General features: G+C 35.1%; 11 protein-coding genes and 7 pseudogenes across 13 annotated transcripts; 6 read left to right on the top strand and 12 right to left on the bottom strand.

Annotated features, from left to right (window-relative positions):
- Nucleotides 1-557: 557 nt before the first annotated feature.
- LOC110693371 lies at nucleotides 558-5,204 on the bottom strand (annotated as a pseudogene).
- Nucleotides 5,205-7,876: 2,672 nt separating this feature from the next.
- Nucleotides 7,877-15,071, bottom strand: LOC110693489 (annotated as a pseudogene).
- Nucleotides 15,072-15,853: 782 nt separating this feature from the next.
- On the bottom strand, nucleotides 15,854-29,108 carry LOC110693372 (annotated as a pseudogene).
- A 2,013-nt stretch (nucleotides 29,109-31,121) lies between these two features.
- Nucleotides 31,122-34,488, top strand: LOC110693373 (annotated as a pseudogene).
- Nucleotides 34,489-34,525: 37 nt separating this feature from the next.
- Nucleotides 34,526-37,057, bottom strand: LOC110693493 (G-type lectin S-receptor-like serine/threonine-protein kinase At1g11330). The gene is made up of 4 exons (XM_021870605.1): nucleotides 35,681-37,057; nucleotides 35,359-35,596; nucleotides 35,136-35,283; nucleotides 34,526-35,022 (listed from the first exon to the last, which is right to left on the bottom strand). The coding sequence occupies exons 1-4, from the start codon at nucleotides 36,975-36,977 to the stop codon at nucleotides 34,699-34,701; spliced, it is 2,007 nt and encodes a 668-aa protein (XP_021726297.1). The 5' UTR covers nucleotides 36,978-37,057; the 3' UTR covers nucleotides 34,526-34,698.
- A 2,734-nt stretch (nucleotides 37,058-39,791) lies between these two features.
- On the top strand, nucleotides 39,792-41,618 carry LOC110693496 (uncharacterized protein At4g22758-like). Of its 3 annotated transcripts, none has more exons than XM_021870609.1 (2): nucleotides 39,792-40,954; nucleotides 41,197-41,359. In XM_021870609.1, exons 1-2 carry the CDS (start codon nucleotides 40,654-40,656, stop codon nucleotides 41,241-41,243), a joined length of 348 nt encoding a protein of 115 aa, XP_021726301.1. In that variant the 5' UTR covers nucleotides 39,792-40,653; the 3' UTR covers nucleotides 41,244-41,359. The 3 variants fall into 3 exon arrangements, with proteins under 3 accessions (XP_021726301.1, XP_021726302.1, XP_021726300.1); XM_021870610.1 differs by having other exon boundaries at nucleotides 41,193-41,334; XM_021870608.1 differs by having other exon boundaries at nucleotides 39,801-40,954; nucleotides 41,238-41,618.
- A 1,305-nt stretch (nucleotides 41,619-42,923) lies between these two features.
- LOC110693374 (protein FAR1-RELATED SEQUENCE 5-like) lies at nucleotides 42,924-47,176 on the top strand. Its single transcript, XM_021870503.1, has 3 exons — nucleotides 42,924-43,065; nucleotides 44,225-45,288; nucleotides 46,376-47,176. The coding sequence occupies exons 1-3, from the start codon at nucleotides 42,924-42,926 to the stop codon at nucleotides 47,174-47,176; spliced, it is 2,007 nt and encodes a 668-aa protein (XP_021726195.1).
- On the bottom strand, nucleotides 47,102-50,415 carry LOC110693495. Its single transcript, XM_021870607.1, has 2 exons — nucleotides 49,669-50,415; nucleotides 47,102-49,547 (listed from the first exon to the last, which is right to left on the bottom strand). The coding sequence occupies exons 1-2, from the start codon at nucleotides 49,846-49,848 to the stop codon at nucleotides 48,999-49,001; spliced, it is 729 nt and encodes a 242-aa protein (XP_021726299.1). The 5' UTR covers nucleotides 49,849-50,415; the 3' UTR covers nucleotides 47,102-48,998.
- A 1,331-nt stretch (nucleotides 50,416-51,746) lies between these two features.
- LOC110693498 lies at nucleotides 51,747-55,425 on the bottom strand. Its single transcript, XM_021870613.1, has 2 exons — nucleotides 54,628-55,425; nucleotides 51,747-53,642 (listed from the first exon to the last, which is right to left on the bottom strand). Exons 1-2 carry the CDS (start codon nucleotides 55,278-55,280, stop codon nucleotides 53,471-53,473), a joined length of 825 nt encoding a protein of 274 aa, XP_021726305.1. The 5' UTR covers nucleotides 55,281-55,425; the 3' UTR covers nucleotides 51,747-53,470.
- Nucleotides 55,426-66,211: 10,786 nt separating this feature from the next.
- Nucleotides 66,212-87,659, bottom strand: LOC110693376 (annotated as a pseudogene).
- Nucleotides 87,660-88,059: 400 nt separating this feature from the next.
- Nucleotides 88,060-89,376, bottom strand: LOC110693377 (G-type lectin S-receptor-like serine/threonine-protein kinase At1g11330). Its single transcript, XM_021870504.1, has one exon. It carries the CDS (start codon nucleotides 89,374-89,376, stop codon nucleotides 88,060-88,062), a length of 1,317 nt encoding a protein of 438 aa, XP_021726196.1.
- A 1,059-nt stretch (nucleotides 89,377-90,435) lies between these two features.
- LOC110693491 lies at nucleotides 90,436-94,787 on the bottom strand (annotated as a pseudogene).
- Nucleotides 94,788-95,324: 537 nt separating this feature from the next.
- LOC110693490 (G-type lectin S-receptor-like serine/threonine-protein kinase At1g11330) lies at nucleotides 95,325-101,140 on the bottom strand. The gene is made up of 11 exons (XM_021870603.1): nucleotides 99,195-101,140; nucleotides 98,908-99,015; nucleotides 98,642-98,817; nucleotides 98,362-98,572; nucleotides 98,018-98,255; nucleotides 97,758-97,905; nucleotides 97,050-97,381; nucleotides 96,901-96,963; nucleotides 96,627-96,804; nucleotides 96,280-96,499; nucleotides 95,325-95,768 (listed from the first exon to the last, which is right to left on the bottom strand). Exons 1-7 carry the CDS (start codon nucleotides 100,480-100,482, stop codon nucleotides 97,073-97,075), a joined length of 2,478 nt encoding a protein of 825 aa, XP_021726295.1. The 5' UTR covers nucleotides 100,483-101,140; the 3' UTR covers nucleotides 95,325-95,768; nucleotides 96,280-96,499; nucleotides 96,627-96,804; nucleotides 96,901-96,963; nucleotides 97,050-97,072.
- A 133-nt stretch (nucleotides 101,141-101,273) lies between these two features.
- Nucleotides 101,274-109,339, bottom strand: LOC110693378 (annotated as a pseudogene).
- Nucleotides 109,340-116,200: 6,861 nt separating this feature from the next.
- Nucleotides 116,201-116,563, bottom strand: LOC110693380 (calcium-binding protein PBP1-like). Its single transcript, XM_021870505.1, has one exon. The coding sequence runs from the start codon at nucleotides 116,561-116,563 to the stop codon at nucleotides 116,201-116,203; it is 363 nt and encodes a 120-aa protein (XP_021726197.1).
- Nucleotides 116,564-121,237: 4,674 nt separating this feature from the next.
- LOC110693747 (PH domain-containing protein YHR131C-like) lies at nucleotides 121,238-122,144 on the top strand. The gene is made up of 2 exons (XM_021870918.1): nucleotides 121,238-121,516; nucleotides 121,632-122,144. Coding segments are annotated over exons 1-2 (351 nt in total). The 5' UTR covers nucleotides 121,238-121,514; the 3' UTR covers nucleotides 121,981-122,144.
- A 6,128-nt stretch (nucleotides 122,145-128,272) lies between these two features.
- Nucleotides 128,273-133,272, top strand: LOC110693499 (nitric oxide synthase-interacting protein-like). Its single transcript, XM_021870614.1, has 2 exons — nucleotides 128,273-128,674; nucleotides 132,315-133,272. Exons 1-2 carry the CDS (start codon nucleotides 128,436-128,438, stop codon nucleotides 132,988-132,990), a joined length of 915 nt encoding a protein of 304 aa, XP_021726306.1. The 5' UTR covers nucleotides 128,273-128,435; the 3' UTR covers nucleotides 132,991-133,272.
- Nucleotides 133,273-135,733: 2,461 nt separating this feature from the next.
- On the top strand, nucleotides 135,734-141,002 carry LOC110693500 (cell number regulator 13-like). The gene is made up of 5 exons (XM_021870615.1): nucleotides 135,734-136,863; nucleotides 137,066-137,129; nucleotides 138,726-138,890; nucleotides 139,843-139,908; nucleotides 140,249-141,002. Exons 1-5 carry the CDS (start codon nucleotides 136,604-136,606, stop codon nucleotides 140,441-140,443), a joined length of 750 nt encoding a protein of 249 aa, XP_021726307.1. The 5' UTR covers nucleotides 135,734-136,603; the 3' UTR covers nucleotides 140,444-141,002.
- The last annotated feature ends 3,177 nt before the right edge of the window (nucleotides 141,003-144,179 follow it).

A 144,179-nucleotide genomic window follows, 5' to 3' on the forward strand; every position in this document is an offset into this window, starting at 1 on the left:
TTGTAGGGGCTTCCACCGGTGGTAAGCCAATTTTTTTTTAAAAAATCCTTTCAATAAATGGATCTTATCTTTAAGATGGAGGTTATTCGATTAGGCTTCATATTTTTTATTGGCTCATCTCAACTTCGTAGCATGAGCTTATAAAACCCTAAATCTTGTCGATTCCTTCACTTATTAAATTGATAAAGACTACTATAGAATTGTAATGTGTTTAAAGTGAACATGCAATAATTATAGGGCTTCAAGAGTAAAGCGTTTTCCATATTTTTCTTTTTAATCATTACTCCCTCCATTTTTAAATACTTGCTCCACTTTTCTTTTCCGGCCGTTTTTAAATACTTGCTCCATTTCCTTTTTTGGAAAGCTTTTACAATATTGAATTCAATTTTTACATTTAGTGGACCTAATATCATACTCTCTCTCCTCCTATTCTTTCACTACTTTTGAGTTTTATAATTTTTTATTCTCTCAACTACCCCACTATCTCCATATTTTATTACTTTTTTCAATTTCTCCTAAAACTCCGCGCATGGAGAATTGAAGCAAGTATTTAAAAATGGAAGGAGTATTCATTAACATATATTATGATCAGATTACTCTCACATTATTATTTACTTCATATATGCCTTTCAAAAAAACTAACAATAAAATAGTGAAATCAGTATTTTATTGAAGGTAAAACTATAAGAGATGTGAAAAGAAAGGAAATAATTATAGGTCTCACTTTTACTTTTAGGAAGGGTAATTTAATCAATTCAGATGGTGATTTTAGGAAAGAAAGGTTCTGTCAAAAAAAAAAAAAAAAAAAAGAAGAAGAAGAAGGAAAGAAAGGTAAAAAATGGGACCCACATACTGAAGATTCTAGCCAGATGTTAGAGTTGTAGTGTTAGTTAAACTTTTTACAATTTTGTGATGTAGTTTTCAGAAAAAAAATAAATTAATTGAAAATTATTTTCAAAACACGTGTTTTAATTGGTAGTTCTTAACAAAATTCCTTAATTATTATAATAATAATAATAAAAAGTACTTCTGTTTACATAAATTGCGCATAATATATAATGAATGTAATATTTGAGTTTGAGTGAAGATCATTAGAAGGGACTGAGATATAATTTTAAAATGTAATAATAGTTTGCCCAAAATGAAAGTGTAATAAATTGTAAAAAAAAAAAAAATTGCATTTAAAAAGTGTAACACATACAAAAAATGAAGAATCATAGGATGAATTTTCATAACACCAATTACTAGATAAGGTTATAGTTTTGAGAGGAGACGGACGTATTCCGTGTATCTTTCTTTCAAGTAATGACTTTGACACCGCCACAAACATTTGAGGAATTGTATGTAATCAGAGTCCACTACAGGGTTGTTGGTATAGCAGGATTTATCGACCTTGTACAGAAGAAATTGACACGAGATTATCAGAACAATGTTGTTGTTTCGCATCTTCAGTTGCTAGACAAGTTCTCCATTGTGTAAATCCAGGTTGTAATGGGCGTGGAAGATCTATTACCTCACAATCCAACATCGAAATCACACTTGAAATGCTCGGTCTGTTTTCAGGATATTCTTGCGCACACAATAGCCCTACGTGTATCGACTTCACAATCTCAACTTCGTAGCATGGACCGGAAATTGTAGGATCAATTAGGGAATGTATCTCATCCTCATTCCAAAGCTTCCATGCCTAATAAAAAGCATTACAGGAAGAGGATAAATTATGCACTGGAAGAGACTTAAAATTGTTAGGAAAAAGTATTTTTATGTGTGATTTAGCCATTTTTGGCGACTTACATAGCTTATGAGGCTCATGGAATCATCACGAATGCTTCCATTCCTTCGTCCACTTACAATCTCCAATAATAGCACACCAAGACTAAACACATCCGATTTTTCTGAAAATCGTCCATCCATTGCATATTCAGGAGACATATAACCACTGTACATTATGTGCGGAAATTAATTAGCAAAAGGGCTAACAAAGTCTTGGCCTGAATTATAAATATCTGTTCCCATTCATCCTATTATCAAAATAATTTGAGGAGATGAATGCTTACTAAGTACCGACAACCCTTAGAGTGTCAGCCTGATCTTGTTTGCCTCCAAATATCCTTGCCATCCCAAAGTCAGAAATCTTTGGATTGAGCTCTTCGTCCAAGAAAATGTTACTTGCTTTAAGATCGCGATGAATAATCTTCAATCGGGAATCTCTATGAAGGTAGAGCACACCTCTACATATTCCTTTGATAATACCATACCGTGTTTTCCAGTCTAGAAGCTCCCTTTGAACTGGATCTAAACAATGGACAGACACCGATTTAAACATAAGGTTAAAAGACCAAGCAAACCACTACATAAACTATATTAGTGATACATAAATATTAACCGCTTTGAATATCATTAACACCTTGAAACATACCAAATAGAAATGCATCCAAGCTTTTGTTTGGCATGAATTCATAGACTAACAACTTTTCATCTCCTTCTACACAGCAACCTAGTAGCCTAACAAGATTTTTGTGTTGAAGCTTCGATATTACAATAACTTCATTCATAAATTCTCGTTGGCCTTGTCCGGATGCTCTTGCAAGTCTTTTCACAGCTATTTCTTTTCCATTTTCTATTGTCCCCTAAACAAATTAGAAGGCCAGGCATCGTGCATTAAACTTGATTAATGGTCGTAAGTATGCTAACACAAAAATAAGTTGCATATCTTAAGCAAAATTAAACCTTGTAAACTGGACCAAAACCGCCTTGACCAAGCTTGTTCGTTATTTTGAAGTTATTTGTTGCAAGTACCAACATTTCAAATTTAAGCAACGGTAAATCTTGATATTCAGATTCACCAGTACTCCCACTATCTTCAATGATAATCTCCTTGCTCGTAACCTTATTGGCTGCTTGACAAACAACGAAGACGTTTTATATACATCTTAGTTGTCATTGCAACTTATGCAAGAAGTAGATCAAAATTCAGCATATGTAGGTACTATATACAGTTTAATTAAGAGGGAAATAAAGTTCAAAAGCGTCACCATATCTTGGACGATAGATGCACCTCCATAGAAAATACATGATGCCTATGAGTGCAGCTGTGCCGATAATCCCCACAACAACTATAACTCTCTTCCGGTGTTGAGTTTTATCTGCTTAAGAAAAAACAAAAAATTATGCATGCACTCCACCTTACCTTACTATTTCATACCTTACTTCATCTTATAGAAAAGAAATTGTCAAACTTATGTTAAAAGTCCTAACTTTTGCTAATTTTTATGTATATATATAGTGTCACACGCCATTGACGAGAACTTTCCTATATATAGTAGTAGTTATATTCCTATATACTCCCCCTTTCTCCCTCCATCCTTATTATAGTAGGGTCGGACTGTCAAAGTTGATACAAGAACAAAGAAAGTAATCAATATACAGTGCAAGACTGCAAGTATTTTCAAAATCTAAAGGAAAGTGTTATGACCACGACAATCTACCTGAGAGAAGGCTAGAATATTTTAGTACATACATTAACTACAAGGTTATACTTCAATACAGAAAATGTTGGTTTACACTTCAGTTATAGTGTAATCCTAATTCCTAATAAAAATGATGTCACTTTTGTAGTTCTGTCTATGGTATTGTATGAACCAAGTTGACTGATCAACTTGCACAATGCATGTTGTAGGAACATTTAAAAAGAAAAATATGTAATTGTAGAAATTCAATTCCAATCATGTACACAAATACAACGATCTAGTTGAATTAATTTAATGATTATTAATGATAAAGATTTGACACTTGCATGCCAAAACAAACGGGGCCTAAATAAAGTTATTGTTTTTCTAGTACAAAAAGAGAAGATACATACTCCGTATTTAATTAGAAAATATTCCATATCACCATATCAAATTCTAGTACGTACAATCAACTAAACTGCATATTTGATCACTTTCTGGCCAGTGTTTACTGCAATATTCATCTTCAATCTTAGTGACATGTTAACATCCAAGCAATCGCTAGACAGGGCAATGATAATGATTTTACATGTAAATTTGTACAAAATATTTTATAGCCAATATGGTATTGCTAGTAATACCCCAAAATATCTTGTTTTCTTCATATTATGAAGAAAAAACTAATGTTTGGGGGATTCATTACCACAATATAAACAAAAGCTTTTCATATATAAAGTATACAAAAACCCTCAATTTATGACCAATTACAATGCATACTGATAACATAATACCAGTTCATCACAACGCGCTTAACCCCCGATTCACCCCAAAAAATTAAAATTAGATAACCACAAAGTATGCATGAATGAACATACACTTACTATGGACCACTGACCACAAACTAATCTGACAAAATGGATTGCCACCCAATTTCCCACCTTCGGCTACCATCATCCCAGATATCCAGGGCAATAATTCCATTTAAACCTAACAAATAGTGTTCCAGCAATGGTTCACTAGCGACGGTGTATAATGTGTTAAGAGTATGTTCCTGATCGTTATAAACGATATGGAATGTCTCCCGGTACCCATTAGGCATTCCAAGAAACTGGCTACCATTCTATGGGCCAGACCGCCAAAATATTCTGTCACCATCACGAGTGATAAGTTCAGTATTTGGGTGTCGAGTCAATCCAATCCTAAATTGTCCAACTGATGGATCTGTAGAACTCTTCCATGATTGCAATATTGGTGTCTCATCCGTACCACTGCCAATTGAGAGATCAGTTATGATGCTTGTCTGTGGTAGCAACACATTTGTGAGATGCTCAAAACTCTGCCACAAGATCTTCCCACTAGCAGTTGAAAGCAAAACAAGGTTTCCGGTATCTAGAAGCTGAGCAACTGAAGAAGTGTTTGCCGGAAGAGATACATTTGACGACCAAAAGATCGTGTTTTGTCCATCTAAGAGTTGAAGATTTCCATCTCCAGATATTTTCAGCACCCCAGAAGTGTCAGTTATAGGGTTGTTCCTATTGGCCACCCATACAACTACTGTCTCATTCACGATATTATACCAAATTCCAACATAGCGATTTGTTGAATCATCGGTGCTGAAAAATCCAAGCCTGAAAGTGGCATTACTGGACAACAAGGTTTCTGAGTCTCTAAGAAATTCAGTGGTGGTAATATTGGCAGATGCTGAGATAAATTTCAAACAAAGACAACAAATGAATAGCAGAGTTAACATTGAAACATTTGCCATTACAATTTTATGTTTTTTATACCTGGTTATGGCCAGTTTGACAACGGCACGATTACTTAAGTACTCAAATATGTCGATGATATTTAATAAGCATAAATTACTTGTACTCAAATATGCATAAAATTCTCTTTGTCAACCATATGACAGTTGTACATATATGCTATACTTAATCTGAGGCATGTTGCAACTTGGACAAATAAACAATGGTATAAGTGTATAACATAAGTACGGAATTTTGAACATTCCTCATCATTACTTTTGATCTCCTTGTCATCCTAAACGAATTGTATTAGGAATATCTACTGTGTCTATTTCTGTTGAACAAGTAGACACAATTAGAAAATAGTAGCATGACTGTCAGCTATATCAGGATATTAAATTTGCAGAATTGCAGTTTTCTCATGTAGTTCCCCCAGTTATTTATAGCACTATTTAAGTAACAAAAGCTGCCATGTAACTAAAAAGCAATTTACAAAACATCCAATCAATACAAGACCTACTGTTATCTTAGAGTCATCATTAGAAATCCACTACATGGCTACTGCCATCTTGCCATGTCATGTAATTAACAATCCTTGTTTAAGAAATTTCTTATAGTTACCTCTAAGTACAATGCCATATGATCACACCTACCCCTTAGTGAAAGGAAATCACAAAAACACCCAAAAAAGTCATTTAAATGCTCATAATACTAATAATAGTGTATATATATCCCTAACGGTTTCTGTTAACTGAACTCCATAAGCCAATTAAGTCATAAGAGATTCATATATTAATAAGTATTTTGATGTAATTAGAGATGAAAAACCCTTAACCCAATGTGTTAGAGTGTTTATAGGCGAGTGAGGTAGGAGTTGGAAATCGTCAATTAAATTTTTTTTTGGAAAGTTAAGTAACTCATAGTTCTACATCAGCTATTGGAGAGGACTCATCAGAGAATTAACTTGCCTTACTTTGAGTGAAGCCAGGTTGCATTGGATGTGGAAGATCAGTAATGTTATTGACATGAAGCATGGACATCTTCGTCAAAATGGATGCTCTGATCAATCTTTCTGGGAATTCTTGCACACACAATAAACCCAACTGTATGCACATCAAAATTTCACCTTGAAAGGATGAATCAAAAATTGCTGGATCGATCGAGGAAAGCATATTGTTCTCAATCAATGATTTTTATGCCTAAAAACATTACACCAAATGTGTTACTCACAAAGACGCTCATTCAATGGAAATTTGTTTCAATTTCTATAACATACATGAATAGATGTTTAATTATCACAAATTCACAAGCACTTCGTTCATACAAACATTAGTGACCAAGTTCATGTTAATTTAACTATATTGACAAATTCGTGTCAATAGTTATAGTTGAATTATAGTTCATGTCAATGAATACAATTCTGTTTTTCGTAATTGAACTACATAAAGTACTCTATCTCGTCTATCTCTATTCTTTCACATCCAAAATCAAAATTTAATTACACTTAACTGTAATACATCAAAATTGACAGTTTTTCGAATCCCTTGCAATAGCAAACATGCAATTATCAATTAAACTCAAATAAGTGAATAAACTTACCAACTTTTTTTTTTTTTTTTTAGTAGTATGTATGGAGTCTTAAGTTGAGTTACTTTAAGACTTAATACAATTATCTAAATACCAACAGCTGCAATCAATTCACTTCATGTTCTACTTATAGAGCTAACAAAACTACTACTAGTTAATTCTTAATTTAACTTGTATTTGTTTACATAAGCAGAACTAAGGTAAATGGAACAATGACATATGAACTCCTTGTTTAGACGCATCCATTGCAATCTGAAATTATTATACTATTTGAAGGGTAAAAAGCAAGAAGATACAAGATTCGGTCTTATTGTGAAGGAACATTCTCCACTTGGCCAATTTGTGCACTTCTATTGAGAGTACTCTCACAAACTCATGTGGGTAGAAGGAGTAATGGCATGGCTCATAATTTAGCTAAGACTAGTAAGGATTTGGATGGAGGAGGTGCCTGATGGTGCTCGCGATGTTGTTGTTCTTGACATTTCAAGCTTAACTTAATAAATTATCTTTGCTCTTTGTCCCCAAAAAAACGAGTGACTTGAATTGCAACTCTTATTGAAATAGTAGAAAGAGGAGCCAGCTTCTCCGTAAGCGTTCATAGTTTCATATCCAGCAATTTCAGACAGGAGCCAACTAGTTCCATTGGTGAGTCTGCAGATTTAATCACTATGATGATACATACATATACTACCCCTTTGTTAGAGTTTTACAGTAATTTCTACTGAAATATCTATCATAAGGCTAGTCTATCCTCAAATACTTTTTTTTGAACGGCCTCAAATGCTTAATTCTGCATTAATATCCATTACCACTTTCGATGTGGTGTTGAGTAATAAAGATAATTTATGAAGAAAATATACTTTCTCTGTTCTTTTTACTTGACCCACTTTAACTTTTAAACTATTCACTAACCCACCTTGACCGTGTTTTGTGAATTATAGGTAAAGAAAAACATATTCATGTAGGATCTTGTTAGAATCGTCTAAATAAGTACTATCACAATATATAACTTTTATAATTTTTACTCATAGAGTATTAAAATTATTGATGGTTAAAATTGTGCATTGGCAAGCGTGATAAAAGAAACCGGTTAAGTAAAAAAGAACAAATGGAGTATATGATAAGAAACGTTTAACTATCATGGAACATGAGTCTTATCAATCGTATGCAAATGCATTACCAGACTACCAGTTCGTCAATCACAACATACTTTCACATCTGTAACCAAAAAAAACACACAAACACACACACAGAGATGAGCACCAGAAAGTATGCAAGCATATCCACTTAAGAGCGCACATACTACCGACCACTGAATGCAGTAAGAGAGACACAGTTTACAGATCCCTGTTCTTGGCTACTTTGAAGGATTTCATCAGTAGAATAAACTTTCCTGTGAATAAAGCCAGGTTGCGTTGGATGCGGTAGATCCATAATATCATAAAAATCAAGCATAGATATCAGCACTGAAATGGTAGGCCTATCTTCTGGAAATTCTTGCACACACAATAGCCCCAACTGTATACACTTCAAAATCTCACCATTAAAAGAAGGATCGAAAATGGTTGGATCAATCAATGAAAGCATATCATTCTCAGTCCACAATCTCCATGCCTAAAGTCATCAAAGCAAATGTATTAGCAATTAAGATATTAACCTGGTCTTTGCAAACAGAAATTAGAAAAGGGTTAAAAGTTTCAATGAGAAAAATGTTATCCCTAGTAATGTAACATACATAAGTTAAAAGGCTTAAAGACTCATTATTCAGAAAGCTACTATTTTTTCTGCCACTGACAATCTCAAGTAGTAGCACCCCCAAGCTAAAAAGATCAGATTTCTCTGAAAAGCGGCCTTCCATAGCATATTCTGGAGACATATAACCGCTGAAAACAAGTCAAAACTCAGTCAATTTCATCAATCTATGACAGAAAATTTCTTTAATGCATCTTTATGTGAAAGGGATTTGTTAAAAAAAAAAGCCATAATCTGTGTTAGGAAAGGAAAAACAATGCAATACATCATACTTTCAGTCATTAGACATAGGAGTTGAGTCAAATTTTCATTTACTATATACAATTAACATAAATAACAGACTGATAATAAGGATAAGTTGTAGATATGCTTACTAGGTGCCAACAACCCTTAAGGTATTGGCTTGATCTTGTTTGTTCTCAAATATCCTTGCCATTCCAAAGTCAGATATCTTTGGATTGAAATCTTCATCAAGCAAAATGTTGCTAGCTTTAAGATCTCTATGAATAATTTTCAATCTAGAATCTCTATGGAGATAGACGAGGCCTCGACAAATCCCACTTATAATATTGAAACGCTTCTTCCAGTCTAAATGTATTTTATGATGCGTATCTGATCAACAGATGTGTTAGATGTCAAAAACATCAAAAAATGCTCAAAAGTAACTGATGCTGCAAGGGAATTCAAATTTTATAAAATACATATTATTCAAGAAGCATACCAAAGAGAAGTGCGTCTAAGCTGTTATTTGGCATGTATTCATAAACCAGTAATTTCTCTTCTTGTTCTACACAGCAACCCAGTAGTTTGACAAGATTTTTATGTTGAAGTTTTGATATAACAAGAACCTCATTCATAAATTCTAGTAGACCTTGTCCTGAGGCCCTTGAAAGTCTTTTAACAGCTATATCTTGCCCATTTTCCAATTTTCCCTAAGGAAAAATAATCACACAACATTCAGCCTTAGCTTATATCCTATTCTATATACTGAATATTAATTTGCTCCAATCATTGTATACATAGTATAATCAATTTACTTACCTTGTACACCGGACCAAACCCACCTTGCCCAAGCTTGTTGATTTCTGAAAAGCATTTAGTTGCAACTTCCAAATCCTTAAAGGTAAACAGTGACAAATCTTTGAATTCAGCTTGATCCACTTCGGAATCAACAATTTGCGTTTCCACATTTGTAGCCTTTTTACCTGCTATGCACGGCAAAAAGAATAGCTACTTGTCAAAGGCCTCAAAGTTACAAGACAAAATTTGCAGACAAGGCATATGAAAAAAGAAGGGGGAAAAAAGGTCACCATATCGTCGATGCATCCATCTCCACAGACAGTACCCAAAGACAGCAAAGGTAGTTGTCCCAACGACTGCTGTGATTACAATAATTTTTTTTATATTGCTAGTATCACCTACAACAACAAAAAAAATCACATCAGCATCCACTATCAATCTCAATTAACTAATGCATTTGGTAGTACTTCATCATTTTACATTTACATTTGAAAAATGCCAGCTATATTATTCCTTTGCAATACTATACTACCCTTAACATATGATAATCAAGTGGGAGCTCACGATATATACTCCTACATCCCAAGTGTCCCAACAAACAATAGTTAACTCTCACCTCTTAACCATATGGTGCAACTTTTTACCAGCAATTTGGCTACGTATTTCTGTGAGTTAGAATCCCTCACCCTCAGAGTTAGGCCCTCCCGATGAACAATTCATCAAAAAATAATTACCTTCAACAATTAATATATAGATATCAAATATGAAAATTGAATTGCTGAAAATCTTCAATTATGAACAACACAAATAATGTTATTAGAGAGAAGTCATTTACTCATATAGAGGGATCACCTTGAGTTTTGCGAGGAGCATTAAAAGGATCCAGTTCTGAACTAGCCAAGCGAATGTACAGATCAACACCATCAGCGGAGTATACTTGTACGTCTACAATGTTTCCATATTTCCATACCATGCAACCAAATCCGTCTTCATACGCATAAGCTAAACATGAACAACTTTCCAAGCACTTACTTCTACATTTTTTTTTATCTTGTGGCAATTCAAAGCTGGGATTATGTGGCACCTTCATATGCTTAAGCCTTGAAAATCCATCCTCAATGCCTCCTGTAATGCCACATTGCAATGGTGTCATTCGGACACACCCGCTAGTCCAATTGCCTTTGCTCCATTCATCTGTATTCTTTGGCTTAAAGCCATTCAAGCAATTACAAATTGGTGAATCATTTGGGTTACAGCGCCCAAAAGGACCACACTTGCCGAATAAATCACACTCTGTCATGATGGACACCCAATTACTTTCCCACTTCTGCGTAACATCATCCCAATGCTTTTCAATAACATTTCCATCATGATTCAATTTATAATAAAACAGAAATGATACGTCTGCAACAGAGAATAATACGTTCAGTGTGTCTACATGGTCATTATAAAAGATATGGAATACACCTGTAGATGAATAAGGCACACCAAGAAAATGGCTACCATTCCATGGACCAGAACGCCAATGGATATTGTCACCATTGAGAGTGAAAAATTCAACATTTTTTGAGGGATCAAATAAATACTAAAGGGTCCATTTGACGGATCTGAAGCACTCTTCCAAGATTGTAGTACTGGGTTCCCATCCATACCTCTACCCAATGATGGGTCAATTGTGATGTTTGTCTGTTGCAATAACGAATCTGTGAGATGCTCAAAACTCTGCCAGATGATATTCCCACTAGCACTTGAAAATAAAACAAGGTTCCCGGTGTCTAGAAGCCGAGCAATAGAAGTACTGTTTGCATGATGAGATACACTTGACGACCAAAAGGTCATGTTTTGTCTATTTGACAGTTGAAGATTACCATCTTCAGATATTTTCAGCACCCCAGAAGAGTCGTTGATTGGGTTATTCCTGTTGGCTATCCATACTACATTATTCACATCAAATACCCCAAGATTATACCAGATACCCACATATCGGTTTGTTGAGTTAACAGGACTGAAAAACCCAATCTTGAAAACAGAATCATTAGATACTAAGGTTTCTGAGTCTCTAAGGAATTTGGTGGAGGTAATATTGGTAGCTGTTGAAAAAAATCTCAGATATAGAAAACAAATAAAAAATAGAGTAATTATTGAGGAACTTGCCATTAGAGTTTTTTTTTTGTTATCGGCAATTTGCCAAATGCCCACTCACATGGCAACATAACATAGTCAGTGAATTTCAATTTACATATAAAAGGACAGCTGACAAAATACTTATTTGCATAAAATACACATTGTCAAACTATATAAATTATGAAGCAACTTGCAACTTTGAACTAGTAAACAATGTTAGAAGTATTTAAAAACAATGGTAGAACCGTAGAAGTACATAAATCAAACATTCCTCATGATATATTTCATCTTTTTGTTGTAGTATTGTAGGTCTTCCATAATACCATGTCCATATTTGTTAAACAACTGAACAAAATATATAAAAGTAGCAGGAAAAGGAGCAGCAGCTATGTCTAGAAGAACACTCTGCAATTTTCCGTTTAATTTTTCTCTAATTTCCCTAGAAATTTCTAACGCTATTTAAGTGACAAATGTCACCGTGCAAGGGTGGTAAGCATGTTACAACATGAGAGATGCACAAATTATAAGGGGGTAAGAAAGATTGAAAGGGAAAAAAATCCGTATAATGAGAACAGAAATAGATACAACTATTAGCCAAATAATTTAATGTTGTATCATATTGCAGCCTTCCAAAAATAAAAACATACCAATTACAATAAAACAGGAGAAGTAAATGTTGATATAATGTACCTATAATGGGATAAGATAAAGCATAATACACTAATATTGCAACCTTTTTCTTTTTCTTTTTTTTTAAGGGAATTAATATTGCAACTTTTTATCGCTAAAACTTCAGATTTTAAATTGTGGTCTAAGTGGTTATTGAAGGATCATCAAATTTTGGCTGATATGTCGATATGATCAAATGAGTGTCTTAACCAGTTTTCTTTTTATAATTATCATATAAAATGTCAGAAAAAATTCTTTTGACACCTCATTTTTACCTCTTTAGTAAGAGTTATTAGTCTGGACAGTTGGATAGGTGTACAAACATTATCAAGTACATACCATGCTCTAAAATGATAGCTCACAAACCATTTTCAAACAATATAAACAAGTCAACATCACTTACCTATTACCAAGCCATATTTTTCAGACCACCATTTCAATACACAAAAATAAATAGTTTAATATTACACCTAAACTATTCTCATTGGGATTTTACATGCCTAACACAAACCTTTTATCTATTCCACTTATCTCTTTGTTCCTTTAATTAATTACATCTAGGATTCTTTTTTTAAACTTCCACTACTATACTGTTCTTAATATTATTAGCATCCAACTCAGTCCAAGTATTATTCTTTTCAGCAGAGTCAAACCCGCAAAAGAAAGAAACTCATGTTGAATCAACTATCGGTGTTGCTTTCACTAGAAAGTCACAACTTAGATTCAAAGATTCTCTAGACCACAACTTACAGATTAAATATTGCTTAAGTTGTCTTCTGCAGGCATACAAAAGTTTACACGAATTGGTACAATGAAAATATACTAGTACTAAAAAACTATGCACAATCCTTCTTCCTTTTAGTAAGATTTTAACCCTTATCAGTTTTCAGACACAGAGCCAACCCAAATAGGGGAATTAAGGTGCCCTACATGCTTCACAAAATACGACTTTTTCATACACACAAACTATATAAAAAATCTCTTCAGGATGCACATAATATCAACAACAGTAAGGAAAAAAAAAAAATGTGTTCACCATGGTTCTCGGCCTATTTGTGGGGAAGGGGGGGGCCCTCATCAGTAAAACTAACAATCCCTTGATTGAAGATAGGTTGCTTTGGGTATGGAAGATTAGTAATGGAATGAACTTAAATATAAAACTTAATGCCAAAATGGATGGTCTATCTTAGGGAAATTCTTACACACACAAGTACACAACAACCCCAACTGCCTATATTTAGAATCTCACCTTGAAAGGAGGGATGTTTGATGACTTGGCTCGATCATGAAAAGCATATTATTCTTGTTCCATAATTTACATGCCTAAAACCATTAAAGCAGATGTATTAGTCATGAAGGCACTCATTACTTCCTACAAGGACATTTCACTTTGAATAACATACATAGAGTTAAGAGGCGCGTATATTAATTTTCTAGAAAGCTACTGGAATTTCTTCCACTGATAATCTCAAAAAGTAGCACTCCAAAACTACTTCCATCAGATTTCCCAGGGGAGGAAAAAAAAAAGGTCTTCCAAACATACTCAGTAGACAGGTAGCCACTAGCCACTGCAAATAATTCAAATATCAAAAAATTTCACTGTGTTTAAGATCAATGATTGATACATATGAAGGTTATTATTACGCCAATAAGTCAAATGCTTACAAGATGCCAACTACCGTGAATTGATCTGTTTGGTCCTGAATACCCTTGCAATTCCAAAAGCTGAAATCTTTGGATTGAGCTGTTCACAAGCAATATGTTGCCTGCTTGTAGATCTCTATGAATAATCCTCAACCTAGGTCCTTATGAAGATAAAGGAGGCCTCAAGAGTCGAAATATCCCATCGATAATCTTGAAGCACTACATCCAGGCGTACGATTTTTGATGATCTAGACCTGGATCAACAAGCACAAGAACATGACAATATTAACTCAGATGTTGAATGTAGTAATTAGGTGAGACACTAAGACTCAGTCAGCTACGACACCAACCCGGCCCTCCCTGATGTCATCCATACTCTCCCTCTTCTCCATCCTATCTTCATTTCTATCTAACATCTGAGTTCATTTTGACAGCAATAAGTACACTATCACAATCACTACCATTCAGAACCAAAATTCAATTGCAGAATTAATTTCTAGTTCATCACCAATTCACCACCACCAACACCTTTAGTATATCAAAATTGACATTAATTCAGTAGCTTCATAAAAATAAAGCATACAAATCCAACTTTGCATTTGTTCCGAAAAATCATCACAAACAACCCAAATTCAACTCCAAATTAAACCAAAAAACATAAATTAAACAGCTTCAAATCAGCGAATAAACATAGTAAATTCAACAATTGGATTATTAAAAAAGAGATATTGGAATTAGAATTTCAAGTAATGGAAAAACCTGAAATCTCCTGTTAAGCCGATCAGAAAAGGGCAAATGCATCAATTGGCAAAATATTAAGCAAAATTGGGAATTAGTGGTATGAGAATTTGAACTCAATTTGGTCGGAAATTCTATATTGGGTAGCATGCACCGTTGATCAGGAAGAGGCGAAGATCCGCTGCCACTGGTTTCGCCGGCCATTAGAAATGAACAAACTCTGTTTCAGAACTTTCACTAAGAGTACTAATGCCCTTGTTACACAGGAGTATTCTTAAAATAATTTGTGAGAATTGGGTTGGGTATACATTCCATAAGGTTACGGGTTTCAAACCTCTTTCTATGTTTTGGTCTTGTTTGATTGACATAGTAGAAAATAAATTCTCCTGAGAAATTTTAATATATGGAAAACATGAAAAGGAATTAGATAAATATATTCGGTTGTCACGTGAGAATTCATAAATCATGAGAATTATGAACGACTAAGGGCTAGGGGTGGGTAATCAATTCTTACATTTGTAGGGAATGAAAATTCCCATAAATGGTGATTTCCTCTATTTTTACTTTATAATGTCAACCAAGTTACCAAACAACATAGTTAAAACAAAATTCATGGGGAATTTAATTATCTATGAAAATCAGGTGAACCAAACAACAAAGTTAAAAAATATACAAGGTGGAGATCTAAGGGGAAATTTTATATAATATGGTGGAAATCCATCCCAGAGTAGCTCTTTATGATTGTTACCAAATAAATTGCACAAGTGCATAACCATAAGTCCATTACCTTCCTATCCTCATACTAAGAACAATTGGGTGGACTCACATCATCACATGGTTTTACTCTGCAATTTGAAGAGGTTTTTCTCATAAAAATCTTCCTGAGTTGTGTGGTAGCTTATCTTGCTAAAAGTCTATAACTGTGAGTCTGTGATCATTACTTGTGTTTTGGGTCTGAATTTGAGCAAATCAAAAGCAAGGAACACAAAATCATCATGCACACATATATAGTATGTACTCTTAAAGATCATTACGCACATTGACACATATATAGCACTCTTTATGAGTCCAAACTACAATTTTGGCATAGCTTAGAAAGATTATGTAATATACATATCCCCTAGATTATCGGCCACTTAATATAGTAATAGAGGTGTTGTTTATCGATCCAAGTAGCTGGCAACTTTGAGGGACTTCATCAGTTGAAACAACTTTCCTTAGGGTAAACCCAGGTTGCTTGGGATACGGAAGGTCCATAGTAGCATCATTAGCATCAATCATCATTAGCAATACTGGAATGCTTGGCCTGTCTTCAGGAAGTTCTTGTACACACAATAGCCCCAATTGTATGCACCTTGAGATCTCCACTTCAAATTGTGGCTCAAATATTGCTTGATCAATTAACGAAATCATATCATTCTGATTCCACAATTTCCATGCCTGGCAACATTTTAGCATTATAATAGGTGGTTTTATTTTTAAAAAGCATAAGTAGAAGTTACTGAAGGTAAGTATGAAGCTATAGTAGTATTCTTACATATGCTAAGAGGCTCAAAGACTCATATTCCATAAAGCTTTTGTTTCTTCTTCCACTAACAATCTCAAGTAAGAGCACTCCGAAGCTAAACACATCTGATTTTTCTGAAAAACAGCCTTCCATTGCATATTCTGGTGACATGTACCCACTGCATGAATGGGAAAACATACAAGAGAGTATTAATTTACTACCTCTATTCAACAGTAACACTTTTATCAATGAACTTTCATATTTGTTAGAATGTTAACACACTCTTTTGGCCAGTAATATACTTGTATTTTTAATATACATTGAGGTTAAACCAACTACAATTAAATTGGTGATATTCATATTTCATATTTGTAATAAAAACGTAGTCAAACATAATATATGAACAGTGCAAATCAAAACATCAATATTAGAATGAATTGAGAAATAGAGAAGTATACAAGAACAAATATTTCAGTACTCACTAGGTGCCAAAAACTCTTGAAGTGTTTGCTTCATCTTGTTTTATCCCAAATATCCTTGCCATCCCAAAGTCTGAAATCTTTGGATGTAGTTCTTCATCAAGCAAAATGTTGCTAGGTTTAAGATCTCTATGAATAATCTTCAATCTAGAATCTCTGTGAAGATAAAGAAGCCCACGACATATCCCCTGGATGATGTTGAAGCGCTTTTTCCAATCCAAAAGTTTACGTTGGATTGGGTCTGCATAACAATTTAGAAGGAAAAAAAAAAACATTTCCATGTTCCTGTATCATACTGTAGAACAATATTCTGATTGAAGATTGTAGTTTGTTACTGTTTATCCATACCAAAAAGAAGTGCATCCAAGCTCTTATTTGGCATGTATTCATATACCAACAGCTTTTCGTCTTCCCCTTCCACACAGCATCCCAACAGCCTCACCAGATTTTTGTGCTGTAGTTTTGAAATTACAACCACCTCATTCATAAATTCACGTATGCCTTGTCCTGAATCTTTTGAAAGTCTTTTAACTGCTATATGTTGTCCATCTTCCAATTTTCCCTAGAAAGGACATCACAACTTTAAGCTTTCATCAGGCAAATTCCATACTTGTTATCTTATGATCACCTCTGTGTATAAGTGAAATAAGCCTATAATGATCAACAAAAGCCAAACCTTGTATACTGAACCAAAACCACCTCGCCCAAGCTTGTTATCTATTGCAAAATTGTTTGTGGCAACTTCCAAATTTTTAAATTTGAACAATGGCAAATCTTGGAATTGAACTAGATCCATTCCATCATCTAAGCTGCACTTATTCAGCCGCTTTTTCTTGCCTGTAATTATTTTCCCTACAACAGCATTAACTATCTCTCGATGCTACAATAGAAATGTTTGCAGGCTATATCAAAGATGAATTGAAACATAAACAAAAAATCCCTAGAATGGTTTTACCATATCGTCGACTTTTCCACCTCCATCCAATAGAACATAAGGCGACAAAAGTAGCTGCACCTGCGATCACCATTACTGCAGTAATTAATTTCCATCTGCTCGTTTCACCTAGTATAAGAATGTAAATTCAGTATTTTGAAGCCCAAAGTTCCCATATATTCATTTACAGATATACAAGTCAATCACAGAAAATATATTGACTAAAAAAATGAGATTTTGATAAATAGCTCACCTAGTTCTGAATCAGCCAAGCGAACAAACAGATCAATGTCAAAAGAAGAGGATTGTTGCATGTCAACCAAGCTTTTACTCCATTGCATACACCCTTTACCGGAATAATATGCATAAGCTAAACATGAACAGTTTACTAAGCATTTCCTCTTACAATCATCTGCATTTCGCTCTAATAGCCAGCGAGGATCATCAGGCGATTTCATATGCTTTAGCTTAAGAAACCCATCTGCTTTGCCTCCTGTAGTACCACAATGCAGGGGTTTTTTCCGAACACATCCACTATCCCAGTTTTCTTTACTCCATTCATCAGGGTTACTTGGCTTAAACCCTTTCAAACAACTACATATTGGAGCTTTTTTCGGGTTACAACTTCCAAACGGACCACATTTGCCATAAACATCACACTCAGACTCTAAGGACTGCCATGAAATTTCCCATGTCCTCCCACTACTATTCCAGAATTTTTGGAGCAAATTTCCTTCATGTGTCAATACTAAATGTTCCAATAATGATGTATTTGCTATAGTGTATGAAATCGAAATTATACTTTCATGGTCATTGATGATACTAAATCCAGTGACAACATCTGAGTACAAATAGGGAACTCCAAAGAAGAGATTACCGTTCCATGGGCCAGATCTCCAATGAGGCTTATCACCATCCCAAGTATATATTTCAGGAACACCGTAAGGAACAATATCAAGGCTGAAGCGTCCCCTTGATGGATTCGATACACTCTTCCATGATCTTAGAATCGGCTTCTTGTAGGTAAAATTAACATTTAAACTTAATGATGGTGCCAAGGAATCCACAGGAAAATCAAAACTCTGCCAGATGATTCCCCCTCTACTAGCATTCGAAACCAAAACAAGGTTGCCTGTATCATCTAGCTGAGCTACCGTATCAATTACCTGAAGATTAGATACAATTGTTGACCAAATAATGATGTTTTGTCCATCTAAGAGTTGAAGATTTCCATCATCAGATATTCCGAACACACCCGAATGGTCAGTAAGAGGGTTGTCTCTGTTAGCTATCCATATAACCTCTGATGCATCAGAATCAAACTTCCTATTAGTATACCAGATACCAATGTAACGATTTTTTGAAGTGGGTGGGTTGAAAAAACCCATCTCGAAATCACCATTACTCAAGACTAATGCTTCTGAGTCTCTTAGAAATTTAGTATGAGTAATATAATTGGTTGTGGCTGAACCAAAATGAAAGCTACAGCAAGAGATGAACACAAGAGATACCACAATATACATTGGAATATGTTTCTAACATGAACCATTTGCTCAGGTCCATGATCTTGAGATAGTAATCATTTTATATTAAGAAAGTAATATTCTTGTTGAGGTAAGCATCTAATTGGACTGAATTTTCCAAAGCTCTCTTATACTTTCATTTGTGAAAAGGACTTGTATATTAATTAAAGATTCAGTTACCTTAAAAATTATCATAATCTATCTTCATTGAACATGTCCATTTATTTTTGTTGACTAAACTCTTAGAATTTCTCAGAAAATAAAATAAATAAAGATTCAGTTCTTATCAAATATTCAACATGTCACTATTATCTATTAATCTTTAGACAAATTGTAACATATAAGTTATAACTATTCCCAGTTAATATTATGCCTTTCATGTAAATCTTTCTTTTTTTCTTGGTTAATTTAATTTAAAATGCCAATAGTCTTAGTTCCAGTAATTCATCATACAGATTACAGATATACAATATGCTTCTTAACATAAGTGTCCTATAAGGCTATAAATGGTTTAAGTATGAATTTTTCTTGACTCCAACCTTTTTCATCTAAAGTATACCAACAGTAAAGCTGTGAATGTGAGTTATATTTAATCAACTGTGAATGTAAGTTATATTAATTCTCTTGGCTGCAACTAACAATCATTGTGAATGGTGGTGCAGGCATAGCTTGTTTACATCTTCCAAGTGAAAGGACTACTACTATTCTTCTAGTTTTTAAACCGATCCTCACAAAATAGTCCAAACCAAACTCTCTCTTTTCTCTCTCCTCTCCTGCCTCCCTGGTAACCACCAAGAGTGCCCCCTCCCCTCTTCCCAATTTGCCAAAAAGTTCCATTTTATAGAGTAGAAGACTATAACCCAGCTCAGATCAACTCGTTCAAGAAACATTCTTACTTCTCTTTGTAAAAAAAATGTATACTCAATCATTGGAAACCAGACTTGACTTTCATTATTAATTCCAATAAAGTCAGGTAACTTAACAAGAAAGATCACTGCAAACATAAGCTTAATTGACTTTAATCAAATGTAATTCATCACCTTGACCTGTCTATCATCAAACATCACATGAAATTAACATCACAAAATTGAATTGAATATAAAGATGGGAAGGATTGCCTGAAGAAAGATTTCGGTACATTCAATGGGTGCTCCATCCTTTGCAAAGAAGAGCACATCCACAAGGCCACAGACCACATTACTTTGAGATGGCTGGCCTATGTTCTGGATATTCTTCCACGTATAGTAACCCCAACTGTATGTATTTCAAAAACTCTCCTTGATAGCATGTATCAATAACAGTTGGATCAAACAATGAAAGCATATCATTCTCATTCCACATTTTCCATTCCTGAAAGCATTAAAGCAAATTTGTTAGCTACTCACATATTCATCTGCGTGGTCTTTGATGTATATATAGAGCTAAAGCTAAACAGAGTATAAGTTAATTAAACTAACATACATATGTCCAAAGATCCATAACCAAGAAAGAAATTGTTTTTTCTTCCATTGACAACCTCTTATAGACTTATAGTAGAACTCCAAGACTACTACACCAGACTTTTCTGAAAAGCGGCCTTCAATGGCATACTTTGGAAACATATAGCCACTGCAAGCAAGTCAAAATTCAGCATATTATCAGGCTTAATTGTTAGATGGTTAATTTCTTACTAGGTGCTAACAAGGCAACAACTCTCACAGTGTTGCCTTGATCTTGTTTGGTCTCACATATCCTTGCCATTTGGATTGAACTCATCATCCAGCAAAAAAGTCGCTTGCTATAAGCTCTCTAATGAATAATCTACAATCTAGAATCTCTATGAAGATAAGGACACCTCGACAAATCCCATTGATAATATCGAAGTGCTTCTTCCAGTCTAACTGTATCTGACTACTTGGATCTGAATGAATTACCAGTACATATGCATAAGAACATGATACTATCCGTCCTTCAAAATTAAAAGTCAAAAATCTTACTATGCCCTACTAATCCAATGGATAATGTGCAGTAAGGCGTGACAGGGAATACAGGTACAAAAAAGATTTATTAGTTTCTCCCTTAAACCTAAAACACCCTCCCCACACACCGATTGCCAAACAGCAGAGCGGCCGGTGTCTGCAGCCCACAAGGTCAGACACTGAGACTCGGTTAGCAACGATGCCAGTCCGGCCCCAATCTTCTCCACACTCTCTCTCTTCTCCTTCCTTTCTAAACTTGTGTCTAACACCTACCCTCATTTTGACAAGAAAAGATATCTAATTTTCTAATTTATCAGCAATAAGCACAGTATCTCAATTCTCAAATTCACAATCACTACCATTCAGAATCAAAATTCAATTGCAGAATAGATTTCAAATTCATCACCAACACCAACATCTTTGGGATATCAAAATTGACATTGATTAATTATATTGCATAAAAATAAAGCATACAAATTTCCGAATTAATTCAATTTCAACTTTGCATTTGTTCTGAAATTTATGACAAACAACCCAAATTAAACTAAAACATAAATTAGAAAGCTTTAAAGCATTGACTAAAAACACCAATTACAAACTACACTAAAGTAGAAAAATACGGTACAAACCTGAAATTTCCTAGTATCAGGGAAATTGATGTGGAGAAGACAAAGCCAAATGCATCAAAAATCCGTCGGATATTCGATTTAGTGTGGATAATGGCCGACCACCGGTAACGCGTCAGCTACCGGATTAGTCGGCCATGAAAGACTGCAAGTGCTCGGTGGTGTGACAATGGTTGCGCGGAGGAAAGAGGAGACAAAAACTAACACGGCCCAACAAGCAACAACTCAACCTTTTTTTTTTTATTTTTCTCCACCTCTTTGGCAAGTGGGCTAATCTACTGCGGGAGTTAAAATTTTAAATATGTATCTGGAAATGCGACAATTCCAGTTAACTCAATACAAAACCGATTTTGAACAAGGCCATGTTCTTTTGAGATTCTGGGCAGAACAGAGAAGATTTAAGTCGAGCCGAGCAGAGCTGAACCGAGCAGATTTTATTATTATTATTAGTAGTATTATTTTTAATCAGAGCAAAGCAGAATAGATTGAAGCAGCTCTAAAGAACGGGCCCAAGTGCCCTATAAGTTGGGTTAAAATTGAACATTTAACTCAAAACCTATTTTATTATGGAGTATGATTCGTTTCAATGATGGCTTTTTTTACTTTTATATTTTGGTTGTCAATGAACTTCCAAACCTAATACAAATGCCAATGATAAGAAAACAAACTAACTGTTCCCCTTATATCAAACAAAATTAGTTGCTCGTATAAAGATTATTAACTATATATTGACAGTTGATTTTAACTAACAAATCAAATTTGCATAAAAAAGAATTTACTTTGTATTGTATCAAAAATATTACAACATTTTTTTAAAATAAGCTTATCTAAAGAGAAGTCTATGAGTGACAGACATTGGGACTTGTTTTTTTTTTTTTTTTTTTATATATATATATATATACAGAAATTGGTGTAAATATGAATGTCAATATATGGAAGTTCCTCTTTTACATTATTTTTTTTCTTCAAATTTTAACTTTAGAGGCTGTAGAATTATAAGCATGGAATTTTGAAGAGTTGTAGTGAAAAGTTAGGAATAGAAGTAGATCCTTTACATAATTCAGAGAATTTACAAGGTTAAACACTTGTTATTGTGATTGAGTTAAATCCCTTGCTAAGAAAAACCAACACACTATCGACCACTTAATACAGTCAGGGAGACGTGGTTTATAGAGCCATTCTCCTGGCCACTTTGGCTGCCTTCGTCAGTAGTATAAACTCTCCTTTGAGTGAAGCCGGGCTGCTTTGGCTGCGGGAGATCCATGAGATCATTAACATCAAGCATGGAAACCAATTCTGAAATGGTAGGCCTATCTTCTGGAAATTCTTGCACACATATTAACCCCAACTGCATGCATTTCAAAATCTCTCCTTGATAGCGTGGATTCAATACAGTTGGATCTATCAATGAAAGCATACCATTCTCATTCCACATCTTCCATGCCTGAAAGAATTATAGTAGCAACTTTATTAGCTACTCATATATGCAGTTGCAGAAATTAAAGCAAGAGCAAACAAACATATAAATCAATTAATTTTGAATCACTTAACCCAACATACATATGATAAGAGGCTTAAAGATCCATAATCCAGAATAATACTGTTTTTTCTTCCAATGACAATCTCTATTAGTATCACACCAAGACTAAATACATCAGACTTTTCAGAAAAGCGGCCTTCCATAGCATACTCTGGAGACATGTAGCCACTGCAAGCAAGAAAAAAATCCATTAATTTGATTAAGATAAATAATGCAACTAAATTAAGCATATTGTTTGATCAGTTGCTTACTAGGTGCCAACAACTCTCATTGTGTTGCCTTGATCCTGTTTGGTCTCAAATATCCTTGCCATTCCAAAGTCTGATATCTTTGGATTGAGTTCCTCATCAAGCAAAATGTTGCTAGGTTTGAGATCTCTATGAATGATCTTCAATCTAGAATCTCTATGAAGATAAAGGACACCTCGACATATCCCATTGATAATACTGAAGCGCTTCTCCCAGTCTAACTGTTTCTGACTATCTGGATCTGAATATCAGAATGTAGAAGAGAACATATCACCATCAGTTTCTTAAAAGTTACATGGGGTGACAATACCCAACGAAAACATTGGATACCATACAATAGGAGATTATAATACAATAAAAATAAATACTATACATGAATTTTAGAACATACCAAAGAGAAGTGCATCTAAACTCCTGTTTGGCATGTATTCATAAACTAATAATTTCTCTTCTCCTTGTACACAGCAACTCAGCAGTCTAACAAGATTGTTGTGCTGAAGTTTTGAAATTACAAGCACTTCGTTCATAAATTCTTGTAGGCCTTGTCCGGATGCTCTTGAAAGTCTTTTCACTGCTATCTCTTGCCCATCTTCCAGCTTTCCCTTTAAAAGAAATCACATTCAACTACATATCCCTGTGAACTAAAAAAACATATAAACCCTCTGCTTCCCCTAACCCCCCCCCCCCCTCCCCCTCTTTTTTTCCAACGTGATTACAGTACTTGAAATGTCCCAAATTTGTCTTTAACTTACCAATCTTGATAATAACAAAAGAAAAATCCCAATATAATACTTGCCCCATTGAAATTTGGCTACTTTAAAATTTGCTTGGGTGAGCTTGATAAGTGACAAAATTGGAGGCAAATGTACTGAAAGGAGACAGATGGAGTATAATCAAATACCCACTAATCGTATTTTTGGATCCTTATTAATTTTCTTTATCCAATTAAATAAATTATTCACATTTAATCACTTTTTAGCCCACCTTCTACTAGGTTAATTAGTATGCGCTACAAAGGCACAAAGCCTAGCTATTAGACAACTATGGACTATGAGAAAGGACAATTCTAGCAACAAAAAAAAAAAAAAAAAAAAAAAAAACCAAAAAAACCATGCATTACCTTGTACACTGGACCAAAACCACCCTGTCCAAGCTTGTTGATAACTGAAAAGTTACTGGTTGCAACATCCAATTGTTTAAATTCAAACAAAGATAGATCTTTGAATTCAGCTTGATCAACTCCAGAACCAGCAAAATGTGTTTCCTTGTTTGATAATTTCTTACCTGTAACAGCAATGAATATGTATCAAGGTTGCAAGATAAATATTTATTAGACAAAACATATGACATAAGGTCTGCAAGAGCAATGAAATGGAAGGTCACCATATCGTCGAAACATCCACCTCCGTAGATAGTACACAAACGCAGCAAATGTGACTACAGCCATAACTGCTATGACTGCAATCACTAATTTCAAATTACTCATTTGACCTGTAAAGACAAAATCATTACATCCATCCACTGTCAAATACCAATTACAGTCAATGTATACACTCTTTTAGAAAAAATAATAATAATAAAAATAAAAATTGAATGTCTTCCCTAGCAGTTCATATTTTTTATTTTTTTTCACTTAAGTTCTATCTTGACTCTTGAGATCTGAGGTGATATTCTACCAGTAATCACATAATAATACAAAATTTGCTCAATCACTTATGGAGTACCATACAATACATTGTAGCCAATATAGACTCTAGTTATGATGGTTGAAAAAAGTTATACCTGACACAGTTAATTACAGAATTGATTGAGGAAAAGACTCATAATAAATAATTCTTTGAAATTATTTTATAAAAAAGTGACAGAATTGAAGGTGAGAGGAGTCAATTCACAAAAAGTCGGCTGGATATAACTTTGTTAGTAAAATGTAATGAATTGCTGGAATGCCCAAGTAAATGAATAAAGTGAAAAGCATTTAAATGGCATTGTTAACTGAAGAGGAGGAAAGCCCATTAAAAATTTACCTAGTTCTGAATGAGCCAAACGGATGAAAAGATCAGCACCATCAGTAGAAAATTTTTGCAAGTCCATTAGGCTTCCATTCCACAACATGCACCCAATACCCTTAGCATATGCATAAGCTAAACACGAACAATTTCCCAAGCAATTCCTCCTGCATTCATCTTGATCAAATGCTAACAAAAAATCAGCATAATCTGGCACTTTCATATGCTCTAGCTTAAGAAACCCATCTGCTTTGCCTCCTTTAATTAAGCAGTGCAACGATGTTTTTCGTACACATCCACTGGTCCAGTTTTTTTTTGCTCCATTCATCAACATTCTTTGGTACGAAACCCTTTGAGCAACTGCAGATTGGTGAGTCCTTTGGGTTACAAATTCCAAAAGGACCACATTTTCCATAAGAAGCACAGTCAGAATCAGAGGACTGCCACATAATTCTCCATTTCCGGCTACCATCATCCCATTTTTTTCCAATCAAATTTCCATCATAATTAAAAAAAAGTATCTAAGCAATGATTCATTCTCTACATAGTACAATATTTCAATTGTTCCCTCAAGGTTATTATTTGTAATACGAAATCCCATAGAAGCCCTTGAAGACAACTCAGGGACTCCAAGAAAGAGGTTACCATTCCATGGGCCGGATCGCCAATAAGGTTTATTACCATCCCAAATGACAAATTCAGGAAGGGTTCGAGGTAATATTCCAATCCTAAACCGTCCATTTGATGGATCTGATGCGTTTTTCCAAGATTGCAGTAGCGACTTTTCATACATAGTTTCCTTGTCAATTGATATCACAGTCTGTGGCACAAACGAATTTGTAAGATGCTCAAAACTCTGCCAGATGGCCTTCTCGGTTAAACTTGAGAGCAAAACAAGATTCCCGGTGTCTTGGAGCTGGGCAACTGAGCTGTTTGCCTGAAGAGATACATTTGATGACCAAAAGATCATGCTTTGTCCATCTGAGAGTTGAAGATTTCCATCATCAGATATTTTCAGCACCCCGGAAGAGTCATTAATAGGATTGTTCCTGTTGGCTACCCATATGACTTCCAACGTATCAGAAACCTCGGTATTGTACCAGATTCCAACATAGCGATTTGTTGAGTTAGTGGGGCTGAAAAAGCCAATCTTGAAAATGGCATTACTAGACACTAAGGTTTCTGGGTCTCTTAGAAATTCAGTGGTGGTAATATTAGTATTTGCTGTGACAAAATTCAAACAAAAAAACCAAATCAACAATTGCATTAACAATAGAGAAGAAGCAATATCTAATGACATTACAGTATTTTGCATTGCTTATGGCAGTTTTCCAAAATGCAGACCTACATGAGAATTGAGGCTTTTAAGAGATTATATATGTCTACGATCTTGAATACTTAATCCAACGTCAATTATACCAACATGTATAATGATAGTTAGGCTATAGCAAGGGGCAATATGCAGTTTGTTCTCTCTCACATTTTATATCTTACTTTGCAGCAACTGTCTAAGGACAAAGGTCAAATATATTGCCATATGCCCATATCCTCACGTCTTCTAACTCCAAGACAAAAATTTCCTTTTCCTAATCTTCCCATTTCCAACAAAAAAAATGTCACTTGCTAAGATAATTTATATACCAATTAACAATGAACCTACCACATACACAAGTCACCCTAATTCTTCTAATCATTATAAAAGAAATGGGCAAACCCACTAAGTCATATTTTACTCCACTATTCTACTAAACATTGTACTAACGACCCATTTGGTAGATGATAATACAATCTTTGTCCATCCTAATTCTCCTTTTTTTCATAATTTCCATAACAAATTGTTACTACTAATTAAGGTGAGAACACCATTTATATTGAAATTCTATTACCGTGGAATTTGGCATTTTTTTTCTTAAAAAAAAATAAATAAATAAAAATAAATAAATAAATAAATAAATTGACAAAATTGTATCAAAGTTTTCTTTATGCCTAGTTGTTCCTAGTAAACATTGTGCCTTCCACTTGCACCATGTTTCTACCTATCTATTGGTTCCTTTTATTGATTACATTAATGATCACAATTCCAGCACTTTGGTATACAAATTGGCACACAATAGAGTATTAATATCCAGTTCCATCTTTTGATCTGAAATCATACCAACAGTGAAGTGACATCTGTTTAATTAATTACTACTGATGTTCTTTCCATTAGCAAGTAGCAATTTATCTAACACATCTATCAAACCATCTCATAGATTCTCATGACAGCTTTACAAGCATTGACCATATTGACTCGTGCATTTGTGTGGGCAAAACACAGGTTTACATTTTACATAGTATGAGTATTACATGAGCTACTAGCCAACCACTTACCTAAATCAAGAACATCTTTTCAAAATACTCTCTACATGGGCTATCACGAAAATTTAAACTACGGGGTACCTTCTCAAAATGATCCTAATAATACCAGTTACCTCTTGTTTACGTAAATAATAAACCCGTCTTTTGCCTCTCCTCACCCGCCCCAGCTGCTGCCTCCCTGGAAACCACCAAGACCGCCCTTTCCCCTCTTCATTCCCAATTTCTCCAAAGTTCCATTCATAAAAGTCTAATTGGAATCCAGACCTAACTAACTTATTTATAATCATAACATTGATTCCCATCAACAATTAATTACCAGGAACAAGATCACAGCATATAGAAGCTTAATCAATGTTAAATGAAATGTAATTGAGTACCTAAACCAACATATAATCCAATTTGGCATGAAATTAAAGTCAAAGAATTGAATTGAAGATTAAAAAATAAAGATGGGAATTGACAAGAAAAAAAAAAAAAAAAAAAAAAAAAAAAAAAAAGCTGTAATACCGTGGAATCCGGCAGAAAGTTTATTTAAATTCATCACCATCACCATTGGTAAATCAATATTGACATTAAATTAATAGCTTGCATAAAATAAAGCATACAAATTCCGAATTAATACAATTTCAACTTTGCACTTGTTCCGAAATAATCACAAACCAGCCAAATTCAACTACAAATTAAACCAAAAACATAGCTTCAAATCAGCGACAAAACCTACTAAATACAACAATTGGGTTATTGAAAAAGAGAAATTGGAATTATAATTTCAAAAAATGGACAAACCTGAAATTTCTTGTTTAAGAATCCGATCAGAAAAGGCCAAATGCATGAATAGGCAAAAGAGTAAGCAAAATTGGGAATTTGAACTCAATTTGGTCGGAAATTCGAAATTGCACCGTTGGTGAGGAAGAGGCAAAGAGCCAATGCTCACTGATTTCGCCGCCCATCAGAGACTCACAGTGGTTGGTGTAATTTGGAGAATAAATTTACTTCCTTTGTTTCAGAAGAATCAGATTTTTTTTTTTTTTTTAAGTAGAAGATTTAGAATTATCACTTCCTTAATTCCTTTGAATTCACAAATACTTAGGCTGTCTTTGGTAATTGGCATTTGAGCAAAATTAGCTAATTTAATGTGTTTGTGGGGAACTTATTTAAAGAACTTATTCTACTAAATAAGCTCTATTTTAATAAGCTCTTTTTAGGAGCTTTTTCTATTAATTTATTGACCCTATTTGGTGAAAAGCTGAAACTTATTGTGTTAGCTGATTTTGACTAGCTGATTGTATTAACTGATTTGACCAACTTATTTTATTAGCTGATTATATAAAAGTCTTTGGTAAATAGCTAATAATTTAAAGCTGATTGATTATGTAAAATAAACAATCAGCTAATTGTGGGTAGGTAGTTCATAAAGAATTATAAAGTAAATGAGGGTACAAGTGTCATTTCATCATAATAATTGAATAAGCTATTTGAAAAACAAGAGCTTATTTAGCAGAATAAGCTCTTTATATAAGCATTCTACCAAACACTTTATGTTAGCTTATTTAATAGTCAATAAGCTAATATTGGTCAAATAAGCTAATTTTGCTCAAATAAGCTAGTTACCAAACACAACCATTCAATTTTAATGGTGAAATGACACTTATACCCCCATTTAATTAAAAATCATATATGAACTATTTATTCCACAATTAGCTTATTGGTCATTTCATATAGGCCCTGTTTGGGAGAAAGCTAAAAGCTGAATCTGATTGAGTTAGCTGATTTTGACTAGCTGATTTTATTAACTGATTTGACTAACTTATTGTATTAACTGATTATATAAAAGTGTTTGGTAAATAGCTAATAGCTTAAAGGTAATTGAGTATGTGAAATGACCAATAAGCTAATTGTAGGGTAGGTAGTTTAGATAGGATTTTAAATTAAATGAAGGTTATAAGTGTCATTTCACAATAATTAATGAATATGTTAATTGAATAAGCTCCTAAAATGAGCTTTTTCAAAAAAGAGGTTATTTAGTGCAATAAGCTCTTTCAATAAGCTTACTACCAAACACTTGTATTAACTTGTTTGACTAGTCAATCAGCTAAAGTTAGTCAAATAAGCTAATATGCCCCCAATAAGCTTACTACCAAACAGGGCCATAATCAATCAGCTTTAAACAATCAGCTATTTACTAAACATTTTTCTACAATAAGCTAATAAAATAAGTTGGTCAAATCAGTTAATACTGTCATCTATTTAAAACCAGCTAACACAAATCAACTTCAACTTTTAGCTTTCAGCTTTTCCCCAAACACAACCTTAGTAAATAAAATAATTATTAAAAAAAAATACATATTTGCCTAATTGATATTCCGTTCATATCAATTTATTTTAGAAATAATTAGATAAGATTCTTTAATTCCTTTGTATTACATTAGATCACTATCATTAAATGTACTACATTTTTGTAATTTGAAATAATGTGAAAATTTCAAAGTTTGAAAATACATAGTATTTAATACAAATTTAATGATATCTCATTTGATTATTTTTATCTTATAAATTAGTATATAAATTAAGTCAAAATAAATTTAATCAAATCTTAATAACACGAATATTTTTTTATAATTATTGTCTTCCTTACTGGTATATACCTTCAACTTCGAATATCCAATCATGGTTCATGATCAATAAGGAGTTATCAATCTTATGAATTCTAAACGGAGTGTAACCTTCCTGTGTTCATGAATGGTTGAACGGTTACAAGTTCCTTAAAAACTTGCATGTGGCCAGACTCTTTACTTCCTCCCTCTCGATCCGACATACAACAATATATAATAGCCACACATATTCACAACAAGCCCACATAGGTGCACTTCACACGACGCTAACAAGGGTATGTTTGTCATTTTTTTTTCTTTTTCACTTCTCCTTGGTACGTGTGTCAATAAAAAGTGTGTATGTTTGTTTGTGTATCAAACAAAGTGTGTTATCTAATAAGATATGGAGGAAGTGTGCTTATAAGCTACAATTGAAAAGTATTACTTGTACTATGTATGAAGAATTAAAGATCATAGATTCATGGACATAATTCATTGTTCATGCAACGGACCCATGGGGAATTTGAGTAAATGACCCAAATAAAACAAGAAAAGTTCTAAGAATGCTACCATGGACCATGTATTACTTCAATACTCGTAGATCATAGATTTATGGACATAATTCCTCGTTCATGTAATTATTAAAGTATGTAACAGCATTTGGCTCAAATAAATTAATAATTAAAAAGAAATTCTAAGAATGGGAATTTCTTTCACCACTCTTCAATTTGTTTGTTGGTTTTGCTTGAAATTTGTGTCAGGAAATAGCAATATTACCACCTTAATAAGAGACCCTGAAGTCTTAGTGTCTGATAAAGCCATCTTCAAGCTCGGGTTTTTCAGCCCCATTAATTCAACAAAACGTTATGCTGGAATCTGGTATAATATTGATGAATCTGATTCGACGAAAGTTGTGTGGGTAGCCAACAGGAATAATCCAATTAATGACTCTTCTGGTGTACTGAAGATATCAGAGGATGGCAATCTTCAACTGTCAAACAGAAAAAAATGAGATATTTTGGTCAACCAATGTATCTAAGCAGGCTAACAGTACGTTAGTTGCTCAGCTTCTAGACACCGGGAACCTTGTTTTGCTCTCGAGTGCTACTGGGATGATCATTTGGCAGAGTTTCGAGCATCTCACGGATTCAGTCTTGCCCCAGACGACGATCTCTATAGACAAGGATGATGTGAATGAGGGGTCATCAATGGTTTTACGATCTTGGAAAAGCGCTTCAGATCCATCAAATGGACGGTTCAGGCTTGGAATGATTCCTAATTCACTTCCTGACTATCCTGAGTTTATTACTTGGGATGGTGATAAACGGTATTGGCGAAGTGGCCCATGGAGTGGCAGCTACTTCCTTGGTGTGCCTCAATTGTTTACGGAGGCTTCCAATGGTTTTCGTATTATAATATCTATCATAAATAATGTCAAAGAAGGCACACTTGACATATTATATGATGTAGCAAATGACTCTTATTTTGTATACTGTGTTCTAAATTATGATGGAAATTTAATCCTGAGATATTGGGATACTGGTAGCCGGAAATGGACATTTCAATGGCAATCCCATCAGTCAGAGTGTGATATTTATGGGAGGTGTGGTTCATTTGGAATTTGTAACCCGAACAAGACACCAATATGTCAATGCTTAAGAGGGTTTGAGCCAAAGAACAACGACGAATGGACCAAAGGTAATTGGACTAGTGGGTGTGTTCGAAGGTCACCATTGCAATGTAGTAGTAATACAGGGGACAAATTAGATGGATTTTCGAAGCTAAAGAATATAAAAGTGCCAGATTTTCCCGATTTGGTACTTGCAGACGATCAAGATGACTGTAAGATGAAGTGTTTAGGAAATTGTTTGTGTTTAGCTTGTGCATTTTCTAAGTTTATTGGGTGCATGATATGGAATACAAGTTTGATCGATTTGCAGCAATTCTCTGTTGAAGGTGCTGATCTCTTCATTCGTTTGGCTCATTCCGAACTAGGTGATCATTTCTTCAACTTGTATCCTTTTCTTTTATATAAGCATATAAATTCATTTGATCATTCTTTACCTCCATCCCATATTAAAATTTATCTATAACTTCATTTGATCATTCTTTACATCTATCCCATCATATAAATTCATCTGATCATTTTCCTCAATTTCTCTGATCTAAGAGATGCTGATGCAATGTATTGGTTTTTTTCTTTATCACCAGAAGAAACTAGAAATTTGACATTAATGTCTACACTCATAGCAATAACAGCAACAGCCACATGTGTGACGTTTGTGTACTATCTAAGGAGGTGGATTTATCGATATGGTGACACTTCTTCTCTTCGCTCTAACCATTGATCATGTTGCTTTATAATATGTTAAGTTTTACCCTGAAATTTTGACAAATAGATATGGTTATTGCAGGGAAGAGATCATCACTCATAAATCATGACGAATTTAAAGATTTGGTATTGTTTAAATTTAAAAAATTGGTTGTTGCAACCAGTAATTTTTCAATTACTAACAAGCTAGGACAAGGTGGCTTTGGTCCAGTGTACAAGGTAACGGCTTTTATTAGAACGTCAACATAGTACTTCGTATTATTTTGTGTTTGTCAGAACACAAAAGGAGTATAAAGCTGAAAGTGGCATTGTTTCATCTTTAGGGAAAACTGGAAGATGGGCAAGAGATAGCAGTGAAAAGACTATCAAAAGCATCCGGACAAGGCCTACAGGAATTTATGAACGAAGTGCTTGTGATTTCGAAACTTCAACACAATAATCTGGTCCGACTGTTGGGTTGTTGTGTACAACGAGAAGAGAAATTACTAGTCTACGAATACATGCCAAATAAGAGTTTAGACGCGCTTCTCTTTGATACGTTCAAAAGTTAGTTTTTCTGTTCTTCTTGTTTCATTTTATTGCATGATCCAACAATTTTATTAGTACTGCTATTATTAAAATTGTTGGATCATGCAAAATAAAATTGTTGGATCATGTTATTCTCCTTGTTTCATGTTCTTTTTCTATTCTCCTAGGTTACAATACTATTCAACATCTAATAAGCTATTATTGGTATGTACTGCTACATAGATCCACATTACCAGAAACAATTAGACTGGAAGAAGCGATTCAACATCATCAATGGGATATGTCGAGGCCTTCTTTATCTTCATAGAGATTCAAGGGTAAGAATTATTCATAGAGATCTTAAAGCAAGTAACATTTTGCTTGATGAAGAGCTCAATCCGAAGACATCAGATTTTGGAATGGCAAGGATCTTCGGGACAAAACAAAATCAAGCCTAACACCTTGAGGGTTGTCGGCACTTAGTAAGCTACTTAGCATCATATATACTCAGCTAAGTTTAGGCCATCATTTATCTTAAATTGATCAAAACAACGGTTTTGTCACTCGTTTGCACTTTGCAGTGGTTACATGTCTCCAGAGTATGCTATGGAAGGCCGCTTTTCTGAAAAATCGGATATATTTAGTCTTGGAGTGATACTTTTAGAGATTGTCAGTGGTAGAAAAAACAACAAATTTCTTGAATTCGAGTGTTTAAGCCTTTTAACATATGTATGTCATACAAAGATTTTAAATTTCTATTCAAATAGTCTATACCCTTGCTATTATTTCAATCAAGGCAGCTAATAATTCACTTTATTGCTTAGGCATGGAAGATGTGGAACAGGAACGATATGCTTTCGTTGATTGATCCAACTGTTTTTGATCCGTGCTATCAAAGTGAGATGCTGAAATGCATACAATTGGGGTTAATATGTGTGCAAGAATTTCCAGAAGATAGGCCAACAATTTTGACATTGGTCTCCATGCTTGATGCTAACGATATCATGGAACTTCCACAGCCAAAGCAACCTGGCTTTACACATTGGAGAGATTTTTCTACTGATGAGGCCAACCAAATTGGCCAACAATATGACTCTATAAACCACGTCTCTGTGACTGTATTAACTGGTCGATAGTGTTTGAACTATTTTGTAAGAAAATTATAGATAGTACTTAGGAAAATTTGTATATTTTGTACGAAAATTGTAACTATATAATACTAAGAATTTGTTATGACATTTTGGCTTACGAACTTCTATTCATCACAAACTCTTATTTGTAGTTTTTCTATATATTATGGATCTCTAATCCATATTATTCACCAAAACCAGATATAGATATCTCCTCAGTATATGCAAAAACTACCGGCCACTTAATACAGTCAGATCGGAAACAAGGTTTATAGAAACGTGTTCTTCACCATATTGAGGGACTAGTTCATCATCAGTGCTATAAATTTTCTTTCGAGTAAAACCAGGTTTCTTTGGTCGTGGAAGGTCAGCAACATCTTCAACATCAAGCATGGAAATTAAAGCCGAAATGGTTGGCCTATCTTCAGGATATTCTTGCACACATAATAGCCCCAGTTGTATACATTTCAATATCTGAACTCGAAAACTTTGATCAAAGTCTAATGCTGGATCAATTAATGTAACGATATCATTTTCATTCCACAATTTCCATGCCTGAAAACATCAAAATATATGTTAGTCACTTAAATTTTCATGTGATCTTTAACAAGAAGGGAAATTAAAGTAAATTTTTGGTACTGAAATGAAGTTTATATCAAATAACATACGTAAGATAATAGGCTCAAGGATTCATAATTGGAAAAGCTATTGTTCTTTCTGCCACTGACAATCTCTAACAGTAGCACTCCTAGACCAAATACATCCGATTTTTCAGAAAATCGACCTTCCATGGCATACTCCGGAGACATGTACCCACTGCATATCAACGAAAGATTCATTATTACATTGCCTTTTGGTACAAGTATCATGCTTAACTGTTAGGAAACTTACTAGGTACCAACAACCCTTAAAGTATTGGCTTGATCTTGTTTGCTCCCAAATATTCTAGCCATTCCAAAGTCTGATATCTTTGGATTAAGCTCTTCATCGAGCAAAATGTTGCTTGCCTTGAGATCTCGATGAATAATCTTCAACCTAGAATCACTATGCAAATAAAGTAGGCCTCGACATATCCCTTCAACAATGATGAAGCGCTTCTTCCAGTCCAAATCTTTCCGAAGATGTGGATCTACCATCATAAAAAAATTAGGAGCTAAACTGAATTGAATTGAACTGAAATTAAGCTGAAATGAACAGAAGTTGAGAGGTTTACCTAATTCTGATTGAGCCAAGCGAATGAAAAGATCAGCACCTTCAGCAGAATATTGTTGTATATCAACAAGGCTTGTATTCCACATCATGCATCCAATTCCTGTATAATATGCAAAAGCGAAATATGAACAATTCTTTAAGCACTTCCTTTTACAACCATCTTGACCACCCGAAGACCAGTAAGCATAATCTGGCACTTTCATGTTCTTCAGCTTTAAAAACTTGTCTGATTTTCCATCTGTTATGCCACATTGCAGTGGTGTCCTTCGAAAACACCCACTAGTCCAATTTCCTTTGTTCCATTCATCCTTGTTATTTGGCTCGAAACCTTTCAAGCAACTACAAATTGGTGACTTCTTGGGGTCACAACTTCCATACACACCACACTTTCCGTAAACATCACACTCAGACTCTAAAGAATTCCAATAAACCTCCCACTTCCCACTACTATCATTCCAATCCTCTTGAAACAACCGGCCATCATGATTTAACACCAATCGTTCTAACAATGATAGATTCGCCACTGAATATGACACCTCGAGTTTGCCTTGAATTTTATTATTAATTTGAAATCCATTGGAAACTACTGACTGCATATAAGGGATTCCAAGAAAGAGATTACCATTCCAAGGGCCGGATCTCCAATAAGGTCTATCACCATCCATAATGAAAAATTCAGGAAGGTTTCGAGGAAGACTTACAAAACTGAAGCGTCCACTTGAAGGATCCGAAGCACTCTTCCATGATCGAAGCAATGAGCTATCATTTGTTTCCATATCAATGGTGACCGTCACTGGAGGCAACAACGAGTCCGTTAAATTTTCAAAGCTCTCCCAGATGGTCTCACCACTAACATTCGAAATCAGAACAAGATTTCCTGTATCTAAAAGCTGAGCTACTGAATTATTTGGCTGATGATCTTGAGATATATTTGTAGACCAAATGCTCTTATTTTGTCCATCCAATACTTGAAGATTTCCATCCTCGGAAATTCTGAACACCCCATCAGAAGAGTTAATCAGAGGATTATCTCTGTTAGCTATCCATACAACTTCTGATATACCAGACTCTGAATCCTGCTTGTTACTATACCAGATCCCAACATATCGATTTGTCGAATTAGTTGGACTAAAAAAACCAACCATAAAATTGGCATTACTAGAAGCTAATGATTCTGGGTCTCTAAGAAACTGAGTAGTTGTGATGTTACTGATGCGAGTATAATTGGTTGTTGCTGTTGCAAAGAATACGAAAAGAAACCAAGAAATGCATACAAGAAAAAAGTAAATATTATTCATTCTATACAATTATTGTACCTTATTGCCTAAGGATATAAGATAATTCATTGATTTCTTTTAGCATAATGAACATAATAATTTTTCATATGTATGATCTTAGTTAGTTATGAGTTATGACTTTCCGGAATTTCGTCGTCAAAGACAATTGACATGCTAGTAGTTAATTAGCTTACTTGCGTGAGCATATTTGAATTTTCTTAGCCTTCTCTTTATAAAATGGAGACAGTCAAATGTGCCAACAATAGGCGAAAGTGATTCGAGTTTTATTTAAGAGTAGGCTCTCATCATTAGGACTATTGTATAATCTTCATTAACGGCCTTACACTCAGCTCATTTATTAGTCAAATTAATTTATTTTTCTTCATCCTTTGTTCGATTTTTAAAAGTTGTGAGCTTGTTGCAATAAAATTTATTGGCTAAGATACGCAGCTAAAGAATGGAAAGATGAAGGTCTTCAACAAAAAAAAAAAAATAGGTCCATTTGTGGGTTTCCCAAGTGTAGCAATTTATGACATGTGTTGATAAGTTGTTGCTTATTATACTACCTTCATTAATTTTTATTTTTATTTTTATTATATATATATATATATATATATATATATATATATATATATATATATATATATATATTCCAAATTTGCAGATAACAATTAACGGAGGTAGTAGTTCTTATAAAGTGACCTGACCCGAGAAACAAACATGTACAACAACGATCTAAACACAACTTCTTGGACAATAGAGTGACTACTGACTAGTGACTTGTAATCCGACCCAAACTGACCCGAAATTATTCGACAATTGATTTGACTTGATATTCTATAACCGGACCTAGATACAACCTATTGTCAACTAACAATTAATTTAATTCAACCAATAACAATCTGAACCTCAATTGGCACCTAACTTGTCTAGAATTCAAAATCAATTATAACTCGATGCAACCTATCTCCAACACCTACTTTTGGATATCCAAAAATAATTTATCATCTTATGTACACATTTATCCAAATGACACTTTAAGTAAACATAAACCTCTCACAATTTTGGACAACTTACAAAGGATGTTTGATTCAAGTAATTTAGATTTGAGTTTAACATGGGTAAAATGATCATTGTGTTTGTGGGAAATTATAACCTTTAATCTACTTATTTTAGTTTCAATGTTGAACCTCAATTTTGGAGCTTATTATAACAATAACTAGAGGTGTCAAAATCGAACCGAACCGAAAAAAACCATCCGTTTCGAAGTGTAATCGATCCAATTTGATCCGAGAAACTCAACACCAAAACCTGATCTGTTACCAAACTGAACTCAACCCGAATTTGATACAATTTGAAATAAACTCGGTACCGATTTGACCCGACTTGAACTCAACCCAAAACCGATTTGACCCGATTTAAACTCAAATCGATCCGAATTGACTTGACCAGAACTCAATTCGAACCGAAATTGACCTGACAAACACCTGATTCATTCCGATCCATTTTTATCCGAACTGATATTAACCCGGCCCCGATTTTAAGCAGACCTGATTTTGACTTGACGTGATTTCAAACTAACCATAATTTTAAACCTAATTTATTGTTTACCTTATTTTTTTACTTAAACATATATTAATGACACGATATGGAAAATGACACATGAATAATCCATTAACAAGATATAAAAACTCAATAATTACTCTAATTTTAAAAATTTACTTATTTGAATATTTAATTTGGTCAACCCAACAAGCAAAATTCAGCCAAACACGAAAATATCTAAACCAAATTAAAATTGACCGAATACTGAATCAACTTTAGGAATCAAAACAAACTTAACAGAATCAAAATCAACCGAATCAAAACCAACTCGATCCAAAGTCATCCGACCTGATATTAACCCAGTCAAATCCGTTTTGAACCCGATCCGATTGAATCCGAACCGAATATGAACCGATCTAAAATTGACCCGACCCAAACCCGATTTGGACTCGACAGATCTTGACCCGAATTTGATCCGACCCGAAAGTGAATCGATATGATCCGGAGCGGGTTAAAAGCGTAATTTTGAACTGAATATATTCGACCTGAATAGACCCAACCCAAACTTTATCCGGTTATCCGAATTGACACCTCTATCCATAACCACTAATCATTCATAAAACATAACATTAGTATGTTGAAAAAAAAAAAAGTTTAAAAATCATAAGTATTGTCGTTATATTGGAGATGAATGGATTAATTTACTATGGTTAAAGATAGAATGGATCAAAGTTAAAAACACATTCTCTTTTACAGAACTCCGTAACTTTCTTTATCTCTCAGTCACGAAAGTGATCTCCCCTCCTTACGACTCTAACTCAACATCTCATCAAAGATCTTCATCATAAAACACATTCTATGTTATGTATGATCTTAGTATTGAGTTTTGACACTTTAGTGAAGAAAAATGATATACTTCGTGTATATTAATACTTGATTATATGTGAATATTGTCTCTTTATAAAATGGAGACTATTTAGGCGGCCAACATACCTACAGTAAGAGAAAGTGACTCATGTTTAATTAAAGATTAGGTTGTTTTCATTAGGATTGCTATAATCATGATTAATGACCTTACACACATACAACACATCTAATTAGTTTTAGTAAATTATTTTTTCTTCATCCACATTGATTATTTGATTGTTAAACAAATGATAAATTTGTCATTGTTAGCTTTAGTATGTAACTAAGGAATAAATGATGAAAGTCTTTCTAACCAAAAGAAAAAAAAAAAAAAAAAAAAAAAAAAGATGGAAGTCTATTAAGGGGTTTCCCAAGCTTAGTAATACACTAATAAAGAGTATATGCATTTCGTGCATTTATACTTATTGCGTGCCACATATGTATTTTAAACACGTACATTAGCATGAGGCACACTCGAAGATATAATAGACAAGATGAAAATTAAGAAATTATCTGAGGTATAATTATATAGTCATTGATTTTTAGGAAATAAAGACCATAAGAACACAATTATTGCTCATTTGAACATACATTAAAATAAAAGAATAATGAATAATTAGCGTCATTCTTTCCACGCCATAATATGATTAGCATTTAGCATTAAAAAAAAATGATAGAACAAATGTTTAACTAAGAGCATATACCAGCACAAAAACCACCTATTCCCTTTGTCTAAATAAACCTTTTATTTTGCCATTATATCTTATTTATAAGCTTTCCTAATTATCCCATTTTTCACACCACTTCCTTCAAATTCATTTCAATCAAAATTCTTCTCCTTCAATCAAATCAAAGTCATCAAACAAAAAAAAAAAAAAAAAAAAAAAAAAAAAAAAAAAAAAATCAAAAATAATTTGAATGGTACGCACAGTTAGCAACTTAGCCTCTTTCATGCCTTCTCTTCATTTCAACATCCCATCCTCTGCACGTCCTATGAAACATACGCAGGCCGACCGTGTTTCCTTCATATTATTGCTCCTCTCTTCTTCTTTCAGCTCTTGTAAGCAAGCTTGGTATTATCGCTGCCTCGGCCTTGACCCTTAGACAATTTTTTTGAATAAAAGAAGTCCATAATTTTATTGTCCTTCCTTTTGCCTTGTTATTATAAGGGTTAATTTACAAGTTAGGTGCTATAGTATATACCATTGATCAATATATATAAGGGTTACAACGTTATAAACAAAAAATGAGGAAAAATTTATCGGAGAATATGATGACTAGCCTGTACTCTGGCGACAAACAGAAGAAGGGCAACTGCTTTGAGTGTAGCAAGGGCAGTATCAATGACCGCGACAACAAACGTTTGTTGGTGATTATCAATGTGCTAGGAAGTGCAGGGCCTTTGAGGTTTCTAGTAAATGAAGAGGATGTTGTTGACGGTGTTATTGCCACTGCTTTGAAGTTGTATGCTAAGGAAGGTCGTCTCCCTATATTGGGTTCCGATTCTACTAAATTTCTCCTCTATTGTTCCCATGCCGGTTCTGATGGTAAGCTCTACATCCCCTTCTCTTAACGCTTTTGTATTTATGACGTCTAAGCTGGTTATGTTCAGACCTTAAGGGCAATGATGTAGACTAGAGACGAGACAATAATTATCAAATCTCCTAATTTCAATTGTCACTACAATATGTACATACTTTTTTTTTATATATGTTAATGCATAACTTTAATCGTCAATATATTTAACAAGGTTTTATAAATGACGATACAACTATATTTGTCAAGTAAGGTTTCGATACAGTTAACGACAAGGGTACATCAAATTTACAGCCCTAGGCACATGGGACGAGATTGGATCATGTGGAGGGAGGAACTTTGTGCTATGCAAGAAGCCAGAGCAGCCATCAAATATGAGTGAAGCAAGATCCCAAATGATTTCACAAAAACGAGGTAGGGGTTGGAGAACCTGGCTCAACAAATCTATGAGCATCAAAATATAAACCCAATTCAAAGTTCAAAATAAACTTTTTAATTTAATTATATTATCACAACAACTTATTACCTGAAAATTTAGCATTTATTTTAAATGCATCTATAAAATTATTGTATAGTATTTTATCGCTTAATACATTAGCGGTTATAGTATGTACAAAAATAAAACTATATATTACCTCCGTTAATAGTCATGTGCAACTTTGAGGTATTATTTTATATGTTCAATTCTCATCCTCTCGGTACTGAGTCATGATTAATGTATCATCGCGTTTGTCATTGTCGTACAAAGTGTCAAAGTCTATGAGATTGCCGTGTTAATTGTGTATTATAGTACTATGAAAAACAATATATTACACAAAGGAATAATTAATAACCTCAAAGTCTATGAGAATGATGTGCTGCATGTGTATGTACATGATTGGTTTGTACGATGTGATCCAAGTACGGAATTATCGTTCAGCCAATGCATAATGAGATTCATTATTTCACTTAATTATTAGTTAATAAATTGTTGTTCAACCAACCAATCTACGCGTCTAATTACCAATAATTTAAGGGAAAAAATAGAATCATTCCTAGACACGTTAACAATCATTGTTATAGAGTTAAACGTTACTATAGGTGTTGAATCAACATTTTACCTCAATTGATCAAATAAATAGCACTGACTACTCCCACCGTTCCTAAATTACATTCTTATTTTCACGAGTAGTATTTATTCCTCACATAATAGAGAAAATTAGGAATTGAGGTAGTAATTCAAGGGAATAATGTAGGGTACTTTGTACTTGATTATGAGTATGATGAGCAACTCAATTGTAATTGAGTCAAAACCAATTAGACTTAAAATAGAATTTTAACTAGATCTCAAAATTAGTAAGAAGTCAAGTCAAATTTAATTCAATATCTCAACGACTTAAGAAGTATTCATTAAATTAGGCCTAGGGTTTGAAACTTTGGATTAAATATTAGCCCTGCTTAATGAATAATCTTTTCCAATGTCAAATACGTGCCTTCCAAACCAAGCTACTATTCATAGAAATCAAAGCCCAACAATAGTTATTTTACCGTGGACTTACCAAAACTGTAGTAAAGCCCAACTTCTGACTGCTACATCATATGGCCCTGACCCAACACTTCAGCCTTTAACAGCAGCCTATCAACTTACTTGTAAATAATACGAATATATGATTTATCCATTTTGTGTAATTTGTCCGTAAGGAAAAATGTTCATATAGTTACTCATTAGATTCGCCATGGAATCTACTTTATAAAAAAATTTTTTTAATAATATCTACATTATCAGCGCGTTTTCTGTGCCACCAGCCGCACCGTACGGCCGTATGCCAACTCAGCACAAATAACGGAGGCGAACAAAAATAACGGGATCCACAAAAATTTCCAAAAACCGGGACCCATTTCACACACTTTCCAAAAACCTAATAAATGAGCCGCCGCATTTTTCATTTTCTCACATTTCGATTTTTCTAAAACTCCGATTTTTCTCACCAGGTTTTTCACATGGCTGACGAAGATCAAAATTTTCCAGATTCACAAGAATCCATGGAAATTAAAGAAATAGGCGATTCATTAAGTAATTTAGAGATCGAAAAGAAAATTAGAGAAATTCAACAACTAATACTGGAAAACATCGAAATTACAGGTAAAAATACATGTTCATATTATTATTTCTGCAAAATAATTAAATCGATTATATACATGTTTATAATCAATTTTTCAGTAACCCAGGAAAACCAATTTTTATTCAGTAACCCAGGAAAAACATTACAAGTAACCTCCAGTAATCATTATTACTATGATTAACCAAGTAACCCAGCAAATACAAACAAAACCGTGAGTAAACCCTGTGTAACCCCCTAAGTAATCTCTTAGTAACCCCTTAAGCCAACCCGAGTAACCATTTAAGCCAACCCGAGTAACCCCCTAAGTAACCCCTGTGGTAACCCCCTAAGTAACCCCTCTAAATAACCCCTCTGGTAACTCTAAGTAACCCCTCTGGTAACCCCCTTAGTAACCCCTCTAAGTAACCCCTAAGTAACCCCTTTATATAACCACTCTAACTAACCCCTCTGGTAACCCCCTAAGTAACCCCTCTGGTAACTCTCTAAGTAAATCCTCTGGTAATCCCCTAAGTAACCCCTCTATGTAACCCCTTTGGTAACTCTGTAAGTAACCCCTTTGGTAACTCTCTAAGTAACCCCCTAAGTAACCCCTCTAAGTAACCCCTCTGGTAACTCTCTAAGTAACCCCTCTAAGTAACTCTCTAAGTAACCCCTCTAAGTAACTCTCTAAGTAACCCCTCTGATAACCCCTCTAAGTAACCCCTTTAGTGACCCCCTATGTAACCCCTCTAAGTAATCCCTCTAATAACCCATCTGGTAACCCCCCTACTAACCCCTCTGGAAACCCCCTAAGTAACCCCTCAAAGTAACCCCTCTGATAATCCCTCTAAGTAACCCATCTGGTAACCCACTGAGTAACCCCTCTGGCAACCCCCTAAGTAACCCCTTAAAGTAACCCCTCTAATAACCCCTTTAAGTAACCCCTTTAATAACCCCTCTGATAACACCTGAACTAAGTATCCCTTTCAGTAAATACTAAAAAACCACTCTGGTGGTCCCTTCTGATAAGTAACCCATTAAGTAAACCCAAAACTACCCCTCTGATACACCTTCCAATAACCACTAAATAACACTTGAACTACTGTAGTAACCACTAATTGTTTTTATATACTGTAAAAGAATTAAATATTCTACATGATAACTGTATGTATCCTAATTTTTATTTTACATTAACAACAGAACCAAGTGCAAAAACAGCAGAACAAACTCAGAGCACATTAACAGAAGAAAGCACAAATGATAACAATCTGTCACAACATAGTCAAGATCACAAAGAAGAAGATTTTAATTATACAGGATGCCTAATAGGAGTTACAGCAAAAACTTTGGATGAAATTGGAGACATATATAAAAAGCATGCATTTGCTATGGGATTTGGAGTAAGACTATCAAGCACAAGATGGACTCAAGGAGATAACAAACAAATAAAAGGAAAAGATTTTGTTTGTTCAAAAGAAGGGTTTAGATGCAAACCTAAAGTACAGAAATCTCCTCCTGCACCTAATGAAAACAGAAAAAAAGTAAAACAAGTTCCTACAACTAGAACAGGTTGCAAAGCATTAATAAGAGCGAAAAAAAACAAGGAAGGCCTGTTTGAAATTGAGGAACATATCATGAATCACAACCATGAGTTAACAAGAAAAGCATGGCAACATCTACACAGATCAGAAAGAAAGATCACTGAAGAAAAAGCAAAAGTAATTGACCTTATGGCAGAGAGTGGGTTAAAGCCAACTGAAGCTAACAACTTGATGACAAATGAAGCTGGGGGTGTAGAATTGCTTGGTCATACCTTGAAAGATCATTTAAACTACATATCAAGAAGAAAAATGAAAGAAATTGAAGGTGGAGATGCACAAACTGTTATAGACAGTCTATATAAAAGACAGACAGAAGAAGAAGATTTTTTCTTTAGATTTAAACTTAGAGGAGAAAAAAACAGTAACAGGATAACAGCCATATATTGGAGAGACTCTGAAATGAGAGAGGACTTTAATGTCTATGGTGATGTGACTGTTTTTGACACAACTTACAAAACTAACAAATACAACCTCATTTGTGCACCTATAGTGGGAGTAAATAATCATTGGCAGAATGTGATGTTTGGATGTGCATTTATAGCTGATGAGAAGACAAATACATTTGAGTGGCTTTTAACAACTTTTAAAAAGTCTATGGGAGGCAGTCAACCAGCTACAATATTCACATATCAAGACATGGAAATGTCTAATGCAATTGAAAAGGTAAACACAATAATTTTTATCTATCTACTTATCTTCTATCCCCTATAATTGATTAAATAACCCCCTGTTTAAATTGATTTATAAATTCCTGTACTTATTGATATAAGAACCCTTAAGCAAACCCTGCATATAAAAGTAACCCCTTTGGTAACCCCTATGGTAACCCCTCTATTTCTAAATTAAAATAACTGAACTAACTAGTAACCCCCTCTGATCACCCTTAAGTAATAAATCTGGTAACCCCCTAAACCCCTCTGGAAAGTAACCCCTTTGGTAACCCCTATGGTAACCCCTCTATTTCTAAATTAAAATAACTGAACTAACTAGTAACCCCCTCTGATCACCCTTAAGTAATAAATCTGGTAACCCCCTAAACCCCTCTGGAAATTCCCTAAGTAACACTGTAATTAACCCAAAAGTAACCCCTATAGTAACCCCTGTATGTAACTCCTCTGGTAACCCCCTAAGTAACACTTCTAAGTAACCTCTCTGATAATCCCTTTAAGTAACCCCTCTGGTAACCTCCTAAGTAACTCCTCTAATAACCCCCTAAGTAACCCCCTCAGCAAATACAAAGAAACCACTCTGGTAGTCTCATCAGTAACCCCTCTAGTATGTAACCCATTAAGCAAACCCAAAATTACCACCAAATTAATTGCCAAAAAACCCTTGTCATAAAACCTGTATTAGAATTGATTAAGTAACCACTGTATTTGTGGTTTCAAAAAAAAAAAAAAGTAACCACTGTATTTATTGAATAAGTACCTCGATCTTGATTAAGTAAAATTGATTAAGTAATCCACTGTTAAATTAAGTAAACCATGTCAAAATTAATAAAGTAATCCCATTAATAAATTCCATTAAGTAACCCCATTAAGTAATCCCATAAACTCCAGTAAAAATAACTAGTAACCTCAATTTATTAAAAATATATAAATTTCACCAAAGTCAATATATCAAAAATAATAACCCCTATGTAATGCCAATATTAATGAGTAAGTAACCCCTATGTAACCCCAATATTAATGAGCAACTAACAATATTAATATTGATTAAATAACCCTTTTCTTCTCTTGTAAACTTACAGGTATTTCCTCACTCAAGGCATAGGTTATGTATCTGGCATCTAATAAAAAATGATGTATCAAGATTTGGAGCATTAAAAAGAAATACATCTTTCAAAGATGCATTCAATAAATGCCTAAGTGGTTGTGTAACAGCAGAAGAATTTCAAATTTGTTGGGATAACATGATAACAACCTATAAACTTGAAAAAAATACCTGGTTCAAAAGGTTATATAACCTTAGAGAGAAGTGGTGCACAGCTTTGAGTAAAGACTTTTTCTCTGCTGGTATTTTATCTTCTCAAAGAAGTGAGAGTACTAATAATGCTGTTGGATTTAAAGCAAACAAGAACACAAGTCTGTCAGATTTTTTCAGAATATTCAAGCAAACTGTGAACAGATGGAGAAAAAATGAATCTGATGTAGATTTTAAGTGTTCAAACTCTGAACCAACATCACATTTCCCCATGTATGGACTCTTGAAGCATGCATCAGAGATATACACACAGACAATTTTCAGAGATTTTGAATCAGAGTTCAGTTTTTCAATGGGTTGCATAGCACATCTACATGGTCAATTGGGAGATCATTACTTTTATGAGGTGCAAATTGAAGATGACATGTCTTCTAGGCAAAAGGTCACATTTGTTAGCACACAAAATAAAGTTGCATGCTCATGCAAAAATTTTGAAGAAGTAGGATGGCTTTGTTATCATTGTTTGCGCATCTTACACCAGCATTCAATTACAAGAATTCCTGAACATTATGTCTCAGCAAGGTGGACAAAGATGACTAAAGCTCATATATGGAAAAAAAAAGGATGAAAATGCAGTAGAAAATTCAACAGCAAGAGAGAAATTTATGCCTTGGCGTCACACAATGGCAAGAAAGAGCTACAATCTAATTCTGAAGTATCAACACTACAAAGAGACACACAACTTTTTAGAGAGACAACTAAAGAAAATTGAAGAGGAAGTAGAACAAATAAAAAAACAGGTAGAAGCACAAGAAGAAGGAGAACAATCTGATGATGCCACAACAGATCAGCAAAATGAAGAAGAAATACCAACAGTGAGTGATCCAGCAAGGGCAAACACTAAAGGGAGAAGTAAAAGAATCAAGGGACACTTTGAAAAAGGAAAACAACCAAAAACAAAGAAAACAAAAGCAATGCAAGCAAAAGGTGACACAAGAGAATTTGGAACAATCACACCTGTAGTAAATCCAAAGCTCTTTTAATTTCATATTACTGTTTTGTCTTTACAATAGTAAATATTTTAGAATAAAATAGAAATAATATTAAGTTATTGTTTTCCTTGACATTTATAATTTAAGTTGTAGATATTTATTTAATTTTCAAAACATGTGTATAATATTGTAAATAAATAGCAAGTAACCATAAAGAAAATAAGAAAAGTAACCCCTGACATATACCTTTAATTAAGAAGAATTTAACATATATATATACATAAAGAAAAAAAAAACACAAGTAACCCCTGACATATACCTGTAATTAAGAACCATTTAACCTAAAGTAATGCCTAACATATATATATATATACAAACAAAATTATATAAAAAAAAAAAAAAACCCAATAAGGAAACATGACACCAAGTAACCACTAATAATATAAACTAATGCAAGTAACCCTAAGTAACCCCTATATAAACAAATGGAAGTAACCCCAACAATGTAACCCCAAGTAACCCTATATAATGAAACATATATATAACCTCAAGTAACCCCTATATAAACAAATGCAAGTAACTCAAATAATGTAAATGGAAGTAACCTTGACAATGTAAATAAAGGTAACCCCTAATAAGAAAATATATAACCCCAAGTAACCCTTTATAATGAAACATATAACCCCAGGTAACCCCTATATAAACAAATGGAATTAAACCCAACAATGTAAATGGTAGTAACCCCTTATAAGCCCCAAGTAACCCCTATATAAACAACCTGGTGCCCAACAAAGTAAATGAAAGTAACCCCAACAATATAAATAAAGGTAAACCCTAATAAGGAAACAAAAAACCAAAAGTAACCCCTAACAAACATGAGGAAACAACCTAACCCTAACCCCTAACCCTAACCCCTAACAAAAAACCAAGTAACCCCTAACCCTAAACCCCTATGTAATCCATCTGGTAACCCCCTAAGTAACCCCTCTGGAACCCCCTAAGTAACCCCTTTAAGTAACCCCTCTGATAATCCCTCTAACTAACCCATCTGGTAACCCCCTAAGTAACCCCTCTGATAACCCTATAAGTAACCCCTCTGATAACAACCTAAGTAATCCCTGTGATAACCCCCTAAGTAACACTTTTAATAATCCCTCTAATAAGCTGTCTAATATCTAGTGCATAATATTCCATAGACAAAAAAAAATGAACAAAATTTTAAAGTAGTTTACATACTAAATTTTAAACTAATTTATATAGTTTGAAATATTAACAATGCAACTAGATCAAGTATGACTAATTATCCAACATAGAGATAAAAAAAAAATCAAACATAAACTAATTATATGAATTAAATTCAAATGAATCCAATGATACTTAAAAACCTAGAGAAAAATATATTCCTTATTGTCCTTTGAGTTCTCATTTCAATTCCTTACTGTCCTTTGAGTTTTCATTTCAATTCTTCTTTCTATATGTTGGTGTTGTAGATTTAGATGCTGGTGCTGGTACTATAGATGATGCTGCTGGTGCATTTCTCTTGACAACTGGAGCTCTAGATCTAGATAATACTGCTTGTACTGGTGCAGCTGCTGATACATTACGTATTGATTTTCTATTTAAAGTTGCCTGTTCTGCTGCTATTGTAGCAGCCACTAACGCAGCTTCTTCTTTTTCAACATCTCCAATTTGTGTTGTGTTGTTTCTTTTTGATTTTCTTTTAGCAGCAGCTTCTTCTGCTGCTATTGTAGCAGCCACCAAAGCTGTTGCTTCTTTATCAGATTTAGCTTTTCTTCTCCTTTCAAGATCAGCTTGTGGCTCTGCCTTCAAAGCTTCAATTTCAGCCTCTCTAACAAGCTTTTCATTCCTTAAAACTTCAATCATAATTGCTTCATTGTTTTTGACAAAATCATCAACACGTGATAATACATTGTCTCTTATCTTATTCAAATCAGATAAAACCAGTGAAGCACAAATTTCAGCTCGATATCGACGGCGTTCAATTATCTAGAGAAATGTATAAAAAGAAAATTTAAATCAATGAAATAATAATAATAATAATAATAAAACAGAAAAACAGTGTAGAAGAGTAAACATTTAAAAATCATAGAAGATAAAGCCATTTCACCTGATTTAAACGATAGCTTTTAAATGATTTGCCAAAATATGAAGCACAATGATAAAGGCAGAACACTCCACAATCAACATTGGCAGCAGCTTTCGGTCCATCAACTTTAATCATTCGAATTGGGAAATCCATTACATCCACTCCATTCTCACGACCTTTGATTGTCATGTATCTTGACATAAGATATCTCTAAATAAAACAAAAATACATAGTTTAAAAAAGAAATCAACAGGAAAAAAAAACAAAATAAAGAAAAGATCATGAAAAGAAACCCCTTAAAATAAATACATATGAAAATAAAAATATATTTATGTAACCTATTAAAAGTAACCCCCTAAAGAAGCCCTTATATCAAAATTATAATAAGTAACCCTTAAATAATACATCCGCCCTCTAATAACAACATAAAGGTAACCCCTTATAAAATGAGAATTAAATATAAAAGTAACCCATTAAGTAACCCCTGATATAACAATTGCTAACATCTGCCATAAGAAACCATCTAGTAATCCCAATTTAATGGAATATGAATGTCACCTGCCCTAAACCCCTCTGGTAACCTCTTATAAAAGCATCTAAATAACCCCTCTAATAACCCATTATATCACAACCTCAGTAACCCATTTGCCCTTAGTAATCCCAGTCAAAATAGTTTAGTAACCCCTATTTAACACCCCATAATAACCCATTAAGTAAACTTTACACATAAGAATATAAAAAATATGACCAACTAAATTCTATAAAGTTACCCCCTAAAGTAACCCCCTAAAATAACCCTTACACATGTGGGAAATAACATGTTGTTTGTCAAGATGAAAATGGTCAGAAAACAAATTTATTATTGCTGAAAAGTTAAACAATTCTGAAAAAATTAATTTATTGCATTATGAGAAAGTCATACGAATTTAACTAAAGTCATGAAAAAGTCATTCAAAACTGAAATTATTGCATTATGAGAAATTTATTGCATTATGAGAAAGTCATACAAATTTGACTAAAGTCATGAAAAAGTCATTCAAAACTGAATTTATTGCATTATGAGAAAGTCATACAAATTTGACTAAAGTCATGAAAAAGTCATTCAAAACTGAAAAGTATTTCATTTTATCATCAAAAAGTCATACAAATCTGAAAAAGTAAAAAATACATGTTCATATTATTATTTCTGCAAAATAATTAAATCGATTATATACATGTTTATAATCAATTTTTCAGTAACCCAAGGAAACCATTTTTTATTCAGTAACCCAGGAAAAACATTACAAGTAACCTCCAGTAATCATTATTACTATGATTAACCAAGTAACCCAGCAAATACAAACAAAACCCTGAGTAAACCCTGAGTAACCCCCTAAGTAATCCCTTAGTAACCCCTTAAGCCAACCAGAGTAACCATTTAAGCCAACCCGAGTAACCCCCTAAGTAACCCCTGTGGTAACCCCCTAAGTAACCCCTCTAAATAACCCCTCTGGTAACTCTCTAAGTAACCCCTCTGGTAACCCCCTTAGTAACTTCTCTAAGTAACCCCTAAGTAACCCCTTTATATAACCACTCTAAATAACCCCTTTGGTAACCCCCTAAGTAACCCCTCTGGTAACTCTCTAAGTAACCCCTCTGGTAACCCCTTTAGTAACCCCTCTAAGTAACCCGTAAGTAACCCCTTTATATAACCACTCTAAATAACCCCTCTGGAAACCCCCTAAAGTAACCCTTACACATGTGGGAAATAACATGTTGTTTGTCAAGATAATATCAAATTGGTCAGAAAACAAATTTATTATTGCTGAAAAGTTAAACAATTCTGAAAAAATTAATTTATTGCATTATGAGAAAGTCATACAAATTTGACTAAAGTCATGAAAAAGTCATTCAAAACTGAAAAGTATTTCATTTTATCATCAAAAAATCATACAAATCTGAAAAAGTAATTAATGCATCATCAAAAAGTTAAACAAATCAAACTTCTATTTTGAGACTATTCATGGATAACTGATTCCTATTTAAAGGCTGGATTAAATCAAGTTTATTCTATTAAAAGACTTAAATTAACAACCTTCATTTTTTCTATATTTAGTTAACAACCTATATTGTTATATATAAGGTTGAGTTTCATATCATTACCTTATATTTTTCTACTTCTATTCAATATTGAAGACAATGAGTGATTTTTATGCAAATATGGAAAAATGTTCTGTTAAATACAGAACATTTGTCGCAATAGTCTGGTAAATACATTTTGCATTCAGTTTTATATTTATACATTTATTTTCTATTTTAGTAAAAAGTTAATCCTTTCTTTTTTTATTTTTTTTTTATTTCAGCCACTTCCTGCAGAATGGAAACACTTTCTTTTAAAATTCAACTATCCAGCTAAAATTCACCGTGGAAATAATCCCAGATTTTGGGAAGTAAGAGTGATTAGCGTACCAGAAGATACCAGAAGTTGTGGTGGTTGTTTTATTGATGAACAATGGACAAACTTTGTAATCTCCAACAACATTGTTAATGGAGAAAGGCTGGATATTTATTTTGACAAAGATGTAAATTTTTACATTAGAATTTTTAATGCTGAAGGAATTGAAAGGCTTCCTACTGAAGCAGAGAACAGTATTAATGTATAAGTTTTTAAATTAACATTAAGTTTGTAATAAATAAGTTTGATATCTGAAATAATAATATTTGTATCAAATATTAAATATTTGTCAAAATAAATTATCATCTATGACTTATTGGTACAAAGTAACCCCCTAAGTAACCCCCCTAATCCTATCTTGTGTAAGAGTATAAGTAATGAAGTAATCCCATAACACTGTCAAATGTAACAATAAATTTGACAAAGTAACCCCTTAAGTAATCCCACTCCCCTAAGTAACCCCCCTAATCCTATCTTTTGTAAGAGTATAAGTTATGAAGTAATCCCCTAACACTGTCAAATGTAACAATAAATTTGACAAAGTAACCCCTTAAGTAATCCCACTCACTTAAGTAACTCCTAAGTGACAAAGTAATCCCCTAAATAACCCCAAGATTAAGTAATTCCTAAGTCACAAAGTAACCTCCTATGTGACCAGCAAAGTAACCTCATAATAATTGTTAGATGAAAGAGTATTTATGACAATATAACCCCTTAATAACCCCCTAAGTAACCCCCAAAGTAATCACCTAATAACTGTCAGGTGAAACTGTATTGGGACAAAGTAACAGACTAACAAACACTCTTTATAAAAACATAAGAATCTCCTAAACCAGAAACAAATAAACCAAACTCTAAAAAAAAAATATAATCTAAACAAATACTATAAAAAAACCTTACCAAACGATATGTTATACTGTTATACACAGTATGCAATCCATCGAACTTTGTTGTATTTTTCTTTAAAACCTCATCATAGATTGAATACTTTCTGTTGTCCAAATAATCAATCGTTTGATCCATAAAATTCACCACAGCAACAGCAAAATGGTTCTCAAACCAAATTGGCATAAAAACCTGCAAAACAGAAATAAAAGATACGTTGTTATACCAACTTGTCATACTAAATTCATTTACTTTAAATACCAGAAATTATTGGTAAAGATTAGTATTATACCATCATAGCAGTCAAGAAATTAGTACATCTAACATTCAAAAACCATTCATCCCATGAACCATATACATCTCTCTCATAAATACAACCATCTCCAGCCATAACACACTACAATACAGGCCACTACATACAACAAAAAACCAAAAATAAGAGGATGAGATACTATAATTTCTATTAAATTATTAGAATAAAATTCCTTCATACTTACCATATGTTCACTTCCAAAAAAAAACTCTATTATATTTAAATCCTGCCAAAACCTCCTCCCAATTTAAAAGAATATAGAAACAGTCCATAACACGACATGATATAAATTGTCCTGGGATCAATGTTTGAAATTCTTCACGAGGCAATTGATATATATCAGAATAAGTGACTATAACCTCCCTGTTATGAAAAACAAATACAAAAATAATTAGTAACCCCAACACAAAATCACTTTCATAAAAAAAAAAAAAAAAAAAAAAACAAAGTAACCCAATTAAAAATCAGTAAGTAATCCTAATAAAAATAAAGAAAAGTAATCCTAATACAAATAACAAAGTAACCCCAGTAATAATAACTATATAACTTTAAACAAAATAACCTAAGTAACCCCAGTAACTTAATAAGAAAATCCCAGTAGAAATACTAACACAAATAAACATATTAAATTAGTAACAACAATATATTAACACAAGTAACCCCTATAAATGACCCTAATATATTAAAATTTGTAACCCCAATATATTTAAATAAGTAATCCCAATATATATAAAATTAGTAACCCCAAAATTAAAAATTAGTAACCCCCTAAAAAAGCCCTTATATCAAAATTATAATTAGTAACCTTAAATAATACATCTACTAGCCCCTCTAGTAACCCAACCCTTTATATAAACCTTAAGTACCCCTCTAATAACAACACAAAGATAACCCATTAAGTAACCTTTGATGTAACAATTACTATCATCTCTAGTAACCTCTCTAGTAAACCATTTGATATTAGTAACCCAAAATTAATGAAATATTAATGCTACCTGCCATTAACCCCTGTGGTAACCCCTTATATAATCACCTCAATAACCCCTCTAGTAAAACCTTAAATTACACCTTTAGTAACCCCTCATGTAAAATTAGTAACCCCTCATGTAAAATTAGTAACCCCAGTATATAAAATTAGTATCCCCTGACAAATATACAAATTAGTAACCCCTTTCATATTTGTGAATTTATAACACAAAAAGCATATGTAAGTTGTGGTGATTGAATATGACTCGTTAATATAATCATTCAAAACTTAAAAAATTAAATAGCACATAACAAATTTTACATTACTATAAGAATTTTCAGCATAATTTTACATTACTATAACACAAAAAGCAATACTTACGTTGATTTAACTCCAGAATAATTTTCCACAAAGCAATAATCAGCAACTTTAAGCCTCAACTCCTTCATTGCATATATTTTTTTCCTGTTGTTCTTAGGCCTTAAAGATTCTGATGTCAGCTGTAATGTATAACCACCATTTTCACCACAGTCAATACTACAGCTTAAAAGACCAGAAGCATTTGAGCTAGAACCACTACTATAAGAATTTTCAGCACTATTATCAGAAGGTTTATGAGCATCCTCACCATCAGGAAATTCTTTCATCTTTTCTCTCAAAACTGCAAGAGCCTCTTCTTCAGAATGACCAGGCACAGAACAATACAATATTTCCTTTCTTGGTTTTTTAGCACTACTTGAAGTATTTGATTTCTTTTTTTTAGCCTCTTGAGTTTTTGAGACTTTTTGCTTTGACTTAGTAGCTGTATCAGAGACAGGGATAGATGTAGCAACAGGAACATCAGCCAATGCAGGAAACATTTCAGAATCATCTACATTTAAAACTTCCTGTACTTGACTCCCACCTTCATTCTCTATTTTTTTATTCTGCTTTGAACCCAAAGAATCACCTGTCGTATCCATCACAGCTTCTTGCATCTGAGAATCTATAATATTCTCAACTACATGTACTTCAATATCAGGAATCGGTACCATCACTTGAGAACCTTTATTTTCATTTTGTGAATCTTCAATATACACAACTTCAGGAACAACTTTGACTTGATAATTTTCAGTCTCAATTTGAGAAAGCTGAATTTCTGAATTGTTAAAAGTTTCAGTACCAATGAATGCTTCAGACAACTATTTCTTTTCTTGTATTTTGGTTGTGACTTCTTCCATATTCAAATCATCAGCTTTCACAATTTGAATGTTCTCAATTCCAACTTCAGAATCATTTCTCTGAACATTCTGAAATTCACTTTATTCAGACACCATATCTTTTGAGCAATGCTCTTCATTTATATCCTTCACGACATCATTAATAACATCACATGAAAAATCTCCCACATTTTGAGAATCGATTTGTGATGAAATTGGATCTGAAACTAAAGGAAGATTTAAAGGAGTTAAAAGTGGAGTTGAAAGATTAGGATTGCTATACGAAAAAAGATCAAATGAAGGTAAACCTATTTCAACTGTGTTAGTCTTTTCAACAGCAAAAGCCTCTTCCATTTCAAAATCTCGAGTATTATCAAGCTGCATATCCTCAATTCCAACTTCAGTAGTCTGAATATCAGACACGGAAGATTCACAAAACTGATCTCCCTCAACAAGAATTTTAGAAGAATGATCTCCCTCAACTCCAGCTTCAGATATATGACCTTTCTGAATTTCAGCATCAAAAGGTTGATCTTCTTCTACAACTGCTTCTACAACTGCTCCAGAAGATCCATCTACTTCAGAAGATTGTTCTTCATTTGTCAACCTCAGTGCATCATTGACAAAACCACATGCCACATCTTCCAAAGCAAGAGAATCAATTTGTGGTGGTATTTCCTTAGACGCCTGAGCAAAAATATCTTTATTTACATTTGGCGGAGTTTCAATTGGCACATCAGGACTTTTATTTGAAAAAAGTTGAAATGAAGGCAAGTCCTCTTCAAATTTCTTCATTAAAACAGTTTGATTAACAATCATGTCAATCTGTGCCCAAAATGACTGGTCATTAAATATTGGATCCAGCTGAGAAAGCTCAGGAGATCTCTCCTTTTCAGGCAACTTAGAATCTTCTTCTACAGCTGCTGATTGAACCTTAATCGAATCAATACGTTGCTCAAATTGATAACAAAGTAATCTAATATCCCTCTTCAGCAGCATATAGTTTTCCTCAACATCCTATATAAAAACAAATATAAACATATTAAAATAAACCATTGAAACACCAAGTAACATTTTTAGTATCCACTCTAAAAATCCATGTAATAGTAACAATCAACAAACAAATAAGTAACCCAAACAAAGTACACAAAAAAAGTAAATTAACCCCTAATAAAAAAGAAAGTAACCCCAGTAAGCACAATAAAAGTAACCCCACTGAACACAAAAAAATAACTCCAGTGAACACAAAAAAAGTAGCCTTAGGAAAAAAAAATGAAACCCAACAAAAATAATTAAAGTCACCTCAAGTTTATAACAAGTAACCCCTAATAAGAAAAAAGTAACCCCAACTAAAAAACAAGAAACCCTGTAAATACAAACAAGAGTAACCCCAACAAAAATAAATAAGTAACCCTAACAAAAATATATTCAAATAACCTAATAAAGAAGCAAGAAACCCCAGTGAAAAAAATAAGTAACCCCAATAAATATAAATTCAAGTTATCCCTTATAAAGAAGCAAGTAACCTCAATTATCACAAAAAAGTAACCTATAATAACAGATAAAATAAATCAAAACAAAAAAAATAAGAAAGATAAATATATAAAAAAAAAAGAACAAAACAAAATTATACTTACATTCTTGGCAACTTGATTGATCTCCTCATTAGATTGAATTTCTTCGGGAAGATCAAAAGTAACACACCTTCTAGAAGCAACTACATCCATTGTCATTTCAGGTAATGCTGTCACTTCACACACTCTTGTTTCTTTTATTTTTTTCTTCTGAAACTTCAGCAATATTTTCTCCTTTGTTCTTCCCTTCCCCATCAGAAACATCTTTAACACCTCTTTTTTTTCTTGTATAACCAATGGTTTTCTTCTGAACAGCAACTCCTTTGGATTTCTTCTCACCGGCAACTCCTTTGGATTTCTTCTCACCAGCAACTCCTTTCTTCATCTCTTTCTTATCTTTTTCACTCTTCTTCTGTTCATCCTTCTCAACATTATGTTCCTCCCTTCTATCCTCCTCTATTACCTCTTCATCCGCCTTTTCATCAATATAAGGCTTCAAGTCTGGAACAGAACCAACTTCGGTAATTGGATAGGTAGAATTATCCAAAACGCCATCACCATAGTTCCCATTTTCAGCAGCTAATCTATTTCTAAAGTCTTCAATACTCCAGTGTTTAATCAACGGCAAAGAACTTGGACAAGTATCAGTACCCCCTGTCTTTTGAAGCCTATGGAAATAACACATTTGCAGCAACAAAATACACCCAGCAACATACTTCTGCTTTGGATTATATTTCTTCATTTTGTCAGCCAAATCATCAAGAACATACTGACACCAATTATATTGGCTAATCATATCCACATTTTCTAAAGCTTCAACAAGCTTCATATCATCCAATCTATTAGAGGTTGGTGTTAGCAACGTAATCATAGAATACATCACAAAACATTTTTTAAAATCATCATTTCCTAATTTCATTTGTGGATCAGATGTCAACATTTCAGACAACTGCTTCACAGTAACCTGCTGCTTTGTCCCACCATACTTCATATTCCAAGACTTCTTTAATTCTGAATGAGCACCAGTCACTGGAACAACTAATTTGCCCATTGGTATTCCAAACACATCGTATACATCAGCTGCAGTTAATTGAAATTGATCCCCACTTGGCAGTACAAATAATCTACTAGAAGGATCAAAACATTTAATTTGCACAACCATCGAAGCATGCCCTTTGGAAATTCATTCAACTTTATGTGACGCAAACTTTGAAAACCAACAGCATAAACAGCTTTCAACTGATCTTTGGTCAACACTTTCATTAATTCAAACACACCAGTAGGTCTACAACGAACAGTCATCTCATCACCCCTACACAAAAGAAGATACAACACAATAAATCAACAAATAAAAGACAAAAAACTAAATAATAAACACAAAATTCTAACCAAATACTATTATAAATAATAACATAACCACAATCCCTAGCAACATGAAAAGTAACACCTAATATGTAGCCCCTTAAATATTGCCTCAAGTAACACCTCTAGTAACCCCTTATATAACCCTTAAGTAACCCCCTCTAATAAACTCTATAGTTAACCATCTGTCATCAATACCACATCTAGTAAACCAAAATAAATTGATTATGAAACACACCTGCCCTTAAACCATCTAATAACCATTATATAACCCCCATAGTAAAACCCTTAAATAACCCCCTCAGTAACCCCTAAGCAACCCCTAACCAACTCCCTATTAACCCCTTATCACCTCTAGTAACACCTTATCCCCTATAGTAACCCCATATAAATCACCTCTAGTAACCCATTATAACAGCTTAAATAAAAATTAGTTCTAGTAACCCATCTGCCCATAGTAACCCCTCCAGTAATCACAAAATAATGGATTTATAAAGCAAAATATAATACCCACTAGTAACCCCTTATATGGTCCCCTCAATAACACCTGTTGTAATCCCTTATAAACCACTCAGTAACCCCTTAGTAACCCCTTTAATAAACAACTCAGTAACCACTGTAGTAACCCCTGTAGTAACCTTTTATATAACCCCTCGGTAACCCCTTATGTAACCTTCCATTAACACTAGGGAAAATAGTTAAATAACCCTTGTAACAAATGTACAAATAACTAATTAAAATGAATGAACTATCTAATTCAATAAGTAACTAACCCCAATATAAATAAACAATTAAATAACCATAATTAAATAACTGAAAACAAAAACTAATCCCTATAACCAAAATCAACTATCTAATTCAATAAGTAACCCTTCAAACCACTGTATAATAGACTAAGTAAACCCAACCTCAAATATACAACTAAATAACTTAAATAAAGGAACTCAAACAAAATATATTATACCCATGCAATCTGCATAAAATGTATAAAAAAAATTACAATAACTGGAAAAAGTATTTCAAATATGCATATATATAACTTACTCCTCCTCAACATTGACAACTTCAACAACTTCTTCTTTAAGTTTGCCTCCTATTGCTTTTCTTACTCTAGGCTTAACATCAGGAATCACATCAACATCTTCACTACCTTCAGATCCTAAAGCTTTAGATGTTTTTGCCTTTCTAACATTTTGTTCAACATCATCATCTTTTCCAACAACATCCCTATGTCGCTTCTTAACTGCAGGTTTTGTGTCAAAATCATCATCAGTCTTCTTTTCTATCAATTGCACATCTTTAGAAAGTAAACCATGCTTCTTCGAAACAGAGAGCAGAGAAAGTAGCTTAAAGTCATCATCATCCTGATTGAACTCCTTAAATTCCTTAGAATCATCATCCTGATTGACCTCCATAGAAGAATAAACAATTTAACTTCTACATTCATTAACTGTAGAAGTAGACTCAGGTAAGACTGAAACAGCAGCAGCAAAATCAAGAGGAGCAGAATTAACTTCTTGTTTTTCTACTCCTTGAACATCTGTTTAAAACATGAAATTATGTTAAATACTAATAGTAAAACATAAAACATATATAACACAAAATAAAACCAACAAGTAACACAAGGGTATTATATTTTAACATATATATCTAGATAAAAGGTTACTAGAGAGTAATGAACACAAGGGTTACCACAGAGCACACACTAGTTACTACAAGTTTAACAGAAGAGTTACTTAAGAGTTATCACAAGGTAACCCTTCTGGTAACCCCTGGATATAAGGGTAACCCCCCAGCTAACCCCTAGATATAAGGGTAACCCCTCTGGTAACCCCTGGTATAATAACCCCTCTGATAACCCCTATATGTAAAAGTAACCCCTCTAGAAACCCCTAAACAAACCCTAAAGTAACCCCTACAGAAAACCTCTGGAAACACATGTACAAACTTTCTGATAACCCCTATATGTAAAAGTAACTCCTATAGAAATATATTTTAAAATCTCTCCACTAAGAAGTGTGCAAAACACTATTGTAACACCATAACTGTACATATTTTCATTTTTCTAATACATAAACAACATAAAAATAAGAACTATGATCTTGAAGAACTTGATCAAAACACAATATCAAACAAGTCAAAAACATTGAACATGAAATTTTGGACACAAAAACAGAAAAATATCATTGCATAAAAATGTATAAAAGAATAAACTCAAATACACAACATAATAACCAAAGTAACCCATGCATATAAAGTAACTCCTCTGGTAACCCTTCAAGTAACCCCATGAATATAAAGTAACCCCTCTGGTAACCCCTCAAGTAACCCCTGCATATAAAGTAACCCCTCTGGTAACCCCTTAAGTAACCCCTGCATATAAAGTAACCCCTCCGGTAACCCCTCAAGTAACCCCTGCATATAAAGTAACCCCTCTGGTAACCCCTCAAGTAACCCCTATGGTAACCCCTATAAGTAAAACTAACCTTAAAGTAACACCTACAATAATAATTTTAAAAATCACTCTGCTAAGGACTATGCAAAACACTGTAAAACACCATAACTTTATTTTTTTTGCATTTTTCGAGTACAACAACATATAAACAATAACTATGATCTTAAAGAACTAGATCAAATAATTATGTGTATAAGAACAACATCAAAACTTATACATCACTTATAAAAATTATAAAACACAAGGCACAAAATGAAATAAGACAACAATATTAACATCTAATTTTGCTGAAAAAAAGAACAAAAACATCACATAAAAAAGACGTAAAATAAAACACAATATAATAAGCAAATTAAATCAAAAAAAGAACAAAAACATCACATAAAAAAGAAGTAAAATAAAACACAACATAATAAGAAAATTAAATCATAAAACATGCAACACAAGAAAACACGGTAAATGATCAACAAACAGGGGAAAAACGATGAACAAACGAATAATTTCAACCTAGGGTTTCAAAATTTAAAATGTCAAACGAAATAAAATCAAAAACACATCGAAAATTTCAATAATGAAAACCTAGGGTTTAAACAACAAAATTCAACAACAACAAACAAATTACAAAAACCGCAACCACAAACCTAAATCGTCACCATCTTTGTTCATAACAGAGCCTGAAATTAGAAACAAGCACATAATTTAAAAAAATTACGAAAAATAATCGACAACAAATTGTAAAATGAAAAAAGAAATCGGAAAAAAATACGCTAAAATCGAGAAAAAAAAAGTTGCAAAAAAAATACCAGAATCATCGCCATTTTTATTCGAAGAAGAACCTTTGCTGCTACTTTTACCATAAACAATTTTGAGTTTTGCCATTGAATTATGAGAAGATTAATGGAGAAAGAAAATTAAAATGAAGTAGATTAATGGAGGAAAGAGAAATCAAAGAAGAAAGAGAAATTGAGAAAGAAGGAAATGAAAAGACAATTTTCAGGGAAGTGAAGTGAGAATCCCAAAATGGCGGTTACACAAAAAAAGAAAAAAAAAATTTTAAGTTAAAACGAGAACTCCGTTATTTTCCAAACGCCGTTACAATTAGAAAGCTGGACTGGGCCTAAAACGGAGCGCGTGCCGGATTGGGCTTCATATTGTGGCTGGCCACATGGTGTGGCCAGCCACATATGAAACTTTGTGCTACATTATAATTAAAGATATTAATAGCCAAACAATACAATGATAATTGTGAAATCACTCACAGTGCAATAAAAAACGGAGAAAGTGTTAATAACATGCATGCATTATTAAGCATAGATCATTAAGTGTCCCAGCCCGATTCAAAATCAACTCGGCAAATATCCGATTTAGATTTTGATTCGCATGAACACAATAATTTAGTACTTTAGTAAACTTAAGTTTTAAAATAGATTCGATGTCAAGAACACTCGAATCGACACTTCAACGCAAAAAAAAAAAAAAAAAAAAAAAAAAAAAAAAAAAACTTATGCTTGTCAAATAATGATTTTTGTGTGAACCAAATTATAGATTCTACATTTCTACCTGTATCATGGAAGTAAATAAATACATCAATATCATACATAGGTTATTAAAATTAAGCTCAAACAAAAAAAATTTATAACAATATATGCCAAATATTTTAATTTGATCAATTTCCTTTAAAAAAAAAAAATTACTTTGATCCACTAATTTCATGTCACCATGAATATCATCAATGATCTCATCCAATATAATAGAATACTAATTTTAAGGCTCCTTGTTCATTGAATATTCGCCATGGCAATTATTGTTTTTTATTGTATTCAAAGCTGATGATATTTTACAATAGGTTAGTTTGTGACTATTGTAGAAAAAAATCTTATTATTAATTTTTATTTTTTATTTTTATTTTTTTAATTTTTTTTTGACGGACATTATCATATTAAATATGGACACACACACATTAGCTTAAATAGTTGTGTTTACACAAATTTCGAGTCTAAATAAATAAAGACGGGAAATAAAGTAACAAATGAATTTATCTCAGATGATCGGTTACCTGAAGAGAAGGTTTACTCGTTTTTTCTACAAAAAAAAAAAATTGCCACTTGTCAGAATTTTAGTGGTCCAAAAAATAAAATTGATTGTTTTTTTTTTAAAAAAAATCTAATTTATTAAAAAAAAAAAAAAACCAAACCAGCCCCCACCCCCATCCCGGAAATCTAATATATATAGTTTTATGTAATTTGTTAATTTATAAATAATTTTAGAATGACACGTATCGGTGTATTCTTTAGTTTTTTTTTTTTTTTTTAATATCTATAGAGAAAATAAATGTTATACATTACTAAAATATTAGTACAAAAGATACCTAGTATATTTTCCAGATTAGATGTTCCTTTTAACTTCATCCTTAGTTTCTGTTTATGAGATTCAAACAGATCATTAGGGATAACAACGATAGGTGGTCGAAGGAATTAATCAGTCGTTGGACAATCACCCTCAAGCCAAACAATATTTCTACCTAAACAAACCTAAGACAAGTCTAGGGTAAGTAAAGGATCGTATCCACAGGGAATGGGTATGGGTACACCGAGAATATGAAACGGTTGTAATCTAGTTCGGTCACAATTTTGGAGTTTGATTAAATAACTACTATGGAGACAAACACTAGGGGGGAAATGAGAATCGACACCAACCAAACCTATGAATCAAAACAATAAGCAAGCATGTACACAAATTGGGTGATAGAAAGGGCACTCAACATTGTCTTCTACCGAATCCACCACACTAAGCATTCTTAAACCAAACTCAACTAGCAAGATAGGCCAACCAAGTCTTAATAATGGGAAGTAGACTACTAACTCAGGTTTGTCTTTCGATCGGTTCGAGATAGTACTAAGGCACAAATAATTGGGATTTCTCTCCTAATTACCGCAACTAAGACTACTATATCATCCAAACAAGGAACCGTAATCAAGATAGAAATTCGGTCTAATCATACAAGAAAAGGTTCACTTATTTTGAAACCACAACACTAAGCATTCCTAAACCAAACTCAACTAGCAAGATAGGTCAACCAAGTTTTAACAATGGGAAGTAGACTACTAACTCGGGTTTGTCTTTCGATCGGTTTGAGATAGTACTAAGGCACAAATAATTGGGATTTCTCTCCTAATTACCGCAACTAAAACTACTACATCATCCAAACAAGGGACCGTAATCAAGAGGAATTTAGCATAATCATACAAGAAAGGGCTCACAACTAGACCTCATCTTTCAATGCAAGTATAGAAGTGAATACATGAGCAATAAGTGGCCATCCAATTACACATGCAATTAACCAATTCTTTAACAATCAATCATCAATCCAAAATGAACATGCAAGCACAAATATCAATCAACCCATGGCTTGGTTGAGTCTTCACCCAACCCCTAGCTAACTAACTACTCACTAAACATGGTAAAGAACATTCTAACAACAATATCTAAGTTCAAAATTAATCTAACAAATTGAAAAGAGTAGTAAGAACAAAGTAGATTGAACATGAAACAATAATTAACCAAGATTAAGAGAGAAATCTATAATTCAAAGCAATAAAAAAACAGAAAATAAAGAGTAAGAGATAGAGGAAAGAGATTACTAATGAAGCTTCAAGGTTGAGAAAATGTTGAAAGTGAGAATACAAATTTCAATTAATCTACTTCAATGATTGAGTTGAGAGAAACTAAGCTAATTAATAAGAGTTTAGAGAGTTAAGGGACTAAGGAGACTAAAAGGAAGAAGGTGATCATCTCCAAGGAAGAAGATGCTGAAAATTGAAGCCAAGGGTCGAATTTATACACCCCGAAATCACATCGTAAAATCCGCCCAAAAAATTCGGGTTTGCATGTAGGAGCGCCCGCTCCTACATAGGAGAGCGCCCGCTCCTCAAGCTGGAGCACCCTCTCCTGGCTCTTGCGCACCCTCTCCTCCTGCAGCAATTTGAGGCAGTTTGTGGAAGATCAGGGAGGAGCACCCGCTCCTACTATGGTGCACACCCTCTCCTAGCTGGGAATAAAGAGAGGCAGATTGTGGCGCTTGGGGTAGGAGCGCCCTCTCCTCAGGGGTTGCACGCCCTCTCCTCTTGTGCTTTGCTTCCAATATAGTTCTTCATGTTCATGTTATATAACCAATTTCTCCTTGCATCTACAAACACGAACACACACATAAAAAGGATCGGGAAAGCCAAAAGCTGTAATCATACACAAAAAAGGAGTCGAAAAGGGGGTAAAGAGAGGAAAATGACAACAAAATTGTGTTAAAAATGCCATGATAAGTGGACAAATAAAACACTTATCAATAGGCCCAGACCACTACCCACGTAGTCGGAGATTACAACTCACATTCACCATCGAGTTATCCTATGATGTATGAGTGTCATCTGATCTTGTATTGGATCGGTGGGATCAGAGGAGGAGGTGGAGGAATCTTTTCCTTCGGTTTTTTTGACCTCCCTCCAAATAAGCTGCCTGTCATGCCCAGTTTGCTATTGTGAATTCAATTTGGATCAAAATTGGTTCAAGTGAATATGGGTACGAGACTACAAGTACATTTCCTCGATTTCATATCCGAATAGAATAATTTTATAAACGAATAATCGGGTCAGTTTTGCTGGGTCGGGGTAAGGTTATTAATTGAACCAATTGTTTTTCCTTTAACATTAAGACTAATAGATAATTAATTGATATTATAAGTTAATATTCTGTAAAGATATACTTTGTTAACAAGATAATATTAACCTATTATTTATCATAGACCAATATAAAACATGCGGTTTTTTTAGTAAACATATACGGAGGACTTCCTAATTTCTTAAAGTCTCTTCTAGTCGCAACGTATGACCTAAATAATCTCCAAAACAAATGGATTTAACCACTAAAAAATACTATATGTACCTTAAATTTTTTATTTTTTATTTATTTTTTATTTATTTTTTGTGTGGGAAAGGATACTTGAATTAGTCGTGAAAAAAAAAAAATCCAACGTTGCCGTAAAATGAGTGAATTGTTAAATACCGCGGTACCAGTTTTTTTGTTTAATTTTTTTTTTTTTTGCCGAAATTCCCAAAGAACCAGCAGCAACAACCATTGAAAACAACCCACCACCTACCCTCGTCGGTAGGAAGGTGGTGGTTTCCTTTAAAATTCAGCAACCAGCACAACCGACACGCAAAACCGGTCACCCGGGACGGTAACCGGTTTCCAGAGTCGGTTGACCATGGTAACCGGCGTGCAAAACCGGTCACCCATGACGGTAACCGGTTTCGAACGCCGGTTACCATGGTCAACCGACTCTGGAATTCGGTTACTCTCCCGGGTGACCGGTTGTGTTGGTCGCCGGAGATTGTTAAAAAAAATCGAGTGAGATGACAAACTGGTATTTCTGACCACCATGATGCCATTTAATCACCTCCAATCCTTGCTGCCGCTATCCTTCTACCTCCGACGAATTGAACAACCGCTGCTTCCCTTCACCTCCGACGTACAGTCGCTGTTGTGGTTGGGAAGTGGTGGTTGACTTGCGCCCCTAATAGGTGATGAGAGAAAAACAATAAAAGAGAAAAAGGAAGATGGAGGTGGGAATATAGTAAGGGCATTGGTGTCCATTCACCTTAAATGTTGGCGGTTTTGATAAATATTGTTGGCGGTCATGTGCACAATAAGATTTTGATCTCATGAATGTATGACTATAAATTATGTCCATGTTTACAACTATAATACTATAATTCCTTATTATTAAAAGCATAATTACATCATATGGGGAGTTTAATTTAATTATATTATCGAGCAGTTTAATTATATTATCGACCACTAATATGAGAAGTTAAGGAAACATTGTTCACAGAGCAATTCTCTTGGTCAAAATTATGAGGGGATCTCCTAGGACATTGGATTTTGCCTTGCATAAATACAGGCTGGCATTGGTTGTGGAAGATCTGTAATTTCACTATCAAGCATGGAAATAACGGTCGAAATCGATGGTCTTTCTTCAGGAAGTTCTTGAACGCATAACAATCCAACTTCAATACATCTCAAAATTTCCTCATGGAAGCATGGATTGTTGATTGTTGTATCAATCAGTGAATGAATGTTATCCTCATTTCGTAATTTCCAGGCCTAAAACAATAAACATACATTGTTTGATTACTTATTCGGTACTTGTGTTCAATCAATCAGTACACAGAATAATATACAAAACATAGAAGTTCAAAGAAGAATGTGGGATTAGCTTACATATCCTATGAGGTTCAATGAATCGTCGTTGTTAAAACTAGTGTTCTTTCTACCACTAAGGATCTCTAGGAGTAGCACCCCAAAGCTGTATACGTCTGATTTTTCTGAAAAGCGTCCTTCCATTGCATATTCCGGAGACATATAACCGCTTAAGTAGTTACAAATAATCAACAAGTTAGTAACTTACATACTAATCATTTTATAAATTACAATTTATTTATATAGGATACTTACTAGGTGCCAACAACTCTGTTGGTATTTCCTTGATCTTCTTTGCCACCAAATATCCTTGCCATGCCAAAGTCTGATATCTTAGCATTGAGGTCTTCATCCAACAAAATGTTGCTTGGTTTGAGATCTCTATGAATAATCCTCAATCTAGAATCGCGATGCAAGTAAAGAAGGCCGCGGCATATCCCTTCAATAATATTTAAGCGCTTCCTCCAGTGTAGAAGCTCCTGAGCTCCTGAATCTGATGAAACAATATACAGACAATTTAGTTAAATTAGTAGCTAATGATGCTAATATATGGATTTTGATGATGTATCATGTATATAATGGTAAGATTGTTAGACCTTATAAAATGTAGAACTTACCAAAAAGAAATGCATCCAAACTCTTATTGGGCATGTATTCATAAACTAACATTTTTTCTTCTTCATCAACACAACAACCAAGAAGTTTCACAAGGTTTCTGTGTTGGAGTTTGGAGATGACATCCACCTCATTCATAAACTCTTGTAAGCCTTGTCCCGATGCCCTTGCAAGCCTTTTGACAGCGATTTCTTGTTCGTCTTCTAGTTTTCCCTGAGAATAAGAAACAATTAATACCATAAACTTCTTATTTCTTTTTCCTGTTCCATTCATACACCCATTTTCTCCTATAATTACCCTGTATTAAGTCAGGGGAAATAATAACATATATGTTTTCTTAAGTCTATACACCCAAGTGATATAATTTCAAAAACATAACTATACATTACCTTAAAAACTGGACCGAAACCACCTTGACCGAGCTTATTTCTTAAGTCAAAGTTGTTTGTTGCAGCTACCAACTCTTCAAATCTAAATAATGGTAAATCTTGCAACTTGACATCATCAAAACCGGATTCTAACTTGATACTATGTGAATGTGTGTCATTATTGCTGATAACATTACTTTCTGCAGGAAGATCATATACTCTGTATAAGAAACTAAGGAAGTTCAAAATATGTGACTACAAAAATCATGGATTAGCAGGACAAAAATATTACCATTTCGTCTCCTCATTCGCCTCCATATATAGTACATGACTAGAACAACTATAACTACTCCCAAACCCAGTGTGATTGCCAGAATAAGTTTCCATCTACTCCCAGTTTCCTCTGCAAAACCGACGAAAATTCCACATTAAACAAGATAAAATATAGATATATATATACAAAAGTTCAGAGCACAAATAATATAAAATACTGATCATAAGGCTACATGAAGGGGAAAAACACAGAGCAGAGAACTACTTACCCAGCTCACTTTGAGCCAAACGAATGTATAAATCGACACCGAGGGAGGAGAATTCCTGTATGTCAACCATGCTTTCCCTCCAGATCATACACCCAATACCTAAATAATAAGAATAAGCCAAGCATGAACAATTTCCTAAGCACTGACTCCTGCATTGCTCTTCATTTACTGTGTTCAACATCACAGCATTATCTGGCACTTTCATGTTCCTTAACCTCAAAAACCCATTTTCTTCAGCTCCTATATCCCCACACTGCAAAGATGTTCTCCGAACACAACCGCTAGTCCAATTCCCTTCATTCCATTCTTGGTTATTTCTTGGTTCAAAGCCCTTCAAGCAACCACATATACGCGAATTATTTGAGTTACAAGTCCCGAATTCCCCACACTTACCATAAACATCACATTCAGTTTCTATTGATTTCCATATAGTTGTCCAATTCTTTCTGTCTTCATCCCATTCTTTTTGTAGCACTACTCCATCAAAAGTCAGAACATAGTGTTCTGTAACTCTTTGGCTAGACGTCGAAAATGATAGGCCAAGTGTGCCTTCTTCATAGTTATCATCAAGACGAAATCCATCTATCAAAGCAAAATAATACATACTTGGTACTCCAATAAATACATGACCATTCCAAGGTCCAGACCTCCAATAAGGTCGATCACCATCCCAAACGAAAAATTTCAGATAGCAAGCGAGGATTAATGCCTGCACTAAAGCGTCCAGTGGATGGATTTGTAGCACTCTTCCAAGATTTAAGCCGCCGTGATGTATTTCTATCCTCATCAACAATTATTTGCATACGCAGCATCAACGTGTCGGTAGGATAGTCAAAACTCTGCCAGATGATATCGCCGCTGACATTTGAAAGTAAAACAAGGTTTCCAGTATCCAAAAGCTGAGCAACTGAATTATTTACCTTATGATTAGCTGCTATGTTAGTTGACCAGAAAATGTTGTTTTGTCCATTCAAGAGTTGAAGATCGCCGTCCTCTGATATACTGATCACCCCAGAAGAGTTATTAAGTGGTCTGTCTCTGTTGGCTATCCAAACGACTTCGAGTACATCAGAATCATTGTTATTGTACCATATCCCAGCATAGCGATTAGTCGAATCAGCAGGGCTGAAAAACCCGAATTTGAAAGTGGAATTCCTAGAGACTAATTCATGTGGGTCTCTTAGATGTTGAGTAGTGGTAATATTGGCTAGGACTGAACCAAAAATTAAAGAAAAGCAAAATAGGAATATAAGAAACATGTTCATAGATTATCACAAACAGCAAAATCTATACAAATATGTGAGAAAATATGAATATTTTATCCTAAAACCAATGTTAAATTAGTCATGCATGAATTCTTCTTTCATGTACATGTCTACATATATTCATCACAAGGCTCCGCGTATTCCTTTCATTTTACCTCTGGCCATGTATGAACCCATAAGTCTGACTACTAGAATGCTAGAAGCACCCGTCGAGTTTGATTTTTCTGGTCTCTATCTTGCTCTTACAATTGGCCAACAAGTCTTACAAGTAAATAAATTGCATAAATTGTAATAGTGGAATAAAAAAAAAATTTAATAGACTTTGTCAATATTTAGTAATTTACACTTTGACAGATTTGTTGTTTTAACCTTCATCAGCATAATATTAAATCATATGAGCTATTGTATTAAATTCAAGTTTCTTGTCCGAGCATAGCTCATATAGGTAATCAATTTTGCATTTTTACCTTACAAATTTTTCAATAGGGACTTATGACCAAATTTTATTTGGCAAGTCATTTTTGATTAGGGGATTTTTATCCACCAAGCGCCGTTTGACAAGTGGACCAACCAGGTTCCGCCACGCGTCCTCCACGGACCACTTAAGACACGCCACGTGTCCACCCATGCCAAATGGGACAACCGGCCATCAAGGCCCATTTCAGTCTAGAAGCCCGATCGGCCCTAGGTTTACCTTAAACCTAGAGAGTTGCACGCTTCCCAAGGCTATAAATACTCGATTAATCCTCATTAATCAGGGGCCCGAATACATTACGGAACACACTAATAACCGGCTGATCTCGCTAGCAAAGCAGATTACCTACATTAAATACTCTCACCTAGAGAGACCTTATTACTTTAATTTCTGTATTAATTACTCCTTAATCAGGTACTAACTTGACCGTTGGAGGCGGAGCTCTCAGGAGTCTCCGTTATTTTGCAGGTACAGGCGTCCGGTTCCAGTCTCGGAATTGTAACTCTCCCGCAGGACATCAGAAAACCCCGAAACATCTGGCGCCGTCTGTGGGGAGAGTACTTCAGAGATGGCATCCAAGTCTGTACCGACCCCAGAAGAGAGGCGTCCCCTAGACGACCCTCAAGTTCAGTCGGACCATGATACCGAAAGTGAATTTGAAGTTGAAACTCATACAGCTCCAGACGGGACCCTAAGGGCCCGCCGTACCCGTCATACTGAAATAAGGGAACGGGAGTATCTTCAAACAGGAAGTGAGCCAGCAGGCGCACCGCTTGCTCGGCAACAGCCGACTGATGGATCTGCTCCGATCACAAGGAACGAACTCATGACCTTCATGAGGGGATTCAAGGGAGAGATCCAAGAGTTGATCAACAAAAAACCGCCTGCTTCAGTCAAAGAGCAGGCGGCCAAAAAACCTTCCACTTCACTGAAGAGGAAGCCAGTTCAAGGGCGAGAGGCGACTCCCCATCCTAAATCTAAGAAGCGGGAGCCGTCTGCTCTTGATTTCACAAAACTCCGTTATCCTACGGGAAATAGGAAACCGGTTCGTCATATTCAGGCGGACGGGTCAAAGCAAACGTTCACAGATGCTCGGCACCTGCTAGAGCAGAAGAGGAGTGACCGATTATCAGAGTCGGCTTCTACTTCAAATTTTCAGGACAGTTTGCGAAATGCCTCGATGAGGCCAACTCAGTCGTACCATGAGAGTCAGTCAGGCGGCACCTCCCGACAGTCTGGCTTTCATAGTGCGCAGGCGGTACCAAATTTGCCATTTGTGCCGCAACAACAATATTTTATGCAGCCACCTCCATTTGGTGGACCTGCAGCAAAAAACGTCCAACCTATGGACTGGCAGCTACGGCTGCTTAGACTTGGTGAACAGCCGTCGGCCTTCTCCAAGGAAATTACTGAAGCCGCTCAGCCGGCCAAAGTAAAAAATGTTTTAGTAGGCGCCTATGATGGCACTACTAACCCGGAAGACCATCTGATGGCATTCACCAACCTGATGTACCTTCAAGGGTTGGATGATCCCACTTGGTGCAAGTGTTTCCCAGCAACTCTCAAGGGAATTGCACAGCAATGGTTCGGCAACCTGCCGACTGGTTGTGTAAACAGTTTCAGGACGCTTGCTTACTTATTTGCCTCCAATTTTGCAATGAACATCCCTGCGAAGAAAACGACCCTTGATTTGGGAACAATTCAGCAGGGTGAAAAGGAGGGGCTTCGTTCCTACATCAGGCGGTTCAACCTGATGAGAATACAGATTCAAGGGTTACCGGATGAGGTAGCTTATACTGACTTTTTTAGAGGTCTCAAAGACGGGTCTACCTTCAAATTTGATTTAGTTCGAAAAAGGGTGGCTACTCTTCAAGAGGCCTTGATTGAAGCAGAAGCCTATATACAGGCGACTGATCTGTGTACATTGAAACAGTCGGACGGGAAGAGGTTCGACAATAGAGAAGGACGACAGAAACAGTCGTCCAACAAAGATGAAAAAAGAAAAGGGGTCTGGGCGGCTGATTCCTCTAAACAGCCGGCCAAGAAGAAAAAGGAATTCAAACCATACTCCCCAAAGTATGTGTTTAACAAGGATAACCAGTTTATCCTAAAAGAAATAAAGGGACGGCTCTCAATTGAGAAACCGCTCCCCATGAAGGGTTCTGCGAGCAACCGGAACCAAGACAAAATCTGTGCTTATCATGATGACATTGGTCATCACACCAACGACTGCATTAGTCTCATGCGGTACCTAGACCGCTTGGCTGATCAAGGTGATCTTGACACTTATGTCAAGAAATCTACGGGGAATACTTCCTCAAAAAAGCAGTCGGCCAAAAAGAATCAACAGGCCGACAGTTCCGATACAGATGATGCAGTCGTCTACACCATTGCAGGCGGCTTCTCAGGAGGCGGCCCCACTATTAGGGGCAACAAAGATAATATAAGGCGGTTAGATGTAAATTCCGTTCACCAAGAACGACCGTCCAAATATACATTTCCTGAGATTGTCATCACTGAAGAGGATCTAGGAGGAATAAGGGGGCCGCATGACGACCCTCTCGTTATTGAATGTAAAGTGGCCAACCAGAGAGTTGGTCGAATCCTCATAGATACTGGGAGCTCTTCAGATCTCATCAGCAGCAAATGTCTGTCAAAACTGAAATATCAGACGGACTGCATACATCCGGCCTCCCACCCTTTGATAGGGTTTGGAGGAGGAGTCGTCCACCCACTGGGACGAGTTGATCTACCCGTCCGCCTGGGCGAAAAAGGGGAAGGACGACACATGGTAGTCCGATTCCTAGTTGTAGAGGAACTCTCTGCCTACAACATGATTCTGGGTCGCCCAACCCTGAATAGTGCCAAGGCTGTTATAATCCCGTCACTTATGCTGCTTAAGTTTGAAAGGGACAATGGAACAGTCGGCTCCCTAAGGGGAGATCAGAGGATGGCCCGAGAGTGCTATCTCTCGGATGTCAAACCCACTGCTAAGGCCACTGGGTCAAGTGGAGAAAAAACAGACCTTGACAATGTCAAGGAAAGTGCGCCTGTTCAAGAAACAGGCGACAGAAAAAGAAAGGCGTCCCAGACAGAGTCCGCCAGAAAGGCAAGAAAATAGCAATCATTGGCAGAGGACCGGCCGGATGAGTTCCGCCCTCAGCCGGCTGGTGAGCATACGGACCTAATACTAGACGACTCCCGCCCTGACCGAACAGTCAAAGTTGGGACGACTGCTCTGAGAAACCTTGGTGATGACTTTCACAACCTGTTGAAAGAATACAAGGACATCTTTGCATTTGAAGTCCATGAAATGCCAGGCATCAGTCCTGATCTGGCAGTACACAAACTCGCTGTGGATCCGAAAAAGAAGCCGGTACGGCAAAAGAAGCGGAACCATGGTGAAGAAATAGGTCAGGCGGCCGCCGCCGAAGTCAAAAAATTACTTGATGCAGGGTTCATTCGGCAATGTTACTTCCCAGATTGGGTTGCAAATGTGGTACTTGTTAAAAAGCCGAATGGCACCTGGCGAATGTGTGTAGACTACACAGACTTGAACAAGGCGTGCCCCAAAGACAGTTACCCTCTGCCCAAAATTGATAACCTGGTCGACTCAACAGCCGGCCATGCCTTGATGAGTTTTATGGACGCCTATTCTGGTTTTCATCAAATTCCTTTGTGGAAGAAAGATCAGGAGAAGACGGCCTTCGTCACTGATCAGGGATTATACTGTTATACGGTCATGCCGTTTGGTCTTAAGAATGCCCCGGCTACATTCCAACGAATGATAAACACAGTGTTCTTTGATCAGATTGGGAGAAACGTCGAGGCATACATTGATGATATGATTGTTAAGACTAAACTTCAGAAAGATCATCTGACGGACCTCCGAGAAACTTTCGCCACACTCAGGCGGCACCATGTCATGCTCAATCCCAAGAAATGTGTATTTGGAGTTGAGTCTGGGAAATTTCTCGGATTCCTTATCAACCAGAGAGGAATAGAGGCGAACCCTGAGAAGGTACAGGCGGTCATTGACATGCAGTCGCCTCGTACCGTCCGAGAGGTTCAGAAGTTAACAGGTTGTCTGGCGGCCTTGGGAAGATTTCTAAGCCGATCAGGCGACAAATGCCTATACTTTTTCCAGGCAATTAAGAAAAAGGCAAGGTTTGAATGGGGGCCGGATGCTGAGGCCGCCTTCCAGAAATTAAAGGTTCACTTGCATTCCTTGCCAAGGCTGGTCAGCCCTTTGCCCAAGGAAAATCTCTACATGTACCTGGCCGTCTCTGATCATGCGTTAAGCGCGGTGCTCCTTGCTGAAAGGAACGGCTGTCAACTTCCGGTCTACTTTGTCAGTCACGTACTGAAAAATGCCGAGTTGAGGTATCCCCTAGTGGAGAAATTTGGTCTTGCACTCTTCATGGCTGTTAAAAAATTGAAGCCCTACTTTCTGGCACATGCAGTCGTCGTGTATACCGACCAACCGATCAAACGGCCCCTTACCACCATGGAGTCCTCCGGACGAATGATCAAATGGGCCATAGAAATGCAGAGTCTCGAAGTTACTTTCGAGCCTAGAAAAGCAGTGAAGGGGCAAGCCTTTGCTGACTTTATTGTAGAGATGACTCGTCCTCCTGACTCTCAAGTTCCAGACCAAGTCTGGAAGGTTTATGTGGACGGAAGCTCTACTTCAAACGGTTGTGGAGCAGGCGTCGTATGTCAATCTCCAGAGGGCGACAGGTTCGAGTATGCTCTACGCTTCAGTTTCCAGGCTTCAAACAATGAGGCAGAATATGAAGCTTTACTAGCCGGGATCCGCATGTGTAAGGCGGCCGGGGCAAGGAAAATAGACGCCTGTTCTGATTCACAACTGATAGTGAGTCAGTACAATGGCGAATACGAAGCAACACATCCGGCCATGATCAAATATTTACAGGCGGTCCGACAAGCAGTCGGCTCCCTTGAGGATTTCCATCTGATCCAAGTACCGAGATCAGAAAACAACCAGGCAGATGCACTCTCGAAATTAGCATCATCCGCCTCCTCCGATACTCCTCGAACTGTGTTTTGGGAAGTAATGGAGAAGAGAAGCATCGAGGAAAATCCTATTGGAATTCTAGACAGAAGCTCAACCTGGATGGATTCAATCAGGGCATATCTGACAAACGGTACACTGCCGGATGATCCTCAACAGGCGGCATCACTGAAAAAACGAGCCTCCTGTTTTGAAATGATACAGGGGGAACTGCACAAGAGGGGGCACCTTCAACCCTTCTTAAAGTGTGTTACTCCTGAAAAGGGACGAGAGATACTAGATGATCTTCACTCTGGTTTCTGTGCTTCCCATATAGGTGGTAGGATGCTTGCTCAAAGGGCAAGGCGGCAGGGCTACTTTTGGCCTACGTTGGAAGCAGATGCAATGGAGATGGTGAAAAAATGTGACAAGTGCCAAAGGTTTGGCAAATTAATTCACCGTCCGGCTACTGACCTCACTACCATTCACAGCCCACTACCGTTTGCTAAGTGGGGCATGGACATTCTGGGTCCATATACGCCTGCTACAGGCGGCAGAAGGTATATACTTGTTGCCGTTGACTACTTCACTAAATGGGTAGAGGCGGAGGCTGTAAAGGGAATCAAGACGAAAGATGTAATTTCATTCATTTGGAAAAACGTCATCACTCGGTTCGGGGTTCCCATGTCTATGGTTTTTGATAATGGTCCCCAATTTGAGACGCCTGTTCTCAAAAGCTGGTTGGGAGACCAAGGAATTGGACATTACTTTGCATCTGTCGGCCGTCCACAAGCAAACGGCCAGGTAGAAGCCTTTAATAAAATCATCTCAGACGGTCTCAAGAAAAAAATTGAACGAGCAGGCGGCCTATGGGCAGATGAACTACCACATGTTCTTTGGGCCATTAGGACGACTGAAAAAGGGGCGACTGGAGAAACTCCATTCCTCCTAACTTATGGCGCAGAAGCTGTTCTTCCAATAGAACACTACGAGCCGACTCTTCGAGTAATGCTATATGACGAAGAGGCAAACTGGGAAGCTATGCGCCTGGCATTAGACTCACTTCCTGAAAAGAGGGGCAATGCTGTTTTGCGCCATGAAATCTACCGCCTGAGAATGACTAGATCATACAACAAAAAAGTGCACAGGCGTCCACTCAAAGTAGGGGACTTTGTACTTAGAAAAATGGAAGCAGTTGGTAGGGCTAACGAGTCTGGCAAACTAACTCCCAACTGGGAAGGACCCTACCGAATCTATGCGGAAGTCAGGGACGGTACCTACCGTCTGGAAACACCAGACGGACAACCGTTGCCTCGAACTTGGAATGTAGATAACCTTAAGAAATATTTCTTTTGAATGATGTAAAGTAAAGAGCTACTTAAAAAAGTTGGCACTTACTATTCAATTTTGTATTACGAGGGGCATGCCGTCTGTACCTTTACAGTCGGCTACTCTCCATTGAGTTTCACTCTTTATCTTTACAGGGGCATGCCGTCTGTTCCATTACAGTCGGCTACTCTCCCTCGAGTATTTTACTCACAATACTTAGCTAAAAAGACTAGGGCCTGGCCGATCCTGTAACTAACAGGCGGCTACCCTTCTTTTACTTAGCACATACGTTCACCAAGAACATACCAAGGCCACTGGCCGAATGATCAGACCAGGCGCCTAGTCAACTGATCTAACTTTTAAAAACTAATCCGACCTGTCCCAACATTATAGCAGGCGTCCGGCGGCATCCATTCGGATGAAATTCGTCGCAGAGAGCAGCTCCCTTTTGGGTGGAACATTGTTCTATAAAATAATTACACGGCACCTATACGACTGTCCCAAAGGGCAACCACGTAGCCGTTTTTGAGACAAGGATAACTCTATCACTAACCAAACCAGTGGTAGCAGTTGAAATCTGAGTCAGATGACCGCCTGTATTACTTGGGATAAATGCAGGGGGTACCTATTGAGTTAATAGCCAACAAACATTGGCGAATCAAGGGGTCTAGCCGGTCTACGCCGCCTGGTACCTCTACTTCTCAAACAAAAGTGACGGCGACTGAGTAACTCCAAAGTTAACTCATAGTCACTCCTTCAAATTTGGTATGGAACCTAAAAAGTTTGAGTCGTCCGCCTGTTTTATACAAACAAGGGCACTCGAACCCCTATTCCTACTGGATAACCTATTGAGTAAATAGCCAACAAACATTGGTGAATCAAGGGGTCTAGCCGGCCTACGCCGCCTGATACCTTTACTACTCAATCAAGATTGTGACGAAGACTAAGTAACTCCTATGTTAACTTAATAGTCACTCAAACTTAGTACTGAGCCTAAAAGGTACGAGTCGTCCACTTGTTTTTAATAAACAAAGGCTCTCAACCAATACTCTTGCTAGGTAAACAAATAACAAATTAGAGGCCAACATTGGCAATAAAGGGAAACAACCGGTACCCGCCGCTTGTTTTCCTACTTAAATTCCTTGGCTACTTGGTAATTCTATTTACTTGGTCAAATTGAATAAAGAGTTCGAATACCGATTGATTAAATGGCCGACTGATCATCTATCCTGGAAACAGACAACCAGTCGTCCAGGGGCATAGGCGGCATACTTACTATTTGTACCTGTCTTAACGTTCGGCCATACACAACAGTCTGTCTAGTGAGCAAATTTCAAATACTTAGACAAATTTGAACAAAAACAAAAAATTTGATTAAAATGAGCCGGCCATAAAAGACCAGCAGAATATTCAAAACCCCGGCCCCCTGGCCGGGTAATTACAAAGCAAACGGCACGCAGGCCGTGAAAAAAAAATATACTTAAAGCTTAAGAAGGGGGCAGTTCAGTATCAGCAGCAGCCGCCTGGTCAGCACTCTTCTTGCTGGACTCGGCCTTAGCTGCATCATCTTTTGATGCCTTACCCCCAAGTGGCACAAGCGCCACAACCGGCTCTTCCTCCTCCAACGCAACGTCCATCGCCTCTTCTTCAGCAGCCGCCAGGATCTGTTGATTATATATTTCCGAACACTGGCGGTACGTTCTTTCCCATGAGGCAAAGTCGGCACTGGGGAACAGTCGTTCCCAGGTCATGCGTTGGATTTGGGCGGAGTCTTCCACCATCTCCCGGACGAGCTCTTGTTTCTCTTGCTCGGCCTTGTCCGAGAGCTCTTGGGTAAGACTCTTCTCCTGGTTCACCAGGCGTTCTTTTACGTTAGCCAAAGATTTCTCCATGGCTTCGTAAGAGTGCATTTTCTGACGAAGGGGCTTCAGCTCGACTTTAAGTTTGGTGACGGTCCCCTCCAGCTCGTCAACCTTCTTTTGGGCCGCCTCTAGCTGAGCCCGAACAGCGGCGGTCGCCTGCGCCTGATAATAAAGAAGATCAATGGTCAGTACTTCATTTTGGGCAATTTGAAACATTGCTTTATCACAGCTGGAGGCGGCCATAGCCTTTGCGGCCTTTACCTCCTTGTTTTTCCGATCAATCGGCTTGCGAAGGCTGTTGACTCGGAGCAGGGCCTAAGTACAAAGAAAAACAGGCGTCAGTTTCCAATCATAAGGGTTAACAGGCGTCCTGGAACTTCAAAAGGGTATACCTCAGCTAGGATCCCCGAAATTCCATCGAGGTCAAGGGTGCCGGCACCCTTGACCGCCTCCCTGTCAGAGGGAGGAACTACTTTAACCATTGACTTGGCTACCTCAACCAAGTCAAGTCCCTGGGGGCCGGCTGCATTAAGCAGAAGGAAAAACAAGTTAGACCTAATCAAGAAGGAAGCAAGAGTGAGTTTTTACAAGCAAGTGTCCATACATCTAGGCGGCCCCGCCTGGGTTTTTGAAGAAGTGGCCGGCTGCTTCTCAGCCGCCACTGTTTTCCTGGAAGACCCAGGAGAGCTTGCAACAGTCGTTCTCCGGGCCTTGGGGTCCGGCTGTTGCGAGGAAGAAGCCTTTGGAGTGCCAGACTGAAAACAAAAAGAGTTAGTATATGCATAATACAACTTAAAGGGGAAGAGTTTTCAAAGCTTACCAAGGGTGCCTCCTTGCTGGGGGAGTCGGCGTACGACTGCTTCATTAGCGAAACCCGCAGCATGGCCGCCGCAGTCTTAGATGCTGTTATTTTACTCATGGCGTCGGCTGAAAGAAATAAACAGCAAAGTTAGTAAAAATCCCAAGTAAACAAGGCGTGAGAAAACAGAGTATTCGTCAGGCCGGCTACCTCTAGAGCACCGACTGCCGAGGCCACAGGCGGCCAAGAAGTACTCATCATAGAGCCACTTGAAGCTCGGGACGCAGTGTAGGGGTACTTGCTCTCGTACCCCTGAAGTAGAGTTCACCCTAGTCTCTACTTTGAAGAGTCCTTTGTCTAGGATCTCTCTTTTAGCCTTTGGGGGAACAGGCGGCATGCTGCGGCCGCCTGCAAGAAGAGGCGGATCCCTGTTCCACTTGTTAAAACGTTTGTTCAGCTCCGTGTCTGAACTCTCGATAATAAGGAAGGTGTTCCGCCAATCCTTCCATTTGTTTGCCTTACCTCTCGTCATGAGGTAACCCCTGTGGCTTGTTAGTTGATACCAGCCGGTACCTCCCGACTTAGGGGTCCGGCTGAGATAGTTCATGTGGGCGAAAGCCTCAAAACTTGGCTCCACCCCGTTCAGTTCGCACCCGGCCACATAGCCGAGTACGTTTACCCAAGAGTTGGGGGCTAACTGCCATAACCCCAGATCATACCCATCTAAAATCCGCTGAACAGCCGGATGTAATGGGAAGCGCAGACCAGCTTTGATGGCCGCCACATAGCAGCCAAAACAGCCGTCACCATAGCTGGTACCAGCCGGCCAGACGACAGTATCTTCTGGATCCGGCACAAACAGTAAATACTCCGGGCCCATTTTGTGGTTAGCAATAAAGCTCGCCACGTTGTCTCGCATGGTTGCGATCCGGCCCCGGGGCACCCTGCAGTAGTAGGGGGTGTTTTCCTCTCTGTAAGAGGCGGACGGCTCTGCCCAATTATCCCCCTTCTCCACTGCATGGGAACTTCTCGCCTCTTGTAGGCTGTTATGTTTTTCTTCTGAGTCAGAAGAACTATGGTCAGAAGAGCTGGAATCGGACTCGTCCCCTGACGAGTCCGAAGAGGACGACTCCTCCCCTCTCCTAGAGGGGCCCGCCTCCTCTCCCTTAGAAGGAGCAGAAGGTAAATTAGACATGTCCACGGTTAAATGAGAAGGGAACACCTTGGTCCCTCTCTCAGAACTGTCAGCTTGACAGTCGCCTCGTTCCACATCTGGCGCCTGGTCAGATGTTTCGCTAAGGAGTACCCTTTGGGAGGAGCCGTCTGAGTTTGATATTCTAGCAGTCTTTTTTGTTCTGGCCATCACGTTCTGCATAGACACAGATTCAGTCGGACTTTGTATAAAGGGCAAAGATGGGTCCAGAAAAGGGCAGGCGGCACTCCTAGTCCTAGATTCAGCCGTCCCCGGTGACCGGCTGATCACTAACTTAGGGCGTGTCGTGTGCTTCCATGGTGCCATTTCAAAAAATAAAAAGAAAATTAAGAGTAAGAGAACTGAGTTACCTGAACGGATGACAGTTGATGAAGTCCTGAAAGTTCGGGTCAGTCGGCTTGTCAGAACAGGCGGTAGGCAGAAAAAGTCCGAAAATGTCAGAGCAAGTTCAGGGGTCCGAATGTTCTCGCAAAAATTCTCAAATGTGAAAATGACCGAAGTCAGCACTTCCTTTTATAGGCAAAATGAGGAGGCGAAGGGTCGCTTCCGAATTCAAATTTGGGCGGGAGAATCTCCCGGCCGTCTGCAAGGTGACGCCTGTAACGGGCCGTCGCCTGTCACCGTGCAACACCTGTCACAGGCGACACGTGACCAGTCGCGTGCCACCTGTGAGGGGCAAATGATTAGGGGATTTTTATCCACCAAGCGCCGTTTGACAAGTGGACCAACCAGGTTCCGCCACGCGTCCTCCACGGACCACTTAAGACACGCCACGTGTCCACCCATGCCAAATGGGACAACCGGCCATCAAGGCCCATTTCAGTCTAGAAGCCCGATCGGCCCTAGGTTTACCTTAAACCTAGAGAGTTGCACGCTTCCCAAGGCTATAAATACTCGATTAATCCTCATTAATCAGGGGCCCGAATACATTACGGAACACACTAATAACCGGCTGATCTCGCTAGCAAAGCAGATTACCTACATTAAATACTCTCACCTAGAGAGACCTTATTACTTTAATTTCTGTATTAATTACTCCTTAATCAGGTACTAACTTGACCGTTGGAGGCGGAGCTCTCAGGAGTCTCCGTTATTTTGCAGGTACAGGCGTCCGGTTCCAGTCTCGGAATTGTAACTCTCCCGCAGGACATCAGAAAACCCCGAAACAATTTTCAATAGTATGAATTTATCTACTATTCAACCCCCTCTATCCTTAAATAAATGTATATCACCCATCAAAAGTACATCAACACTAAGTATTAAGTAGATTTAGTTGCATTATTAACTGATAAAAATGACTCAAAAACAATTTAAATGAAGACAAAAGCAAGGGTTTTACCTTGTGCCTCATTCATGGGCTATAACCCCAACACTCATGTGGCACTATCGAGAGACTGCCAGTGTTTTAGATAGCATGTCCTGCCTAGGCATGGCTCACACCTTGGTGTCATGTACTCATTTACCTAACCTAACCGTGCCAAAATTGTTGCAACTCATACCGTGATTCGTGTTGGCTCCAGAGCCATACTGCCAGCCCTAGCATGGGTCTGATTTATCCTATACATTTAAACCCTTGACTTGATAAAAATCTAGAATAATCCTAATACAAAACAGACAACCAAAACTGTCTGTTTAACCAATCAATTAACCAATTCAGCATGGTTTGAATCAACATATTAAAAAAATGCATCCAAAAAAAAAGGTCTTCCAATCTGAAGTCAAGGTAGTAATACAATATTAAAAGAAATAATGATGTAATTGTAAGAATAGCTACTCTATAAAAAAAATTGACTTTATGATCTAAACATTGATATTTTTGACTTTTTGACCATGCATGAGTTTGATACAAGTAATACTTTTTTTATACTTTTTTATACTTTTTTATACAAACAAAAGAATAGTAGCTGAAAATCTTAATCTTCAACTTACATGTATAAAATAAGATTAAACTGTGGTCTCAATTGGTATTCAAATTAAATACTACAATATTCAAAACAGAGTAGTTTTAGACCAAGAAAACCCCCCCTTGTCTTTTGTGAATGGTCATTAGAGTTATTTAAGGAAACTATCCATTTCTTATTCTTTTCTCCTTCATAGCTACTCCCTTAGGCAAATTCGAGAGAGTTCCTTCACAATGGCCACGAATGGAAGACCGTGAATTTCCAAAAGCCTTAATCAAAATTCTAATAAAAAAGACGAGCTAAGAAATACATGTCATTATATGTCGTCCTTCTGGCTTTAAATCCCAGTACCATCAATTCAATTATAGGGGTGTGACTTCATCCTGAACATGATAAGAGCAAGTCTTATTACGTGAGGCCGTCGCACACTAATATAGTGTAAACTATAAGATTAAATTAGAAGTACTGACAGATAATCAAGACATCAGGTATCTAGGACTTCTAGCTAAAAAACTAGAGTTGAGCACCTAAACAACTATGCCTATTGTGCAATAGCATAGGAATAAGCCAAGGCGGATAGACAGCTTCATTAGTTTGCAACATTGCCAACATATATTAATAAAAGTACAACGTACGAGAATGATCAGATAGATTATGCCTAATCAATAGCAAATTCAAGCACAAATAACTTTGAACTTAATAGCATAAACTTCATAAAAACTTACATTGCAAAAAGAAACAATAGGCCAAACATTTCTGGTGTGATTCGTGTTCATCATACACATTTACATCCGCTGCTTATCTTTGCTCAAATAAAGAGTTTCCCCCAACTTTAAAGAACTCGAAGTCATGCTTCTTACATCCGCACTAATCAAGCCAGTTTAGAGATAGTTCAGGGCATGTAGCATGATCATATTTGATAATGTAGCTTCACAAATGATCTTCCAATATGCTGATGAATCAATGCAGTGCGATCATAGTGCTCGTAAATTTCTTAACTGGGACTTGTTTGACAATGATATAGTAACCTGTGAAATGATCAAAGTTTAGACTAAGATGTCAGATTGCAGATAATCAAACTGATTGAGCGTAGTTATCAGCTGGACATTTTATCGAACACATGGTGTGCATAGCTACAACTGAGCTGTTTTTGAGTAGATGCTAAAAATTCTCAGCGCAAAAAAAAGCACATTTCACATATTCAAAGCTCACACTTTTCAATTCTTATTACCAAGCAATATAAGGTATTTTTGAGAGTGAGGGATAGCCCAAGTGGTTAGAGCTTCCCTCCCGGTTTCAGGAAACCCCCGCCCTTGTGGCTCTCTAAACACCAAAAACAAATATAAGGTAATGTTTTTGTAATTTGAACCCCTTTATTCACAACATATGGAACAGATTTAGGTCAGCATTAAACAAAACAAAGAATTGCGCGTTAAGGTTAGAGTTTGTAATTGATAACTAGAAAATATCTTATGCAACCGTTGTATATCCTACAACGGCAACCAATAATCCAAAAACCAATCAAACAATTTTTGAAACTTTTTAATTTAATGAAACCCCAAACCCCTTCCCCCACAATATTCATGTAAGAGTTGCATAGCGTACTTATTGTATGGAGTGTGCACTATATAGGAACTGCTTATATACATGATATTGATAAGCAATGCTTGTATAAAAGAGCTGCAATCGCATTGATCAATTACTAGATGACTAGATAGTAATCAGAGCATACACAACTCGCTGCCCCAACCTACAGTCAACGACCGCTTAATACAGTAATAGAAGCACGATCAACAGAACAATATTCATGAGCATTTTGTTGGGCTTCATTATGAGAAGCAATCCTTCTTTGTGTAAACCCAGGTTGAGTTGGATGAGGAAGATCTGTAACCTGACTCTCAATCATCGAAATAACCATGGAAACGCTCGGTCTATCCTCAGGAACTTCTTGCACACATAGCAGTCCTAGTTGTATGCACTTCAAAATCTCAGCATGGCGAGTAGATTCTGATATTGTTGGATCAATCAATGACAAAATATTGTCGTCGTTCCACAAATTCCATGCCTAAAACCATAAGAAGCATTAGTTTAGATGGTAAATGCACCGCCTTTCATATGAAGGCAAGCCACACAAGCAGAGAAATCATGGTAATAGATACCCAAAATATAGATATGGAATGTTATTAGATATCTTACATGACCTAAAAGGCTCGAGCATTCCTCGTCCTTGAAGCTACTGTTCCTTCTTCCACTTAAAACCTCCAGTAGTAGCACCCCAAAGCTGAACACGTCTGACTTTTCTGAAAACCGACCTTCCATTGCATACTCTGGAGACATATAACCACTGCATATAAAGCAAAAGAATGTAGGAGTACATGGAATAGCTCAGTACCCAATTGAAATGTTATATTCTATTTTATTTACAGAAGAAAGGTTTATGAACTATATGACTCACTAGGTGCCAACAATCCTATTGGTGTCGCCTTGGTCTTGGTTGCCACCAAATATCCTTGCCATGCCAAAGTCTGATATCTTAGGATTGAGATTGCCATCTAACAATATGTTGCTTGCTTTAAGATCCCTGTGAATAATCCTTAATCTAGAATCTCGATGAAGGTAAAGAAGTCCTCGGCATATGCCAAGGATGATGTTTAGTCGCTTTTCCCAGTCCAGAATCTTCTGATATGTTGGATCTGAGAATTTACAATTGTGGCATTAGCCATACAAAGATAACAAAATACCAATAGTAGGATTATGTTCTTATAGATATAACCACAAATTACCAAAGAGAAGTGCATCCAAGCTCTTATTTGGCATTAATTCGTACACCAGCATTTTTTCTTCTCCTTCAACACAGCACCCCAGCAGCTTGACAAGATTTCTGTGCTGAAGTTTTGAAATAACCAACACTTCAGTCATAAACTCCTCAAGTCCTTGCCCAGATGCTTTTGAAAGTCTTTTGACCGCTATCTCCTGTCCATCTTCAAATTTTCCCTGAAAAAAACCATTACATCTTCAAGTTCAGCCGTTTAGGTCCCCACTCACAAAGGGAAAAGTTTGTTTTCTCTTCAGTGCATTTACCTTGTACACGGTGCCAAAACCACCTCGCCCAAGCTTGTTACTATCCTGGAAATTGTCTGTTGCAATTGCCAACTTTTTCAATCCAAACACTGGTAAATCTCCAACTTCAGCTTTACTAGTTATGCCTTTAAGCATAGTGTTTTGCAGTAAAGTCTCCTTGCTCGTAATTCTCATTACTCCTACAGCAAAATTGTCCTATCAGAAAATACAGCCTAAAAACAATACTTCCAAGTAGCTATATCAGTAATATCACCCATATGAACTATGACGTATAAGTGAATTAGAAAAAAAAAAAAAAAAAAAAAAAAAGGAAGAACTCACCATTTCTTTGACGCATCCACCTCCATACAAAGTACATGACGGCAGCAGCCGTAGTTATTCCAATAATAACCATCACTACTAGAATAATGTTCCTTTTTCTAGTTTTAGCTTGCTTTGGTTGTTGCTTCTGCTGATTACCTGAAAACAGAACAAAATCATCAATTATTCAATAAATCAAATCTCACGTACAAGAATATAAAATGCCCAACTGGTGAGATGAAAGCCTGCAATACAAGTCTATGGGAGTAACACAAAGGGCAAGAGGTTAGAAACGGAGATGCACCTAATTCTGAATAAGCCAACCGAAGGGAAAGATCCATGACCTGATTATATAAATTATTTGTGTCAATTAAGCTGCCATTCCAGATCATACACCCAATACTTGAAAAATAAGAATAAGCATTACACGAACACTTTCCTAAGCACTGACTCCTACAATCATCTTCTCCATTTGCAGAAAACCACTCAGCATTATCTGGTACTTTCACATTTCCCAACTTCCAAAACACATCTGCTCTGTCTCCCTTAGTCTCACACAGCAGTGAAGTTCTGCGAACACAACCATCCGTCCAATTTCCTTTGCTCCATTCTTCATAGTTTTTTGGCACAAAGCCTTTTAAGCAGCCACATATAATTGAATTTGTTTGGTTACAAATCCCAAATGCTCCACACTTTCCATAATTATTACAGTCAAACTCTTGAGCACTCCATATAACTTCCCACTTTCTACTGCCTGTATTCCATTCTTTCTGGACAAGACTTCCATCATAATTCACTACAAAGTGTTGTTGAGTTGACTGGTTCCCCGAAGGATATCCAAAGTATGTTGTTCCATCGTTGTCAGTTAAAATGCTAAGAACTGAACCTTTTCCAAGGAATATATTTCCATTCCATGGGCTATTTCTCCAATTAGGATGATCATCATTCCATAGAAAAACTTGAGGAGGAACAAGAGTGTTAATACCAACAGTGAATTTACCACTGGATGGATCTGAAGGGCTCTTCCATGACTGAAATAGGTCTTGCTTGTTCCTCTCACTCTCATGAATGGTAAATTTCATTTGTGGCAAAAATGAATCTGTAGGATGCTCAAAACTCTGCCAGACATTGAGCTCACTAGCATTTGAACGCAAAACAAGATTTCCTGAGTCTAGAAGCTCAACAACTAAATTATTCTCCCGTTGAGATACATTTGATGACCAAAGCACCTCATTTTCCCCATCCATAAGTTGAAGATTTCCATCTTCTGATATTTTGAACACCCCAGAAGAATCATTAATTGGGTTTTCCCTGTTGCCTACCCATACCACTTCCAACTTATCAGACTCCTGATTACTATACCATATCCCAACATAACGATTCGTCGTGTTAATGGGGCTGAAAAAACCAAACTTGAACATGCCATCACTAGACTCTATTGTTTCAGGGTCTCTAAGAAACTGAGTGGTTGTAATATTGTTTCGAGCAATAATAAACTCAAGGAGAGAAATAAAACAGAGAAACAAAACAAACATGTGCATATAAGCCATAATTTTCACTGCGGATTTTCTCCTATAATTATACCTTAAAGAAAACAAAAAAAATAAAAAAATTCAGACGCTTTGCATATGCTTTTTTATGATTAAAACATCCATCCAATCAACTAAGACTCTGTTTGTTCTCATATAGTTAGTCAATGCTAATTAATGGCTCAGTTTTTGCCTTGTAGCATGTATTAGGATTTAGAGCAACTTGTCAGCTTTGTCTATACTCTTTGAGAACCCAATTTTGAATTTTATTTTGGTGCTTTCCCATACATTTAATCAGACAAAAGCGTGTGTTAGAATTTCAGGGTTGACAAATAAATGTTAGGAATGTAGCTTAAGTGCTGCACCCATAATCACTATGACTGTTATGATTACTTTCCACTTAGGAAAACTTGCCAAAAATCACCAAAAATAAGATTTTAACAATATTTTTGAAAGAAGATGCCTTAGTTGAATTCCTTGACTTCCTTTTTCAAGTGCTACCCACCCACGTGCATGGCATGTGACCACTAAAAAGTTATGTCCTTTGGTTTACTAGTGTCACTTAGAAGACAAAGGAACATTATCATGCATCATCAATCTTACAAAGCCAACGAGTATTGATACAAGGAAAAACAGAAAAAACTGATCATTAATAAGAACTAGCAGAACATAAAAAAATTAAACGAAAGGGGATAACTTAAAGACATTAAGAAGATCACCTATTTCTGAATGAGCAAGCCGAATGAAAATATCAGGACCAACAGGAGCGAAATTCTGTACGTCAATCAAACTTCCATTCCAGATCATACACCCAAAACCTAAAGTATAAGCATAAGCTAAACAAGAGCAATTTCTGAGGCACTTTCTCCTGCAATCCTCTTCATCATATGATTCCAACCATTCGGCATCATCTGGCACTTTAACGTTCCTTAACCTTGAAAATCCATCATCTTCCCCTCCTATATTTGCACATTGCAGAGGTGTTCTCCGAACACACCCACTACTCCAATTTCCTGCACTCCATTCTTGGTCATTCCTTGGTTGAAAGCCCCTCAAGCAACTACAGATTGGCAAACTATTCGAGTTACAACTCCCAAATTCTCCACACTTTCCATATATATCACATTCAGATTCTAGGGAATTCCATTCAATTTTCCAATCCTTTTTATCGTCTTGCCAATCTTTTTCTAACAACCTACCGTCATAAGTCAGCACATAGTATTTTGTCAGTCTTTTGGTTATGGAAGAAACTGATATGCTAACTGTGCCTTTATTGTCATTTTCAAGATTAAATCCATCAACCTGTGCAAAATAGTACATAGCTCGTATCCCCATCAACACTTGACCATTCCAAGGTCCTGATCGCCAATAAGGACGAACACCATCCCAGATGAAAACTTCATAAAGCCTACGGTGATTAATACCAACTGTAAACCGTCCATCTGATGGATCAGAAGCGCTCTTCCAAGATGTAACAAGCGGTGATATGGTTGAATTCTCATCAAAATACATATTCATATTTTGCAACATTGAGTCTGTAGGATGGTCAAAACTCTGCCAGATGATATTCCCACTAGAAGATAAAACTAAGTTTCCAGAATCCAGAAGTTGAGCAACAGAAGAATTAACCTTATAATTACCTGGTATGTTTGATGACCAAATACTCTTGTTTTTTTCATCCAATAGTTGAAGATTTCCATCTCCGGAAATTTTAAGCACCCCTGAAGAATCACTAAGAGGGTTATTTCTGTTCGCTATCCATACCACTTTTAATTGATTAGCAACCTCCTTAGTATACCAGATTCCAACATAGCGATATGTTGAGTTAATGGGGCTGAAAAACCCAAACTTGAAAATGGCATTACTAGACTCTAGAGTTTCCAGGTCTCTAAGAGATTGAGTGGTTGTAATATTTCGTCGAGCTGAACCAAACTCATAGACCCAAAACCAAGAGATAAAGAGCATGAGGATATGTGATAGAGTATAAAAGGACATAACTCATAATATTAGGTAGAGAGGACAAACAATCAGGATTCAGGAACCTTTGCGTATGCCTTGATACCTTTTTGAGCCTGAACTTTGGTCTTCCCTTCGTAATTGGGGGCTCAGTTTTTGCATTGCAAATTCCTGTTTTTCTAATTTTGTTTCATTGTTGACTGACTAACCTTATTACTAGAAGTTTCGTAAGCTAATTTACCTTTCTTCAAATTAATTATATTTTGGTTCTCTTACTTAATTACATCAATAAACTTTGTTCCAGTAATTCTCCCTACAAATTGACATACTATATGTTTCTTAGTATGAGAGTCTTCCTTAATTCAAGTATTAATATATCCTAGTTCCTTGTTTTTAATACGAAGTTATGACAGCAATGAAAGTTACTCATGCTTAATCAACTATATAGGCGGTCTTTTCATTAGCAAGTAGTAACTCAACTAGTAGTAACTTTAATATTTAAGACCCCAGATTCTCATATCAGCTACTAACAAACATGGTACAAGTTGTCTTATGCAGACATCAGAAGCACCATAACCTTTAAACTTTATTCATTTACTTATGTATTAATATTATAAAGCATTGTATCCATGCCCAATAACAATAATGCAACATACTTCTCTTGTTTATACTTAATTGACACATTTCTTTTATCCTATTTGTCAATGCACAAATCCAACCATCGATACCTTTTATGATTGACAAACAAAATAAACATCTGATAATATGTATTTGAGACAGATATAACAATATCTCATATGACTATTGACAATATTTTCAGTATGTATTGTTGAGTCCTTAGTCTATTGGCAAAGACAGGGGGCTTATGTATAATAGATAATATGTATTTGAGACAGATATAACAATATCTCATATGACTATTGACAATATTTTCAGTACGTATTGTTGAGTCCTTAGTCTATTGGCAAAGACAGGGGGCTTATGTATAATAGATTACAGGTTTGAATCCTGAACGTGTTCTGTCACAATTGCCAACCAATCCAAACAATAGTAAATTACCAACTTCAACTTTACTAGTTCTGTATTTAGTCATTGAGTTTTGCAATGGTCTCCATTCTTGTAACTCTTGTTACACCTACAGCATCATCTTATCAGAAAACTTCCAATAAATTATATTGATTTTGTTGCATAACAAGCAATAAAATGAATCAAAAAAGCGATGAAAATCACCATTTACTTGACATGTCCGCCTCCATGCACAATATATGTGAGACTGATGATGGCAACTGTAGCTATTTGTAAAATATAAATTAAAAAAAAAAAAAAAAAAAAAAAAAAAAAAAAAAAAAACATAACACTATCACTATAAATAATATTTTTGTTTTGCTAGCTTTACCTTGCTAGCTAGAATACCATATCACAACTGGTAATACACCAGATTTCAGCAACTGTTATCACTAGTCACAATATATACTTTAGGTTACCACTCTGCTCAAAACTGCTAGTCACCGACCACCTATGCAACTAATTGAAACACCATTAACTGAAAAACATTCACGGCCATTGCGTTGGGCTTCGTTCAAAGAAACAATTCTTCTTAATGTAAAGCCAGGTTGTGTTGGACGAGGTAGCTCTATTACTTCACTCTCTATCATGGAAACAACCATGGCAATGCTTGGTCTATCTTCAGGAAATTCTTGCACAGACAATAGTCCTACTTGTATGCACTTCAAGATCTCTAACTGGAAGGTGGAGCCTGAAATTGTTGGATCAATCAATGACAATATATCATCCTCATTCCATAATTTCCATGCCTAAAACCATAGAAACAATAAAGATTTAACAACCAATATGCACAATATTTAAAGATTAGAGCAAAGCAGGGTAACCCAGGTCATTGCAACAGATAATTTGAATCTCACAAAATGTGAATAAATCAATGAAAAAAACAGGCAATGAGAAAAGAAGATTCTCAAGGTTCCCAAGAAGAGAGCAGCTTAGCATGTTACAAGCTGCGTCCCCAATTTTTAAAATATATTAGCAATGTGTATGTAGTTACCCAGGAAGAGTGTGAAGGGTAGTTTATTTACTTTTAAACAACAAAACTAAAGACTCGTGTCAATTAACAAAGGAGAAAGTTAAAAAGTAGATTATTTGAAATTGATGTTGAAATGACAGTATAGAATATCTTACGTGACTTAAGAGGCTCCAAGTATCCTCATCAGTAAAGCTATTGTTCCTTCTTCCACTTACAATCTCTAGTAGCAGCACCCCAAAGCTGAACACATCTGACTTTTCTGAGAATCGGCCTTCCATTGCATACTCTGGAGACATATAGCCACTGTATTCCGAGAAGGAAAAAGATGCATTAGTTCTGTGATCAGTAAAAAGGTTCAATTCTGTTTAGTTTATAGTAACAATAAACATGGGCAGGAACTCACTAGGTGCCGACAACACTTTGAGTGTCACCTTGGTCTTGATTGCTTTCAAAAATCCTTGCCGTCCCAAAGTCAGATATCTAGGGATTCAGATTGACATCCAATAAAATGTTGCTTGCTTTAAGATCTCTATGAATAATCCTTAATCTAGAATCTGTATGAAGGTAAAGGAGACCTCTATATTTCCCTTTGATTATGTTGAAGCGCTTCAACCAGTCCAAATGTTCCCGATTCGAGAGATCTGAGTATAAAAAACACAGAACAGTACATCTATCGCCATTAGAACTAAAATAAATTGACAGATTGGATAAATTGGCCCAAGGTATTCAAAAGTTATGGTTCAAACCGAAGAGGAAAGCATCCAAACTCTTATTTGGCATGTATTCATACACCAATAGTTTCTCTTCTGCTTCTACACAGCAGCCCAACAATCTGACAAGATTTCTGTGTTGAAGTTTCAAGATTACAACCACTTCATTCATAAATTCTTGTGGGCCTTGCCCAGATGCTGTGTAGAGTCTTTTTACAGCTATCTCTTGTCCATCTTCCAGTAATCCCTATAAAAGGTGATCTGATCTTTATACCAATGTTATATACATTATATGCACTACATAATAGTTCTCAGTAAAATAAAAGCAGTTAATTACCTTGTATACCTGACCAAAACCCCCTCGACCTAGCTTGTTGCTTTTGGAAAAGCTGCTAGTTGCAGCAACCAAATCTTTGTATTTAAATAAAGGCAAATCATGGAAATCAACAGCCCCAACCTTGTAATGTTTCCATTTTGCTTCATTGTTTCATGATGTCTTCCCTGCTAAAGCAATAGTAAAATATATATATAAATGATGCTAGACAAAATTATGCAAACAAAAATAGTTGGTGAAAGTTCAGAAAATGTCACCATATTGTTGATGCATCCTCCTCCATAACTCGTAGAGGAAACTGGCTAATACAGAAGTACTCATAATCACAGTGACTGCAGTAATTACTTTCCATTTGCTGGTGTCATCTACTTGATAAAACCAAATTTGCACACATTATGAACTCATTTAGTAACATTCCACTTATCTCAACATTATAAAAATAAATTAATTAATAAATCAATTTGAATTCTTCTGGACAATTTTTTTTTCAAAAATTTATCAATGCACCACGTAGACGCAAGAAGAGCAGGAAAAACTATCAGAAACAGAAAATTGATCACCTAGTTCTGAACGAGCCAATCGAATGAAAAGATCGACACCGACAGGGGAGAAATCCTGTATATCGATCAAGCTTCCATTCCAAATCATACACCCAAAACCCAAACGATAAGCATAAGATGAACACAAACAATTCTTTAGGCACAGTCTCTTGCAATTCTGTTCATCGTCTGAAAGCAACCACTCAGCATTATCTGGCACTTTCATATTCCTAAACCTCAAAAACCCATCTTCTACCCCTCTTATAGTACCACACTGCAACGTTGTTCGTCGAACACACCCACTACTCCAATTCCCTGCACTCCATTCTTCGATATTGCTCGGTTCAAAGCCCCTCAAGCAACTACAAATTGGTGAATTATGTGAATTACAGCTCCCAAATTCTCCACACTTTCCATACATATCACACACACACTCAGTCTCAGATTCTAGGCTCTGCCATAAAACAGTCCAATCCCCTTTATCATCATTCCAATCTTTTTGTAACACTACACCATCATGAGTCAATATGTAATGTTGTGTAATTCTTTCATTCACGAAAGAAAATGATAGGCTAAATGTGCCTTCTTTGTCATTTTCAAAATGAAATTTATCAACTGGTGCAAAATAATACATAGATCGCACTCCAATAAACACATGACCATCCCAAGGGCCTGATCGCCAATAAGGGTGGTCACCATCCCAAATGAAAATTTCAGTAAGCTTGCGGTGATTAATACCAGCAGTGAAACGTCCAAGTGATGGATCCGATCCACTCTTCCAAGACGAAAGCAGTGACCTTGTGTTTGTTTTCTCATTAAAAGTTAGTTCCATAACTGGCAACATCAAGTTCACAGGATGGTCAAAACTCTGCCAGATAATATCACCAGTTGCATTTGAGAGTAAAACAAGGTTTCCAGTATCCAAAAGTTGGGCAGCAGAAGCATTTATTTCACTATTAATTATTTTTGATGACCAAATACTCTGGTTTTGTCCATCCAAAAGCTGAAGATTTCCATCCCCAGATGTCTTAAGCACCCCAGAAAAATCAGTCAGTGGGTTTTCCCTGTTGGCTACCCATACCACTTCTAATTGGTCAGCAACCTTCTTGTTATACCAGATTCCGACATAGCGATTCGTTGAGTTAACAGGGCTAAAGAATCCTAACTTAAAATGACCTCTACTAGACTCCAATGTTTCTGAATCTCTAAGCAATTTAGTGGCTATAATATCACCTCGAGCCAAACCAAATTGCTCAAAGACCCAAAACCAAGAGAACAAGAGCACAAGGGTGTGAGCATAAGCCATGATATCAAATTATCAAGTAGAAAGTAATCAACTTTTAGAGAGTAAAAAATCTGGAGCTATGTTTATGCCTTAGTTTATTTAAGATAACACCCAAAAAAATTGGTATTTCCAATAAAAATTGGTTTATCCTTTGTGGGTTCAACTGAAGCAGCTGTCAGCCTGTCAGCAAATTACAGTTTTCGTGTCACACTGGTGTTGTTTTCAAATTACTTTCTATTATTATTGTTGATGACTATTCAAAGAAATAATCTTCTCCATTTCAACTGATGTCACACAAAATCTCAGTGAGGCAATTTAACAAACAGTTAGTGTGCATACAAGAAATATGCATAATAATAAAACGCTTACCTTAAATGGAGTACTATGAACTTATTTTCTGGGTTGCCCATTTGAATCCTAGCACTTTGCTTGCAATTGACGATCTAATTCCAATCATAAGTGATTTAGTAAATCAAAAACAAAAACAAAATTTAAAAAACAAAATATTAAAGAGAGAAAAAAAAAAAATCTAAGTCTTGAATACTACTAGTACCTGATTCATTTTGTGTTAATGTAGGAGCATTTCAAGTACTTCTCCAGAATCCAGACTATTTAAGAAGAGAAGAAATGGAGAGCAAACTCAATTCATTAGTGGGGCTGTTGAGTTCTTGGTATCTATTGTTCTTGCAATTTGATCACTCAAAATTAGAAGATTTTTCAAACTAATTACGAAAATGTCACTAGACTTGTCGCCTCTTACTTTTGGCCTTTTGGGTATTGTACAAGATTTATATGGTACGGAGTAATGAAATTCGTATACTTTAGGAGTCACGTTAAAATATGGTAATGAAATACGTATACCACAGGAGTCACGTTAAAATAGAGTTTCAAAAGAAATCTCACCTCGTCTATGTGTTTCATAGTTCAAAATCAATCCGGTTAATGCAAGGTATTAGGCGTACAATCGCACAAGGAAGTGATGGAATTGAATGAGTACCATTCAATTTCACCCCTAGACTTGTACATAGGTATTCTTACAGCAGAATGATTAACTAAGAAAGTTAAGAGATGCAACAAAGAATTGAAAGTTGGCAATGTCTGATATCTGCAAATTCATACTTGGTATGATCTCTGACAAGAATTAGTTTCTGTCAAAAATTATTCTAGGCAGAAATGGCCACTAGATACTAATCACAACATACACAACTCAGTGCCCAAAATGGCAGTTATCGACCACTTAAGGAAGTAATAGATACAGGATTAAGAGAATCATTTTCATGATCATTTAGTTGAGCTTTATAAACTCTTCTTTGAGTAAAGAAGGTTGAAATGGACAAGGTAGATAGGTAACCTCACTCTCAATCATCGAAAGAACCATAGAAATACTCGGTCTATCATCAGAAAACTCTTGCACGCATAGCAGTCCTAGCTGTACACACTTCAAATTTTCTGCATGGAAGGTTGATTCTGAAATTGCTGGATCAATCAGTGACAGAACAGTGCCATCAATCCACAATATCCATGCCTAAAATGTAAAAGCAATTAGGTTAGATGTTTAGTACTCTACATAACCGTTCACTTAGAGACGAAGAGAGCAAAGTTCGTAGAGCTAAACTAAACTAGTGCAGAGTTTTTATGCAATTTCCAGCATGAGCGGTTACCAGACCCATATGGTTAGGCCATATGCTGTAGCCTGTAGGTGTAACAAGACTTACAAGAAAGGAGACCATGTACACAACTTTTGTAACATAATTAACATTTTTAAACTTGAGGAAGAAAACAATGTCACCCGCATTCACACTCTAAAACCTGACTTTGAGATTATAAAAAAAAATGTTGGAATGGACAACTTAACCAAAATTAGGTGAGGAATTGAAACTTAAGGTTTAAAGATTGTTGTAATTTAAAGCTATGCCTAGGATAATAATGATACGCTTTTTCTAGTCCAGAATCTCCTAACAAGTTGGATCTGAGTTTTAAAGATTGTTGCATTAATTACACTAAGAAAGACAACTAATGACCAGAGATCATCTTACCAAGTAGGATAATGAGCTTAAGAATGTATGCACAATATATAACACCGGCCTTTCTCTTCTCCTTCTATACAGCACCGTGGTCTGCAGCAGCTCGACAAGATTTCATGATGAAGTTTAAGATAACCAACAATTCAACACTTCAGTCATGAATTCTTGAGTCCTTGACCAGATGTTTCCGAAAGTTTTCTAATCACTATCTTTTGTTCATCTTCTGTTTTTCCTGAATAAACATAAAAATTTCAGATTTCCAGTTACAGCTTTGCTGGTAAATTAGCCCCTGCAGCCCCAAAAAAAAAAAATCCCCGCATACGAAAAAAAGGAAAAAAAAAAAAAGAATTTGCAATTACCTTCCCCACTGCGCCAAGACCACATTGGCCAAGCTTGTTAATATCATGAAAGTGGTCTGTCACAATTGCCAACTAATCCAGATCCAAACACTAGTAAATTACCAACTTCAACTTTACTAGTTCCGTATTTAGTCATGGAGTTTTGCAATGGTCTCCTTTCTTGTAACTCTTGTTACACCTACAGCATCAATTTATCAGAAAACTTGGCCAATAAATTATGTTGATTCTGTTGCGTAAAGAGCAATATAGTGAATGAAAAAGAGATGAACCTCACCATTTCCTTGACATGTCCACCTCCATGTACAATATATGATGAGATTGATGATGGCAACTATAGCTATTTTTAGGAAAAACCAATAACCATCACTATAAATACTATTTTTGTTATCACTAGTCATAATACATAAATGTTACCGGACTTACCGCTCTCTGCTCAAAACTGCTAGTCACCGACCACCTATGGAACTAATTGAAACACCATTAACTGAAAAACATTCACGGCCATTGCGTTGGGCTTCGTTCAAAGAACCAACTCTTCTTAATGTAAAGCCAGGTTGTGTTGGACGAGGAAGCTCTATTACTTCACTCTCTATCATGGAAACAGCCATGGTAATGCTTGGTCTATCTTCAGGAAATTCTTGCACAGACAATAGTCCTACTTGTATGCACCTCAAGATCTCCAACCGAAAGGTGGGCTCTGAAATTGTTGGATCAATCAATGACAATATATCATCCTTATTCCATAATTTCCATGCCTAAAGCCATAGAACAATAAAGATTAACAATCAATATTCACACTATTTACAGACGAGAGCAAAGCAGGGTTACCCAGGTCATTGCAACAGATGTTTTGAATCCCACAAAATATGAAAAAAACAATAAAAAAAAACTGGCAATGTGAGTAAAGAAGATTCTTAAGGTTCCTCCGGAGAGAGCAGCTGAGCATGAGACGAGCTATATCCCCAATTTTGTAAATATGAACAATGTGTATGTAATTACCCAGGAAGAGTGTGGGAGTAGTTTATTTACTTTTAAACAACAAAATTGAGGACTCGTGTCTATCAATAAAGGTGAAAGTTAAAACTAGACTATTTGACATTGATGTTGAATCGACAGTACAGAATATATTACGTGACTTAATAGGTTCCATGTATCCTCATCAGTAAAGCTATTGTTCCTTCTTCCACTAACAATCTCTAGTAGCAGCACCCCAAAGCTGAACACATCTGACTTCTCTGAGTATCGGCCTTCCATTGCATACTCTGGAGACATATAACCACTGTATTCCGAGAAGAACGGAAATTAAGAAAAAGATGCATTAGTCCAATGATTAGCAAAAAGGTTCAATTTCGTTTATTTTATAGTAAGAATAAACATGGGCAGGAACTCACTAGGTGCCAACAATCCTTTGGGTGTCACCTTGGTCTTGATTGTTTTCAAAAATCCTTGCCATCCCAAAGTCAGATATCTTGGGATTAAGATTGTCATCCAATAAAATGTTGCTTGCTTTAAGATCTCTATGAATAATCCTTAATCTAGAATCTCTATGAAGGTAAAGGAGACCTCTACATATCCCTTTGATTATGTTGAAGCGCTTCAACCAGTCCAAATGTTCCCGGTTTGAGTGATCTGAGTATTAAAAATACACAGAACAGTACATCTATTGCCATTAGAACTAAAAATTGATTAATATAATGGATGAATGTCTAAGATACTCAAAAGTTATGGTTCAAACCAAAGAGGAAAGCATCCAAACTCTTATTTGGCATGTATTCATACACCAATAGTTTCTCTTCTCCTTCTACACAACAGCCCAACAATCTGACAAGATTTCTGTGTTGAAGTTTCGAGATTACAACTACTTCATTCATAAATTCTTGTGGGCCTTGCATAGATGCTGTAGAGAGTCTTTTTACAGCTATCTCTTGTCCATCTTCCAGAATTCCCTATAAAAGGTCATCTAATCTTCAGACCAATGTTCTCTCCACTATATTACAGTAAAAGCAATTAATTACCTTGTACACCAGACCAAATCCACCTCGACCTAGCTTGTTGTTTTCAGAAAAGCTGCTAGTTGCAGCCATCAACTCTTTTAATTTAAACAAAGGTAAACCATGGTAACCATTATGACTTATTCCAGCCCCGACTCTGTAATATTTCCATTTTGCTTCATTGTTTGTTGATGTCTTCCCTGCTTAAGCAACAGCATTATAAATCAATGTTGCTAGACAAAAAATTGTAGACTACAAAAAACAGTTGGTGAAAGGGCAGAAGATGTCACCATATCGTTGATCCATCCACCTCCATAAACAGTATAGGAATATGGCTAGTGTAGAAGTACCCATAATCACTATGACTGCAATAATTACTTTCTGTTTGCTGTTGTCACCTACTTAAAGCAAATTTACACACATAATTAACCATATAAACTCGTATAAATTCCACTTATCTCAGCATTATAAATTAATTAATTTTATTACTCTTGAACAATTGGTTTTTTCATTAAACTGTGTATCACATAGGAGCAAGCAGAACACAAAAAACTATCAGATAAAGGGAAATGGTCACCTAGTTCTGAATGAGCCAATCGAATGAAAAGATCAACACCAACAGGGGAAAAATCCTGTATGTCAATCAAGCTTCCATTCCAGATCATACACCCAAAACCCAAATAATAAGCATAAGATGAGCACAAACAATTCTTTAGGCACAGTCTCCTGCAATTTTGTTCATCATCTGAAAGCAACCACTCAGCATTGTCTGGCACTTTCATATTCCTTAACCTCAAAAACCCATCTTCTTCCCCTTCTATGGTACCACACTGCAATTGTGTTCTTCGAACACACCCACTACTCCAATTCCCTGCACTCCATTCTTCGTGATTTCTTGGTTCAAAGCCCTTCAAGCAGCTACAAATTGGTGAACGACGTGAATTACAGCTCCCAAATTCTCCACACTTTCCATATATATCACACTCAGTCTCAGATTCTAACGTCTGCCATAAAATTTTCCAATCACTTTTATTATCTTTCCAATCTTTTTGTAGCACCACACCATCATGAGTTAATACATAGTGTTGCGTAACTCTATCATTCGCAGAAGAAAATGATAAACTAATTGCACCTTCATTGTCATCTTCAAAATGAAATCCTTTAACTGGTGCCAAGTAATACATAGACCGTACTCCAATAAACACATGACCATCCCAAGGACCTGATCGCCAATAAGGGCGGTCACCATCCCAGATGAAAATTTCAGTAAGCTTGCGGTGATATATACCAGAAGTGAAACGTCCAGTTGATGGATCTGAAGCACTCTTCCAAGACGAAAGCAGTGATCTTGTCTTTGTTTTCTCATCAACGGTTAGCTTCATAAGTGGCAACATCGAGTTTACAGGATGGTCAAAACTCTGCCAGATGATATCCCCAGTGGCATTTGAGAGTAAAACAAGGTTTCCAGTATCCAAAAGCTGAGCAGCAGAAGCATTTACTGCATTATCTTTTATCTCTGATGACCAAATACTCTTGTTATGTCCATCCAAAAGCTGAAGATTTCCATCCCCAGATATCTTAAGCACCCCAGAAGAATCACTCAGTGGGTTTTCCCTGTTGGCTACCCATACCACTTCTAATTGATCAACAACCTCCTTATTATACCAAATTCCAACATAGCGATTCGTTGAGTTAACAGGGCTGAAAAATCCTAGCTTGAAATAACCTCTACTAGACTTCAGTGTTTCTGAATCTCTAAGAAACTGAGTAGCTGTAATATCTCCTCCAACGGAACCAAATTGCTCAAAGACCCAAAACCAAGAGAACAAGAGCACAAGGGTGAGGACATAACTCACATAAGCCATGATATCAAGTAGAAAGCAATCAACTTTCAGAGGGTAGAATATTTGGAGCTTATCTTATGCCTTAATTTAATTTAACACCCAAATTTTTGGTCTTTCCTCATTAAAAGTCTTATCTAATTGAAGCAACTATCAGCTCTGAGTTAAGACTTTTCTTAAGAAGCAAAGTTCAGTCTTCGTGTCACACTAGTATTGTTTTCAAACTTTCTCTATGGTTTTTTTTTTAAGTTGATGACTTTTCAAATAATTGGACTTCTTCATTTTTATTGGTGTTGTACAAAATCTCAGTGAGGCAAATCAACAAGCAGTTGGTGTGCATACAAAAAATACACAAATTAAAGTAATTACCTTAATTGAGTATTATGTTCTTATTTTTTGGGTTGCCCATTTTGAATCTCTTGCACATTGCTTGCAATTGTCCCAGTAGAAAAGTTTGCAGCATATGGTGGTGATCTGTATTTCAGTATTTTCAATCATACGTGATTTATAGGAACAAACAAACAAAAAAAAAAATCATCAATGTTTCTTGAGTCTTGAATGATACCTGAGTCAAAAGTTCCAGAACCAAAAGATTTTGTGCTAACGTAGCTATATAACAGCAATTCAAGTAATTGGGCTTCGAGAAGAGAGAAAATGAAGAGCAAACTAAATTCTCCTTACTCAAGTATTTGCAAATATAGTGTAAAGTGCGGAGTATTTGGCATATAATCACAAAAGGAAGTCATGCTTACAACAGTTTCATGTATGATTGACACAACTAAGAAAGTCAAGAGAAGCAACAAAGAACTGAAAGCTGGCAAGTGGCAATGTCTATATCTCAAAACTCATACTTCGTATGAACTCTGACAAGAATTATTTCCTGTCAGAAATATGGTCACTGGATACTAATGACAACTTACAGTACTCAGCTGTCCAAAACAGCAGTTATCGACCACTTAAGGCAGTAATAGAAACATGATTAACAGAACCATTTTCATGATCATTTAGTTGAGCTTCATTACGAGAAGTAACTCTTCTTTGTGTAAAGCCAGGTTGAGATGGACAAGGTAGATCAGTAACCTCACTCTCAATCATCGAAAGAACCATAGAAGCACTCGGTCTATCATCAGGAAACTCTTGCACGCATAGCAGTCCTAGTTGTACGCACTTCAAAACTTCTGAATGTAAGGTTGTTTCTGAAATTGCTGGATCAATCAGTGACAGAATATTGCCCTCATTCCACAATTTCCATGCCTAAAACGTAAAAGCAATTAGGTTAGATGTTTATCACTCTTCACACAACCGTTCACTTAGAGACAGAGAGCAAAGTTCGTAGAGCAAATCTAAACTAATTGTACAGAGTTTTTATGCAATTTCCAGCATGATTGGTTACCAGACCCATATGGTCAGGCCATTATATGGGTTGTAGCAGCCTGATTATATAGTGCATTATAGATCCTATAGTTTTATCATGAAAATAGATAATCGGAATCATGCGACAACATCTAATCATCCATCAATCATGTCTACTCTACAGTCTACACCATTAGACATCAATATAGCTATGGACATAAAGTAAGACATCTTACATGAATTAAGAGGCTCAAGGAGTCCTCTTCCTTGAAGCAATTGTTCCTTCTCCCACTTACAATTTCTAGTAGCAGCACCCCAAGGCTAAACACATCCGACTTCTCTGAAAAACGACCTTCCATAGCATACTCAGGAGACATATAACCACTGCATTTAAAGCAAAAGAGTTTAGCAATGATGGATTAGCTCTCTGCACAATGTTAAATTCTCTTCTATTTACAAAAAATGTATATATGAGCAGGAACTCACTAAGTGCCAACAATCCTTTTGGTGTCACCTTGGTCTTGGTTACCTCCGAATATCCTAGCCATGCCAAAGTCTGATATCTTAGGATTGAGATTGTCATCCAGCAAAATGTTGCTTGCTTTAAGATCCCTGTGAATAATCCTTAATCTAGAATCCCGATGAAGGTAAAGAAGTCCTCGGCATATGCCTAGGATAACATTGAATCGCCTTTTCCAATCAAAAATCTTCTGATATGTTGGGTCTGAGATTTAAAGATAGTGTCGTTAATCACACCCAGGAAGATCATTAATAAAAGACCATCCTTCCAAGTAGACTAAATAATTAATGAGACCTTAAGAATGTATGCACAATTTACCAAAAAGAAGGGCATCCAAGCTCTTATTAGGCATGTATTCATACACCAGCATTTTTTCTTTTCCTTCGGTACAGCAACCCAGCAGCTTGACAAGATTTCTGTGTTGAAGTTTTGAGATAACCAACACTTCAGTCATGAACTCTTTAAGTCCTTGCCCAGATCCTTTTGAAAGTCTTTTCACCGCTATCTCCTGTCCATCTTCTAATATTCCCTGCAAATTAACGAAACTTCATATTTTCAATTTCTGGTAATCTCTTACTTACTCACCCCATACACAAAAACAGAAGTAAAAAAAAAAAAAAATCTATGTAGGTACCTTGTACACAGCACCAAAACCACCTCGCCCAAGCTTGTTAAGATCCTGAAAATGGCCTGTCGCTATTGCCAAATTTTCCAATCCAAACACTGGTAAATCACCAACTTCAACCTTCATAGTTCCTTCTTTAGGTATGGAGGTTTGTAATAAAGTCTTCTTTCTCATAATTCTCGTTACTCCTATTGTCTTATCAGTAAACAAAACCAGATTGTAATATTGGAACTAGTGCACAACAAGTGGTATAACACAATAACGTATAAGTGACTGAAAAGGGGGGAAAATCACCGTTTCTTTGACACATCCACCTCCATACACAGTATATGATGACAGCAACTGCAGTTATTCCAATGATAACCATCAACATACGAAACTTTTTGGCTTTGCTAGCTTTATCTTGCTGTTGCTGCAGCTTATTAAGTTCAACTGAAAAAAAAAAAAAAAAACAAAAACAAAAAAGAAAAAATTGATCAATTTTTCAATATTTTTAATTTAATGCACAAGAATAAAAATTGCCCAACAGATGCTGAAATGCAAACCAATGGAAATAATACAAGGCAGAACAGGCAAAATATTAGAAATGATCACCTATTTCTGGATGAGCCAACCGTATGAAAAGGTCTACACCAACGTATGAAAATTCCTGTATATCAATCAAAGTTTCATTCCAGACCATACACCCTAAACCAGGATAATAAGCATAAGCTAAACATTTACGATTTCCAAGGCACTGTTTCCTGCAATCATATTCATCATCTGAGTACAACCGCGCAGAATTATCAGGCACTTTCATATTAGTGTACTTGAAAAACCCATCTTCTTCCCTTCCAACAGTCCCAAACTGCAAAGGTTTTTTTCGTTTACACCCGCTACTCCAATTCCCTGCATTCCATTCTCGGCTATTCCTTGGTTCAAAGCCGTGCAAACAACTACAAATAGGCAAAAGATTTTTATTACAACTCCCATACTCTCCACACTTTCCATAAATATCACAGTCAGATTCTAGAGACCTCCATAAACTAATCCAATCCCCCCCCCATCAGCTTCCATATAATATTTCTTTAACAATAGACCATCATAATTCAATACATAGTGCTCCGTAACTGTTCTAGTTTTGGAAGAAAATGATAGGTTAAATGTGCCATCAATTTCACCATCAATATGAAATCCATCATCTTCTCCATAATTGTACATATCTCGTACTCCCAGAAACATATCACCATACCATGGCCCTGATCGCCAATATGGAATACCACCATCCCAGACAAAAATTTCAGGGCGACCGCGATGGTTAAAACCAGCAGTAAAGCGGCCAACAGATGGATCTGAAGCACTCTTCCATGACGCAACCACAGGCGTTGTAGCTGTATGATTATCATCAAACCTTAATTTCATATGATGCAACAATGAGTTTGTAACCTGGTCAAAACTCTGCCATACCACATTATTCCCACTAGCATCTGCAAGTAAAACAAGGTTCCCAACATCTTGAAGCTGAGCAACACATGAACTGTTACTAACCTTGTTCGGAACAACTGCTGTTACATTTGATGACCAAATGCTCTTGTTTTGTCCATCCAAGACCTGAAGATTTCCATCCCTGGATATTTTGATCACCCCTGAAGAATCATTAAGTGGGTTTTCCCTGTTGGCTATCCATATCACTTCCAATGTATCACGACCTTTATTATTATACCAGATTCCAACATAACGGTCTGTTGAGTTAATAAGGCTGAAGAAACCAAACTTGAAATTGCCATCACTAGAGTCTATTGTATCAGGGTCTCTCAGAGACTGAGTGGTTGTAATATTGTTTCGAGCGCAACTAAACTCATAGAACAAAACCCAAGAGAGAAACAGAATAACAAAGTAGACATAATAAGCCATAAATTCAGTAGTAAGGAGAAAAAAAATGTAAGGGCGTGAAACATAATTAAAAACATCTTGTATTCCTTTACCTTTATAATTAATGTAATTAAAAGTGTACTTCATAGAAGTATACTAATTTGTGGCTCTGTTAGCTCATCTTCAAAATTTGTAAGTTAACATAGCACCAAACAAACTTTGTAAGTTTTCATAGCACCGAGTAGACTTGTATGACTTCATGACTCAGTAAGCAAAGGAATGAACAACCCTATCGCCAATTGCCTCACAATTTGAAAAATGGCCCACCATTCCTATTCATTCTAGAAAATGAGACCTGACCTTAGTTTTGGTTTATTTGCCGACATCAAACAGAGTGGTCGTCCAAACATTATCAATTTCTTATTCCAAATGATTGTGATATTACACCCAATTAAAACCTTAATCTACAAAATTGCCCCAAATTAGTTAAACTTAAGCCAGTCATGAGCAATAAGTAAAAGTTGTAGGGATAATTACAGTCCTAAAAAAACTGGAAAATGAAAACTTCCAAGATCTTCAACCCCTTGCTTGGACGTTCAAAGCTAAGATAACTTTCATACATTATGTTTAGGATTATTTCGCCAATTTATTAATGTGAAGGTTTTTCCCCAGCAGCATTATCTAGAATAAAGGTCTCTTAATTCACCTTACATGAGTTACATGGATATGTGGAGTACAACAAAAAATGGAATGCCAACAGCAAATGAAATCTTCAAACATCAAATGACCTTTGGCAATACTTTCATTAAAAAATAATTGGTCACATACTTACAGATAATCACACTCAGCAAATGCAATCAGATAAATACTTAGATAAAACAGGATGCAGCTCTAACCCAAAATTGTTGTCAGCGACCAACTATAGAACTAATTGAAACATTATTATTTGAATAACAACCACGGTCATTTTGTTGTGTTCCATTCCAAGAAGCAGTTCTCCTTAGTGTAAATCCAGGTTGTAATGGATGAGGAAGACCTGTAACTTCACTCTCTAACATAGAAACAACTGTTGTGATGCTTGGTCTATCCTCATGAAATTCTTGCACAGACAACAGTCCTACATGTATGCACCTCAGAATCTCTGCTTGCAAGGTTGATTCTGAAATTGCTGGATCAATCAATGAGAAAATGTCGTCCTCATTCCACAAATTCCATGCCTGAAACCGCAAAGAGAATGAAGCCAAACAGTAAATACACAATCTTACGCACAGAAGCAAGCAAAACAGAGTATATTCAGGTCATAGCTACATATATATGAAACCATGATGTGACATCAGCCAGACATTATGTCTCCTCTACACCAATTTCATATACAACTAGACGTATAAACATGTAGAAATAATAGGATATCTTACATGTCCAATCAGGCCTAAAGACTCTTCATCCTTAAAGCTACTGTTCCTTCTTCCACTTACAATCTCTAGTAGCAGCACCCCAAAACTAAAAACATCCGACTTTTCTGAAAATCGACCTTCCATTGCATACTCTGGAGACATATAACCACTGCATTTTTAAACAGAAGAGATTAGAGTGTATGCATTAGTTAGTTCTGTGCTCAGGAAAACTTTCTTATAGTATTTACTGGCAGTATATGTACGAGCAGCAACTCACTAGGTGCCAACAATCCTTTTGGTATCACCTTGGTCTTGGTTTCCTCCGAATATCCTTGCCATGCCAAAGTCTGATATCTTAGGATTGAGATTGTCATCCAACAAAATGTTGCTTGCTTTAAGATCTCTATGGATAATCCTCAATCTAGAATCTCTGTGAAGGTATAGGAGACCCCTACTAATTGCTTTTATTATGTTGAAGCGTTTCTTCCAATCCAATTGTTCCCGGTCAGAGGGGTCTACGTTAGAAATACACGGAAGAAACATCATCAGAATGCACAGGTTCTGAAATTCACAGATTAAATTATTGGATATTCATCACAATATTCAAATAAGTTATAAGTTATGGTACAAACTGAAAAGGAGTGCATCCAAGCTCTTATTTGGCATGTATTCATACACCAACAATTTCTCTTCTCCTTCAACGCAGCAGCCCAACAATCTCACAAGATTTCTATGTTGAAGTTTCGAGATCACAACCACTTCATTCATAAATTCTTGTAGGCCTTGTCCTGATGCTCTTGAGAGTCTTTTTACAGCTACCATTTGTCCATCTTCAAATTTTCCCTACAAAAGTTGATTCTTATACTTCAAAATATCTATTCCAGATGTACCTGGTATACATTTTCACCAGAAATTACTCTAGTAAAAGCTGTCAACTTACCTTGTATACTGGACCAAATCCACCTTGTCCAAGCTTGTTTCTTTCCGAAAAGTTGTCCGTTGCAATTACCAAATTTTCAAATTTCAACAATGGTAAATCTTGGAATTCAGTGTTACCTATCTTATGCCAATTTCCATCCTTGTTCAAAGCTGTTTTGCGACTCTTGCCTGCTACAGAAATAATTATTTGTCAATGTGGCTACAGATTTTATTTGTACTTTTTTTTTTTTTTTTGGTTAATAAACCATATAAATAGTCTAAGCAATGAAAGAGGTCTTACCATATCGTTGGTGCAGCAACTTCCATAGACAGAACATAAAAAGAACTGATACAGTTGTACCCATAATCACTATGACTGCAATAATTACTTTCCATTTACTAGTTTTACCTGTGAAACAAAACAAATTGGCACACGTGATCAGTCTTACAAATTCATACAAATATTAAAATTAGAACAACTTAAATAGCCAATCTATCCATATATCAGGTAAAAGCAAGCAAACATGCAAAAATATCATAAAAGAGGAGAAGGCTTTTTTAAATTATCACCTAGTTCTGAATCAGCCAACCTAACAAAAATATCGACACCAACAGGAGAGAAGTCTGCTATGTCAATCAAGTTTCCACTCCAGATCATACACCCAAAACCTAAATTGTATGCAAACGCTAAACAAGAACAATTTCCTAGGCATTGTCTCCTGCAATCCTCTTCACCATCTGAATCAATTCGCGCAGCATTATCTGGTACTTTCACATTTCTTAATTTAAAAAATCCGTTCTCTTTCCCTGCAGCAATCTCACACTGCAATGGTGTTCTACGAACACACCCGTCACTCCAATTCCCCGCACTCCATTCTTGATGATTCCTTGGTTCAAACCCCCTCAAGCAACTACAAATTGGCAGATTATTTGAATTACAACTCCCAAATTCTCCACACTTTCCATAAACATCACACTCATATTGCAGGGACTGCCATTGAACTGTCCAAAATCCTCTATCATCTTCCCAATCTCTTCGTGAAAGCATACCATCATAAGTCAATACATAGTGTTCAGTAACTCTTTGGCTTGCCGAAGAGTATGATAGCCTAAGTATGCCTTCACTGTCAGTTTCAAGACGAAATCCAACAACCGGTGCTGAATAGAACATAGCTTGAACTCCCATAAACAAACGACCATCCCAAGGTCCTGATCGCCAATAAGGATGATCACCATCCCAGATAAAAAATTCAGGAAGGCTGCGGCGATATAAACCAGCAGTAAAGCGTCCATTTGATGGATTTGAAGCGCTCTTCCACGATGTTAGCATTGGCTTCGTGCTTGTATTCCCATCTGATGTTACTACCATACGCTGCATCAATGTGTCTATAGGATGGTCAAAACTCTGCCACATGACATTCTCACTGCCATTTGATTGTAAAACAAGGTCTCCGGTATCTAAAATTTGAGCAATGTTATTATTTACCTCATTCTTAGCACTTAAATTTGTAGACCAAAAACTCTTGTTTTGTCCATCCAAGAGTTGAAGATTTCCATCCACAGATATCATGAGCACCCCGGAAGAATCATTTAGTGGGCTATCTTTGTTGGCCACCCATACCACTTCTAAATGATCAGCAACCCCTTTATTATACCAAATTCCAACATAGCGATTTGTCGAGTAAATAGGACTAAAAAAACCAAACTTGAAATTGGAATCACTAGACACCAATGTATCAGGGTCTCTAAGAGATTGAGTAGCTGTGATATCGCCTTGAGCAGGATCAAATTGCTCTAAGACCCAAACCCAAGAGAGAAAGAGAACAATGGTGTGTACATAACCCATTTGAAAAGAACAATAAACTTAGAAAGCACAAAGCTTGCAATGTCTAAGACATTACCCCCAAAACTGTCTTTCTTTTCAAAAAGTCAACTGTTGTTAGAAGCTCAGTTTGTGCCTGTGTTGAATTGACTACCTTAATATTTTGATGATTGACTTACGTAAAACAAACTCTGACTAATGATGTTTATGAGTCTTGGTTGAACAGAAAGATTCAGGTACACAAATACATGTTCCGGAGTAGGAACAACAGAGTTTGGAAGACTTGATGATGAATGCAAGCTTTCAAGATGTCCTCACAACTCTATATACTTAGTTACTCAGTGTACGAGCTTAAGAAACAAAAGTGTTGGAAGGAATGGAAGGAATTAAGAAGGAACCTGAAGTTCCCGAAGGAACTTGACGATTGACTCAGAAAGTTTTAAACGAAAGTTTTAAAACAGTTTTCATATCCCTTAATTTAAGGAAGTGATAAAAATCAGTTTTGAAAAAGATTTAAAAAGATTTTATAAATAAATAAATAATTCATTAATTTAAAAAGATAAGTTTTAAATTAATTAATTATTTATCTTTTAATTAATAAATAAATAATTATCTTTTTTATTAAATAATTATCTTTTTGAATAACTGATTTTTTTGACTTGGTAAATACTGGCTCCTAATATTAAGGAGAACGTTGAACTTGGGAGTCAAGCTAGGGAAATCATGTTCCTAAATTTCCTCTGCCTACATCCCAACTTCTCAGTCAAAGAGAACGTGGGATTAAGGGGGAAGTGGGAACTTGATGGAAGCTTGGTTTAACTCCTTATAAAAACAGATCAACGTTAAGTTTTGAAAGTGTGGAAAAATAATCTTAAGTATTCTGAGCATAGAGTTTCAAAGTGTTTAAAAGAGAAGTTTCTTCCATCCTTAGTCTCTTAAGTTCTTTAGGAAATACATGTAATCATTGTGTAATTGGGTTTGGGTTGTGAGAGTTGTAAAGTGTGAGACTTGAGAGAGTTGTTTACACTGTACAAGTGATTCGGAGTAGAATCACAAAGTGTGAGAAACTGTGATTGAGGGATCACAGTTGGGTAACTTGAGTTCCTCACGGAACTTGAGTCTAGGCAACGTATTAGTGATTGTAAATCATTTTTACATAGTGAATTTATTCATTGCCTATCTCAGTGTCTTTTCTCTTAGTAGTAGATTTAATTCCGCAAAATTTACCATAGTCTACATACACTACAATTCACCCCCCCCCCTCTTATAGTATACATTGTTCTATCAGCCTCGTAGCTAGTATGTATAAAAGGAAAGTAGCTTGTCATCTTTGACTATTGACATTCCGAAAGATGCAAAGTTTGCCACGCAATACTGATGTATATTTTCAAAGTTTGACATTCCATGATTATGCAATATTGCAATGCAAACCCAACTCCCAGTGAGGCAAAACAACAAACAGTTGGTATGCATCAGTGAACCGACAAGCAAAAATGATATGTTTATTTTTCATGTTTGATCACTATCATATTACATTATGCTATCTCAGTGAGGCAAATTAACAAACAGGTGATGTGCATCAATGAAACAGATGAAAAAAAATGACATCTTTTTGGAATTGAATGTACCCTTAATTAATTTTGTTTGATCATCTCATATCTAAGTGAGGCAAATCAACAAACAGGTGCATCATTTGAACAGAAGAAAAAAATGACATCTTTAGGGAATTTAATGTACCTTTATGATTTGGTAATCTTCTACACTTTGCCTTGCCATTTGCCCATCAAGAAATTGCCCATAATTCATAAATTCAACCTGATTCAGAAGCTCCATAACGTCCAGATTATCAGGATATGAATTAAATATCCAGCTTGTAAGTTGAAGATGCACGCAAAGAGAAAGATTTTCCATTGATTTCTGGGTAATTGAATTTGTCATTTGTGGGTAAGAAGTTACAATTACCCTCGCTGATTGTTTGATTATACATACAGACATACGGTACTCAAAAGTCAAAAGTTCAAAACCTTCATTTATTAGGGAATAATTTTATTATTATTGAGTTCTTAATTTGATATTGTAAAAGTATAAATTGAGGCAAACCTAATTCAATCCCATTTTATTTTAAAGACAACTGGATTAAGGGTTTGTTCTCATTGACTGAATTGAATTGAACTGAACTGAGTTGACCTGAATTGAATTGAACTGAAATGAATATTTTATAAGAGAAGGAAATTAGGAGCTGAACTGAACTAAGCTGAACTGAACTAAACTGAACTGAATTTCAACGTATGAGAACAGGCCCTAATACCCGTGCGTTGCACGATGGTTGATTAGTTATTTTTCTATAATTATTTATCTTTTGTTGTTGATAACTTTCTAATATGATTTGGCTCGTTATTTAAAAAAAAAATTGTTATATAAAAATATATAAAAATAAATGTACTTAAAAAAAAAAAGTTAGTTATAAAATGCTGCATCATAATGTAATATTTACTATGTTATTAAAAATATACTAAAATGATGGTTAGATTAAATATATTAATGTTGTATAAATGTATAATTCATTAAGCTTATATGTTTAGAGTGGAAGCTAAATAATGTGTATAAACTATTAAAAAAATGTGTATTAATTTGTTCAAAAAAAAATGTGTATAATTACTAATTAGTTACCAATATCTATGTGGACTATGTCTATTTAATATTGTTGTATTATGAATATCCAAAGGTAGTGGGGACTGGGGAGTATATACAACAATATTGATTTCAAATTCAAATTTCACACCTAATTGGTACTAGTTTCTAGCTAGAAAAGGTACACACACACCCAAAAAAAAAAATGACATCATAGGTAAAATTTGGAGAGAAATTTTTTATGAGAGTTTGACACGTAAGCAATTTAAGAAATAGATGACATCATCAATGTTTTGTTTTAGTTATAGTTAATAGATTAGTGATGTGGGGAATAATCTACCAATCTTATAAAAGTATGGTGTAACCATTCTCCTCTTATTTACTATGTATTTTAACTAGTAAATAGCCTAGATATTGCTATTTTTGTAATTGTATAACCGCTAATTTTTTATAGGCATTTAATACAAAGTAGTTTTATGTGTTTTTAATTTGTCGTATGGAATTAATTAATTTGTGTGTAAGATTAGAGCATAAGTGAGAATTAGCCTAAATGGTTAAACAACATGGTGATTGTTGGTTGCGTAGGTAACGTGGCATATTAAAGAATTGAGTTGGTGACGCGACGTATTGAGAAATTGAGTATTTTGAGTATGTGACGTTGCTTAATGAGAGATCTACATAGCACATAAACATTTTTAATTAGGAAAGTCTTTAATATATTAGTATAAATGTGTGGCGATTAGTCTCAAGTCTCAAAGCTATCAACTCAAAATGTGGGTTGCTTTCATAACATTGTTCATCACATTTGAGAACCTTTATTTTTTATCTTACATTCTAAAGACGAAGTAGGCTACAAATTCCTTTAACATGAGGTCAAATGGACCCTACTTGGTGCAATCTCAAATAGGTTAGGCTACTCGGTTGAACTAAACTGAGTTGAACTAAACTGAGCTGAGCTGAGCTAAACTAAATTGAGTTGAGCTGAACTGAATATATTATAAGAGAAGGAAATTAGGAGCTGAACTGAACTAAACTGAGCTGAACTGAACTGGAAATAAACGTATGAGAACAGGCCCTTACTCTAAACAAATCTTCAAATTCTTTCCATTTTACATATACCTTATATTGGGTATGACAATTGGATCAAGATCATCTATATTTATACCATGATAAATTTATTGGGCTAAGCTCACACTAAAGAAAAGTATGATCACATTCACATATCACTCAAATTAAATTTCATTCTAAAACTTGTTGGTGATGAGTGAAGTATTGAACTTTATTGTTTGTCTAACAATACTGTTATTAGTTATTCTCTCTCTATTTCTTTTAAGGTGGGATTAATTAGCTAGTGTGTGTTATTTTCCTAAAGTTTATATCTAAAAGTAGCTGCTTTGATTGAGATGAATCTTCTTTGAGCTTGTAGGTAATCTCCAATGGGGTCCTTAGCTTCTCGAGTATCCAATGCCCATGCATTTCCAAAAAATAAAAAACACTTTAATAGTACATGGTCGATTAAATAAATTATATTTTAATACTTACCAGAGTTACAACACAACTTTAAAATGAAAATGTCAAATACTTACAATTCTATATTATTGGAATATTTTTTTTAGAAAATTTTGTATTACTACCCTTATTTAAAGACCATGATCCTCTTAAATATACTCCTAACAATCTTTCTACCCTATTTAAAGTGTATTTAATTATGTGATGTTTCCTGTTTTTAAATATAACGTGAAGAAGTAGAATAACTTACAACTTTCAAGCTGTATTAATGTATTATTATTCAATTCATCACTTTAGCGCTAGACACTAGAATGAAATGTTAACGAATTTTAATTGGTAAATATGATTCTTGATTTTTATGAAACCATATTTGTATTTTACTATCTAGTGAGCATTTCAAAATAATTAATTATTATATTGCATTTCAGCATTTGTTATTGGTCCCGTGTAGTAGCTAGACGAAAAATGTAATTAATATTCCTTGTACTACGTATATTGGACAAAATAAAAATCAGAAGTTTCCAAAAAGAAAAAGAAAAATTTGATAGATTATAAAATAAATGGAGGAATAAAATCCAAAAAAGAAAGTCATTTTCGAGCATATACATTACATCCAATTTGTAATAATACCTGAGAAAGCGGGATTAACGATAAAATATAGTAATATATAGTGATATAATAGAGACATGATACTACCATATCGTCTTTGTCATATTATATATTGGGTAGGTTCCTTCGCAATTGCCTTGCATTACATGCAATTTCTAGACAAGCGTAAAAGAGTGATGATGATGTTATGTTAGCTAGCTTCCTACCAATTATGACTACAACAAAACAAAGATCCAATGCAACATCATCTTATCTGCCCGGCGGGTACTAGTCTCGATATTTACAATAATACTCGATCATTTTAACACCTTTGATTTGGTATCTGTACTGTTTAATGAGTGTTTATGGACACTTGTTAAGTACAGTTTTATTTTTCAACAATTTATTGTTGAAGTAGAAGAAACACCCTCTAAGAAAAATTTTTGAATCATATATGGTTAATCTAAAGAGAAAATCATTTAACTTCTTAACTTGTCTCGTTAATTATATATATAGTAACGGAGTATGAATTTTAAGTTAGCTTAACTAGCTTATCGTTCATGATCATTTGTAAGAAGATCCAATCCAATCAATTTATAAATGCAATAGTCAGACTTATATTACTCGTAGCAAGTTTATTAATACTATTCCATCTGTTCTGATTCTTAAACTGAACTGAAATTAAAGGGCATATATGATAATCGATCCTAAGACCTCCTAAAATCGGGAGGAAAGCTCTAACCACTTGAGCTATCCCTCACTCTCATTATTGCTTTTTATAAGTATATAATCTCATCCATGAACAAAAGTCAATGCCAAATCTATTTTTTATGATATAGAGATCAATCCTCGCAATTACGAAGTAACTTGTACAAATAATTTAATAACGGCATTGGAAGTTGAAAAATTATTAAGTTTGACAATCACCATAATTTTTCGACGTAAGTGCATAAAGCACTCGCAAATTGCATAGATATTTCCTTGTTAGATGACAATATTAGTATAAAAAATCAAGCTAGCTAGCAATATATCCCTTGTATTTTAAGAAAGGTTGGAGTAAGTCATTGGACACTAATTAAGGTCAAAGCCATATATGATATATCGATCTAGAATATGACTCATTCATACTTGCTTTTTTTTTTTTTTTTTTTTTCTTTTTTGACGAGAACGTTCATACTTGCTTATCTTAACATTGTTGATAGATAGATTTTGCAATTCAAATATTTTAACTTTTATAATCACATATATACACGAAGTATTTTCTACAAATTAAGTAAATATTTTAACTTTTATAATCACATATATACACGAAGTATTAGTACCTTCTAGGCTTCTACACAAAAAAGTACATAATTACCTAAACAAATTATCAATGTATTAAAATTATTATACGAAGTATTTTCTACGAAATAACAAATAAGTATTATTATATGAAGTATTTTCTACAAAATAACATATAAGTAAACATTACTTTCTAGGCTTCTACACAAAAAAAAAGTACGTAATTACCTAAACAAATTATCAAAGTAATAAAATTATTTTAATACTTTGCACAAAAAAGTATTTAAGTTGTACAAATAATTATAGAGTAACTTTTATCAACATATACGAAGTATATTTTTTTAATAGAAGATTTATCAACATATAAATAGCATGAATTATTAACTTTTTACCCTCTCTGTCCCGAAATATCTGACACAACCAACTTTACACACATATCAATGCACTAGTTTGACTTTATTTTTATATAAATAAATATTAACAAAAATTTATTAAAATTATAGTATTATGAAACTTTATATTAATACCTAACAACATATTTTATGATAAAATATTTTTTTTATTATGTTAGTAAAAAATTATGGTCAAAGCTTTGGTTTTTTTGGTGCAGTTGTGTTCAAAATCTAATCTAAATTGTGCATGAATTGTATAATCTCATATAATGTTAAGTTTTTCCCTCCAAAAACATTTGTTATATTGTTTTAATTCTAAAAAAATGAATCTTTGTGAGATATGGAATATGACAAAATAATGCATAGGATATATAGCTATGGGTTTTGAAAATTAGCAAAGATCTAGATATTCTCAAATAAGACAATCTTTCGAACTTATGCTGCTTTCATGGACAGGCAAGCAAAAAACGAGGTTATAAAGAGTATGTGTAGTGTCTATAACTTATGATCAACTCAAATAGACCATTTTGTTGAAAGAAATGAAATCTTTTTTTAAAAAAAAAAAAAAAAAAAAACTGGTGAATTGAACATTTGATCATTTGGTAGCAATGAAGCGCTTCATTTATCATGATATAGGCTGGGATAATACATAACTTAAGACATGCATGAATTCTAACAAAAATCACCTATTACATAATCAACATTGGCATTCCTTCAATTAAATTACAAAACAATGCAATGAAATGACTTCAAAATTAAAAATTAAAAAAATTAAAAATACAAGAAACTTGCAAAATAGCATATATAGCTAATAATACCCTCAATTAATTAGTTATAATAAACTAACTAAACATAGTATTAAAAGCATGATGATTTTTGTCCAAGAGCTTGTTGAAGCCACCTCATTGAACCATCCATCAAACCAGGACTCAACCTAAACATTAAAACACAAAACTCCATTTGATTCAAACATCCATCTTTATCAACATCTCCTTCCCTCATCATTTCCCTTACTTCTTCATCACTCATTCCCTTCAACCCTAAAACCGACAAATTTCTCTTTAAACTCTCAAACGTTATCACCCCCTTTTGCTCATCCATTAGTAGTCGAAACCCGTTGCATAGCTCCTCCATGAACCCTTCCTCGCCGAGGTTCTCCACCATCGATGGTAAGAAATCCTCGAACACAACCCCGTTACTAATGCCTTGTTTCGAAGCCATGACAAATAATGTAAGTATATATGTTGAAAATAATATGTATTGAAAATAATATGTATGAATGTATGATAATGTTGGTTGAATAAAAATATATGATGAGTTTGTGTATATATATATAGGTAGTGTATGTAGGAAACAAAAAAATAGTGGAAATTACATAAGGAATTGGACGAAATAGATTATGCCAACGAAGTTACAGATTGGCAGTTGGAATAAGTAAAGTTAAAAGAGATGTTTTTGGAATTTGGTGTTATTTTGTTAAGGTTGCTTTCCTCGAAGTTGCACTTTACTGTGTTTCTTATATAGAAAGTATTTTTATAGGCATAAATATTGCAGTTTCCTTTTGAGCCTGCGTATTTATGTTCTTTGGATGGGAACGTAGGAAATTGCAATGTAGCCTACTTCTTCGGCATTTCTTTTTCCATCATTGCTTCTTTAATCTTTAGGGATGGATGTGCATTTAAAGAAAGACTTGATCATCGATATGTGTTTTTAGAAAACTTTGACCGTATTAGGTGATTTAGGCGCATTCATGGAATTATAACACGTGATACCTTTCGCAACCTGATAATGACATGGTGTTGTGTTTTACTGTACAATATAAGTGATTGAAACATTTAAACGGTCGTGAATGTTATATTTCTTTGGTTTTATGTGGATGCTTTTATTAGGAATTGGTGGATACACCAATGCGACCCCCATGTGCAACATACGTTTATTTGCTAGAATCTTATTCGGTCATTATCTTTCTCTTATAGTCTTATGAAAAGTAATCTCAAATACACTTTTTAATTTCTCCTAATAAACGGTTGGTTGTGTTCCTATGAGTGGTGCGTCTTGGTGGAGATGACAAACAAGTTATGGGTTAGATTAAGGGTCAAGATCACAATTAGCATTTTATTTAACTTATTAAGCAGTATTTTTACATCAAATGAAAGAAATGTGCCAATTTTAATTAATTTGTACTCGCGACTTTTCATTTAAAAAACAAGCAATTATCAAATTTATGCAAATTTTTGTTTATTTATCAATTAATAACCTTTGAAGAAGTCAATGGATATACAATTAATCAATTATACAAACTTCACAATAGTAATAAACTAGGTTAGATCCCGTGTCATGCACGGTTTTTTTTTACTCTTTATTACGGTGTATTAATTGAAAATTATGTTTAAATATATAATAAATAATTTGGTCCAAAATAAATTTCTTATTTTATTCCAAATCAAGCAACTTAAAATATTTTTTTTTTTTTACCCTTCATGATTGCATATTGTATTTTCTATTCAAGCTTTCTTATATTTTGAACCCTAATGACATATAATTTTTTATTCTATGTTTGATAATTTTTCATTTACTGATTAAATGTTAGATTGAAAGATACATATTCATGATTTTTTTACTATAAATAATCATACATTTAAAAGTGATTGTTTATAAAGAAATTTATATAAGATATGATTAGATATTTAAATTGCTAAATATATTATTTTATGATTATTTTCCTTAATTTTTGGAAGAAAATACTTGCATATATTCTTTATCAATTTTTCAAAAAGTCTTTTTTTTGTAAAAAAAAACACACAAAAAAAAACAAACAACACTAAGGACACACCAGAAGATGACACATGTCATTGCTGGTGTGTCTTTTAGTATTTTGTTATTGATGATTGATTTTCATTACATTGTCTCCAAATTTATTCAAATACAGTATGTGTTTATATTGCTATTGTCGAAAACAAAACAAAACAAAAAAAATATATATATATATATTCAATTGTACTAAATATATTACAATGAGTCAATGACACATGATATATATCACCTATATCAATATAGACCTATATATATACATTAAAAGATACACCGTATTGAGTTAACGCCTAATTAATAGTGTGTTTGGATAAAGAAATGAGAAAGAAAAGAAGGGGAGGGTAGAGAAAGGGAGGGGAGGGAAGGAAGATAAGTTTCCTTTCAAATCTCTTCATGGAGAGATTAATTTCTTATACTTGAATATAATTTAATTCTTTTAATTCCTTTCTTTTTTCATTTGTGATCCAAATGAAAGAAATTATATCCCTTATATTCCCTTCCTTTCCCTTCTTTCCCCTCTTTTTTCTTCAATTCAAACAAAGTGTAAGAGTCTAATGCTAGTACTATTGTCTTTTGCCTTTTAACATTCTTTAATACGGAATATTAGTAACTCTTACGGAGGAGTAATACAAAATACAATATCGAAGTACACTAGCTCTCTTTGTTCGACTTAAATTATCTCATAGCCCTTAGAATTATTTTGCCTACGTACTCATTTTAAAAAATGTGGAGTTCTTTATTTTGTCTTTTGCATGCGCATGCAAATGTAAAAACTCTATGGTAGTAATTAGACTTGCCAATTTTTGACCCCGCAAACCTGATTCGGTTTTGTACATTTTTGGTGTTTAGAGAGCCACAAGGGCGGGAGTGAGAATCGATCCCAGGATTTTCTAGAATCGGGAGGAAAGCTCTAACCACTTGAGCTACCCCTCACTCTCAACTGATCCGGTTTTGTGGGTCTTGAACAATTTTTTTTTGACCCGTAACCCGATTTAGTTCGAACTCGTTTAACCCATAAATTTGCTTATCAAACCCGATCCGAACCCGACTTGTCAACTCGAATTTATTGTTTTTTAAAAAAGAACACATTATTTGAAAATTAAAATTAGCTTATTGATTAAGTTTGATAATTTGTCTACCATCAGATATTCATTTAATCTATTTTTCTTTAATCTATCTCATATAACTCTTGCTTAAATCCACACCAATCACCTCTTACACCAATCATTGACTTACACTAAGGGTCTGTTCTCATACGTTTATTTTCAGTTCAGTTCAGTTCAGCTCCTAATTTTCTTCTCTTATAGAATATTTATTTTAGTTCAATTCAGTTCAGCTCCTAATTTTCTTCTCTTATAGAATATTCATTTTAGTTCAATTCAGTTCAGTTTAGTTCAGCTCCTAATTTTCTTCTCTTATAGAATATTCATTTTAGTTCAGTTCAGTTCAGCTGATTTCAGTCTATTAGAAGTTTAGAACAGACCCTAATTGCATCCGCATAATTCCGGCATGTAACCGATTGAATTGATATGTCTACTGATATTAGATGTTCATTATTTTATAACATGTTTACTATTTTATTATTAAATGTTCATTTTTTTCATGTTTATATTTTTTTTAACTAAATGTTCATTTTATAGAGTGTTGATTTAGACGGATTGCGGATAGGTTATTTTGGGTTATTTGATTCATAAGTATGCAGCTATAATAGCTACATAAGTACGCAGTTAAGACTTAAGACCCATTGCTCTTATACACCCTAATACCCTATGGTGGATATATTCTATAAAAGACTTTTTGGGCCCATATATATATATATACATATACTAGTATATAAAATAAAAAAATGCGCTTAGAAAATACACTTGTAGAATCCGCCACTTGTTAATTGATCCAACTCCATTTGTTGGGCTAATTTTACGACGATTCGAAATTCTCGATCTCGGCCCGTTTAATAACTTCGGCAATTAAATTGGACAAATGGTATTTAGAGCCCAATACCTTATTTGGCAAATTGGCATTCAACATGCTCACAAGCTTAATAGTTTATGAAATTCTTATCAATCTAACTCTAACTCTAACCATTACTTTTTCCTTTTTCTTGTGTTTACTTTCTCGTTTAAAAACAAAGATTATTAAAGTGGAAAAAAAAAATGATTGAGATAGCATAAGGGTGATGAGTGGAATAGGACAAAATAGAAATATAAAATCGAATGAAATTGAACTGAATGGAATTAATAACAACACGGCTTAATTTCACACCATCAAACATTTTGTATTAGGCTTTTGAGTTATGAATCATTTCTAGCTTAATTATATTCATTTTAATTTCATTCGATCAGCTTGCAATTGATCATTATTATAATTTTTTGATAAAGTTGAATTTTCAAATCTGTGTTGAAGTAACAAAGACTACGTAACGAAATCTTGAGTTATAAGCTCATCTCTCATTTCCAAATAATAGATCGATTGGAGTTTAGTGCAAGGCATGAAAAGGACCCATAGTCCTGTATTGTATGCATAAATCATTAACTTATATATTTTACATTAATGGAAAGTTACATAAGGTGGTTTGTCCTTATTGATAGATTAAACTATTAATTAGACTTCTAATCAAACATTAATTTGGACTTTTAGTATAATTAGTTCCACATGTAGAAGTTCCAACATCCTACCCATTCAAGAAAGTAGAACAATAATATATGTTCACCCTCCATAATAAACTAATACTTCCTCCGTGACTTCTATTTCTGAACAATTGTTCCATCTCCATACAACATTTCGTTCAGATCAGAGTTGATTTATTTAAAAGGATAAGAGGCTATTTATTACTTTTATTTTATTTTTTGTCTTTACATAATTGCACATGAGTTGAAAATTTTATATAATTAAGACAATGATGCGAACTTAATGGGACATTTATTTTTGATATATAGGGCAATTTTAGTGAAACAGACTAAATATATATTAATTAATTAGTCAAAAGAGAGATATGTAGTGGAATTAGTACTAAAAATAATTCCATGGGATACCCTTTGAATCCACCTGAAGAATCATATCATATGGTTTATATTTATTTACATTAAAAGGAAATGACAATAGCCACAACTTCTCCTAGTTGTCACTAGAATAAGCAATAGTAGAAATAATATATAAAAAAATATCTTACATCAAATCTTCAAAATCCCACCACAAACTTTAGCCAGACAATTTATTTACATAAACAAACTTCAACTTGTCAAAACCATACTTTTTTCCACCTTAAAAAAGCCTTCTATAAATATAAAGAAATCATTGCTATTCCTTGTTTGGAGAAATAAAATTGTTTTTTTTTTAAAAAAAAAATGAGGGTGAAGAGAAAATGTGAGTTATGTAGCAATATTGCTACAATATTTTGTGAATCAGATCAAGCAAATTTATGCTATGAATGTGATTCCAAAGTTCATAGTGCTAATTTTCTTGTTTCTAAACATTGTAGGACTCTTCTTTGCCATATTTGTCAATCTCCTACACTATGGTCGGGGTCCGGCCCCAAGTTTGGACCTACTATCTCCGTTTGTCCAACATGTCTCGGTGCCAAAAATGATGCACGGCACCATAATAATAATAGTAATGCTAGAGACTTAAACACGGGTGTCGGCCGTGTAGTGGCCGATGAGGATCTTGATCAGGACGACGATGATGACGAGGAGGAGGAGGAGGAGGACGACAACGATGATGATGACGACGACGATGGGGATGACGGGTTTGAAGATGGTGATGAACATGAAGATGATGAAGAAAATCAAGTTGTTCCATGGTCATATTCAGTGTCACATCCACGGTAAAATGGAAAATAACAAGTGTATAGAGTTGAGTTAGGTGAGAATTATATATGTAATGTGTTATTTTCTTGTCTACAATAATCTACTTACTTTCACTATTGGTCAATATAGTTGAATAACCCTCTTTTGTATGTGTTTTATATTTATATACTAATGTTCTTGTTTAATTTCCCCTGTTTCTTCATTTAATTTCAATGAACTTTATCAATAATCAGCTTATTTATTTTTACAATTGATTAAATTTAAATTATTTACAAACTATATCAACTAAACCAAATAGATTAATTAATTAAAATATACTAATAATTGAGGATTGATTAATTTGTCTAAGACCCTCCCCTCCAAGAAAAGGGACGTGTGGTGGGTCTTTTTTATTACCAAGAAAAGATTTAAACTTGAGGGTCTTATATTTGGATTTATAATACTAAAGGCCAAATACTTATGATCATTGATTTGGTAATGACACTAGCTATATTATTCCCTATTTTGTTTGTGTGGTTTGATTATTTATCGACTGTGTAAATTTATTATCAATATCTTTTAAGGGTTTCTTCCGGCTCGAATATCAAAGAGCCTAATAAGATACATATAGACCTAAAAACTAAAATATTTTAAGATGAATTTCTCTATAAAATAAAAATAACACGATAAAAATATTAAGAATCCAAAGGTTCTTCCAACTTAAATTAACTAACTAATCTAGTGGTCCAAACTCAATTATAATCATATCATTTTGTATATTACATTAACTTTACAAGTATATGCTAAAGTATAGTCGTCATCCTAAAAGTGAATGATTGTCGGTAAGAAATTATAATATTACTACTTGAATTTGGACTTCTTTAGTTAATCTTACCTAATAATATTAATTGAATTATATGTTGAACTACTAGATCGATTTTTCTTCACTTTAACAATTTCACGTTCTTCTTAAGCCAGAAATTTAGTTTCAATTTCAACTAATTAAATTTATTTTACTGGGATATAAAATAAAATGTCCACATTCCAATAAATGGCTTACGGGTATGCTGATGTGGTGCTAGAGTCGGACTGTCAAGTTCTTATAAATCGATTATCAAAGGCTGCAATCTACTATTCTGATCTTGATGGTGTGATCGAAGATATCCTATCTTTAAGTTGTGCTTTTAATTCTTTTACATGGTCACATGTCAAACGCTCTGGTAATATTGTTGCTCATGAATTAGCTAAGCTTTTGCCCTTCGGGATAGAACAAGTTTGGACTAACCATTGTCCAAACGAGGTCGCCCCTTATGTACTCTCGGACACGTTGTCCCTTGAATAATAAAATTGCTCGATGCATTTCCCTAAAAAAAAAAAAATTCAACGTAGTTGCTTCATGTTGCTGATCAATCAATGTACGAAAGCGGCAACTTTCACTTTGGCAGTCCCATGAATCACTTAATAAGGAACTAATGAGTTATTTAAACAACGCGTCATGCAAGTAACCCGGATATTAGGCTTAATATTTTATTTGATACGTCTAGTGTCAATTAGGTTATGTTTGGTTTAATAACATCATTATCCATATTCTAGGTTACTCTCTTATCTTTATCCACTAAATTATACAAGTAGACTCCCTCCAAAAAAAAGTAATACTGAGTATAAAAATAAAAGGGAAATTCTCAATGGTGCTCATCAACTTTTTATTTTTCTTAATGGTAAACACTAGAATTTTCAATTATCTTTGGTAATCATAAATTCTTAATATATATTAACAATAGCATTAATGATATATTTTAGGATATAATCTTTAACTAGGGTTAGTTTTATATTAATAGTTAAATAATTTTTTTTTTTTTAAAAAAAACACCACCCATCCCCCACCAACCCAGCAGGCAGCCACCCCTCACGCCATCCCTCGACCCACCACCCAATACTTCACCGGCGCACCAAAACCCCTTTTCCTCAGCACCATCGCCGTGTTAAACCCCCTCCCCAATCGTATTTCCCTTCTAGAAACCCCCCTCCCTCTCCACGAATTCCCCTAAAACCACCATACCATCCCTTAAAAACCTTAACCGGACCTTCCCAGCCATGGCTAGGGTTCCGATTGGGGTTTTTTCGAGGGTTGGAGATGGTTTTTGGAGTATTTCGCGGGGATAGAAGGCCGCGCTGATGGGCTTCAAGGTCCGGACCGACCGGCGTTGGGGTCTAGCGCGACAGACGCCGAGTGAGCCGCATCGGGGCTGGCCGTTTGGGCGTAGGTGGAGGCGGCGGGTTGGGGCGGTTGGGGTTATGAATTGGGGGAAGGGTTTCAATGGGGTTTCGGTGAGAGAAAGAGGGGGTTTGGGGGATGGGGCATTGGTTTAGGGGAGGGACGACTGCTGGGAAGGCCGGCGCGCCGGCGAGGGTGGAGTCAAGGTCTGGGTGTCGGCAGATGTGGCATCAATGGTGGCAAGGGTGGCACCATGGCAGGGAGGAAGGTTGGCAATTGGTGGTGGCTGACTTTTGTTTTTTTTTTTCTAAACTTTTATTTAATTGTAAAAAATTAAAATAAACCTAACCATAGTTAACTTTTAATACAAAACTATCATTAAAGTTATAAATAACTTTATGTAATAATTTCATGATTATCAAGGATAATTTGTTTTTTTGCTGTTTACCATTGAGAAAAAGAAAAACCTTAAGAGCACCATTGAGAATTTCCCAAAATAAAATAAAATAATACACTACTAGAATTTTCAAAAATAATTTTGTTATTAGAAGTTTATTCCATTCACCTAATCTTTTATCTGATATAATTTTAGTAACAAGAATAGGATAATCTTTATTAACTCATTTATGAATTGAACTTAATTGATTCATGGTTTTTGAAATTATTTTATCTAAAATTAATTATATTCTATATACTTCTTTTGTTTCTATTGACTTACACTCCTATGTCATATTATTTGACTTATACTATATTAAGCAAGTTTTTGGTAAACAAATTCTTTGAAATACTATCATAAATTGTATGTGGAGACAAAATTTAAAGGTAATAAGATGAACCATGTGTACCAAATATAATTTATCTCTCTTCTCCATAAGTATTTTAATTTGCCAAAAGTCATGGGGCAAGTAAATAGAAACAGAGGAAGATTACTCAACCTCGTACAACAATGACTTTTTAGTTCATTCCATTAGAGGAATCCACCCCAATGTTTACTCTAAATGACAATAATAAGGGTCTGTTCTCATACGTTGAAATTCAGTTCAGTTCAGTTCAGCTCCTAATTTTTTTCTCTTATAAAATATTCATTTCATTTCAGTTCAGTTCAGTCAATGAGAACAGGCCCTAAGTAAGTAGTGTTCACTATATATTTAGACCTCATGAGATTAAAAAGTACCTATAATCTTATTGGTTTTCTAGACTTTATTTTATCAGTACAATTATTATATCGAGATTAAAAGTAACAAAAAATAGTTGTTACCGTATATTATTATTAATAAAGACAAATTATAGATTAAGACAAGTAGACAACCTTCATGCAATCACTACTTTAACTTCAAAATCTTATGATATATGGTCCAACTATGTTATTTGATCTTTCTCCATAATAAACCCCAGTTAATCCTTGACAGATAAAGCCTAATCCTTCTAGTTTACTTTACTTTGAAGCAATGTTAAAGTAACAAGTTTCGCAAAAAACGAGTAAAATGATGAATTAGCTCCGACAAATTTTGATTCAAAATGATAATCTTTATTAAAATATCGAACGTTTCGGCGATACTCACAGTAGAAAGCAAGAAATCAAAGACAAAAATAAAATTTAGAGTAAGATATACGATTATTAATGAAATAAAAGATTGGCATAAAAATAATTGGTTGTCCTATGAAATTATGAGCATGGGATTGTTGTAAAAACTTGGGTTCCCAACATATTCACATGCCGACCATGTACTTTCAGTTTACCAAAGTAGTGCAACTTGGTTTATGGGTGTTTTGCTAGCTTCTCAAGATGCTTTATTAGGTTGATTTTTTTTTTTTTTTTTTGAATAATTAATTTAGGGCTTGTTTGGCATCATTTTTGGTTTTCAGTTTTCTGTTTTTTTGAAAACCAAAAACCAAAAACAGGAAACAAGAAAAAGGTGTTTCTATTTTTCTGTTGTCAGTTTTCAAAATAATCATGTTTTTAATTAATTTAAATAATTTTTGATTCATTTTGGGACATATATCATATACTTTTAAAAAACAAAAAACCAAAAAATAGAAAACCGCAGCAATGCCAAACGAACCCTTAGTTACTCCATAGTTTTATTTTTATTCAATTTATGTTAGTCCGTTTGTAAATTAAAGTTGTCTTGTAACATTGTTTGTAGAGAAAGGTATTGTGGTATTGGATTGCCCATTGACTGTTTACATCCACATAAGTGTGGGTCGATAATTTTTCTTCTTGCACAAGTCGTTAAAGTTGGATTCAGATGGAGAATATACATGTTAAAATTAAGAAACTGTAAACTATACAGGTTGTTATAACTTTTTTCATATATGAAACCTAGCTTATATATCTTGAACAATAAGATAAAAATGATCTGTTTTAAATGAATCCGAGATAGGATAGAAGTGTGAAGAATTGAACCTACCACTAGTTTATGATAGCTATGGAACGGAAGAAAGTCACACAATCATATGTACGAACTAATGTAAAAAGGCAAAATGAGAGCTTTAATCACAAACACATAAAACTCCAACCACACCTTATTACAAGTATGTACCTTTCATTCTATAGGCATAAAACTTGGGGCTACATACATAAACACTCATCTACTATACAACGAATAACTTGAGTAAGACCTCCAAAATCATCAAAGCAAAAGGGCCCATATTGACATTAATAATGGAGATGGTATGTGTTTCCAACCATGAGATAGATGGATATATGAAACGACTAAGATTGATGTAACATTATGCAATATTATCCATTGCATCTTGCATGTCATCAAATATCAAGGCATAGGACCATTTGGACGATTCAAATGAGGTCAATTTCATGGTGGCTTCAAACTTGGAACACACTTTGTTTTGTTTTTTTTTTTTGTTTTTTTAATTTTCGGAGGGGGTTACTAATAGCACGGTCCACAAGGTATGGTATACTTGATTTTTCATAAAAATGGTTTTATGTTATAGGCTCGTTAGCCATATGGTCGTGTTCGACATTAGTTTTTAGTGGTTTAATTGGGTCAAATTATTATGTAATAGAAACTTTTTGTTGTTTGCTAATGTAGTGGCAGGACTGCAGAAGTAATGTTTAGTGGTTGGTGTAGATTTTGTGAAAAAATAATATCGTTAACGGTTTAGAAGATTGAAGATAGAATTTTATAGACGATAACTAGTCAACATCAATTTTATCAAACACTCATATTAAATTATTTATTTTCGAACATTCTGTTCACATCTACTCATAATAGCTACACGTATGTATTTATGTATCAATTAAATGACAATATAGAGATGATATTGTAGATTTGTAGCTACCAATTATGTGTTGGAAGCTTGTTTCTAATGGAACCCATCAAGTGGCCTAAGCCCAAACGGCATTCAACCAACTTTTTGTCGAAACATTGGGCTAAGTTGGGACATTAAATCCTTCATTTTATGAAGCTTGTTATCATGAAGGGCCGATTATCCCACATGATTTAAACGGGTCTTGAATATTTCCCTGATTTCAAAAACGGATAGTCTCATTATCCTTCTTCAATGATTGATTATAGGTCAAAGTATGATTGTATGAACTCCATTCGTCCTAAATACTTGTTACATGAATATTTACACAAAATTTATGCATGTGAAAAACATAAATGGTGCAAGTAATTTTGGACACCTCAAATAGTAGAAAAGTGGTGTAAGTATATTAGGACATCCCAAATTAAGTAAATTGAGATAGATATAATTACACAAATTATAATCTTGTTACCAAAATCTTCACCTTCAAATTATGTCAAACAATCGTGGGCTTGGCCGCTAAATTATTATTTCCATACCAAAGCCAACACTTTTTCTCTAATACAAATATTTTAAATACATTCTAAGTTGTAGGATAACATTCAATCAAATTTGCAATTCTTTTTGATATACTCTGGGGTGAGGTATTTTTTTGCTCATTTAATATTTTTTTTAAAAAATAAGTTTAATAAACACAAAGGTAGGTATTGTACTATTGTAGGATAACACTCCTCTTATATTAATGGTAATTTATGCTCAAAGTTTTTTACTAGAGCAAAAAATAAGGATATACGAAGCATTATACAAATATTTAAAACTTTCCTTAAAAAAATACATGTATTTAAAACACCTTTATATTTAGACGGTGAAAATAAGGAAGTCATCTTCACAGTTCTAGGGTTCCAAATCCAATTTCCCCAAATTCAATTCCCTCCTTCTTTCGATCTCTCTCCAATCAAATTCTGCAATTCTAAGCAGTAATTAGGGGTTATTCCGAAATCGAAGCTAAAAGATGCCTCAAAGACACTCGAAGAACAACAATGATCTCGCGTTTTTCACCTACGATGAGAAGCGAAAGCTAGGGTATGGTACCCAGAAAGAGAGATTAGGGAAAGACTCCATTAAACCTTTCGACGCTTGTTGTCTCTGCTTGAAGCTTGTTATTGAGCCTTTGTGTTGCCCTAAAGGTCATGTATTTTGTAAAGAGTGTATCCTCGAATGCTTGCTTTCCCAGAAGAAGGACATTCAAAGGTAATTTCTCAATTTCCTTTTTATTGTAGTTTTTATTGATTGTTAATTTTGATTTTTCTGTGCTAAATTGTTGTTTTGTATAGTATGATGATGTAATTTTTAAGTTTGATTTAGTTTAGTAGTGTATTGTTGATTTGGGGATCTGGATTGAGTGTTGTAAAAGGTGGAATTCATTGTGTTATACAGTAGAATGATTAGCTTGATGGAATTAGGGCTTACCTGGAAGGCGGATAGTGGCGTTTGTGGCTGAGGGTAGTATTGCTGTCCTTGTCCTCCATTGGTGATTATAGTATTTGTAACTCGGCGTAAATTTGGATTGTAATTTTGTTGGATAATTCTCCATGTGTTTTTTCAAGGTATTAACTTTTCATTATCTCTAGTGATACATAGTCAAATATATCAATGATCATACAAGCTGATTGATAATCTGAAAGTTAATTAGGGAATGAAGGAATTATGAGGCAATGAGGTGTGTTATGGAAATTCTCGTTTTCTTCTTTGCTATTGCCGTATTCCCATAGAGATGAAGTCAACTATTTGAAACATTATGTTTATGGATGTGACGTAGTTTTACATTGGTTGTCACAGATAACTATATGTGGACGAATTTTCCTGCAATCAAACAAAAGATAAAATGATGTGAGGTCATACATTGTAGAAATTAGTAAATGATCTATGCACCAATTAAAGATACCTAGGAGGTTAGGCCTCACTGATTGGGTCTGTCTTGGGCATTTAGACAATATTTTGCTGTTTATGGAACATCTGTATAAGGCAAATTAGGGGCTTTCCGCATCAGTCTTCTTTAACTGTATTTTATGTTAGGTGACTAAATTTTGACACGGAAATGTTGTCTTGAGAGTATAGAACCAATGTACAAAAAAGCTCAAGGTGCACCAAGGCGTTTCCGAGTTCCCTTTGCCTAAGGCGTGCCTTGTTGAAGTGAGGCGCATATAATTAATAATAACAATGAAAAATCTGTTGTGCGTTTTAGTGCACCTTAGTGCGCCAAAATCGTTTTGCCTAGACCACTAAAATCGCATGACCTTTCAGGCCTCGCGCCTTAGATGTGCTATTAAGTTTGGATCTGAAATTAGAAAATATTCCATGGAAAATGAGATGCAATTTTTGGAGCTTTTTAAGAGATATTAGGGCTTTGTTAAGAGTTTTGTCTTTAAAGAAATTGGAGGTTTAATTTAAAAGACACAAACCATATCATTTTAAGGCAAGAGCCTTGTCCACTATGTCTAGATAAAAGGAATTGATGAAAGAGGAGAGTTGAGTAACGACACATAGAGAAGTCTTTTCTTGTGAAAGAGCCACCTACCCTTAATGTAATCTGGCACTTGTAAGTCCAAACCTTTTGTCTCACTTATATGTATCATTGCTTGTACCATTCACTCCCATTAGTACATATCATAAATAAATGATGATTTGGACCAACGAGAATTAGTGGCACAAGTGATAGTATATATAGGTAGTACTAATTATGTAGACTCATTTTTAAGTGGGTTGGTGGTGCCATATGCTCCTTTGCCAAAATAAAAAGTAAATAAAAGAAAGATGGCTTAATTGCTAATTGGTTGGCACTCCAATACATATACTCTACTAGCTTTTTAACTCTTCCTCGGTGGTCATCTATCATGGAAGCTTTTGGCACCTATCTGAAGACCATTCCTTCATCTAGATTTTAGATCCAGATTGAGGATGGTTTGTGATTGCCACATTGGTCTGCTCGCTAGTATCATTGCAGATTGATTCTGTTATAAGTGATAAAAAAAAATTATAGCAATTGAACCTGAACCACATATTGTCGTCTCTACTTTCACTTGTCAAGATGTGTGGTCCATATTCATTTGCTATTACAATTATTGTACAAGGGAGTTATCGGACATGTAATATAGAGGATTATAATGCTTGTCTATGTGTTTGACCTTGATACAACCATCATGAATGGTACCAGTGTTTGAAAAAGTGCGCTGAGGCACAAGGCAAAATGGGGTAAGCGCTGAACTTGGTCTAGGCAAGGCGCTTTTGGTTAGGCGCACGAGGCTCACCAAAAGCGCAGTAGGTGCACGGTGCACCTGAAGCAAATTTCTGCCAATTATTTTTAACTGCTTGTACAGTGCGCCTCACTTCAAAGAGGCGCGCCTTAGGCGCACCTAGGCCCTGCATAACCCTTCTCGCCTCAGTGCGCCTTAAGCTTTTTTATACATTGAATGGTACCATTGGATTTTTTTTGATATATTGGCAGAATGGCATGTTTAGGAGAAAGTTATTAGCGTTACCCAATATAAAGAAAAGAAATTAGTCTGATTATGAAAAAAGGTGAAAGAGAAGATCAAAGGAAAAGGGTAAAAGTTTAAGGTGAAAGAAATTAGTTAGAAAGGTTACTCGGATTAAGAAAAAAGGTGAAAGAGAATATCAAAGGAAAAGGGTAAAAGTTTAAGGATTACTTTTCAATTTAGTGAATTTACGCTAAAGGGAGAGGATTTATCTATATAGTAATATATATTAATATATTATTGAAAGTAAACTATGTGAACAATTTAAGTGGTATATTTTGGAATGATTTATGCCCCTGAGTTGGGGTAACTTTACATTTAAGATAGCATAGTGGTGGGTAGACTGATGACTGAGATGCGCCAAATGCATTCTAAGTCGGTTTGGTTTGATGCGAGTCTTGATAATTCCAATCTTTATTGCTCTCTACAGTCAAATGTCCAAAAAAAAATGTTTGAAATTTTGTGTATCTGTTGGCATTTGTTTGGCTCATCACTGGGTAGTTAATTGGTCATCGCAATGTTGGTTGGCCCTTAAAAAAACAAAAGATTATGCATTATGACTACATTATTTATTAAAGATAGATATTGAACTATTGAAGATTGTGGTTAGTACATTCAGTTGAAATAGGCAACTGAAAGTGTTTGGAGCGTACAGCGCAGCTTCTATAGTTCTATTAGTGTCTGTTATTTTTTATTTCGCTATTGGATTAACAGATGCTTCTCTTACCTTGAATCAGGGCACGAGCCTCCTTTTTCTCTTGTAAAGTGGGTAGAAAAAGGATGTGATTATATCCTGAATGTTAGGGTTTTTTCAAGGTAGCTGTATTTGTGTGAAAGATGAGGATTTAATTATCTGTACTTATTTAGTCAAACATGTCATTGATTTTAAAAGCTTGAGCTCCATTTTGACTTGTCCATTTGCTTTTACAGCATCCCCCTTGGACCCAGCAAGATCTTTTAAGCACATCATTTGTTTCTATATTCCATCAGCCATAATAATGCGGACATGAATTTTGTTTCCTGCACATCTTATTTTCCCATGACAAGCTCTAATTATGTATCTCCTTGACATCAGTCACTTGATTATATATATCTCTTGCAGATAGAATATAAACTTTATCTTGCTTTTATGTTCAATTGCTAGGAGATGTGGTAGGTGGTCCTTTTATGCTCTAAAAGGTTTAGCCCTTTTTCTATGGATAATGAATTTCAGTCTGTAGTATTACTGACCTTATTTTTTGACATTCTGAAGGAACTTATAGTTTCATAAGAAAGTTTCTTGAAAACATCTGTCTTTTTTCTTTCTCTATCAACTACATTATTAGATATGTTAAAATCATCAATTGTGATTGCAGAAAGCTAGCTGCACATGCTGCACAGAAAAAGCAAGAGGTTGGAGAGCAAGAGGAGAAATTGATGCTTCAAAAGGCCCGAGAACTTGAGGCATTTGATCAGCAAAATCACGGGGCAGTGCCCCATCACAGTGATAAAAATTATTCTCGTGATAAGAATGGTTTTCATGGTGCAAATAGTGTAAAGGCTACTTCTTTTGAAGAGGAAGCCTTGAGAACAATGAAAGCTTTCTGGCTTCCTTCTGCTACTCCAGAAGCAGCGGCCAAAGTAGAGGCTCCTTCCACTAGCACAACTTGTCCAGAGGGAAACGAGAAGCTAAAGCTGAAATCCCTTTTCCCCATATATTTCACAGAAGAAAAGGGTGAGGACTACAAATCCACGGCTTATGACAAAAAACATATTTGTCCAAGCTGCAAGGTTACAATGACAAATGCAATGTCACTTGTGGCTCTTAGCTCTTGCGGTCATGTATTCTGCAAGAAATGCGCAGATAAGTTTATGGTCGTTGATAAGGTTTGTCTAGTTTGCAATAAGCCATGTAAAGAGAAGAATCTAGTAAATTTGAAGAAGGGAGGTACAGGATTTTCTGGTCATGATGAGAATTTGGAAGCAAAAGATTTCAAGCATTTGGGAAGCGGTTCAGGTTTAGGGCTAGTAAGGCCTGCCCAGAAGGTTTAAGTTCAGATTTTACATGTATGTAGTTGCAGAAAACAATGCCTTTCAACTGCAGTTTCTGAATGGCCGTATAGCAAATTTTCTTTTTCTGAGCTTTTGTAACTGTATTAAGATCTTATTGTTTTTCTTGTAATCTTTTAATGTTATGTGGCGAGTCATATACGGAGTATCTGTTGTTTTCAAATACTTAAAAGGCAAGGATTTGTAGATCCCACCCGTAGGATGACAGGAAGCTTTGTGTAATTGTGTTTTTATTGTACTATGTACGAAGTTATGAAACTCTCACTAAGTCGGGGTTGATTACTTACAACTCACCAACATTGGCTATAACTCGTATAGTCGTTAATTCGTTATACCAGGGGTGAAGCATTATAGAGACCCAACTCCCCCATGGCCCCAAGTTTTCCACAACCTAGCATAAAAACTCAAGTGTCCAACGTTAGAGAAAAGGAATCAAGTCTAGCTTTGCCCCTGCGGCCTCGTCCCCCTGTATTGCACAATGAAACTTAGGCAACAAACGAACAAATCCAACCTTCAACATCAACACCAACACAAAGACAATGCTGAATAGATTAGCTTTTGAGTCATAGTCAAATTTGGGAAGCAGGATGCCTATAATGATCAGATTGATCACTACCTTCTTCAAATTCTAATTTCTTCCTAATTATTTTATCACCTTAAATATTAATAACATCAAGTGCTAATTTCTGTTTCATTTTCTTTTCTTTTCCCCAACTATTATAAGCTGTGCTAGCTTAAAACTAAGGGCCTGTTCATATTTACTTATTTTCAGTTCAGTTCAGCTCCAATCAGTTCAGCTCCAATCAGTTCAGTTCAGTTCAGCTCTTAATTTCCCTCTCTCATAAAATATTCATTTCAGCTTAGTTCAGCTCCAATCAGTTCAGTTTAGTTCAGTTCAGTAAATATGAACAGGCCCTAAGTCAAAATATGTGTTATGTGCAAAGTTGTATTTCCCTTACGTAGTATGTAATTTATATAAACTAAGTCAAAGTATAAGAACATTTTTGTATTTATAAATCAAGTACTCCGAACAAAATACGAAGTATAATAAGAAAAAAAAGTTAATTTTATTTATACTCCGTACTAAACAAAAAGTCTAAACGAATAATGTAGTTTGAGACGAATGAATTGTGGTAACTTTTTGCCAATTTGTGGCAACTTTTGGTATTTTTGGGTAATTTTAAACTAAACACGTTTTATGGTAATGACAATGAAATAAGTTTTATAATGGGAATATAAATTACTTTCAGTCAATGAGATTTGATTTTTACTCTTTAAAGAGAGTAATTTTATTTTTTTATCAATAAAACATAGGTATTTATTTTTAATAATATATACGTAGTAGATTATTTTTGATTTTTTGATGTTATATAGGGTAACTTTTTTGTATTTGGGATGACTTTTATTTTATTTCGTGCAACTTTTAATTATTTTATGGCAACTATATCCTATCTTATAAAAAATTTCTAACAAATTGTCAATAACTCAAAAGTAATTTAGAAGAAGATTGTTTGATAATTATGCTCGTTTTTTTATTCAAAGGGTATATTTATACAATTAAATTTCTAATTCTGAGTGTTTATCAAAGTGAATCACTCACTAATACGAAGTAAGTAACAACATTATACACCCAAGCTTGAGGCTCTTCACCATACAAATGGTTGTACGCCTTATACCTCCTGGTTATACAATAAGACAATTTTTTACTCATATGAACGTAAGGTCTACACCAAATATAAATACAAAGATAAATTTAACTTAATTTAAGATTTCTAAATTAGGAAAATTGAAATAGGATGACAACTTTCAATCAATTTACACTCGTGAATCATAAACTTAATTAAAGTTATCTCTATAAATAAAAAAGACCTCTAGCGACAATTTGGTAAAAAAACTTACTCCAGCGACAGTTTGGTAAAAATAACTAACAATATGCGACAATTCGGTAAAAATAATAAAGTCCGACGACATTTAGACCAAAAAATCTATTTTTTCCGACAAACTCTTTAAAAATCCTATTTTAATTTGTTTTTATGTTCTTAAATTTATTTTTTCCATTTAAAAATTTTGAATTTACATGTCATCCCCTTTTATTTCCAACCCCTTTTTAAAAAAAATTCATTAATAAGAGGTATGAAACTTAAGTGAAAATTGATACTTAACGTTTTTTTTTCTTCAAATTGTTTTTTCCGTAAAAAAGGGTTGGTAAAATAACAAGAAAAACGAACTATATTAAGCATTCGCGAGTAATTTATCGGAAATTTTTATATTTTTTGGGTTAATTGTCGCCTGAGATTATTTTATTTACCAAATTGTCGCTTAAGGTTAGTTTTTTTTACCAAATCGTTACCGGAGTAAGTTTTTTTACCAAATTGTCGCTAATGGTCTTTTTTATTTACCAATCTGGTCAATTGGCCCTATAAATTATAAAAGGAAGGCAAAATAAATTCTTATATAGATTCTTTTACATGAATGGGACTTCATAAAAAAAAGACGGTGGAATGGAGTATAATTGACCTCAAGAGAATCTCCTTTGGACACTAAATGTATCTTTAAATAGCATTAAAACCACAAATCCATATTATTGTATGATTATTACTCCGTATTGTATAATAATTATGTTAGGTAACCAAGTTGTCATCTAGGTTATGCTTATCGCCTTATCATCAAATTCCCACCCAAAAAAGTAGACCAAGTAATATGATGCGTATCATCACATCTTGCCAAAGCCAAAGCAAGCAAAGCAGCAGCCACCAAACTATTTGACCCCACATAAAATCCCCCCATTATTAGACTCAAACTAACCACCCTGAAATTATTTCCTAACCGAAAAAATTAAAGGAAAAAAAAAAAAAGCCCCCAAATAAATTGTTTAATGACAGCTCAAAAACAACTAGCAATTGTTGCAATTTGGTTATCCACTTCAATTATCCACAAAATTCATTGAATTAATTTATTTACTGTATTATTCATCACCTTTTTTCTGGGTGCCTCAAAAGGTTTCAACTTGCGTTGAATTTGTTCAAAGTTGCAAGATTTTTTGTCTGCAAGCTATAAATTGGGGTGATTTTGGTTGCTAAACTATTTGGGTTTTTGTTGGGCATAAACCTTTTTTTCTGGGTATCTGAAAAAGTTTTCAACTTTGCATTTACATTTTGTATCAAAGGGGTGCAAATTTGTGTGTAATTGAAGAAAGTTCTGGTGAAATTGGTTGTTGAAACAGTTGGGTTTTTATTGGGCGTAATCATCTTTAAGTTTGCATTCGAATTTGCAAATTTGTGTTATTTTTTGAAGAAATCTCTGGTGATTTAGTTGCTGATATTGTAATATATTTTTGGGCACAACTAAATATTTTCTGGGTGCCTGGAAAAGTTGTAATTTTGCATTTGAATTTTGAATTCAAGGGGTGCAAAATTTTCGTTCGTTTGAAGAAATATCTGGTAATTTTGGTTGCTGAAATAGTTGAATATTTGTTGGGCATAATCTAATTGTTTCTGGGTACCTTTAAACGCATGAAACTTGCATTTAAACTTTGTCCAAAGGTGCAAAATTGTTTTTTTGCTGAAATAGTCGAGTGCTTTTTCTGAGTTCATCAATGGCGGATTTGGGGAAGGAAGAGAAGGTGGGAGGTGGGTGTGAGAAGGAGGAAGAAGAGAGTTTAATTGAAGGTGTTGCAGTGTTGGATTTTGATATGTTGTGTTCAACGGTTGCTATGCAAAGCCAAGGAAAATGGAGGTTATTTGAAAATGAAGAAGAAGGTGAAGATGTTGGAGGAGGTGGTGGGGTTTTGAGGATGTGGGAAGGTGAAGTTCTTGATTGTTTCGATGATCATCGAATTGCCATTGAAACTCTCTGGTAATTAATTGATTTCTGCTGTTTGATTAGTTGAATGGTTCAGTTTCATATGTACAGATTTTAAGAAATAAAAATTATATGTATATATAAATTAGCTTAGTAAAATTTGGACCAATTATGGGTTTAATAGGGTTTATCAGTTTATGTTTGTTAAATCCTTATGTTTTAATTAGTTGATAATTTCTGTTTTTTGTTTGTGTAGTTGTCCATGCTACAGATTTGGGAAGAACATGAGGCGTGCTGGTCTAGGCCCTTGTTTCCTTCAGGTGATGGTTTTCATAATCATGTGAAGTTTGCTTCGTATTCTAAGCTTTTGATTACTGTAAACTTAAGTCTGATTATGATGGTCATGCTTTAGAATGAAGTATGCCTTTCTGGATTGTTGAAGTATGCCTTTTGGGATTGTTGAATGCTCCGAAAACAGACCTAGTGTAGGATGACAAACATGGCATCTTTGTAGTGAGACTAGAAATAGGTTTTTCTGGTTTGTTTGTATATGAAGTGACACCTGTGTTATTTGCAAAGGAATGCTAGTTAAGAGATTCTGTTCATTTCTTGCTTTGAATCAATGATGTTGTTTTGGCAAAACATTAAAAGCTATGCCACATTTGTAGGGAATTCTTCAATTAGATTAGGTTCTGCTGCTGTGCTTTTTTGCAAGTAGTTATATTTATCTCATCTGTTTGCAAGGTTATAATTAAAGGGTTCTGTGGAATATGTTCTCTTTTTCACTAGAGCAGGGTGCGTATATCATGTCCTGTTTCCTAGGGAGTACCTTTTAGCTGAATTGTCATCAAATGGGATTTATTTTTGTCTAGGATTAAGGTTTTTAAAGCATTGAAGAGTTTCAAATGAGACTGAAATATTGAATGAAAGCCTATTTATGACTGTGATGCCTGATGTAGTTAAGGCTATTAATGATCAAAGTATTTATGAACTAAAAAAAAAAGAATTCCTTGATTTGGAGTGATCTCTAACTTCCTAGTAGGTCTTACCTTATTTCCTAGAATGTGGAACTGTTTGTCACAGTTAGTTCTAGTTAATTTTGATCCTGAATAAGGACTGACGACTCATTATAGACTTCCATAGAGGAAGGTCATAAATGTCATCCACAATTGTCCCTTACTAGGGTTGCGTTTTAGGAGACAGACTAAGCTATCGATAACTAAAATGAGTTGCCAAGAAGAAATTCTTAAGACCTGGAGAAAAAACAACTTTGTTTACGTCTAATTTTGAACTGGTGGTCTTTAAACCCAATGCTTATCAAGAGTAGATAAAATCCCTGATCTTTTGAAATATGAGCTTAGTGTTCTGTTAATGGCAACTATGAATAGGCTTTCTCTATTGTGCTTCTATTTAATGCATTATTTTCTGATTGCTGTTAAGAAAACAAAGTATTTTGACCGGACACTAAACATTCTGCATAATTGGAATTTGGTTGTCTAGAATGTCTACCTCTTTCATAACAACCATTTTATTAGTTAACTATTAGGATCGAATCCAGATGAGGTGTGCCTTTTCCCTTTGATGCTTTTTGCTGGTCTCTAGGTAGATGCTGAGTGTGTTTATAGAACATAGCAATTTGCTAAGAACTTGGATGAATAAGGCGTTACTCTATATACACTTCATTGTTTATAGAAATCTTTAATCCAAATTTGAGGTTGTTTCAACCTAATCATAGTGTGATCAGGGGATTATGTTGTAATGTTGTATGATAGATTCTGAGTTTAAAAGTGGGTACCATGCCTTTGTAAAGAATGCTTTTATCTTCCAATAAGGCAATAAATCTTATAAACTGCGCTGCTCCTATTTTCTTGCATTGTAAGTTTGTTCTGAAGTAGGAAACTGTTGTGGTACTGCAGGGAGCTCTCTGTTTTATTCTAGCCATGTCAGTAGTTCTCAGCTGTGTTGCCTTCATAGTAACCAGGAGACGCTGTTTTCTTTATTTGACTATCGCATTTACCATGTCCGTGGGAACATACTTGGGCTTCTTCCGCACGCAGATAAGAAAGAAGTTTAATATTAGGGTGAGTATCTCTTTATTTGTTTTCTTTGCAATAATGGTTTTTACCTTGGCCTTACCATGCTTCCCTTAGGGATGGTTCTTTCCATTAATCCCTTGAATGTCTTTTATCATGTTATTTAATTGGTGAAGCTTGTTCCACTGTCCCAATTTTTCCCAACTGATTATTGAAATTTTTTTGATTTTTGTTTTTTTTTGCCTTGTAACTTGTAAGTTTCTTTATTCATTGTTCTTGTTGTCAGTTTCTGTTTATGGTCTTGATGCATAAGTGGGATTTTTTAACTCCAATTATTTTTCATTAGCTTCTATTGTGTGCTATGTTCGCTTGAAACATATGCTTGGATCCTGTCTCTCTGTCAGTTTGCCATTGCTGTAGTAAAATGATTCGCAAGCTAAATCGACTATAGATCCCTTTTACCTTTGTCTAATCTTCCCAGCTCATGGGAGGCATAGAGATTTATCTTATTCAGTGTGTCTCTGAGTTTCTGACCACCCGACGTCAATCACAAATTGTTTGACACGAAACAATAGTGGGAACTTGAGTGCTTACTAAGTTATAACCTTCAGCTAAAACCTAGTTGTAGCAAGTAAATATCCAGGTGAGAGGTTTTCGGAACATTATTACATTCAGAAACAAATCTTTTGCCTGCCTCACATAGCCTCTAACATCCATAACATATTTGGATTCTATTTACAATTAGGGGGGATTGCTTCTCTGAATCGACGTCTTGTCCTTCTGTGGTTTTGTCATAAATGTGATGCAGCTACAAATCTTCTCATAGCTAAATTTGATTTCTGATTTTGGTTTTGGGTGTGTATATTAAACTTACATCATTAATGAATGTATCGACTATCGAATATTCCTTATCAATTCTTGCTCTTAATTTTATATCTGTGCCTGTATTTCATTTGTCAGCATAGCTATACTGATTCTTCAAAATTGCTTCCAACTGTAGGGTAGCGACAATTCAGTGGATGATTGTGTTTACCATCTGATTTGCCCTTGCTGCACCTTATGTCAGGTATGCCTCTGCATATTTTGGTTGCCAAACTCTATGTTTACTACTTTACTCTAGAATAGAGAAGTAAAAGAAAATGCAATTGATTCAAAATAGTTTTGTACTTTTGTTGAAAGCCTTAGTGCTATCATTACTCATTTCTTTGGACCCCAACTCGTATTTTGAATTTGGCTCAACTAGTCTATTCACTCTATTCATCTTACTGACTTGAAATTTTTAATATCGTGTAAGAAGCAATATGTCGAAACTTGGAAGAAACTCTTTTGGACCCCTGAAAAATGAATTAAATCTGGATCCCCATTCCCAATTTGGTTTGACAGTCTATTTATTAATTTTAATGCAGGAATCTAGAACGTTGGAGATGAATAATGTTCAAGGAGGCACTTGGCATGGACGGGGCGACACAATATGTATAGGAACTGTTGGTGAAGGTAGAAAAGCATTTGTTGAGCTACATCCCCCGCCAATAGTTTCAGCAGAGTTTCACGAAACCAATGCATCACCAAAGGGTGAAGAAGATTTGCACAATCAATGTTGAGCTGAAAATTCTGGCACAAACCATTTGTAATGTATGCCTTACAAGAAGGCTTGATTTGTGGATTCTCATCTGCTATTTGGAGAAAAATCCCTTAAAGTCAACTTGGGATTTGAGAGATGTGTTTTGGATTGCAGCGTGCACAAGAACAAGACCGTGGCGAAGCTACCTTGTCCTTGTCCGATGAGAGAATGTATCTGCAGATTTAAGAAACGTAAACGTGATCCAGAAGTCTTGGATCAGGTAGAAAAGGATGGCTTAGGGTTGTTTGTTCCTAGCCTCAATTGAAATATGCTGCTTCATCAGGTTAGCATTTAACCAAAAATAAATAAACTCTCAGGTTGTGTGATTTGGTTGCATTTGTTAAGTTAGCCGCTGTATTGAGAATTACCGCAGTAACCGGAGATGGGAGTGTATTATGTGCTTTATGGGTGGTTACTTTATTGTGCAGCCCCATAGTCCACGAGGCGTTGTAAACTTACTTGACCATGCGTCATATTATTTGTATGGTTGCGAACTTTATACGTACTGTTCTCGTTGCACCCGAAGGTCCAGAACATTACTACTTGTTGCGTTATTTTGTGGTCATCCACAGCTTATTTTCATGAAATATCAATCGGTGATTCCCCTATGAAAAAGTTGTTTGGATTAATGAATACGAGTATTCCAAATATAGAGCATTATTAGGGGAGCAATGAATTATTTACATTTATAATACTCCCTCCGTTTCAATATGATAGTCCCATATGGAATCAATCACATAAATTAAAAAAAAAAGGAGAATATTTGAAATCTAGTATTAAAGTAAAAAACAATTCACAAATAGTTTTGCTTTATTTAATTTTTTTTATTTTTTTTAGGAAAGCATTAGCCATAATTGCATAAATAAGGGAGTAATTTCTTTACTTAGAGTCATTTCATTAACTCACAATCAATTAATCTAAGCAATCAGAATTTATTATGTATAAAATAGGAAATAAAAACTAAGTTAAAAGTAGAATATATTCAATATGGGTAGATCTTTTTGAAACGCCCAAAATAGTATATGGGACTAATAAATTAAAACGGAGGGAGTATTAAAGTTTAAGACCTTTCAATTTTCAACGAATTATTCTTTCATAGTTTCAATTTAACAGTCTATATATATTACGAGGTTTTCTTTTGTTTAGGAGTTCAACATCATAATAAGCAATTCGGTATTATGTCTCTTTCCTAGTACTTGTCAATTCATATTAGGATTCCGATTCGTTGTGTTATGACGTACAATTTATATTCGGATTGATGTTTAATGTGCTACGAGTCTATGACGTACGAGTCGTGCCTCGTATGGATTGTTTTTAGTACGAGTATGTTGTTGTTAATTGGTTCATCTCACAAAGTCACAAGTTCCACTTGAGCATGATGTCTCCTGATTTTTATCATGGAATTTCATTTACAATTACTGATCTTTTATGTATGCAGAATATGTGAAACTGTTTACTATCCACACACTCTCTATTACTTGTATATAAATTATCATGTACAGAGTACCTAGTGAACTCTTGCTTTGTTTTGCAAGACTTAGAAAATGGATAACATTTATGTGACTTAATGTTATCCATCCTAGACATGATTCTAAGATTAACTTTCCTACTTCCTCCGTTCTTTATTACTTGACCCGCTTTGACTTTTACACTATTCACCACCCCTCCTTTGACCGTCTTTTGTGAATAATATGTAAGGAAAAATATATTCATATATGATCTTTTTGGATTCGTCTCTATAAGTACTATCATAATATATAACTTTTATAATTTTTACTTATGGAGAATTTAAGTTATTGATCGTTAAAGTTTTGCATTGGCAAGCGTGATAAAAGAAACAGGTCAAGTAAAAAAAAAAAAACAGAGGAAGTATGTCTTACAAAGACTTGCTTTTAGTTTGGTTTCATTTGGTGCGGAATACGAGGAGTTAACTGTTGCTGCAACCACGTGTGATCATGAATTTTGAGGGTCCTCCTTTTAATTTGTTAGGCCTCCCATGTACTAATCCATATTGTTTAGGCAAATCGTAGTAAGGGCATCTAGGAACTAGGAACTAGGAATTTGCTTAGGGATTTAGGGGTGATAACAATCAAACCACAAATATCAAATGCAATAACCAAGAGCAATTATAAAGCAGTAAGTAAATAATTATATCAAAAGAGATTGAGTTTAGAGATACAATATTGAGAAAGGATAGACTTCCTTATTCAGCAAAGACACAGTTCCGAGAGAATAAGTAGAATAATCAGTTTATATTGATGTATGAGTGTGTATATCTGAGTATTATAATGTCTAGCTATGCTACTTATACCTAGGAATAATAGGGTTATAAAGGTGTCAAATCTCTACCCTTTTAAAAGCCCGAACTTGTGTTATGCACAGTGTGTTTCCGATTTTAGCCTTCTTTCCTTCTTAAAAAATTTCTTTTGGTTTTCTTCTTTCACAAGGAAAAAGTGCAGTAGGTAGTTTCTTTGGGTGGGGTTTTCACTGACTTGTCTTGGATTTTATTGGTGTGGGGTGTGGGTCCCATCTAATAAAAGTGCTCCTTTCTCCTTTTTGGGATTTCCGTGTTGTTTATTATGTTATTTTTTTTTTTGGGGGGTTCCCTTTCTATGAATATTATTTGTTACTAATCATTAGGTATTATCTGTTAGTTTGCCACGTGTTGTTTATTATATATTTTTTTTTGGGGTTTCCCTTTCTATTAATATATTAAGTTACTAATCATTTGTATTATGTGTTAGTTTGCCACGTGTTTATTGCCTAGCCTTTGATTTGTTGGTTCCTTATTTTTTCCCTTCCTTTTTGGGTGTTTCGTGTTTTTTTTTGTTAATTGATGATTAGTAGTTTTGTTAGGAATTGACTTGGGAAGAAGGGTGATTATAATTAGTCTTCGAAAGTATGGTTGCTTATGGTTAGTCGTTAGCTAATTCGTAACTAGCTTATGATTGACCATTTATGTTGAAAGGCAGTGTGTTAAACCACTTTGTTGTGTGGCTTAGTGTAGAGGATACAGTCAATGAAAATTGTTGTTTGCAAGGATGTGGTCTTCCATGTTTTAAGGCCTATTATAGTGTACCATTGTCTTTGTTTCTTTGACTGTCAATGGTTTTTGAGAATGTCTAGACATTTAGTCTTAAGTTGTACTTTTTGGGTGATGCAAAAAATATTAGAAAAATTCATTGTGTGTGTTCCTCTATTAGATATATATATATAGAAGTGTTTTCCTTTTTGTGGTCTGCCTGTCACTTGCACTTTTGCTCACAAATTTGATTTTTCTTCTCTTGGTGGTACTAGAAACTCATTTCAGAGTGATTAGTTCTAAAAAAAGAAAGATCAGGTAATTTAAATTGTATTAATTGTTTGGGATAAATGTGTTTGATGCATATGTATCTTGTTCATTACTACATTATTATTATGATGTATGCAACGATTGCCAATAATCTAATGGACCAAGATCTTGACTATCCATGACAAAGGACAATTCCATGTATTGAAGGATTGTAACAAGGACATACCAGATATATCAGTGTAATTGGAATATAGATGAATATGCTGTTTGTGTTGGTTTTTGATGACTCGATTCTGATTTGCTCTGTGAAATAAAGTGTTGGTAATTTATTGTAAATTTGTGATGAAATGTGCTCTTGAGTTGTCATAAGGTATGGTGATTGATTTAGTTGTTTTGATGGGTATATGTTGTGTCTTGATAGGAG

The sequence above is a fragment of the Chenopodium quinoa genome, unplaced genomic scaffold, assembly GCF_001683475.1.
Source record: "Chenopodium quinoa cultivar QQ74 unplaced genomic scaffold, ASM168347v1, whole genome shotgun sequence".
Taxonomy (NCBI): domain Eukaryota; kingdom Viridiplantae; phylum Streptophyta; class Magnoliopsida; order Caryophyllales; family Amaranthaceae; genus Chenopodium; species Chenopodium quinoa.

What these genes read in the sequence shown, in the direction of transcription:
- LOC110693493 (XM_021870605.1), bottom strand. Translation starts at nt 36,977, where the DNA reads ATGAATAATATTTACTTTTTTCTTGTATGCATTTCTTGGTTTCTTTTC. An exon ending in TTAAGGGTTGTTGGTACCTA is followed by an intron (nt 35,284 to 35,358) that starts GTAAGTTTCCTA and finishes GTTGATATGCAG; the next exon opens with TGGGTACATGTCTCCGGAGT. An exon ending in CCTTGAGCCTATTATCTTAC is followed by an intron (nt 35,023 to 35,135) that starts GTATGTTATTTG and finishes TGATGTTTTCAG; the next exon opens with GCATGGAAATTGTGGAATGA.
- LOC110693496 (XM_021870608.1), top strand. Translation starts at nt 40,654, where the DNA reads ATGAGGAAAAATTTATCGGAGAATATGATGACTAGCCTGTACTCTGGC. An exon ending in TTCCCATGCCGGTTCTGATG is followed by an intron (nt 40,955 to 41,237) that starts GTAAGCTCTACA and finishes TCAAATTTACAG; the next exon opens with CCCTAGGCACATGGGACGAG.
- LOC110693374 (XM_021870503.1), top strand. Translation starts at nt 42,924, where the DNA reads ATGGCTGACGAAGATCAAAATTTTCCAGATTCACAAGAATCCATGGAA. An exon ending in GGAAAACATCGAAATTACAG is followed by an intron (nt 43,066 to 44,224) that starts GTAAAAATACAT and finishes CATTAACAACAG; the next exon opens with AACCAAGTGCAAAAACAGCA. An exon ending in TGTCTAATGCAATTGAAAAG is followed by an intron (nt 45,289 to 46,375) that starts GTAAACACAATA and finishes GTAAACTTACAG; the next exon opens with GTATTTCCTCACTCAAGGCA.
- LOC110693495 (XM_021870607.1), bottom strand. Translation starts at nt 49,848, where the DNA reads ATGTCAAGATACATGACAATCAAAGGTCGTGAGAATGGAGTGGATGTA. An exon ending in AAAGCTATCGTTTAAATCAG is followed by an intron (nt 49,548 to 49,668) that starts GTGAAATGGCTT and finishes ACATTTCTCTAG; the next exon opens with ATAATTGAACGCCGTCGATA.
- LOC110693498 (XM_021870613.1), bottom strand. Translation starts at nt 55,280, where the DNA reads ATGGTACCGATTCCTGATATTGAAGTACATGTAGTTGAGAATATTATA. An exon ending in TATTCTGGAGTTAAATCAAC is followed by an intron (nt 53,643 to 54,627) that starts GTAAGTATTGCT and finishes TTTTCATAACAG; the next exon opens with GGAGGTTATAGTCACTTATT.
- LOC110693377 (XM_021870504.1), bottom strand. Translation starts at nt 89,376, where the DNA reads ATGTCCTTTTATACTCTATCACATATCCTCATGCTCTTTATCTCTTGG.
- LOC110693490 (XM_021870603.1), bottom strand. Translation starts at nt 100,482, where the DNA reads ATGGCTTATGTGAGTTATGTCCTCACCCTTGTGCTCTTGTTCTCTTGG. An exon ending in ATTGGCTCATTCAGAACTAG is followed by an intron (nt 99,016 to 99,194) that starts GTGACCATTTCC and finishes TGCTTTAAGTAG; the next exon opens with GTGACAACAGCAAACAGAAA. An exon ending in GATTTGGTCTGGTGTACAAG is followed by an intron (nt 98,573 to 98,641) that starts GTAATTAATTGC and finishes GACCTTTTATAG; the next exon opens with GGAATTCTGGAAGATGGACA.
- LOC110693380 (XM_021870505.1), bottom strand. Translation starts at nt 116,563, where the DNA reads ATGGCTTCGAAACAAGGCATTAGTAACGGGGTTGTGTTCGAGGATTTC.
- LOC110693499 (XM_021870614.1), top strand. Translation starts at nt 128,436, where the DNA reads ATGCCTCAAAGACACTCGAAGAACAACAATGATCTCGCGTTTTTCACC. An exon ending in CAGAAGAAGGACATTCAAAG is followed by an intron (nt 128,675 to 132,314) that starts GTAATTTCTCAA and finishes TTGTGATTGCAG; the next exon opens with AAAGCTAGCTGCACATGCTG.
- LOC110693500 (XM_021870615.1), top strand. Translation starts at nt 136,604, where the DNA reads ATGGCGGATTTGGGGAAGGAAGAGAAGGTGGGAGGTGGGTGTGAGAAG. An exon ending in ATTGCCATTGAAACTCTCTG is followed by an intron (nt 136,864 to 137,065) that starts GTAATTAATTGA and finishes TTGTTTGTGTAG; the next exon opens with TTGTCCATGCTACAGATTTG. An exon ending in CTTGCTGCACCTTATGTCAG is followed by an intron (nt 139,909 to 140,248) that starts GTATGCCTCTGC and finishes ATTTTAATGCAG; the next exon opens with GAATCTAGAACGTTGGAGAT.